At 38.0% G+C, this 125,762-nt stretch overlaps 11 protein-coding genes, 1 long non-coding RNA gene and 1 other non-coding gene across 22 annotated transcripts; 5 read left to right on the top strand and 8 right to left on the bottom strand.

Moving 5' to 3' along the window:
• Positions 1-2,952: 2,952 nt before the first annotated feature.
• Positions 2,953-7,040, bottom strand: LOC112184818 (probable serine/threonine-protein kinase DDB_G0277165). Its single transcript, XM_024323052.1, has 5 exons — positions 6,057-7,040; positions 5,903-5,959; positions 3,992-4,113; positions 3,527-3,723; positions 2,953-3,389 (listed from the first exon to the last, which is right to left on the bottom strand). The coding sequence occupies exons 1-5, from the start codon at positions 7,038-7,040 to the stop codon at positions 2,953-2,955; spliced, it is 1,797 nt and encodes a 598-aa protein (XP_024178820.1).
• An 11,506-nt stretch (positions 7,041-18,546) lies between these two features.
• Positions 18,547-22,742, bottom strand: LOC112190754 (probable mitochondrial adenine nucleotide transporter BTL1). Of its 2 annotated transcripts, none has more exons than XM_024330232.2 (6): positions 22,504-22,742; positions 22,186-22,366; positions 21,806-21,900; positions 20,152-20,485; positions 19,616-19,853; positions 18,547-19,138 (listed from the first exon to the last, which is right to left on the bottom strand). In XM_024330232.2, exons 2-6 carry the CDS (start codon positions 22,357-22,359, stop codon positions 18,885-18,887), a joined length of 1,095 nt encoding a protein of 364 aa, XP_024186000.2. In that variant the 5' UTR covers positions 22,360-22,366; positions 22,504-22,742; the 3' UTR covers positions 18,547-18,884. The 2 variants fall into 2 exon arrangements, with proteins under 2 accessions (XP_024186000.2, XP_024186002.1); XM_024330234.2 differs by having other exon boundaries at positions 22,186-22,341; positions 22,504-22,741.
• A 17,599-nt stretch (positions 22,743-40,341) lies between these two features.
• On the top strand, positions 40,342-44,592 carry LOC112190559 (B3 domain-containing protein Os01g0905400). 5 transcript variants are annotated; one of them, XM_040513938.1, is made up of 5 exons: positions 41,055-41,269; positions 42,426-42,592; positions 42,919-43,639; positions 43,882-43,979; positions 44,073-44,592. In XM_040513938.1, exons 3-5 carry the CDS (start codon positions 43,531-43,533, stop codon positions 44,451-44,453), a joined length of 588 nt encoding a protein of 195 aa, XP_040369872.1. In that variant the 5' UTR covers positions 41,055-41,269; positions 42,426-42,592; positions 42,919-43,530; the 3' UTR covers positions 44,454-44,592. The 5 variants fall into 5 exon arrangements, with proteins under 5 accessions (XP_040369870.1, XP_040369872.1, XP_024185765.1 ...); XM_040513936.1 differs by lacking the exons at positions 41,055-41,269; positions 43,882-43,979; positions 44,073-44,592 and adding an exon at positions 40,342-40,410 and having other exon boundaries at positions 42,919-43,858; XM_024329997.2 differs by lacking the exons at positions 43,882-43,979; positions 44,073-44,592 and having other exon boundaries at positions 41,062-41,269; positions 42,919-43,856.
• A 1,144-nt stretch (positions 44,593-45,736) lies between these two features.
• On the top strand, positions 45,737-60,544 carry LOC112187730 (uncharacterized ATP-dependent helicase C29A10.10c). Of its 4 annotated transcripts, XM_024326629.2 has the most exons (22): positions 45,772-46,055; positions 47,187-47,571; positions 48,822-48,938; positions 49,034-49,113; positions 49,557-49,703; positions 49,805-49,953; positions 50,047-50,177; positions 50,291-50,413; positions 50,550-50,623; positions 51,301-51,888; positions 52,031-52,142; positions 52,304-52,441; positions 52,829-53,137; positions 53,402-53,672; positions 53,809-55,094; positions 55,738-56,140; positions 56,228-57,135; positions 57,217-57,282; positions 57,372-57,497; positions 58,153-58,397; positions 58,600-59,805; positions 59,991-60,544. In XM_024326629.2, exons 1-21 carry the CDS (start codon positions 45,925-45,927, stop codon positions 59,777-59,779), a joined length of 6,969 nt encoding a protein of 2,322 aa, XP_024182397.1. In that variant the 5' UTR covers positions 45,772-45,924; the 3' UTR covers positions 59,780-59,805; positions 59,991-60,544. The 4 variants fall into 4 exon arrangements, with proteins under 4 accessions (XP_024182398.1, XP_024182397.1, XP_040370459.1 ...); XM_024326630.2 differs by lacking the exons at positions 58,600-59,805; positions 59,991-60,544 and having other exon boundaries at positions 45,737-46,055; positions 58,158-58,348; XM_040514525.1 differs by lacking the exons at positions 45,772-46,055; positions 47,187-47,571 and having other exon boundaries at positions 48,884-48,938; positions 49,020-49,113.
• A 4,142-nt stretch (positions 60,545-64,686) lies between these two features.
• LOC112184816 lies at positions 64,687-66,427 on the bottom strand. Its single transcript, XM_024323050.1, has 2 exons — positions 65,968-66,427; positions 64,687-65,084 (listed from the first exon to the last, which is right to left on the bottom strand). The coding sequence occupies exons 1-2, from the start codon at positions 66,425-66,427 to the stop codon at positions 64,687-64,689; spliced, it is 858 nt and encodes a 285-aa protein (XP_024178818.1).
• A 4,832-nt stretch (positions 66,428-71,259) lies between these two features.
• Positions 71,260-71,998, top strand: LOC112191003 (auxin-responsive protein SAUR41). Its single transcript, XM_024330530.2, has one exon. The coding sequence runs from the start codon at positions 71,301-71,303 to the stop codon at positions 71,853-71,855; it is 555 nt and encodes a 184-aa protein (XP_024186298.1). The 5' UTR covers positions 71,260-71,300; the 3' UTR covers positions 71,856-71,998.
• Positions 71,999-76,567: 4,569 nt separating this feature from the next.
• On the bottom strand, positions 76,568-77,471 carry LOC112184815. The gene is made up of 2 exons (XR_005805345.1): positions 77,358-77,471; positions 76,568-77,260 (listed from the first exon to the last, which is right to left on the bottom strand). It is a non-coding gene; the product is annotated as an uncharacterized LOC112184815 (transcript).
• Positions 77,472-87,200: 9,729 nt separating this feature from the next.
• LOC112184814 (auxin-responsive protein SAUR50) lies at positions 87,201-87,665 on the top strand. The gene has a single exon (XM_024323048.1). The coding sequence runs from the start codon at positions 87,201-87,203 to the stop codon at positions 87,663-87,665; it is 465 nt and encodes a 154-aa protein (XP_024178816.1).
• Positions 87,666-89,274: 1,609 nt separating this feature from the next.
• LOC112188011 lies at positions 89,275-95,183 on the top strand. Of its 2 annotated transcripts, none has more exons than XM_040513686.1 (15): positions 89,275-89,493; positions 89,594-89,646; positions 89,941-89,972; positions 90,370-90,460; positions 90,877-90,982; positions 91,069-91,139; positions 91,363-91,432; positions 91,847-91,909; positions 92,398-92,469; positions 92,610-92,711; positions 92,900-92,974; positions 93,380-93,454; positions 93,836-93,952; positions 94,077-94,133; positions 94,812-95,183. In XM_040513686.1, exons 1-15 carry the CDS (start codon positions 89,356-89,358, stop codon positions 94,866-94,868), a joined length of 1,179 nt encoding a protein of 392 aa, XP_040369620.1. In that variant the 5' UTR covers positions 89,275-89,355; the 3' UTR covers positions 94,869-95,183. The 2 variants fall into 2 exon arrangements, with proteins under 2 accessions (XP_040369620.1, XP_024182783.1); XM_024327015.2 differs by having other exon boundaries at positions 93,380-93,469.
• Positions 95,184-95,450: 267 nt separating this feature from the next.
• On the bottom strand, positions 95,451-96,353 carry LOC112189412. The gene has a single exon (XM_024328749.2). It carries the CDS (start codon positions 96,206-96,208, stop codon positions 95,774-95,776), a length of 435 nt encoding a protein of 144 aa, XP_024184517.1. The 5' UTR covers positions 96,209-96,353; the 3' UTR covers positions 95,451-95,773.
• Positions 96,354-101,662: 5,309 nt separating this feature from the next.
• LOC112187520 (receptor-like protein 3) lies at positions 101,663-104,380 on the bottom strand. Its single transcript, XM_024326361.2, has 2 exons — positions 104,261-104,380; positions 101,663-104,121 (listed from the first exon to the last, which is right to left on the bottom strand). Exon 2 carries the CDS (start codon positions 104,012-104,014, stop codon positions 101,765-101,767), a length of 2,250 nt encoding a protein of 749 aa, XP_024182129.1. The 5' UTR covers positions 104,015-104,121; positions 104,261-104,380; the 3' UTR covers positions 101,663-101,764.
• Positions 104,381-105,697: 1,317 nt separating this feature from the next.
• Positions 105,698-106,927, bottom strand: LOC112187521. Its single transcript, XR_005805867.1, has 3 exons — positions 106,817-106,927; positions 106,097-106,281; positions 105,698-105,972 (listed from the first exon to the last, which is right to left on the bottom strand). It is a non-coding gene; the product is annotated as an uncharacterized LOC112187521 (long non-coding RNA).
• Positions 106,928-120,704: 13,777 nt separating this feature from the next.
• Positions 120,705-123,163, bottom strand: LOC112189653 (receptor-like protein 3). Its single transcript, XM_024328998.2, has one exon. The coding sequence runs from the start codon at positions 123,002-123,004 to the stop codon at positions 120,857-120,859; it is 2,148 nt and encodes a 715-aa protein (XP_024184766.1). The 5' UTR covers positions 123,005-123,163; the 3' UTR covers positions 120,705-120,856.
• Positions 123,164-125,762: the final 2,599 nt, after the last annotated feature.

Raw genomic sequence — 125,762 nt, 5'->3', positions numbered from 1 at the left:
GATTCAAGTAGCTTCTCCTCTAAGATTTCTAATAATTTTCACCCATAAAAATATGTCATATATCTCTAATAAACAGAGATATTCAGTTAATACTCGTCGGTGGGCTTCTAAAAGGAATTCGGGCCTCAAATCATGGATTTCCGTCAAAGTGTCAGATTCCCGGACTGCCCGACCTTGCTGTACTAAATCGGCCATAACTTCTTGTAGAAAAATGATATTAACGAGCCGTAAAAATATTCGGAAACTAGACATCCAAGGCTTTCCATCAATATAAAGATCACCCTCTAGTTCCTTCTGAGCTGCTCTCAGTTTCATGTCGAAGTTGACTGATCTGCACAGGCAGATTTACTGATTTAGCTTCCTTTCTTCTACTTTGCTCCATAACACCTACAAAATATAAAAATAAAGTAAATGACTCAAATAGATAGAAAACTAGCTAAGAAAACATGAAGAAATCAACACAAAATCATGTACATTTATGAGCTTATCATGTAGCCATCCCAAAATGGATGGCGAACCATTACATATTGTGTGTCCCTCTCTCTTTGTCTCTCTCTTCCGAAATCACTCCTCAACACGTAGCACTAAGGTTAGAAAGTAAAGAGGATGAATACACATTTGACAGCTTTTCTACTAAAGAGATAATTGTGATTCCAAGATTTGACTATGTATAAAAATAATAATAATAAAATAAAAAATAAAAAACTACTATTATTACTATTATTTTTTATTTTTTACAAGGAAGCCTTTTTGGCATATGCAGTACTCCTTCTCAAAGCTAAGGGCATCTCCAACGGCTGGAGTCATAAGCCATTTTGGCTTGGCTTTTGTGGGGAGCGTCTCCAACCATTGTGCATGTGCAGCCATTTTGGCAATTGAGCCATAAGCTGAGTCAAAATGACTCAACTTTGAAGAACGAAAGCCAAAGCTGGGGGGGAAGAGAAACGGCGGGCCCCGGCTGCATGTACTGCATGCGCAGCTGAAGAAAATGACGCGCCAGAGGGAGAAGACAGAAGGCACTCGCGAATGACGACAAAATAACGGCTCAGCAGTGGCTGACGCGCTAGACACGCGCTGGAGATGCAGCCGACACATGGGGCCTAGCTGTGCAGAACGAGCGGAAGTCTTCCAACGGTAAGAAATCTAACGACCCAGATTCAACTTCATTAATTCTATTTAAAATGAAAGGCCCAGATTAAATCTTTCTAAACATAAAAAGTTAATATATATATATATACTGAATATCTAATCTGACGGTTCAAAAAATTGTATGGATTAAAATCAACGGTTAATAATAAAGTAAATGTGTTTTAAACCCAAAAAAATTGAAAAAATAAAAGAAAATTTTCTAAAAAATCATAAAAATGTTTTTTGCCCGTTGGAACAGTAACTTTAACAAATTCTATAAATACCAACCCTCTTCTTCATAATTTTTCACTCCAAAACATCTCCAATCTCCTCCAAACTTCATTCTTTTTCACCATTGTTCTTCATCTAGCTAGCTTTCAATTTTTTTAGAAGATGCCTAACCCAAGACAAGAGTGTTGGAAGGACGCCGAAGATATAGCCTTGTGCATAGCTGTAGTTACCGTTGGTGAAGACCGCTCTAAGGGTACTAGTCAAGAGAAAAAAAAAATTGTGGGAGCGTATACATGAAGTATACGAGACTTGCAAGCCTGCCGGAGGCGTGGTTAGATTGGGAGGAGGGTGTGACGGTCGTTGGAAAAAGATTAGACCGGCATGCGCTCGATGACGTCAAGCTCTTAACAAAGCGGCACTTCTTCGAGGAAGTGGTGATAATGCCACCGACGAGGTAATCATCCTTATTCTTGACGTTTAATTTTACCGTTATTTTAGCATATTATGTATATTGACTTTCGTATAAATATATATAGTACATGATTAATATCTTCTTATTTATAGGAATTACAAGCTAAGTCAATATATCGTACCTTAGCTAAAGGAGAGGAGTTTACGTTTCAACATTGTTGGCCAATATTAAAGGATACAAAAAAGTTTAGCAATCCTCCGGGCATGAATGTCGGTAGCTCAAGTTTTCCTACCTCTATCAACTTAGAGGACGACGGCAGCCCAAGTTCTTCAAATGTGCATGCACGCCCCCTAGGTCAAAAAGCTCAGAAGGCTGCTAAGAAAAAATCCAGGCAAGACAAAACAGGTGAACTCTTATTGCAAATGCAAAGGATTGCAGACCAAGGAGAGCGCGATCTCGAATACAGGCTGCGACTCAGGGAGGAGACTAGATTAGCTGAGCAGCACGCGGATGATGCTCGCACAATGACAGTGGATCCGTCAATTTTCACAAAAAAGAAGAAGGAGTTATTGGGAGAGGAAGCAAGCACAGATTATTGAGAGGGAGGAACAAAGCTCTACTGCTGGTGCATTTCGTCAACCCTCCTTTTCTCCTGAAGAAAATACACCACATAGTGAAGATGACTTTAACTTGGACCTCTATGTGTCAGTTCAAGAGACTCAATGGATGGGGAGAAATTAGAAATATTTTATTGGTTGTACTTTTTCACTTATGTTTTTCAATTATGAAATAAAATTGTTGCTTTATTTTATAGTTAACAAATAAAAACAAAAACTTGTTTTTATCTCACTTTTATTCATAACAATATAACACACTGCATTACAAAAGCATAAACACACTAACAATAAAATAAAACCACACAACATTACAAAGCATAAACACACAAACAATCAAACCACACAATGGCCACATTGCCAATTATTGAAAGCGTGAAAATACAATCTCTTCATCTGCGGTTCCGCTCTGCTTGCAGCTTCATGTTCCAGAGGTGATTAACCAAATCTCCTTGAAGGACTCTATGCACAATTGGGCATCTAACCCCCTGGTAACGAGTCATGAACTCCTCAAGTTCAGGACGGTTGCGCTCAACCTCATGATCATCCTCATACCTCTCATATATTTCATATTTGTGCTTTCCTTGGTCTGGTGGGGATATCATCGAGGTCAATAGACGAATCTTCATCTTCTTCACGCTCATCATCGACAATCATGTTGTGCAAAATAATGCAAGTCATCATGATGTATTGGAGATCCTCTCTATCCCATCCATGGGCAGGTCCTCTTACTATTGCAAAACCAGCTTGGAGAATGCCAAAAGCCCTCTCCACGTCTTTTCTATATGACTCCTGCATCTTTGTAAAATGAGCTTGCTCAGGCGTAATTGGATTTCTAATTGCTTTCACAAAAGATCCCCATTTAGGATAGATCCCATCGACTAGGTAGTAGCATTGGCCATATTCTCTAGCACCTACATGGTACGAAACTCGAGGAGCCTCACTTGTGCATATTTCATTGAATAATGGAGACATTCCAAGTACATTAATATCATTAAGGGAACCTGGAAGTCCAAAATAGGCGTGCCAATCCAAGCATCGTATGATGCGACCGCCTCCAGAATGATTGTGGGTTTTCCCTTATAACCAGTGAAGTGCCCTTGCCATGAGGTTGGGCAGTTTTTCCACTGCCAGTGCATACAATCGAGACTTCCCACCATTCCGGGGAACCCCCTTTTGTCGGCAACATCGAGCAACCGTTGCAAATCTGTCGGAGTTGGTCGACGAAGGTATTGATCGTGGTACACATTCGAGATTGCTCTAGTAAAGTGCGACAAGATCTCCAAAGCTGTAGATTCAGCTACGTCTAGAAACTCATCACACAGGTCTGCCGGAAGCCTGTAAGCAAGCATCCTCATAGCGCAAGTCAGCTTTTGTTCGGTAGACAAACCAACTCTGCCGGAGGCATCATCAGTTTGCACGAAGTACGGATCGTGGTTGGCGACATCATGCATCATTTGGTCAAACACATGAGGTCACATTCTGTACCTTCTGCGAAATGCATCGCCCTGGAACCTGCACGGCTAAGTGAAGTATAGAGCTTTCAGTCGTCGATCCATAGCTTCTCGATCTCTTGTGATGTATTGGCGCCCGGGCTGTGAACCACCCCACTGTGATTCTTCCTCTTGGATCCTCAAGATATGAGAGGAAGCTGCCTGCATCACCAGGGCTCTTTGACGATTTCTTGTAATGGCATCTTCTTCCTCTTGCATCATCAATTTCCGGAACCTATTCATTGCAACAAGGAACCAAAAATATAAAATGAAAAGGAAGTTCAGAATTTCTAAGCTTCTGAAATGAGAAGAGATGTATTTGTGAATTGGTGAGCTATGATGGAGTGAATGACTCCGTATTTATGGAGGGTTGGAAAAGGATATCTGAAGATAGGATACGAGACGTGGCAGATAAAAATCAAAAACGTAATCTAACCACCCTTTCAACGACTGACACGTGGCACTAAAATCGGTAATAAAGTTGAGATAGAAAATCTTATCTTATCACGTGGTAAATAAAATCTCAACCGAGATAGAGATAAGATATCGGATCCGAATAGCATTGACACGTGGCACGAATATATAGATTCCCAAAAATAAATAAATAATTTTTTTAATCAATTAATGACGATAAATTATATAACATAATTATGTATGATATATAAATTCATATTGTAGTTAATTAATTCTCTAAAATGATTAATTTAATAAATGACTTTGGCTTTTGACTAAACATGGTTAGAGATGGAAAAATTGAATGAATAGTGATGACACTAGGGGAGTCAAATTTTGCATATGGCTTTGGCTTATGACTAAATGGTCGGAGATGCTCTAAGAAGGAAAAGATTTGTTCTCCTGGTAACTTTGAACCTTTTTAGTATCTCATCATATGAGATTCTAATGCTGCATACCAAGCCTGTTTAGATGTAGAAATAGTTCACTACCATGATCTTGATTCATTATATGCAGTTTTTGTGCCTGTGGCTTATAACCTGAATTGTGTAATATAAGTATTTGTTGAAGTATATATAGTAGCTTCTTTTACTAATATATATAAACGGTGATAAGAATGACAAGAACCAGGAGAGGGTCGAGACTGACGAACCCAAGTTTCATTCAAGAACTGATATATTTCTTGTCATATTCATAGTAGAAGAATATTATTTCTTTCACTACTACATTTCGATCTTAGTGTGGGTTGCTGAGTTGCTGAGATGATTATGTTCGTCTGCCTTTCTTGCCCGCTCCTTCTCAGAGGCTTTTATTCCCAGGAGGTCGTGAGCAAAGTTAGCTTCATATGCATCTACATGCAGGCGCAACCACAATTCTGGCATATTTCGTGTGTCCAGTTTTCACTTTGTGGCTGGTTTTTTCTTTTTGTAGATTTGTTCATGAGGGGGAAGTTTCCCTCTCTTTTATTTCGTTGTTAATTTTGTTTTATCTCTTGGACGATGTATTCTTCTTCTTTATTTTAATAAATTGAGTTGGGGGACGGGCGGTGGGTTCCCAGAGTGGGGCAGACCCTTCACCTTCGGGTTTGAGGGTGGGACTTGTGCCCTACATTGTCTGTCTCCGAGGAACTAATATCGCCTAATCCCTTTCTCCTTAAAAAAAAAAAAAAAAAAAAAAAAAAAAAAAAAAAAAAAAAGATCTTAGTGTGGGTCGTACATTATTTTGATCGAATGTTCATTTTACAGCACTAATTGTTCAATAAATGGCGCTAGTGTTCTATAACATTTTCAGTAACTGATGGTTCAAAACTTTCGATGCAAATCAAATGTCAATCTTTGTTGGGCTGAAATTTTTTTATTGCAATTAGTACCGACTGGAAATGAAAAAATGAAGTTTAAGACAGAACTTCTCAAACTAATGGAACTCAAAAATGAAGATGTCGATTTTTCAAAGTCAAAATACAACAAAGTTCATAAAGAAAGCTTTGTTAAGATCTTTAACCGTTGAATAAGCTAATTGAGTTATTTGAGTATGAGTAGTGATAATTACACCAGTGAAAGAACAACACCAACCTTAAAACAACCAAGAGAAAGATAAAAGAGATCAAAACTGGCACTAGGTACAGCTCTCTATTCAAAAGGACATTCATTGAATCAATCAAAGAACTACTATACATTTAATTAGCCTTTACAATAACAGAACGCAATTAGAATAATGACGTTATACCGCACCCATTAGAGGAATTGCAGCTGGTCCTTGGCAAACTCGGCTTCTTGTAACCAATTCACGAGATGAGACTGTCCATATTCGCAAGCTTTTGCACATAAAAGGGTGCTTCAAAAGCATCTCAGCCGTGTATCTCTCCAAAGGGTCCAATATGAAGCACTTCCCCAAGAAATCCTTAGCCTCGTTGCTCAGCCTTTCAGGGATAATCGGAATCTCAATCGGAACCCCCCAGTCATCTCTTAAGTCAGTGTTCACATCCCAAAACTCCATCCCGGTTAACATCTGCAGAACAGTGCAGCCTAATGCCCAGATGTCGGCTGGCGGCTCCTGAATGTTGTGAAGCGATACTTCTGGAGACATATACAACTCAGTGCCATTTATATAATCAGAACGCTTCATCACATTGTACTTGTCAGCCCTCTTTGCCAGCCCTAAATCCCCAATTTTCGCCACGTAAGATCCAAACCCGGTATCATCAGGACCGTCACGCACTAGCAATACATTGGCAGGCTTAATGTCACAGTGCACAAAACCCTTTCCATGAATGTACTTGAGCCCCTTCAATAGTGACTGTGTATACCTCCTTACGTGCAGCTCATGCAACCCGAAATTCTTGAGTTTCTGAATCCAATCCTCTATGGTTCCTCTTTGAGCATACTCCAAGAAAACGTTGAACCACTCCTCACCTTCAACATCTTTAGTCACATCGCTGCCGTAAGTGTCAAGGATAAAAGGGCAGTTCTTGAATTTCTTGAGAAGTCGACTTTCTTTAACCAAGTCGGCAGATTCCGAGAGCATCGCCGACTTCACGGCCATAACCGGCGGCAGTTTGGAACCTGGTTTGGCCGGACTAGCCAAGAAAACCGTACCGAATTGTCCTGCGCCGAGGAACCTTTGTCGAACCCACCGTTTGGTCCGACCGACGTTGCCAGAATCCGGCTCTTCCTCCTGAATTCTTTTCCTCTTCTTCTCGAGCTTTTCCATGGCCTTAAAATAGTCTGATTCACTCATCACTAACCTGACAGCAATGAACTCAAAACACAGAAAGTTTTATTGTACTGGTAGGAAATTTTCAGTGTACGTGTTTTGGGGTTCTTATATGTAAGGATGCGAATTAGGGTAAATAATCATTTTCCTATTGTTTACGGATTATATATCTTGTTCTATTGTACTGGTAGGTAATTTTCAGTGTGTTTTCGGGTTCTTATATATCCTATGCGAATTAGAGTAAATGGTTAATCCTTTTCCTGTTGGTTGATGGATTACATAAATTTAGAAATTCTTCAGCATCAAGGTTTTGACCCTGAACCAATGTTACTACCTGCACCTATATTTTTCACAAAGGAATAGACTTTATTTAATCACAGAGGAATTAGACCTCTGAAGATAATACATAATTTAGTTATGAAGGGCTATTACATACCCAAACGTGGAAGTCAGGGGACATGAGTGCATATTTAACTACAGTCAATAGAGCTCCATCAGTAGCCCAACTTTCATCTGTAGAGTTAAGGAAGTCTACTACCTTGTTGGTGCCAATTTCGGCATCAACGAGTCAACGGAGGTTCCGTTGAAATCCAAGTGTAAAGTGGTGGGGTTGTTTTCTTCAAGTGGGCCTATATTTTCCTTCGATTAGTTTGGCTACGTGAGTAGCCCTGGTCGTCCACTTGTGACTGAAGGTATGCCCTGGTAGTCCTGTGCCTAGCCTTGGTCATTCACCTCTTGTGACTGAAGGTATGGCCTCGGGCTTCCTTCACCTGATCCTGGGCCTCCAAGCTACCTTGTTTGGTGAAACTGATAGTCTCGTCTCGGACTTCCTTCACCTGGTGTTGGGCTTCCTCCACCTAATGTTGGGCTTCCAAGCTCCTTTCTTGGGTGGAACTGATGGCTTCACATCGGGCTTCCTCCACCTCGTGTTGGGCTTCCAAGCTCCTTATTGGGTGAAGCTAATAGTCTCGTCTTGGACTTCCTTCACCTGATGTTGGGCTTCCTCCACCTAGTGTTGGGCTTCCAAGCTCCTTTCTTGAGTGGAACTGATGGCCTCACGTCGGGCTTCCTCCACCTCGTGTTGGGCTTCCAAGCTCCTCGTTGGGTGAAGCTGATAGTCTCGTCTCGGACTTCCTTCACCTCGTGTTGGGCTTCCAAGCTCCTTGTTGGGTAAAGCTAATAGTCTCGTCTCGGACTTCCTGCACCTCGTGTTAGGCTTCCAAGCTCCTTGTTGGGTGAAGCTGATAGTCTCGTCTCGGACTTCCTTCACCTCGTGTTGGGCTACCAAGCTCCTTGTTGGGTGTAGCTGATAGTCTCGTCTCGGACTTCCTGCACCTCGTGTTAGGCTTCCAAGCTCCTTGTTGGGTGAAGCTGATAGTCTCGTCTCGGACTTCCTTCACATAATGTTGGGCTTCCTCCATCTGGTGTTGGGCTTCCAAGCTCCTTATTTGGTGAAACTGATAGTCTCGTCTAGGACTTCCTTCACCTGGTGTTGGGCTTCCTCCACCTCGTGTTAGGCTTCCAAGCTCCTTGTTGGGTGAAGCTAATAGTCTCGTCTCGGACTTCCTTCACCTGATGTTGGGTTTCCTCCACCCGGTGTTGGGCTTCCAATCTCCTTTCTTGGGTGGAACTGATGGCCTCACGTCGGGCTTCCTCCACCTCGTGTTGGGCTTCCAAGCTCCTTGTTGGGTGAAGCTGATAGTCTCATCTCAGACTTCCTTTACATAATGTTGGGCTTCCTCCACCTCGTGTTGGGCTTCCAAGCTCCTTTCTTGGGTGGAACTGATGGCCTCACGTCGGGCTTCCTCCACCTCGTGTTGGGCTTCCAAGCTCCTTGTTGGGTGAAGCTGATAGTCTCATCTCGGACTTCCTTCACATAATGTTGGGCTTCCTCCACCTCGTGTTGGGATTCCAAGCTCCTTTCTTGGGTGGAACTGATGGCCTCACGTCGGGCTTCCTCCACCTCGTGTTGGGCCTGATAGTCTTGTCTCGGACTTCCTTCACCTCGTGTTAGGCTTCTAAGCTCCTTGTTGGGTGAAGCTGATAGTCTCATCTCGGACTTCCTTCATCTAATGTTGGGCTTCCTCCACCTCGTGTTGGGCTTCCAAGCTCCTTTCTTGGGTGGAACTGATGGCCTCACGTCGGGCTTCCTCCACCTCGTGTTGGGCTTCCAAGCTCCTTGTTGGGTGAAGCTGATAGTCTCGTCTCGGACTTCCTTCACCTCGTGTTGGGCTTCCAAGCTCCTTGTTGGGTGAAGCTGATAGTCTCATCTCGGACTTCCTTCACATAATGTTGGGCTTCCTCCACCTCGTGTTGGGCTTCCAAGCTCCTTTCCTGGGTGGAACTGATGGCCTCACGTCGGGCTTCCTCCACCTCGTGTTGGGCTTCCAAGCTCCTTGTTGGGTGAAGCTGATAGTCTCGTCTCGGACTTCTTTCACCTCGTGTTGGGCTTCCAAGCTCCTTTCTTGGGTGGAACTGATGGCCTCACGTCGGGCTTCCTCCACCTGACGTTGGGCTTCCACCACCTCGAGTTGGCGGAGCTCTATGGAAAGGACTATGCATTTTGGCATAGCTTTCGGAGAGAAGAGAAAGTTGAAGTCCCCCTTTCTGCTTGTGAAGGATTGATATTTATAGGAGAAGGAGTAGTTGAGATGTCGAGGGAAGGCATGGGTTCTTCCTGAAAATCAGGGTGTCAGCCCCATGATTTCTGCTTCCTGACACTCCATCTGACAGAGTTGGTGACAGATGTCACAACTATGTGGTCTCTTCCTCTCACGTCACTTTTGGACCATGCTCTCCGACCATACCTATCATCAGAGCATGACACCTGGCCTAATAGGTAAGAGTTGGCCCTTGATTTCCACTAACTATGTCTCCTTTGCAATCACTTTGTCTAAGAGTGATCCTGGTAGTCGAGGCCTTAGCCTTGGAGGTCGTGGCTTCTAAGCTTAGGGGCAGAACTCTTGGTCTTGGGGGTTAAGGCTTTGGATTATGCCTCTCTAGTAGTGAGGTCATGATATGTTTTTGCCTTGCCATCCAAGATGGTGAGTCAATTACATGGTGACCGTCCAAGACTTAAGAGATGGAGATCCAAGGTTGAAGACTTGGAGTATCAAAGTGAGGCATCTCACTAGTCATGATTATTTCCATCTTAGAGTTATCTTTTCTTTCTTGATGAACGGTTTAAGTGCGTTGAAAGGTCAGAGTCCTACGTGGACTCTTTGACATTTCAACGCGTACCACGTGGAATGGGTTGAAAAGTCAAAAGTATTTGTCGAACCAAATTATGACATCAACATACCTGTTTGGCATCCATCTCAAGCAATACATGAGTGTTCCCTCCATTCCTTGCTGAATGAAGACCCAAAGATGCAGCATAAAGCTTTGTTGCCCTTGGAGAGAAATTTCCAGTTAAACCTTTGACAGCAACCTATATTAGTGATGAGTAATGCCCAAGTTTCTTTGATATATCTAAGGAAATATATGGTTATTCTCATGTTAGGGGTTAAGCGCACTTTTAAAAATTTGCGGACACTCTCACTTATCTATACTATTATTAAGAGAAGATGTTTTGTTAGCCAAAATTAAAAAATTTGACAGATTTAACCCTAAAATATTAAAAAACTTTGGGAATAAATTAAATTATAAGGATAAATAGGACATTTATAAAATAGAATTTTATTAAGAAAATTTAAAAAAAAAATGATTCCACAACCCCCACTTTTCTCTCTGCAATAACTACCATTAAATCTATTTTTTCTACAATAACTACCCACTTTTCTATTTTTTTTTTTTTAAACAAAAATTTTATCATACACATGCAAAGCATGTGATTGCAGATTAATATATATTATAAAGTTTGATTATCAATGCCACCTATCTAATCGGTTATTTGTTACTCTTGCTATATAATTTCTACAAAATTTCAGATTAACCATAAACCATAATTCAGCCATTAAATTACCAACTTTTACTATTTCAATTTTATGTTGCTCTGTATTCGTCTAAATTTTTTTACCAGTTTAGATAATCAGTAGAACAAATATTTATCTTAAATGTTTCACAATTTTGAATAACAAATAGAACATGCATTTGTCCGGAATGAGGCCAGGCCGTTTGGGTAAACGTAGACCAATAGAACGCATATCTATACTATTATTAAAAGAAGAGGCTTTGTTAGCCAAAATTTTCAATTTTGACAAATTTAACCTTGAAAGATTAAAAAACTTTAAGAATAAATTAAATTAGAAGGATAAATAAGACAATTATAAAATAGATTGTTATTAAGAAAATTAAAAAGAAATGATTTCACAACCCCCACTTTTCTCTCCCACTATTTTCTTTCTGCAATAACTACCAGTAAATCTACTTCTTATGCAATAACTACCCACCTTTAAAAAAAAAAAACCAAAAACAAAAAATTTCGTACACATGCAGAGCATGTGAATGCAGACTAGTATTGTTGAAGAGGGCTCGCCATGAGTACAGAGCTAGAAAAAAATTAATCCATATGTCCTGTATCTTTGAAACATTGAAATATGAAACTATGACCTCACGATGTATAAAATAATAATAATAATAAAAAATTTGTTACACAATGCAAACATTAATTAGTTTAATCAGTGAAAATCCAATGCATAGAAGATGCATTAGCCATATGCAATGCATGATTAATTAGGTGCATCCATTTAACATGACATGCATGAGCATACATGACAAAAGTTGGTGGAAGAAACCGAGATAAGAAGAAAAAGAAAAAGCTAGGAAAAGAGAGAGATATGATACATTAGTGTTAGGGCCTCATAGGTTATAATCGGTATCCTGTGTATGGAGAAAAGGGGACTTATATATAGGACAAGTTGTGCGAATTACTTGGTTAATCCTTTTCCTATTGGTGTATGGATTAGAAACTCATTTTTCATTTTATCCATCTTTAATGTAATCCTTGATTTTAATATCAGACATCTGTAAAGGAAATATATCAATTTATCATATATGTTGAATTTTCGATTGATTTATGCGATCTACACAAAAACTTTAGTTGATTTGAAGAAAAAAAAAATTGTATAAGGAAGCCATTTGTATAATTGTGGTTCCAAGATTTAAGTACTATTTTTGTTTTTTGTTTTTTTGTTCTCAATATGCAGTACAGGGATGCCATTTTATTGGCTTATGCAATCCTTCACAAAGCTAAGAAGGGAAAGGTTTGTTCTCCGGGTAACTTTGAACCTTTCTAGTATGAGGTTAAAATGTTGCATATTGTTGGAATTAATGCTTTCTTGGTCTAGCTAGGAAACTCTAAGTAAGTTTGCTGAGAAGCATAGTTCGCTCAAGTCAGTTCACTGAAGAATCAGTTACTGAGCAATAGTTCCCTCAGGAAGATCTTTGCTACTGAAGAGTTGGATGCTTCTGATATTTTGCTGCCACTTGCATTACTGTTTGCTCCACTCAAATTAGCTAGATAAATTTTATCTAAAGTACTTTTAGTCTAGTTAATTCAGCTTCTATTCTAGATATTTTGTATGTTAATTTTGTACTCTATATAAGGGATAAGATAGTTGATGTAAAGTAGCGAACAAGTTCTGAAACTCAAGTACTTTTTTGTTGAGTATTGCTCATATGTCCATTATTCATTTGTCACTGCAAATTAATCAAATTATCCAAGTTGTTTTCGATTATATTTTGTTCAAATACAAAGTAGAAGCTCTCAAATTCTAACATGGTGTCACAGCCTTGTTGATTAACAGCAACTGGGTCTACCAACTATTAGATGAAAAAATCACTGTTAGATGAAAAAATCAAAAATCAAAACACAATTTACTCATATGAAAAAAAATGGCTAGTTCAAGTAAAGCAATAGAAATAAATCTCTCTCCATGTGCTTACCCCTAACCTCTACCCCTACCCCAATCCCCAACCCTAAATTCTATTAACTTTTCTAGCGAAACCAAGAAATTAAATTTTGAAAATCAAAGTCTGGATTTCCGTTGTTTTCTCCAATTTTAGCTTCCTAATCATATTAGGAAAAATCAGCCTTGGAAAAGATTCCTAGCCACGCTAGGAGAATTGATCATTAAATTATGTAGTGATGATGTCAACATGATATTGGACACATACAATGTACAATGGTGCGAGATTTGATTCCTTGTCAATTTTTTTTTTTACAGTGTTTTACATTTATATGAAAACCTGTTGACATTAATAGGTCTTCGTTAGATAGCGTGATGAGAAAAAGATATGGTAATCTCGCCTTATGGACTAAGGCTTCTCACAAAACGCTCTGGAATATCAACTACGAGAAGACATATTCTCTCGTAATAGATGACATTGCACTCCACTACCTTGTTAGTTTGGTAGTTTCTGAATAACTGAACATGTAGCTTACGAATGTGGTCACTACGTACGTTTATGAGGATCTACATACGGAATATAATGAAGGTTCTTGTGAACTTCATTTACCCAAGTCAAGTGGCTCTAGACCACGAAGCACGTTTGCAATGAGGTTGAAACGCTCACTAAAGTGCCTACTTGATTGGGAAGGGATATGATGAACTATGCCAGCGCGTTTCCATGACAAGTTCCGGATTTGCAATTGTCGCGGTTTTTGTTAGTAAACATAATCGGAACCCTTGAGAGATAAGGGAAACCGCTTAACACCTGAAATCTGAGTTTGAAATGAACGACCTTGGGAGAACACAGTTTTGTCTACATTTAGAACTTGTATATCGTTAATGCTTTGGCATTTTAATAAAGTCAAGATGTACTCCCATGACCATCCGTAGTCTTGACCCTAAGAGGGATACATTTCGTCCCAGGGATGATGACGAAGACTTGTTAATTGGCAGAAGTGCGCTGCCTAAGTGTAATAGGCTCATTATTGTACTTAACACAATACAAGATCGGACACTTCATTTGTTATGAACTTGTTGGCTAGATGTAGCCCTGTGCCAACGCGATGCCATTGAATTGGTGTAAAGAAAATCTTTCAATAAGGGTATGATAGATATGGGCTTGTTTTATCCCTATAGTGAGACGAGGAATGAAGGAATTATGGGATTGGACCCCATACAGCAAAGCGCCGCCATCTACATTGCTGTGGCCGACCATGTCGCTGTCGGCGCTACCGTTGCCACCAAGGGCGGCCGACCTCACCCACCTCCATTACATCAAAACGATGGTGATGTTTTAATAGGTTTTGCTTATGCTAGCTAGGTATCTCTCTGACCCTCACAAAGATCACTCACAAATGGGTTATGTATTTACCATGGGAAGCATCACGATATCTTGGAGGTCTACAAAACAGACCCTTGTTGCTATTTCCTCGAATCATACAGAGATCATTGCTCTACATGAAGCTGTGAGTGAATGCATTTATGTAATTATACAAATTCGAGGAACTTGTGGTTTGAAGTCTACCACAGATGAACCTACATGCATTTATGAGGATAATGCAGCTTGTATTGAACAAATGAAGTTAGGTTTCATCAAGGGCGACAACACTAAACATATATCGCCTAAGTTCTTTTACAATTAGCAACAACAATCACTTCTAAAGATTGAAGTGAATCAAATCCGATCAGAGGATAATGTAGCAGACTTATTCACTAACGTTACCTAAATCCACCTTCGAAAAACATGTGAAGAGCATCAGATTGAGAAAGTTATCCGAACTCCCATGATTGTAGTAATAAGGGGGAGATGTCGACATCAGAAGGAGGCATGATGTCTACATGTTCAATCTCGAAGAGTGAAGGACGCGTTATACTCTTTTTCTCTTCCTCGAGGTTGTATTTGTCAAACAAGGTTTTTATTACTCGAGCAAGATTCTTAACGAGGCAACAATCAAAGCGTCACGATCAAGTTTGAGCAGCACAAGGGGAAGTGTTGAAGAATGTTGACATTTAGTCTGCCTTTTCAAATTAGGATTAGTTCTATACAGGGCCAGTCCTGACATTTTAGAGGCCCAAGGCCAATAATTAAAATGTGGCCTCACATTAAAAAAATCATATAATCGAACAAATTATATATATATATATATATATAAATAAATTAAACCCCTACATTAATAGTAATTAAAAGAAAAGATGTTCAATTCCAAAATAATTTTTCTCTTAGAAGTTGAAAAAAGAAAAAAATATATTTAATTACATTGGAGAGACATAGATGAGAAAAAGAAAATCCATTGGAGAAGTTGAGAAAGACTTTGTTTAACCAAGCAAGAGGGAGGTATGGGTTTTAAAAATATCTATGCTTACAATATTGATATGCTTGCTAAACAAGGATGGAGGATTCTCTCCAATCCACACTCTTTGATTGCTAGGTTATATAAATCTATGTACTTTCCTCAGTGCTCCTTTTGGGAGGCTGCAGTTGGTAACTTTCCTTCCTTCTCTTGGAGAAGTATACTACAAGGTAGGGCTGTACTTAAAGCAGGCATACAATGGAAAATTATAGATGGTGAACAAGTTGATTTTTAGAGTGATCGATGGATTCCAGTGCAAGCCTCTTATCGGCCTATTAGACCTCAACACACCTCTTTTAACAAAGTCGCAGACCTAATTGATAGCACAACTAGGCAGTGGAAAGCAGATGCAGTTCACAGTTTATTTCCTAATGACATTGCCTCACGAATTCTTTGTACTCCTCCAAGTAGTAATCACTGCCCAGACCGGTTAATTTGGAGCCCGGAGAAGAGAGGACATTATTCTATCAAGCCAGCGTATTGGATTGCAAGAGTGGAAGTCATGTTGAACACTCTTATGTTAACATCAAGTGGAGATCCATACAAAGACCTCTGGAAGAATCTATGGAAAGCCAAAGTGCCTAGAAAGGTGAGTATTTGTGTGTGGCGAGCCTGTAATAATCTGCTTCCCACTCGAGAAAGGCTGCTTACTAAAGGGTATGAGGGAGACACCAAATGCCTTCTCTGTGATCACTGAGTAGAAGATGTGGTTCATTTGTTCTGCAAATGTTAGATAACGTCCAACATACTCTCGAATGCTCCATTTAATTTGCAGGCTACCATACTACCATAACTAAACTTCAAAGAGTGGATGCTGGAAAGGGTAGTAACATTGAATTCTGACAACTTTGCACGATTAATGATGGTAATCTGGGCTCTATGGAAGAACATGAATAATATGTTGTGGTCTGGTACACAACAAACAGCTCAAGATGTGTTATTGAGCAGCTTATCATGGCTTGAGGAGTTTCAGAAAGCTCGAGGAGGTGTGAAAAAACCTAAGGTGCAATCACGAGCTAAGTGGAGACCTGATGAGCATGGAGCTTTAAAACTGAACGTGGATGCTGCATTCTTATCATCGACAACTAAGGGAGGAGTAGGAGGAGTCTTACGTGATGCCTCAGGAAGATTTGTAGCAGCTTTTGCTAGTCCGGTTGGACATGCTGCATCTCCGAAGCAATGTGAGCTCATGGTCATTCGAGCTGGTCTTGATTTACTTTTCTCCCTTCAAATACAACAGGTGGTGGTTGAAAGTGATAGCACAATGGCTATTGCTGAGGCTCTCTGTTCCGATCATACTCTATTAGCTAATGGAGGATTGATTGATGACATACAAAGTGCCATGCAGAAAATCCCAAGCATCCGACTCTGTTATCAGCCACGGTCCACCAACATGGTGGCACACAGACTGGCTAGAAAAGGTTTTGAAGCAATCAACAGTTGTGTATGGATAGGTCTAGCACCTGTATGTATTCATGATGTTCTCAATCACGATTATCAGTACCTCCATTGAGGTCTTCTTTAATAATAGTTTCTTTACTGATTCAAAAAAAAAAATGAAAAACAAAGGGAAAATACATTAGTATTCAATTCCAAAATATTCTTTCCATAGAAGCTAGAAAAAGAAGGAACAAAAAACGTTTAATTACAAGGAAACTAATTGGAAAGAAAAAAAAAACAAAAAAATAGGTCACTGTGTTTCAAATGTTGGTGCTGTAAACAGCAACAAAACTATGTTACCCCTGCACTAGCACGGCCACATAGGAGAAAATGGGGTAAAGAACAATATATAATTATACAACGTATATATGTAAGATAAAAAAATAAAAATAAAAATTGGCGGAGAGCGGTGGCATAAGGCAACTGCCTCAGGCAATAGCCCTTAAGGCCGGCCTTGGTTCTATAGTTGTAATAGGAGAGATTTCCTACTTCGAGTTAGAATATGAATCATTGTACTCCAAGATTATGTACTTTGTAATCACTATATATAGGGCTCCTATTATCAATGAATACACATAACTTTTCTCTCTACAATTCTCTTTTCCTTAAACAAGACGTAAATTATTGAAGTACTTTAAATATAAACAGGGTACCCGTTAGGGTGAGAAGCGATGAAATGGGGGTCTTCAAATTTCCCAGCCCGAGTATGGTACACAGGGCATTCCCTACGTGGCCTCACCTCCGTGCCCCATACCTACCTATAAGTCTACAACTATCTATTCACAAGGAATTCCTAGCCAATTGGAAGTGAGCCAACCAGAAGAGCGTAAAGATGCTCATACATAGTTTATACAAGTGAGCATGAGAACATGAGACATATGCATTGCATGATTAGTTGTTTGGCATACATTTAACATGCATGAACAACCATGGCAAAAATGACAATATATGGATTGGCCAAGGAAAAAGGTAGAGGAGGTATGGATTAATTGTACATGTTCTTCTGGATTATTGTAATCTTATCTTACATATGAAATATTTGAAGAAGCTAAAGGAATTGATTTTACTCATGGATCTCCTTCACCAGTGTTTCCATTGCCTTTGAAAAATTTTCTGATTCAGTCATGACTGATTTGTTAGGGTAGAAGCCTAACTAAGTGAATACAAAGGAAAAAGTTGAAGCAGCAAGCAAAATGAAATTTGTATATTGATCAAGCATAGCTGCGGAGCTACAAATAGCTTATATATTCCCTTAGTGAGCAACTAGAAACCCTAATATGTAATAACCCTAATATAGATAACAGACGTGCCATCCATGTGCACGATTTAAGTCAATACTAAATACTACTCTCATAGTTGACAACAGTAAATTGTGATTAAGACAAGAATCATATCATGATGTGATAGATGAAGAGAAAAGATGGAAAGGTTGGTTGAAAACGAGGTTGGAAATGTGTAGGAGTTTTGAAGCAATAGAGTTTTCAAAGTGTGATTATAAGAACAAATTTTCAATTTTGTGATTTTTATTATTTTATAAAAGATTTACTTTTTAAATGAATTCTTGAAAGGAAATCATTTTCTTCCGGCTCTTGTTTTTAAAGACGGCTGAAAATTATAAGAGTTAAACAACAAACACCAAGGCCGTGGGCGTGGGCCAAGTTGGGGTTTGGGAAAAAGAGAACTAAACTTTGGCACCACTCAGAACATGTCATATGTATTGTAGGTCATTGTCTTCATCAGAAACACGGGATCAAAATTAACAAACAATACCTAAGAGATTCCATCAAAGAAATAACGCATAAGAACTAAAGATGCGTATGGTATTACAGAAGCAAAAAATTTATGAAACTTTTGGATGCTGATTTGAAATAATCTGTCATTCATCAGTACACAGTAATCTTATGCGTGCGTTACATGATTGGAGCTCAACTGAGGTCAAAACTAAGGCGCATAGTCTTGAAAAACAAAGGGAAACCAGCCCACAACAGAAATACTCTTTTCTTCTAAGCTCTCAGACTCAATGGGAGCAAGATTTCAATCTCAGGCCTGCATAAAATGGCCTTGACTTCCTCCCCGTCTGGATTACACTACAAAAGATGTGAGATAAGCTTAAATTTCAATGTATGACCTATGTGAATCTTGCTTGAGCTTGTTATAACTTATAAGGGATGATGTCTCTGAACGAGCAATATGTCTTTCCAAGCTTCATAAAACATCCAGGTGATGCCAGATGAAGGCATGACCTTTAAACAGCTTGCACCCCACCCTCTGTAGAGTCCCAATAAACCTTCCTCCCGTATCACTTCTGAAAGTGCAGCTGCCATATGGGGCGGGCACTTACCCTGCATAGCTCCAACCATCAGCCGTTTCCTGGCCACCTCCAATGGAAAGCTGATTGTGCTAGCTGTAAAACCTGGACAAATTGAGTGACAAGTGCAACTATTAGATGAATTGTCCAAAAAAAAAAAAACTTGGATGAGAAAGCAAACCGTCCCAGTTAATTATCTGCAGATTATATATTTAAGCGTGCAAAATCTTGCATTAGAAGCACGGGGCAATCATATGCTAATCAAAATTAATGACTGTGAACCAACCAAATAATAAAAGGATAATATTGAACAATAAACAACAATTTCAATAGCTGTATCAGATATCCTTTTAACAGAGAACTATAAAGTTTGTGATATTACCATCATTGTCCAACATAGTTAAACCTATACAACAAAAGAACTCTTCTAGTCTCCGATAATACTAACTAGACCGCTAAAGTTATGACCCATAACTTCCATGAAAACTAATAAAACCCCAAATAAAATTTGAACTAAAGAAGAGGAAATGGTTCATATTCTATGTGAAAAATAGTTTACATGACCAAGGCCAAGTTTCTTACCTGCCAGAGCTCCGACCAGTAACATCTCTGGACGGCTTAGAGACTCTTTTTTCTTTGTTAGGCAGTAGGATTTCTTGATTTTCTCGTACATGAAATAATAGCATGTACTGTAGGGAAGCATCCCAATCAGTGTAGGTGAAAGACCCGAATAGCATGAAGCAATACCACCTTCCTTATAAATCTTACAGATTGCTACACCTATACTAGGATATGCCTCAGGACAGACAGTCAACCGATCCTGTTGTAAGAAATTAGAAGAAAGAAAATACAAGAGGAATGAGTTTGCAATTCATCACTGAGATCATAGCAAAAATAAAATAAAGAAGAAATAAGCAAACACAGAAAATATCCCATGAGAACAAACAGAAAGCACATAATAGTGAAACAAAGAAGAAGACACCACAAAGGACATAATCATTAGACATGCATTTAGAGTGGCAGAAAGGTGAAAAGGCTATTTTATAAGATTGGGACGAAAACGAGAAGAAATTTTCTGAGTATTACAATTTCTATCCTCTTAAAGTGGTATCAAGTACCTTCAAAACTTCAAGGGGATGACACACAAGTGTGCTTGCAATTCCAGCAGCAGCACCAGCCACAGCAACAGGAGAAATCCAGGAGATAGAGAAGTCCAAGCTTACAGGGCCAATTTGCACCTTTGGGCCTTCAGTCTGCTTCCACTTCTCTTGTGCCGATGTCATTGCTCGTTTAACAAACTCAAACGTCCCAAACTCAACTGCCTGGGTGGGGACTATGCGGATCATATTGACTGCATTTCCTGCCCACAGCCCTTGCCAACCCTGCTTCTCAATGACCTCTAAGAAACTGCCAGAGATGTTTCTAGATCCAACACCAACTATCATTCTAGTCCTGCACATATCAAATATATAGATCAGGAGTCACACATAACAACAGTAATCTGGTAATCTGTAATGAAGTACATATTACAGAACTGTATGAATGTGTTCAACCTACTTGAATTTCAACCCTATAGAGCAAAATGATACTTTAGAAGCTCTTTACACTGATGATTTGCTCCTAGGTAGGGAGTCGTGAATTCTTTATTAAACAAGACGAGCATATTCTTTAAGTTTTTAAGTCACTATTTTTAAACTAATATTAAACAACTATAAAAATCACTAAGGATCACTGTCTCCCTCCTCAGAAGTTCCTAGAGGTTGAGTTATTGTAGGAATGAAACAGACAGCATCATTTAAGGAGCCCATTGGAGATTCTGTTACAAAACCAATCATAAGGAAATCTTGGAATATCCTTCAAGGTCTAACTTCTTATTCTAGAGGCCACAATGAAAGCATTAACTGAATCATCAGCTTAGTAAGTTGGGTGTTCAGACAATTCTTTCTGACATTGAATTTCCAAAAAAGAAGGTTACAATGCCATGTCTCTAAGAAAGATGCGACAAACTGACATCTGCTTTGGTTTATCATATGATGACAAAAATAACTCTGATCTTCAGATGATATGACATTTCGTTCATCCTCTCAGAAACATATGATATGAAATTAATTCGCAATTAGCAGATTACAATGACACTCCATACGACAGCAGATGTTTTTTTAGTGGAAATTTCTAAAAATGTATGTGATTGAGGAAAGATATTCTACTGAAATTCAAGTATTCAACTTTTTCCCCAAAATGGAACAAATAAATAAAAGAAAATACTCAAATTTGGAAGATTATCTATGATCAAGAAGTTGTTTGCAGTTGATACAGGGTACATCAGCAATCCTAACATTAACTTATGCACTATGATATTGTCATTCATGCATAGAGACAAAACATACACAATTGATACAATGCAATCAGTAGACTTAGAACACGTCAATCACATTCTCAAAACCTGCTGACAACAATGGAGATAGATTTGGAGTGACTGGTGTAACCAAGACAAGTAAACTAGACTGATCAACCAAACAATGGTACGAAGCCATGGCGCGGAATCAAATACCAACATCCTTTGGGTCTACGTTGTTAACTAGAACAAGCTCTATAAATCCAATTGTTACTGCAGTCCATAAACTGTTTCAACTGTTGAATGAGCTTTAAGAAGTTGCATTCACCATTGTTTATAGGTACTTATGCACCTCTTCACTTATTTAAGTTACCGCGGAAACCTAAAATATTTCATAAATAGTGTATCAAATACAGTAACTACTGCGTTAACCTTACCTGATGGTCTCAAGAGGAGCAAGAACAGCTTTGGTCATTGCCCCTGCTAAAGCCCCACTAAGGAACTCACCAACTTCTCTTGTCCTCAAGAATCCCTAAAGCACATAAAGGCACAAGCTTTATGATACCGGCAACAAAGATAGAATGAGAGGTTTATTTTCTCTTTTGTTCCTCCAATTTCCCAGAAATCCAAACAGCAATTGAATATAAAGAAGACAACTTTTATGTCATGCCCCATTTCAGGAACCCAGAGGGGAAATAGAAATCAAAAGCAGAACTAAAAAGCTCTATACAGTAATGGGGCCTCTAATACATTTCTCAGAAACCAACAGGCCAACAATAACTTCACCAAAAAGATTGGGGGCATTTGGAATACTTACCCTGATGGGTTGGGAGAGGTCAGGGAATTGGAAGTGGAGCTCAAAGGGTGATGGGTGGGCGGCCTCCTTGTCAAGCTCAAGGTCTTTGGGAATAATGGCCACACTGGTGTACATGTCCCCAAAAACCCCACTGTACTTCTTCTCCTTCTTCATAGACTGTGATTCAAATGCCATGCTTTTCCTGGTTAGTATCATAAAACCCCTCAAAAGAACAAATATTTAATCAAATTCAAAAGGAATATGCAGCACAATATTCTTATAAAAAGCTGGGTATCTTAGATACAAGTAGAGGGAGAGAAGGGTTTGGAATTGACATGCCTGAGAGAGGGAGAGAGAGTGGGGTTTTGGGGACATTGATTTTGAGAGAGATATTAAGGGGGGGGTTTTGGTGTTTTCCTGCCTTTGAGTCCTTCAGTTTTGACACTTCTTCTTCTTCTTCTTCACCAAACGTTTTTGTTGTGTGCGCTCCTCCCCTCCTCAACTTGTTCTCCCTCCTCTTCCTAGGGTTGAGTCTTTTGGGTCGGTTCGGTTACCGCCTCCCCACTTGGCTCGGTTTCAGTCTTTGATGAGAGACCCACCACAGGAATAGAGGGAAAAAGAGCAGTCAAGGAAACAAAACAAAAATTAGAAAAGAAAAAGGGAAATAGTTTTTTAACTGTTGGCTCAAAACGACGTAGTCCTTGATAAAAGTAAATTCTTTAATATTTTGATTACTCAACTATTATTTTGTCAATTATTTTAGTCATTTTGCTAAATCTCACATCAAAATCTTAGTTAAACAAACGATATGTTACAGAATTTTTTTAGAGAGTAATTTCGTCAAAATCTCACTTTAATCACTTCTCCCAATTAATCCAAATTCAGACTTCTCAATTTTTAACTACTGGTTTGATGAAAATATCATTGATATTGTGGTAAAAAAAATTAATAGAAAAATAATTGAGTGATTAGAGTGCATTTTAAAGTTAAAGTTGAGTGACTAAAGTTATATATTTAAAAATGTAAGTGATCAAAGTGTCGAACAGATAAAAGTTGGACGACTGTTTGTAATGTTCTCCCTAATTTTTGTTTTCAGTACTTCACTAGTTTTTCTAAAAAGTGAGGTGTCAATGACACTCTTCTTGTTTCGTTTTATTATGTTACTAGCTCTTTGACATATGTTAAGTAAGTGTTGATTAAACTATTTTATTTGAGGAAAGAAAAAATGATATCAATGATGATGTCACTTTGGGATATAGATTATCAATTATTCAACTTGAGTCCTTATGTATTTCAATTTTTCTCTTTCAACGAAGACTTTGAATGTAGAGAATAAGACCTTAAATTTGAATGAAATTAAAGCAATTGCTATCAGACTTTATATCTAATATCGTTCATTTATTTAATTTTAAACTTAAAATACTACATAAACATGTAACCTTTAGGAGAACCAAATTAAGAATATGAGTTTAAGGACTCCCTTCCCTTTCATCTCCCTCCTAAAGAAAGGGAATAGGAAAATTCTAAGAAAACAACTTGACCAAAATTCAACAAATATCTAGACTTTACACATCGAACAAAAAAACAAATATCTAGACTTTTTCATGTCACATTCGCTTGCCCAAAACCCACGCTTTATAGCACCTTTTCTCCCTTCTTCTTTTATAAGATACTTCCGTAAATGTTGGGACCATTCAAAAGACGCCTGGACAAAATTGAATTTCCCTACGACAAAAAAAAAAAGAAAGAAAGAAAGAGAAAGGGCACCTTCACATCTATGAACAATATATGAACTTGTTGATATCATCCAAAAGTTCACGTCCCACTTGTATAAATAATGTGACCATCTCTATCTCTATTTTTCTTTCTTTTGGATATTAGTAAGACCTCATTCAAACTTCAAAGTAAGAGCACTAGGAAAATCAACGATAGAGTCTGTAACCAAAAAAAAAAAAAACCAACGATAGAGTCAACAATGATGTTCATTGTTCCAGTCATCTAGCTACATGCTTCCTAATCAAATATGCAATGGTAAGTAAGTCATAACCTCAAAGGTTGATTGAGCTCTTTTCTTTAACAATATACATGCATATATCATAATATCCTACCAAAATCAATTGATATATACATTTGTGTTTTTATGCAAATTTATAGAAAGTAAACCATTAAAGTTATTATATTTTACCCAATTTTGATTCAACTTTACATTCAAACTCAAAACCATGAAAGTAACTCATATTTGATAATTTACCCATCATTAACTCATTTTCTTGTTTTACTAAGAAATGTGGTAAGGGAAGAAGAACATTATAATTAGGCTTGAAAAGCAAGGGATCGAAGGAAGGAGAAGAAACATAGAATTTGAAGCGAAGAATGCACAAATTTGAGTTTGACAACTTCTTCAACAAGCTACCACCCGTGGAGGAAATTTTCTACCACCGTTTCAAATTCCCCCTTCATTCTTTTATCAATTAGAAAAAAGCATGTGGCTTAGCCCATTTTGGGGACAATTGTGTAAAAGAATTCCTCCCCGATTTTTTTTTTAATCTCACTGTTGATAGGGCTCGAACACATGACCTCTCAAATAGAAAGTTATTGTCTTAACACGACTTGAAACCTGCACGATTAAAAAGCTGGTCGGCTGCACGAAAAGACAAAGTGAACTCGTATAACCCGATTATGCTATATTTCTTCTTGAAATTTTGGACGTTGGCACTTTGGGAGTATTTGATCCTAGAATTAGACAATTTAAAATATTTTTCTTCATCATTATTGAATTTAATTATTTATATTATACATATAAATAATTAATCAATTTATCTATATTCTTTGTTTTGTGGAATTTTTAGTAATTTAATCAATTTATGTATTTTTTAAATTAAATAGCTCGCAATGATAACCTTTTAAATGAGTCATTTTGTCCAAAGGGACACGACACATTCATTAAATGGATTAAGCGAGTTAAAAACGGGTAACCCGTTTAATAAATAGTTTGAGTTTAGCTTTAAATTTTTGACACGATTATTAAATGCGTTAGATCTCAGTGTGTCTCTTGTGACACGACTCCCGACTCAAATCTAACACGACACAAACCATTGATAGCCTTACTAATTGTAAAAAAAAAAAAAAAAGGTCAACTTTGTAATAGTAAAATGATAATTGGAATGGTCTACTCATTTCATTTCATAGTCCCTTTATATAGGAATAGAATTACAACGGAAATATCGATTACATTAATGATACTAAATGCTGATGGATCCGTAATTACGATGATTGATGGTAATCACTGATTCCTTGATTCCCTCTCCGTTAATCACTTTGACGAAGGCACATAATGTGTTTTTCCTTTAACACTCCCTTTTGTGCCAAGTCAAAGCCGAAAAGGTGCATGAATTGTTGTCTCCCTAAAAACCTTGCCAAGTAACAATAAAAACCCTGTGGGACAAAAATACACCTTGGTCGAAGGAAAAGAGCACAACGCACCTTTTACATTTGAGTATGACATGTGTGTGTTAGACTCCCCCTGACGTCTACACCCCCCCCTGATACTTACATTAATCAGGGGATCTTGGAAAGTCTTCGCATTCCTATGTTTTTCACATGTTTCTCAAATATGGCCTTAGGCAATGATTTGGTAAACAAATCTGCCACATTCTCCTCAGACCTTACTTGATTCACTTGAATCTTGAGGAGGGCATGTTGTTGCTGATTGTAGAAAAGCTTTGGCGATATGTGTTTTGTATTATCACCCTTGATATATCCTAGCTTCATCTGTTCGATGCAAGCTGCATCATCTTCATAAATGCAAGTAGGCTCTTCAGTGGTAGAACTCAAATCACTAGTCCCTCGAATATATGTGATGATAACTCTTAACCATACACACTCACGAACCACCTCATGTAGAGCGATGATCTCTGAGTGGTTCGACGAGGTAGCCACAAGGGTTTGCTTGGTTGATCTCCAAGATATCGCCGTGTTCCTAATGGTAAATACATAACCAGTTTGGGAACGACCTTTATGTGGGTCAGAGAGATACCCAGCATCAGCAAAACCAACCAAAACATCATTTGGCGTTTCGGTGTAGTAAGTGGCTCTTTCGCCATCAATATTTCCTTCAGGGATTGCAGTTCCATCTGCGGTCCCTCTTGTCTCTCTGTAGGGAAAGAACAGTCTCAAGTCAATGGTTCCTTTTAGGTAATCGAAAATGTTCTTAATACCATTCCAGTGACGTTGCGTTGGCGCTGAGCTAAATCGAGCTAACAAGTTCACTGAGAATGCAATGTCTGGTCGAGTACATTGGGCTAAGTACAATAATGCACCTATTGCACTTAGATAGGGAATTTCAGCTCCCAACACCTCTTCGTCATCTTCCTTTGGACGAAATGGATCTTTCCTTGCATCCAAACTTCGACCGATCATGGGAGTGCTAGCAGGATGCGCCTTGTCCATGTTAAATCGCCTGAGCATCTTTTGGACATACGCAGACTGGTGGATTAGTATTCCACAAACTCGATGTTCTAGTCCAAGGCCTAGACAAAATCGAGTTTTCCCAAGATCCTTCATCTCAAATTAGGATTTCAAGTAACTTGCGGTTTCTCTTTGATAGGAGCATTTTAATGCGACGTTTTAACTGCATTTCCCTACATTTCTTACGTTATTTCCTTATTAAAACCCTGTTTAGGAAAGTTTCCATTCTTTGATCGGGAAAGTTCCTATTTGTAGAAAGTTTATATTTTTGTAGTTTCTATTTATCATTTTTAGTAAGTTTCCATTTTCAGTTTAGGAAAGTTGCCATTTTTCATTTTAGGAAAGTTTCTATTTTTCTTATTAGTTTCTATTTTTAGGACCTCCAAGCAAGTGGAAAATCTTGAGGAGGAAAATCAAAGTTGCAAGGAAGTGGAAAATCTTGAGGAGGAAAATCAAAGTTGCAAGGAAGTGGAAAATCTTGAGGAGGAAAATCAAAGTTGCAAGCAAGTGGAAAATCTTGAGGAGGAAAATCAATTCAAGTTGAACAAGTGATAAACAAGTGGGAAGATATTTTTTACAAATTTGTCTAACATATCTAGCCCTTCATTTATGTTCATCTCCACCCTCCATTCATCATTTTTTGGGCTATAAATACACTTCTCCTCTCACTCTCAAAATACAAATTCCTTCATCCATCTCATCTTCTTTGTCTCTCCATTTCCTTTCCATTTTCCCACAAATTCCTTCATCCATTTCATCTCCTTGTCTCACCATTTCCTCTCCATTTTCCTTAGTCACCAATTCCTTCATCCATTCCATCTCCTTGTCTCTCCATTTCCTCTCCATATTTCTTTTCCATTCTCTAGTTTTCTTGTTCTTCATTTTCAAGCCAAGAGAAAGAGAAGCCATGCAATACATCAATTTCCCAACCGCCATCCACCCTTGTGTCGTCCCTAGAAGATTGCTTGCTTTCAAGGATCTTCAAGTTCTTCGTCTCAAGGCTTTATCATTCATCTTTCAAGGTGTATTATATCCTTTCTCTTGTTTTCTTTGTTTGATTTTGTAAAACTATGAATTCTAGTTAACAAATAATGTTAAGGGCAAAGTTTAAAGCCCGTTTATATGTTTTGAGATAAAGTTGTGATTTCTATATGTTGATTTTTATGTTGCTTATGTGGGTTTGTTTAATTAAATTTGCATGATAGAAAACTTTTGTATTTTAATCTTATGTGGTTGCAAACACTTAGGGTTTTGATATAATTGGTGCTAGGTTTAAGAACATGAAATCGACTTTTCGTTTTGTGTAAACTTGAATCAAAGTAGTAAAGGTTTTGTGCAAAGACCGAATTTAATTAAAGAGGATTGCAATTAGGTGGACTTTTCCATAACTAAGTTGTACACTTGAGTTGATAGCCTTTCTCTATGTCTAATGCGTTGAACATGTCATGATTGACTAGCTTTCTAGGGCTTGATTGCATGTTTGATAGGATTAATCTAGGTGCTTTCGCTTAGGTTAATTAGCATTGAAAAGTAAAATATGGGAAATCATTTGCTTTCGAATGTTTCACATGATCAACTCCTCTCTCATGACATTTAAAATCAACTATAGGAATTGTAATTGGATTTCTTGCATATGGATGTGGTTTTGATCTTTGTTCCTTGCAATCCACCCTTGTATATATGTTTTTACATTTTCTTTATTTTATTTATCTTAATTTTCAATTCTATAATTCTTAAACCCCCCTCCCTTTTTATTTTGTTACTTGTATATATTTCTATACTTTATTTTATTTTTGTAAATAATACTTTATTATTTTAATTCTTTATTTGTTTATACAATTGTATATATTTATATTCTTTATTTTATTTTTGTAAATAATACTTTTCTTTATTTGTTTCACAATTACAAGTGTACCCTCAATCCCCGGATAGAACGATCCCTATTTGCTTATACTACTAACGATATTTCAGGGTTAAATTATGCGCTTGTCAAAGGCGCATCACTCTTATTTCATCAAGAGTACCTATTATGTTCATATTATCGACATATACTGCTACAATTGCAAATCCGGAACTTGTTTTCTTTATGAATACGCAAGGGCATAATTCATCGTTCTTATATCCCTTCCCAATCAAGTAGTCACTTAGACGGGTATACCACATCCGCCCGGATTGTTTCAATCCGTATAGTGAGCGTTTCAACCTAATTGCAAACGCACTCCGTGGTTTAGAGTCACTTGACTTGGGTAATGTAAGGCCATCAGACACTTTATAGAGATATGCAGTCACCACATCCATGAGCTGCATTTCCAGTCCTTCGGAAACTACTAGGGTAACTAAGTAGCGGAACGTTATAACGTCCATTACAGGAGAGTATGTCTCCTCGTACTCAATTCCAGGGCGTTGGGAGAAACCTTGTGCCACAAGGCGAGCCTTGTACCTCAGGACTTTATTCTTCTCATTACTCTTTCTAACAAAGACCCATTTATATCCTACAGGCTTTACACTTGGTGGGGTTAGCACTACCGGACCAAATACCTGTGTCTTTGTCAGAGAATCTAATTCTGCCTGGATTGCTTCTTTCCATTTAGGCCAATCTACTCTTTGTTGACATTCTGCAACAGAGCGTGGTTCGATATCATCGTGCTCTATGATTTCTTGAGCAACAGTGTATGCAAATACATCATCAATATGTATAAAAGATCTTTCTATCAACTCATACGCACTCTCATAATCCATTGAGATTTCTTTTTTCTCTGGAATCATTTCAAACATCGGAGCGTCCTCCAATATTGATTCATGGACATAACTATAATTAGAGACAATCTTATGAGAGGGATTCTCTACATTGATGAGTAATGGATCAGTTTGTGCCTTACTCGCTCTCTTCTTCCTTGGGTGAGTGTTAATAGAACCAAGTGGCCCCCCCTCTTCCTTTGAGGAGCCACGGCCTCAACCATACCTCTACTAAGTGTGGTTGTAGTGCCTCTATATGCGGCATCGTGCCCCTTATTGGGGACTTCTAACCTTGCAGGCACATTTGCAGCTGGTATATGTGATCTCGTCACTTTTGCGATATCAGTAAACGCATCAGGAATCGAATCTGCTACGTTCTGAAGATCGATTATTCTTTTCACTTCACTTTCACATTGTGAAGTGCGGGGATCAAAATGAGACAGAGTGGGAACAAACCACGACAATTCTTGTCGTTCCCTTGGAAAATCTTTTTTCCTATCTCCCCCTAACGACTGGAAGACTGTCTCATCAAAGTGACAATCAGCAAATCTAGCGGTAAAGAGATCACCTGTCAAGGGTTCCTAATAGCGGATAATCGTTGGAGATTCGCATCTAACATAAATATTTAATCGTCTCTGAGGACCCATTTTAGTGCGCTGTGGGGGCGCAATAGGCACATATACTGTGCAACCAAATATACGTAAGTGTGAAATGTCAGGCTCATATCCAGTTACCAACTGGAAAGCAGAAAATGGTTGGTTAGCAGTGGGTCTGAAACGAATGAGTAAAGCTGCGTGCAATATTGCATAACCCCATGCAGATATAGACAGGTTGGTGCGCATAACCAATGCCCTAGCCACCATCTGTAGCCTTTTGATTGTGGCTTCTGCGAGACCATTTTGTGTATGCACATGGGGTACATGATGCTCTACATCTATCCCAATAAACATGCAATAATCATCAAATGCTTTTTATGTAAACTCTCCAGCATTATCAAGCCTTATAGACTTGATAGGGTGATCAGGGTGGTGAGCCCTTAAGCGTATAATCTGTGCTAGGAGTTTTGCAAATGTAGCATTTCTTGTGGATAATAAAACAACATGTGACTAGCGTGTCGAGGCATCCACCAGAACCATAAAGTACTTGAATGGTCCGTATTCTGGATGGATAGGTCTACAAATGTCTCCTTGTATCCTTTGTAAGAATGGAATGTTTTGTTTTGTATCTTTAGCATAGGAAGTTCTCGATTTTGTTTTTGCTAAAGAGCAGGCTTTGCAAAACGAGTGATGTGCCTTTGAAATAGTCAATGAGGCATAATGGGAGGGAGGTAGTGCTTCTGGTACTTCAGAATGTAATAGCTGTATTTGAGCAATACGAGGACCGATACCTTTCAGTGTGGCGGATTTTTCTTTCATTTTATTTTTCACTCGAAAGAAGGGATGTCCGTGTGAGTTCTTCAAAATACGGATCATCATGTCACGATCAGGGTGCCCTATGCGGTCATGCCAAAGCCTATATGAGTCAGTGTCCCACATTTCATTGTTGGTGACAACATATGATTCAATGATCCGAATCGTAGTGAAGTACAGTCCACTAGATTGACTCATAAGTTTCTCTAAAATGCGTTTCCTTCCATATTCATTAGAGGTAATATAAAGGTATTCAGTTCCATTCTCACAGTGTGTTTCTACATGATAACTGTTGGCACGAATATCTTTGAAACTTAACAAGGTTCGATTAGCTCTTGGTGCATATAGAGCATATGTGACTTTAAATATTGTGCTATTAGGAAGCAAAAATTTGGCAGTTCCTTGCCCTTTTATTACTTGTGATGATCCAATCATCGTAGTCACAGAGGAATTATCGGCTATTAATTCAATAAATAATTGCCTATTCCTTAATATGGTGTGGGTAGTCCCACTATCAACTAAGCACTCAAGTTCTTCTCGATTCATTCCTACAAATAAATGGGAGGTATTATTAATTTTGAAAATATAACTCATATTCTTTAGAGCATGTCTATTTTAGTAGAATGATAATTTTTTCATTCTAATAATTTTTCTCTAGATATATTGCTTTACATCTTTATAGTGCCTTTTCGAACCATGTGAATATGTGTAGTACATAAAAATTGAATAAATTCAATGCTTCAGAATAAAATCCAAAATTTATTAATAAGCCAACGATAATGAAATCAAGGTTTTGTTCAGAAATCTAATTCATCAAACAATTATTGAAATAAACTTTAAGACTACGTAATAGTCTAATTAAAAATGAGGCATTATGCCTTCACAACTGTTTTTGGAAAATAAAATAAATAAAGCAGATCAGTCAAAATCTGAAGCATCTATTGACTGAGCAAGTTCCTTGTTGCCATTGAAGTTTGCAATTGTGAGGTTGACGTCTGGGTCATTGCCTCCTTCTTCCATATAGTGAGCCTCTTGTTCTTTAGACTCCTTATACCTCTTGTAATTGGCTGCTACTCTGTTGCTTGCTTGACATTTCTTGTACCAATGCCCCATGACTCCACACCTATAGCATGGCTCATTGCCAACTCTATCCTGTTTGACTGAAGGGTTCTTAGGTGCCCTTTGCACCTTGTTTCCATGACTACTAGGTCCAGCACCACCATCTCTGCACCATACATTGGGAGGGCCTCCATGGCCCATACCACGACCCCCACGTCCCTTGCCACGTGGTGCATTGTTGCCACGTGGGTAGAGATCAGCACGTCCAACCCCCTTTTCATTGGGTTCTTTCCACCTTTGACTTTGCCATAATTAGCCTCATGAATTTTTTTGTCCCAACGAACTAACATTGTTGCTCAAAAGAACCTCATTATGCCTCTCAGCCACTTGCAGGTGCTAGGTGCTAGGTGCTGCAGGTGATCAGTCCGACTGTGCAGGCGATGTGTGAAGGAGGCGGGGGTTTGCACAGAGGTGTGGGCTGTTCGCGCAGAGGGAGGGTCGAGGGTGGAGGCTGCTTTCGAGCGGTGAAGGCTTTTAGGTGGACAGATCAATTGGTTGGGTGCGGAGAGCAAATTGCTCTTGGCTGGGTGAGGCCGTGCAGGGGAGGAGGCGGGGTGAGGCCGGTGTGGATTTTTTTTTTTAATGTGTAAAAGTAAAATGATAACTAGAATGGTCAACTCATTTCATTTCATAGTCCCTTTATATAGGGATAAAATTACAACGGAAATATCGATTACATTAATGATACTAAATGCTGATAGATCCGTAATTACGCTGATTGATGGTAATCACTGATTCCTTGATTCCCTATCTGTTAATCACTTTGAGGAAGACACATAATGTGTTTTTCCTTTAACAAACTTTTCTTTATTTAAAAAAGGGTTAATGCTCATATACCCTGATTCCACCAAAATACTTCCCAAAAACCCCAGCTAATTATTTCCTTTCCCTTTCACACAAGCATCTGTCTCTTTCTTTCTCACTTGCACAAACTCTCACTTTTTCTTCCATCTGTACCCTTGTGATGTTTATATACTAGTTTAATATTTCTGTTACGATTGTGAAACGTGGTGGGCCCATTCTCAAAATTATTTAAACAGAAGTCTGATAGAATTTTCATCTTCTATTCAAGGATAAACAGTACGATTTAATATTCATAATTTCGATCGTTGACAGACTTGAATTAATAGCTATCTGCAAAAATACTGAAAAAGAACTGCAAAAAGAAAAAGAAAAATTGAGAAAGTTGAAGGCCTATAGAGACAATCTTGATAGAGAATCCCCTAACTATTGGGATATCATTTATAGACTTCAAAATAGAATTTATAAAATAGAAGAAGAGATAGATAATCTCTTATATGTTCTGAAAGAGGAACAAAAACCTCTTGATTATTTGAGCATTGGTTAGATCCGCACATCACTGGTATCAGAGCTTGTAAAATAGCTCAAGGAGAACCCCTCCTTAATGGGGACAATATCAGAATTATTATTAGAGAAAATAAATTCTCTACTGAAATCTTCTGATGAGAAATATCAGAAGCTGTTACTAGAAATATCTAGATGTCAGTCGACTCTAGAAAAATTCCCTACTATAATCCACCAATTGGAAAGATTGGAAAACAAACTGGATTATATCAAAGATCTTCCAAAAACGGAAGAAGAAAAACTAACGAGTGTTAGTAGAAAAATCAAAGAACAGCAGAAAACGCTGGATTCTATACTGAAGGAAAAGAAATTGCCCTCAGTAAAAAAGAAGACTAATGGATTTAAACCATTAGAGAAACCAGACTCAAATCGTGTTCCTAACATGATTTTTCTGGAACCATCTACTAGTCAGACTAGTATCCGGTATGAAAACCCGGAAAAAAGAGAAATGAAGATGTTAAGCATCTTTGGAAAAAAGAAAGGAGTTCAACTCCTAAATTCTGAAGAATTTGAATACAATGAAATCGAGCAAGAGGTAAAAAAACGCCTCAATTCCAAAGCTAGATTTTAAACAGATCTACAGAAGGGGAACATTTGACCTGATGGATAGCCATCATTTCAAAGTACTTGAATTTACAACCCCCTCAACAACAGGAGAAACAGATCTCTTGATGATCACCCCTGCTGAAGTTGCCAGAGCACAAGCAAAGCAGTATCAATTTATGCACATTGGAGCAGTCCAAGTCGGCATAAAATTGTTGGCAAGAGAAGGTATCAACTGTTCAGTCCTATGTGTCCTGCAAGACAATAGATTGACAGACTTCCAAGCTAGTCTGTTGGGAACTCTAGAAGCATCACTATGCAACCAGGTAGCATATTTTAACTGCTTCCCCAACTTTTCAACCAGCTTGAAAGATGCAGCCCATTGTCTCAGACTGAGAGTCAAGACAGATGGAATATCCATGAAAGAAGAAATGCAAGAATTGGCTATAGTATACAGAGTATACTACAAACTGATGAGCACCACAGTAGAACCAAAGACACGGATTTCCAACATCCCTGGTCTCACTACTGGATTTCTCACAAGCCAGAAGAACCATTCACAACAAATTCACAAGGTTGCTTGGAATGAAGTAACTTTTCCTCTTGAATGGAAATTATCCGGTCCAAAAAAGCTACCGGAAAGAGTAAAAGCAAAGATCTACGAGAGTAGAAGAACTGGAGAAATCAGCCTCAACTTCGACGATCACAGGAAAAGTGATGTCTGTCCTGAGAACATCAGGATAAACAGCAGTCTTCTGAGAAGAAGCTACAGCACCAGAGAAGCAGGTGTCAGTGGTACAAAACCCACTATTGAAGAGCCAATATCAGAAGAAGATTTAGAAGCTGATCTACTCAGACCAGCCCATATGCTCAGAGCTAAGAAGCTCTATGATCTTTATGAAGAAGCTGAGAATTGTGAAAGTCCTGAACGATTAGAAAAACTAATCGAGGAAATGAAAGAATTCAAATACAGAAAGACAAGAAAAGTCTTTCCTTATCAAGATATTGAAATGGAAGATGGAGAGAGCTCCAGAACTTTCATAAAAAAAGAAACAAGGGAAATGAAACTCCCAGTTCAGAAAGCCCCCACGGGTAAAAAAGGAGAAAGAAATTCCCAGAGATTTGTCCCAGAGGACAATCTGCCATGAGTTCCTATCACGAACTACGACATCTGGTTGAATCTAGACAAGAGTCTAGACAAAAGAAAAACTATCGACCAATGGGTAGATAGCCTGATGATGGCTTCTGCACTTACCCTTGGCAAATTTGAAGCACCAGATTTGCAGGTGTACTATGAAACTACTCTTACTGGAGTGGCAAAAAAGTACTACCTATCTTTCAAAGAAACTGCCAGAGGAAGAGACTGGCTTGAAGAAATCAAAAATTCAAAGTCTCCGTATGATTTTGCAGTACCCCTGTACGATCAATTCTGTGGAGATCTCTCAAATCTGAGTGAAAAAGCCAAAGAAACGGCAAAATCGAATATCTCTGCTCTCAAAATCTGTGACATGAGATATTTCGAAGAATACCTGAATGAATTTCAGGAATATTACTGTACAATTGGTGAACTAGAGAATACTGATCTAGTTAATCTATTGCACAGAAAGCTCCCCGAACCATGGAGAACAGCTGTGAGAGAAAGCATAGCTGAAAAACCAATTGAAAGATTTTCAGTCGGAGGAATTACCGACAGAATCCGGCAACTACTGAAGGAGCAATGCAAAGCCAATCTTAGAGCTAAGATGGCCAAGAAACAACTCAAAGGAGTTGAAAATTTCTGCTATGGAATACTAGATATGCCCACAAACTGGGGATGTCATGAATCCAAATTCCATAGGAAAAAGAAAAAAGAAAAATATTACTCTAAAAAATTCAAAAAGAGTAATCATCAGAAGAATTGGAAGTTTAAGAGAAGTTCCAATTACAAGAAGCAACAAAAAGAAGGTCTATCCAGAAAAGAAATTCTTCAAGAAAAAGAAGAATACTTCTCAGCATAAACAACCTAGCAAGAAAGCGTGCAGATGTTGGTTGTGTAAAGCTGAAGGACACTATGCCAATGAATGCCCAGAAAAGGGTAAAAGATCTACTAATGCTCTCTTTGAAGAATATGAGCAAATAGTAGAAGTAGCAAATATGAAAGGCTACGAAATAGCCTATTCTGATGATGAAGAAGACAACAGGTCAGTTTATTCTGCCTGGTCTGAAGAGTCTGAAGAAGAAAGTTCATCAGAAGAGTCTGATTCTGAAGTAGAGTACCTCGAATCCAGACAAATGAATGTTTTAAAAATCAAAAACTGGGAAGAAAGCAAGACAGAATCCTTCATGTCTTCCTACCAGGTAAACCCTGGTTCATTCGTTTGTGACTACTGCTTTTGTCACGAAAAGAATGGTCTTCCTATGTTCTGTGAAAAGTCTAAGAAGACTTGTTAGCCAACTGGTTGAACAAGAATATGAAGAATATTTTGCCGAACAAAAGGCAAAAGAAGTAGAAACTCTGTTCCGGGAAACCATGGAACAACCTTCTTCCCCGAAAAAGGAAGAAATCATCGATGAAGAAAAAATCGATGAAGATATTGAACTGGTTGAAAAACCAGAAACTGCTGAACTGGTAAAACTACCAGAAACTGTTCATCTCTTAGAACGACGAGAGACTACTGGCACGTGGGATCTACTTGGCCAACCTTCGGGCAAGTTTGACTACAAAGTCAGATATGATCCTCCTGCCTGGTACAATAGGCCAGACGAGGTGATTCCTACAGACTGGGATGATACAAAATCAGCAAGTTTAGCTGAATCTCCCACTCAGGAAAATGTTCCAGAAGAATGTAAACCGTTCATTCCGAAGGAACATGCTCAGAAAACTGAGTCTCAGCAATCAAAGGTCGTCTCTACAAGCAGATACAGCAACTACATAGAGATTGGACTAAAATTCCCTGATCACAGAAAATATCATCTACATGCTTTTGTAGATAATGGATCGGGATTTACTGTTGCAAAAAGATTTGCAATTCCAGACGAACTCTGGAAAGAAGATAAAAAGAAGTCAGCTACTGGTGTTACATTTGATGGAAGCCATCTCACCATGAAGAAAGTAGCAAAAAATGTTCATATCACCATTGGTGGAGGAACATTTATCATCCAGAATGTTTGGCAATCTGAAGGCCAAGGATCCGATTTCTTGTTGGGAAATGATTTTATTCTCCAACAACGATTCATTCAGGATGAAGAAGCGATAGGCTTCAGAAAAGGAGAACGGGTGTTCTGGGCAGACCGACTCACACATGCATTCAGTGTGGTAGGTCCCGGTTTTACTACTCACTATCAGAGATCGCAACAGAATAGTGGTGATCTTACCCCCTACAAACCCAAATTTCAGCCCATACTCCAAATCAAACAACAAGAAGAACTGCTTGTTGAAGAATCTTCAGAAGAAGAAGAAGAAGCTAGTGAAGATGAAGAAGCTAGTTTCATCCATGAGCACAACCTCAAGCACTTTCAGAACAAGTTTGAGTCCCAGCAAATTCCCACTCTTGAGAAAATCAAGAAACTACTTGAGCAGAATGTGGATACAAACCCGCAGAAGTTTTGGGAAAAAGACCCAGTGGTCTGTGAATTGAGATTGCATGACATGAACGCTATCTGCCATGTCAAAGCTATTCCTCAGTATAAAGAGGAAGATCAAAAAGAATTCAGAAGTGATATTGAAGATCTCCTGAAGAAGAGATTAATTCAACCTTCCACTAGCCCTCATCATGCTCCAGCATTCTACGTGAGAAATCATGCAGAAACTCTACGAGGAAAAGCTAGAATGGTTATTGACTATAGAGATGTCAACAAGAAAACTGTCAAAGACGGATATCAAATCGCTCAAGTCAGAGTGCTGATCAACCAGCTCAGAGGAGCCAAAGTCTTTTCAAAATTCGATGCAAAGTCGGGTTTCTGGCAGGTCAAGATGCATCCTGAGAGTGTACCTCTCACTGCATTCGGAACACCACAAGGTCATTACGAGTGGCTGGTAATGCCTTTTGGTCTGAAGCAAGCTCCCTCAATCTTCCAAAGAAAGATGGACAACATCTTCAAACATGTAGCGGAGTTCTGCGTCGTCTATATAGATGACATCCTGGTCTTCTCCAAAAATAGAGAAGAACACATGAAACACCTCCATGAGGTAGTAAAGCTGATAGTTCAGCATGGAATTATCCTAGGTGAGAAGAAAATCTTCTTTATCCTTGATGAAGTTGATTTCCTAGGAATAAATATCAAGAATGGAGTTATAAAGCTTCAACCCCATATTCTTGAAAAGATCTGGAAGTTCCCAGACAGAATTCCTGATGCTAAGAGTCTAGAGAGATTCCTTGGTGTCATAAATTATGGGAGAGATTTCATCCCTAAAATCTCAGGATTAACAGCAATGTTATCTCCCAAGACTAGTTCCAAAAGAAAATGGAACTTTACAGAAGATGATGAAAAGATCGTGAAGCAGATAAAAAATCTCTGCAAAAACCTCCCTCCTCTTCAACAACCAGAAGAGAATGATGAAATTATCCTCCAGACAGATGCGAGTGATAATTACTGGTCCGGTGTTGTTCTGGCGAAAGCGCCTGGAACCAACATTGAAAAGATCTGCAAATTTTGTAGTGGCAAGTTCAGCCCTGCGGAACTAAATTATCCCACAGGGGAAAAAGAAATTTTAGCTGTCAAGAAAACGATTTTAAATTCTCCAGCTTTTCTCGGAAAACCCTTTACTGTCCGCACCGATTGTGCTAGAGTAAAGAATTTTAAAAATTTTAAACTTGACAAAGCTGCCGATAGAGGAAGATTAGCAAATTGGCAATTGTTTCTTAACCAATATGATTATACTGTTGAATTAATTGCAGGAAACAAGAACTATCTTCCAGACGCATTGACCAGAGAAATGGCAATGTTCAGCCAAAGAGAAGACGACGAAGGTCGTAATCCCAGAAGCAGAAGGACTGGGAAAGAACAGGAACCTGAAGAGGATCCTAAAGAAACCAAAGAAAAAATTCTTAAAAGGTTTCTGCTAAGTCCAAAAGGCTTGGCCACAACTGATCAATCCCAGGGTAAAGGATTGGCTAGCCCGTCTCAAACGGCAGACGGTAAAGGCTCATCAAGACCGTTGATGGCTGCTGCTTTGCCAAAAAGCAGACCAACTCCTACCGGAGTTCTAAATGTTTTTAATTATGAATTAAGAACTTTTGATACTCCTGTGTTCAGAACTGGCAGGAGACTAGCTTATCACCAGAAGGCAATCTTGGATAATCTTTTATTTGCCTTTCAAGAAAGAAGCAGTGGTCTACTGTTTCCGGCACTCTTTGCTCTAGCCGAAGAACTCTATGAGAATGCCAGACCACAAACTGAAGAAACCCATATACAGCAGAGTGCTGTAAGAAGAGAAAAAATTTCCTTCCTCGAAAGTCCAGAAAGTGCTAAAGTCCCTATCATGGCACTCAATGAATCAGATTGGCATGAATTCCACAATCTGATAGGAAGACACAATCCAGAAGACCTAGTTCCTCCAACACTCTTCATTGTCGCTGGACCATATGTTGGAAGATACCTGGTAAATGTTCAGAGTGAACATCCCCAAGAACACAAGCTTTGGCTTGTTGAGAATGGTTTTGTCCATAATCTGTGGACCTAAACTAATGATGATCTCAAAGGTTTGCCTCCCATTATTGTCAACACAGTCAAAAACATCAGGAGAAATGACTGTACACTTCGTCTGAAGTTCAGATCTACTCCCCCAGAATGGAGTCAGAAGGCAAACGGGGAAATTGAATATATTCCTCCATATCATTATGTCAGGATCATTCAAAGGAAATATCTTCAACCAGCCTGTGTAGCATACAATGGTCAACCAAATTCAAGCATTCCTTGGATGAAAGCTATGGCTCTGGAATATATGAAGAAGATCATCTCTGAAGACATCAGTAACACCTTCCTGGCAGCAGGAGAAAAAATAATCATCACTGCATACGATCATCCTGACGTAGTCAGCAGTGACCTATTCCTATCTCTCACCAGAAAAGAGATAGATTCAACTATGGCATGCATGAGATGGGTGGAAAAGCTTGAAACTGACAACCACTATAAGATGTATGTCGATACTGATGTTGAAGATAATGCTACTACTGTTAGAATGGCCCAGGCAGACAACAGCTCATTTGTCTTTGGCCACCATTCAGAAACAGACGAAAATATGTAGCATCAAGGGTGAAGATACAGGTGAACTATCCAAACAAAGAACTGTAGTACTTTTGACTTTTAAAAGTTAAAGGTTGCTTTTTCTTTCAAAAAGAAGAAGAGATGGAGATATGTCACCTACCATAAGAAATGCTTCACCTACCTACTTTTGTTTTTCTCTATCCAACCTCCACCAGCAGGAGCACTCAGAAAAGCAAAAGTTCACGGAGCTATCCTGTATATTTTATGTTTTGAATTCCAGTTTGAGTTCCGCTCTCTATATAAAGAGCTTTAGGTTACATTTGTAAGGCATCAGAAAATTGAGTAGAAGAGTCTTCTCTCAAGAAGTAAGAAAGCCATAGTAAGCAGTGTGCTTTTACTACCTAGTGTGCTTTCATTACAAGTAAGTACCTGTTTTTCATTCTTATGGATAACTAAACAGCCTTGTGCTGTTTATCCAAGAATGAAGCTCTGAATTTCTAAGCATGTATTTCTGTTGAATAAATAAAGGAATACCCACCCATGTTTATCAAAAGTAGCAGAACTAATTTCTATCACTATCTAAGTTTGTATTATATCTGTCTTTATCTCTTAATATTATCGTTCTTCCATCACCATCCACTTCCTATATGTATCTAGATTTTGAAAAGTCTTTTTCACCAGAAAAAACTCAGTTTTAAAACCAAGATTGAGACAAGCAGCAGTGATTCCACCTGTTAAAGTATCCGCTAGGCAGAGAGCCGTTAGGAGAAAAACTTGGGTATGTTGAAGGCTAGTCTTGTTTTTAAACTTTGCTTTAAAATAAAAGTTTCTAAGGTGAACAAAACTCTAAAACTCAGGATAACACATAGGAACAACCTTTTTTGGTCTTTTCCTAAGCAAATAGTAAAATACGAAAAAGTTGGTGCATTTGGAAACAATACATAGGGTTTTTGGGCAAAAGGGAATTACCCCTTTAAAAAAAGAGATTCAAAATCCCAATTCCCAATCTCAACAGGTCCTAAAATACCCCGAGGAAGTGATACGTGTCATGTGAGAATTCGCGTCAAAGCCCAAGAAAATATAGAGACTTTCTGTAGAAGCTAAAAAGCCTAAAAGGACAAAACAAAAGATCTCTCGCCTTCATTAACCTCTCCTTCCTTCATTTTCAGAAAAAAAAATTGAATCTTTAGTTTCCGTTTGAGAGTGAAAGGCCGACTGACAAGCTGAACCCTTATTGGCCCCTAGCAATCCAAGAAAGACGAGGTTGAAGTTGTCTGGTGGTAAGCCACATATATAGTTTAACCTTAACCTGTGTTTATTGCCATTCCATTTCCAAACAAGGTTGTTCTTTTAGTGATTGAAATACTCCAGGGCTGTTCCAAAAAGTGTGTTCCTTTTTAGTAGATTTAGTGTTCTGTAAACTAGGCTTGTTTGGTTTGTTAAAATGTAGTTTTCTTTAGTGAAAGGAAGCTGACTTCACTACCCTTTGAATTCTCTATTTGCTGTTATTTTTGTTGCATGACTTATTTTCTGGCATTGTTTATTATGGGAAATCTTTACTGGGTCTGTTAATCTAAGATTAACATTCTGAAGCTGAGAATACCAGTTGATGTATTATATGTATGTATATGTTCAGTTATGACTTATGCGTGCTCTTGCTGGTTTCATGACGCACAGTTGGATTAGGAAAGGAACTCAGATCAATGTAAATGACCAAAAATCATGGGATTGGATTCTATTTTATACTCCTCACACAATTTAATCATGTTTTTGAAGCATTTCCTTTAGCAAGAAGAATCATAGGAGTAGAGTCCACCATCTCCTCCTCCGTTCTTTAGTTGTCGATGTTTGTATGGCAATTGATTGTGCTTCCATAATCTGCTTACATATTCCTAGTTAGTTAGATACTGCTTTGTCTATTACCAAAGAACAGAAGATCATATCTTGCAAGTTTGAACTGAAACTAATGAGGACAAATGATTGCAGTTAAACTACCTAATTGATACTCTATACTTCGGTTGGTGCCCTACCACAGCAGTTCATTTTTACGCTACCTGTGACTACAATCTAAAAGTTTAACGGATAGTCATGCTTTAATCATATTAGTAGGGTCAGTTGGTCCTTTCGTATGACGAACACACTATATCAGTGTGCTTTATACTCTCCTGGGTGTCTTAGATTCTTAACTTCTGTTACACCCGTAGGTGGCCTTTCTTCATCTCTTTTCTTGGATTGATATTTCCGACTTCTCGCTTATACAGCTGACACTCTTGCTAAGTCGGGAGCCATGAACTTAGAAGTTTGAGATACTTTAGTAACGTTAATTTACTTTCCATTCTTTTGAGCTCTTTGACATAAGGTGTGGTTTTTCCTTTTCTCTTCTTTAAAAGACATTACTAAAATATCTTTGATCATTTATTTATATGTATCTTGCAGGTGTAACAATATTCATCCAAACAGGAACAGAGATGGGTCACGAATTCAAAGCTTGTGTGGAATGCACTGAGAAGTGTTTGCTGGTTCATGGGAACAAGAGTGATGCTTCACCTGTCATAACTTCCTTTGTCACAGTCATGTCTGGAAACGAGTTTTCTAAATTTATGGTATGATAAATCCCCAGTCCCCGAAAGTTCTAATCTGTTTCCTTTTTATCTTCTAAAACCTCTCTCTCTCTCTCTCTCTCTGTATGCTCTATATTTGAAAAGTTCCTTTTATAACGAGGATGATATATAAGTATGGAATCACTATCTATTTGTGGAAGTCATGTGGCAAGTGTAGATGTTTGAGAGGCTCACGAACATGCTTTAACTACTTTTTTCACCTTTCTTGTGAAGATGATACGTATATTTACTACTTCAACTGCCTCCTCCCCCTTGTTTTTCTAATGATGAAAGAGATTGTCACTTCTAACCATGCCATCTCAATGCAGGAATTGCCTCCAAATGTTGCTCGTGCTGTGTCTTTGGCTGATCAATCGACTGTCATTGAAGATTCACAGGGGCTGCGATGGAACATTGCAATCTCAAGTATGGATGGCTCCTTTGCTTTTCATCATGGATGGAATGCTTTTTCATTAGATCATGACCTACAACTAGGAAATATTCTGGTCTTCACTTACATTAGGGGTTCACATTTTGCTGTTAAAATCTATGATAACTCTGGGTGTGAACCATGTTCTTTTGAGACCGATCAGAAGAAAAGAAAAAGGGATGACAGAGATTCTATTTTCAAAGGTGGTTGGTGCTATGCAACTGATAAAAGTTCAATGAGCAAAGACGGTTCAGGCACCTGTGGTTGCTCAGATGCAGAGATAAGTAAACGGTTGGATGAAGTGAATGGCAAGGGGAAAGCTCCAATCACCACACAGTTAATTTGCTTCAAATTGTGATGATAGAAAGGAAGCTGGCTCCGTTAACAGCCCAGTGGCTAAAGATGTAGGGAGTACAGTAATTCCTTCAGATGGATCTGAGTTGGAAAGGACTCTGAAAAATAGTGATCATGAAGTCAAGGTAAAAAAGGAAGAACCTTCTGAAATACATTCATGCACCGAGACCTCTGGAAAACTCTTATCAACACTTCCTGTAATTTCGGAAGAAAAACTGCTGTGTCAACCAGAGCTACAAAAAAATGCCGCACTGGCGATGGATCAGGCAAGTCGTATGCAACTATGTGTTTTTCATTCTGTTGTTGTTTATTGAGAGTATAATGTTGGTATGTACATTATATCCCTCAGGTTCTGTATCTTTATTTTGTTTGTTATGTCTTCTAGAGTTATTATCAGACAACAATCGGGCTGCAGTATCTCTTTGATCCCAACAATTAAAGTGCATTTAGATGGTTTTTGAGATTTAATTTGCTTTTCCATTTGGTGCTTATCATGGAAATTGGACAGGAGGTGAGGAAGCGATTTCAAGAGATCAGAGGCTCAAACCCGATCATCCCACTTTTGTTGTCATGATGCAAGAACCCTCCTACCTTACAACTGCTTTGGTAAGCTTCTTTTATTTGTTTATTCTTTTTCAACAAACCCACTCCTTAGAGAAGATAGAGATTTGGCTTTGATACTGTTTCTGATGTTTGCAGAAACTTGATATAAACTTTGCCCAAAAATATAATTTATCGAGCCGCAATGTTAACCTACAGATTCCAAATGGGAGCACTTGGCCTGTTATTTGCTCTGTCACCAACATAGAAGAAGACGGAATCCGCTACACCAGAGAAGGAGTTGCAAGATACCGCTATCCCAGTTGGTGTATCAGAGAAGAAGTTGCAAGAATCCGCTATCGTGGTTGGATAAAATTTGCAACAGACAATGGGCTGCAAGTAGGGGATACTTGTGTGTTTGAGATGATAAAGCAGCAGCCTGAAATAACGTTCTTAGTTCACATAATCCAAGCTACTTACGCTACTAAGCTCCATTTCAACAATATTTCCCAGAACATGAAGTTACGAAGAATTCCGTAGTTTCTGCATTTCTATTTTGGAAGAACTAGTATTTGCATTATTGGTGTTTTTGGAACCTGAAACACGTTGCATGAAAGAGGATTTGTTTAGTTACCTACCGAAATGTATTTCCAGGTTAAATTTGCTTGAAACAGAAATACTCCCATGAGTTGCACCCTGATTTACGGTTGATAATTTTCAGTAGTTATTACTGAAGATGCATCAGCAGTATCGGTTCTTCAAACACGCCGCCACCCTCTGTGCTTGACAACATGCGAGGAAACCTTGGAGTTTTAAGAAACAATGCACAAGTTTTGTGAATGCTAGGTCTCTCTCGTTCACTCCCTTCAAATTTTCTTTAATTGCTTCGTACAATTTCTTGATCTTCCTCAGCGACTCCAACAGAACTTTATAAACGGTATGGCCTATTATATTTTAATCACTGTATATACAAAACTTGGATTTCCAATTTTATGCTCCTGTCTCTCTCTTTATACCTCATTTTGTTTACTTTTGTACACCAAGCACCAACTATTATGCAGACGGCGGTTGGTCACTTCAAGTTATCACCTGTCTCCCTTCCTCCAGTGATCGACTGAGCCATCTCTAGCAATGTGATTTTCCGATTGCCAAGAGTTAAAAAAAAAAAAAAATTAAAAAAATACCGACGATTGCAAATAAAAAACTTATTCACTAGACTATATGGTCGTGGCTCGCGGGCAACTTGCTAGTTTTCTTTTATCGAAATACAATTTCATTAAACTCAATCAAGGAGTACAAACTGAGAGTTGAACTCTATAGTTGCAAATAAAAAACTTATTCACTACACTATATGGTCGTGGCTCGTGAGCAACTTGTTAGTTTTCTTTGATCGAAATACAATTTCATTATGAGTTATCAAGGAGCACAAGCTTATAGGGTGATTTATTAGGGTCACTAAATCCGAGCCTATAAGATTGACCCATAGAATCAATTAACTTTCAACAACCTATGATTATGAAGCCACGGAGGACCAACCTCTTTACAATACATAGATTGCACCATCTTCCCCATCTTCAATGCTGCTCTAGCTAGTCCATGAGCAGTTTAGTTAAGAGGACATGCTTCCAAGATACCAATGCAACCATTTATTTTGAATTATTTGGTTAATGTATAACTCGTACGTATAAAATTTTCAAATACCCGCACAAAACTTCCTATGTACTAACCAAATTTGTAATTTCTCGTCTTCTGAGGCACTCGGTCGCAATAAAACACAAAAAGCTCATCTTGCGAAATTCGCCGTTCCCGTCTTACAACGCAAAGGTAAAATGACCCATAAGTCCTCACCGAAGCTCCTATCCTTTGTCCCCCATTTGTTTCCCCCACTTTCCCTCTATAAAACCTCGTCTTATACACTATAGCGCGCGCTCTCAATGATCCTCGTCTCCGCCAAAAACCCTAAAAACCTGTAACAAAAAATCAGAGACGGAGGCTTAGGGGAATAGCATCAATGGCCAAGAAGCTGTGCACGAGAAGAGAGCTACTGGACCGATGGAGAGGCATTGAGGAAGAAGCAGACGAAGACGACGATCGCATTGAGCCTTCTAAACGTCACCGTCTTCACAAGAATAAAGAACAATGGTACTATCTTTCACTTCTGCATTTCAATTCGGCGTATCAGAGCCACTTTTCTTGATCTTTATTTTTTCAATTTATTTTTCAATGGCATGATCTTGGCCTTTGAAATCGGAAAGAGTACTTATGAAATGCTAGTGAGCTGTGCTTTTTTGCTTGTTCAATTAAGTTGTTACTTGTTAGTAGTAATCAACTTGTTTGGTTTGAATCGGAGTAAGTATAGCAGAAGTGGATTTAATGGCAGCAATGCCGAATTTGATTGGGAGTTTAGGGAATGGAAGAATGGAAAATGTGATTATGTGTTTGGTATAAATATCAGAGAAGTGAGTATAGGTGGACTAAATTTATTGGCGGTGATACCGAATTTGATTGGGAGTTCATGTGATTATTTGTAAGGAGATAAAAAAAAAAGAAAAAAGAGAGAAGTTCTGTGAATTATGTTACACTAGGCCTTTGTATACACTGGGATTTGTTGTTTTCAATATTTTATATGTATGCATTTCTGTTTTTTATACACCTATAGAAGAAGACAAAAATTTCCGGTTTGATAACTCGGTGTGATTGTAGTGGAGTATAAGAAATAGAAGGCATTAGCATGAGTGCATCTGTTGATGATTTACATATTAGCAGTATGATTATCGTTAGTTTTGTTTTTATCGTTTCATGGGTGAGCTTCTTAATCTGACCTAGAAAGTCTTATGCAAAAAGCCTCTTTCACAATTCAAGTTTCTTTTCAATCACTCTATTTAGTCGTCAAAAGAATTAGAAACCTTGCATTTATTATGAGTTTATGACACAAGTCAAGTAATCATCTAGCTTTTTTGCTGCACAGTAATAAATCACACCGAGGCCCCAAAACACTAACTGAGGCCCCAAAACAGTACTTTACTAAATTCCATGAGAACCTTAAGTGCATCCCATGTAATAAATCACTAACTGAGGCCCCAAAACAGTACTTTACTAAATTCCATTCTAATCTTTTTGTTAGCATGTGTGCATGCATTCCTTTTAATTTTTTTTTGTTTTCTTCTGTCTTTCTATTGCGTTCTCTTGCTGATCCTTTATTTCATTAGTTGTCTTTAGTCTCTGTGTATCTGTGTATTGTAACATTTAGTAATCATCGTTTTATTGCGACAGGTTTGCAGATACATTTAATTTCTTGATCTGTTTGCCAAAAGAAAATCATATTTGGTGTGGGTCATGGGATTTAATGGGGCCCCTTCTGGAGACATTTTACAATTATTTTAATGATGAGCATAGTGATTCTCCTCTTAGACAACTATGGAGGAGAATCTCTGAGGAAATGCGGCAATGTATCCAGTGCATTTCCCAGCATTATCAGACCCAAGAAATGTATAGCACGGAATATGAGTCGAGTTCTATTGGACCCCTTCTGGATGTTTTGCGAAGGCTTGATGAGGAAAGGGTGACACAACACTTGATAGAGATGAATACTACATTAGCTCGAAAGGAATATGATCCTGCCCGTGATAATGCTGAAGTTGTTAGTGTCATGTATGAGGTAGATTCTCTCTTTAATTTTTTCTTATATACTTGTTTTTCTGAATTACAATTAGCCTTGTATTGATAATTGAATGTTCATACCGCTTTAAACTTATTTTAACTACATAGTTCAATGCTTATTAGGAAGTGTTATGAAATAATTGAAAAGTCACTCCAGCAGTGTAATTGCACGTCACAAGAGTCATGCTAGGGAGAATCTTTTTCTGGTTATGAAGAAAATGGTATTGGGTATCAATTTATGCTTAATTGCTCCGCATATAGTCCCTCTAACCATATTTTCTAAACGAACCAGGGCCAATCCGAATTGGTCTTGTAAAAGATCCGCGACAGACCGAATACGTTATTTTTCAAATTATTCCTATCGTCAAGTAATCCTTTCGTTATTGCTGAATAAATGGGATATACTCATCACCCTAGTTGATTGTGGTTCTGTGCTGTTTCCTCCCCCTCTCCCCTGCTCCCTGAGTTATCTATTATCTCTATTTGTAAAGAATTTGTGTGTTTGGAAGTTCCTGACGTTTAATAATTAAATAAACCAAGATTTTACAATGGCTGCAATTTTGAGAGATGCGAAAGCAAAAGTCTATGGGGTTGCTTTTGGATAACCTGCACCGAAGAGCGTCTTTTCATTGGATATTTGGTGTTCTGATGTTCCCTACTTTTTTGACCACAACTTCTGTGTATATTATTTTGCTTATGAAAACTTAACTCCACATCCCCATTGTCTTCCTTGGATGCCTGCAAGGTGTTTGCGCTGCATGAGAGAAATCTCTGGAAATTTCAGAAGTTTTGGTCCCTTATCTAAGTTATTACGCTGCCTCTTTGTATAAAGTTGGAATGGATAATTTACTTGGTTTATAGGATGTTAAAGTTTGGGTAAGCTTAATATGTCCATTTTTAGTTTTAATTTTATTTATTTATGTTTTATTTTTGCTTGTGTGGGCACACACACACACACACACACACACACATATATATATATATATTATTTGTTTTAATTTTCCTTGTGGAAACCAGCTTGATTGATAAACCTTAGGTAGCCGGACACACTAGTACTTAATACGATACTTTTGAAGTATACATGTCTAATTGATTGATTTTGTATTAAGTTTCTTTAAAAAATAAAAACTCTGTTGATATACATATCTATCGTCCCATTTCACGGAGTCATTGAATGAATATTGATATTAATGGTCCCTCAATCTCAATCAACTTTGATTTGATCCATCCTTGTCTATTGTTTCACAGGTTTTAATGTTCCCTGTACTGTTGGATGATGGGTCCCTATTCATTGAATTTGAAAAATTTATCGAAGCAGTTGATAATATGCATGAACTGGCCTTGGCTGGACAGCAGCAGTTTCCGGTATGTAGTTTTATTTCCATGTGTTCCTAATCATTCATTTATCTTAAGTAAGACTATTCCTTTTTACCTTATAAAGTGAAGCTTTTTTCTGTCAGGGTGTTTATGCATTATTTTTCTTCAAAAGAAGAGTGCGCTCTGTTGGTCATCGTTTAGCTGGTTCAATGGGAAAACTGAGGTACTGCTCATTGGAGTCTTTCTTTTTTTTAATTACTGTCATTTTTTTATCAGGCCTGTGGTGGGAAATGGGGGAGCAGAGGTTCAGGTATTCAGATTGTAGTGTTTGAGCAGATTAATGATAGCTGCCTTCCCAACCCCCTACTTTTTTTTTGGGTTGATACTTGATACTGTTTCTGCTATTTAATACTATTATCACTATCACATTCAAAATTGCTTTAACAAGATTAGGGCTTTGTCTCTGAGATGTTGCATTTTTGCTGTATCAGTATATGCGTTTTGGAGATAGTTTCTACTTTATCTCTAACCAATGATTCCTTTTATTTTTATTTATTTATCATTCTGTTCTGCTTTCTCTTTTCCATAACCTACCGCGTTCTTTGTATCTCTGATTGTAGTTCTGTTGGTGCCTTTTATTTATTTATTTTTACTTTTTGTGCACAGGAGAGCAGTAGACTTGGAACCCTTGCAGCCTTTGCTTAAAAAATTCATTGGCATGTTGGAAACAGAAGTGTTACCATCAACTTTGAATACTTCAAGGGCCAGAGTGCAGCTGGACCGCACATCCATATGGATAGGAGTCAAAACTCTGTACGAACTTCGGGCCGAATTCATTTGTCATCAAATATTCTCTTTATAGTTTTCTTGCTAATGACTTCTTTATTTATTTATTTTTTATTTCTCTTGTGAAGGCTTGGGTTCTTAGAACCTCCAGCTTTGGAAGAAGGGATATTAGAACGCTATCCCATTTTCCTTGATATTGTCCTCAATCATATTAGTGGTGATTCATCAGAGTTCTCTCATGCAGTTGCTTGCTTGAGAAAAATCTTTGAAATGCTCGGTTAGTATCTCTTTTAAAATTTCCAATCATATGTTGACATTCTGTTCAATCCTGCTCAGACCTTTTGTCTTTATCCTTGTTGCTTGGCTTAAGGGTGTAAGCTCTGGTTGAGGTCTACATTGGCTCCTGGCGTGATGCGTGATACTCTACTGGGTCAGTGTTTCCATACTCGAAACGAGAAAAGCCATAAGGACATATTTGATCTTTTCCAGCCTTTTCTGCAGGCATGTCTGTAATTTATTCTGCAATTCTAATCTATATAATCCATTTTTGTTTTTTGCATGCCACTAGTAGTTTTTTTGGACTTTATTGATACGCAGGAGTCTAATTTATGCAGTCTCTTGAAGCTTTGCAAGATGGGGAACATGAAAAGCAGCGCAGGCATTTTCTGTATTTTCTCCTCCATCAGGTGACTGTGAGCAGTAACTTCAGTGCCTTAACAAGACAAAGGGCTTGCCAGGTTCTTGTTTCTTCCCCTAGATTGTCACAAATATGGTATCTTGTGCATATCTATACCACATATCTTCTCTAATTGCAAGAATTCCATTCTATTTTCTGGATTACCTTGCTTTAATGATTTCATACTGTATTCTCAGATATCGCTGCTTATTGTACATCGAGGTTACACAATGAACCCACCCTGTCCTCCTTATGAATGTGCACATATGTGGTACGTGATTTATCTATGATTTATCTTTTTTGGTCTGAGATTTACTGTAATTGATTTGTTATTATTTTGGAGGCCATTAATTGAGATTAAATAGATGACATAAAGTTGATTATGTCTTTGCAGTTTGAAATTTCTGTCCCTTTACTTTTTCCAAAATATTGTTTGCAATTATAGCACCGGAGTATTGTTGCAAAATATTAGTTGGGCATTATGGGCTTAAGTTTCTTCCTACTGTAGGAATAACTCCTATTTGTTATTTTGAAATTGATAAACAGCTATAAGTTAGTTTCCTTGTAATTATTGACAAGAAAAATTAAATTATGATAGAATGCATAGGGGAATTTTTGACATGAAAGCAATTTTCTTTTGGGGTTGAGTGTTCCAGGGAAATATAGTTAATGAGCATATTGGCTATAAATTGTTGACAAAAATTTTCTCTAGTAATGCACTTATTTTTCTTTTGGAAACAGAGAAGGGAGTTCATATTCCCTTCAAAATGCTCTTCGTCAATTGTTTTTGTGTGCTTTACTGGCATGAATTTTCCTTTTCAAGGGGTGAAGAGAATTTATAAGCATGTTTAGCATAATATGCACATGGGTTGGTGCAAGGCTTGATTTAATTGGTCAAGGTTCTGCATGATGTTACTGTTGCATGATTAATCTGTTTGTATTTGACAGGGGCCCTTCGCTTGTGTCATCTCTGAAAGATTCTTTGCTTCACAGCTCACTAAGGCAACCTGCCTTAGATCTCATACAAACTATCATAGTGTCTGATGCTGCTGCATTAATAAGTTCAGTGCTGAATACGCACCCACCCCTTAGTTCTGGAAAAAACTTGTCTTTTCAGTTGAATGATGAAGATGAAGACGGGGCTCCATTATCACTGGATACTGAAGAGAAGGATGCTAGTTCTTGGAGTGAATTTAGCTTACAGGGCAAAATTACATCTCGGGAATCTAGAGAGTGGATGTGCATTCCCATGCTATGGATTGATGTTCTTGTCGACACCAATCTCTCAGTCCTTCCAATATCATTTTCCAAGGCTGTTTTCTGGGCGCGATCTCGTTTTTCTATGGTAGAACCAGAGAGTAGTGCAGAAATGGCTCTTCCAGTCAGAACCTGGCTTTCATCCTCTGCTACAGAAATAGCTCCAACCTTCGGGTGGAAGGTTCCTACTGGTTCTGACGATGGGGGAGAGGGGAAGGAGTCAAAAAACTCGATCAAAGTTTCAACAATGCCTCTTCCTTTAGTTCGAATGTTTAATAGGTTTGTCTTTCCACTGAATCTTTACACCTTTTTGATATATACATGCTGTTGCGTTTTTAAGTTGACTTTGTGCTAGGCCTTCTTTTGTACACATAACTGTGGCTTTGGTGAGCCTTTCTGTAACACGGATGGTGTGTCACAGGTTAACAGCACATTTTGTGGTTCAAGTGGGGCAGGGGGAACTTTGTAAGCAGTGGACATGGGAACCAAGGATGGGTGAAAGCTTGTTCCTTTCGCTTATAGATCCTGATGATGTAATTATTTGATTCCTAACATTATGTTCTACCTTCAGGATACTTGCTTGCAATTTTGTTCTATCTAATATCATTATCATTCAATTGTACTCGTATAAGTGGTTTGCATCCTTATTGTCTTTTTCTTTTTTCCTAATAACATTAATCTATACCGGATGCAGAATGTGAGGCAATTTGGCAAGTGTATCTTGGAACAGGTTTCCAATACAAGAGGTCTTTCTTGTGGTTTGAATTTCCTTTGTTCTCATCGATCTTCAGTGTCCGCTGTCTTTTTTGGCTTGAGACATGCCGTGAAACTGGTAATACTTTTGTTTCCTCGAATTTCTCGAGTTGAAGCTACTGACATATGGTCAACAACATTTAGTTCACCTATCTTCTCGTCTGCCTAGTATTAAACTTTGCACATCTGTACATGTTAAATTTTATAATGACTAGGTAGCCTGAGTTATTACAAAACCTTATATTTTATTGGATTAGTAAAAATTGAGCTTTCAATAAGCAGTCAAAATGTCTCTTCATTTAATTATTATTCGTTTGGTCCTACTGTAAACTGGAGAACATAAATTCTGGTAAGCTGTTAGTCATGTCTTAGCAGAATAAATTTCATAAACCCTACAGAATGGTTATCCTAGCTGTGATGCCTCCATTCTTTTGCTAATACTTTTTTTTTTCCCTCATTTTGCCAGGTCCAACTCGATACTGTTGTATTAAATTTTCAGACTCTGCATCATTTTTTCTTTGTTCTTCGCAAATTGCTTAATGAGGGGGATATTCCAGAATCTGACCACTTAAAAATGGCAAGGTTATCTTCCCAAGGTGGATTTCTTAGGCAGCCAGTCTTTGATCCACCGGCTGTGAATGTCAGTGGGCATCCGTCAAATGTAGACTCAAAATTACTGGGAAGGTTTTGTTACTTGCTATCAGAAACTGCATGGCCTTCCATCTGTGGGTGCTTATTAGAAGGAAAAGCTTTTATTAATAACAGTGTTTGTCAGGTACTATGTTTTCGGTTATTAACTTATTTGTTTGGGCAGGTGATTGGGTGGGTTAGCTTATCCCTGAGGTTAATTTTCCTCAGGTTTTGTGATCTCTCTGTGCCTGAGAATTTTTCGTGCATGCAGTTTTAGATTTCAGTTCTATAGGGGTTGAATTATTCATCAAAGAAAAGAAAAAGAAAGTTGGACCTCAGGTTTTGTGATTCATTATAGCTTGGTTCTTGTAAGCTGTAATTCACTCTTTTTAGTTATATTTTGTTGCAGATGACTTGTGTCCGCATACTCGAGATCATCCCTTGTGTGTTTGAACGACTATACTTTTTTAGTTATAAACCGTCCAGGATTTCTGGAACATTGGCAAATACTTGTGACTTCTCATGGCTTCATGATATTATGGATTGGGGAAAGTCATCACTTAAAGTTGTAGTCATATACTGGCAACGAACAATCACCTCCTTGCTCAAATTGCTGAAAGGGACACGTAACAGTGCTATGGCATCGACGATCAACATTATCGAAAAAATCATTTCATGTGGTGAGCTTTTTATATTGAAATACTCTGATGCAGAAAAAGTTATGTCACCATCTTGCAGTGACGTCTTTTTAGTGTTGAAACAATGATAATTTTGCAATGTTAAATGTAACATATTTTCATGTTTTATGCCTTGTAGACTGTGTTTCCATGGATGAATTGATGGAACAAGTGTCGCTCCTCTCTGTCTCTTTGTCGAAGGAAGCTTCCTCTAGTATTGGAAAGACCAACATCCAGTCAAAGGGTTTATTCCCTGAAGGCCTCTCTCTTGAGAAGAAGTATTCTGTTCCAGATGTGAAAAACTTGTCCATTGAGGATCCAGATGTTCAAGTCCCGCACTCTTCCATGGAGGATAACAGAAAGCATAGTAATAATATGATTGTCCTTTCTGATGATGAAACTGAAGTAGTTTTACCGAGTGAGGCAGTTTTATCTGATACTAAGATGAGTCTGTGTATGATGGATGACAAGACAGTGGCTTCTACTGTTGATAAAAGCACTTCATATAATGATTCTGTAAAGAAGAAGCTTTCTGGTGTTGACACTTCCAAGGCTTTGACTGCTTACCAGAAAATAGATGCTACAGATGCTACTGGCCTTGCTTCTCAGAAACAGGATTCTGATAGATCAATAGAAAAACAGCAACCTGTCTCTTTGATCAAATCAAAAGATGTAGATAATAGTAGGAAAGAAATAATCCCTGATTGCAATATAAATGATTCTTTTAAATTCGAGGGTACAGTTAAGTCATCTGACAATGCTGTCAGTTCCAAAATGTTGAGTCAAGCTTGCAACAATATGTCCCTGAAAGAAGGTGGCGCTTTGTTGAAGCAGATGGTATGTGATGACGAAGAAGATCCATTAGACTCTGCTCTCAACTCAGTCAGACGCCAGCAGTCATTTGTGCCAAAGCCAAGCATTTCTGCTCCCAAGAGACAACTCATTCAGCTTCAATCTCCTTCTCAAAATAGAGCTGGCCATTTACATAGGTTGGAAGGTAGAAAAAGGTTCCAGCCTCCAAGGCTTGATGAATGGTATAGACCTATATTAGAATTGGATTACTTTGCACTGGTGGGAGTAGCGTCAGCAAGTGAAAATGATAAACATAAAGTTGCAAAATTAAAGGAGGTTCCTGTGAATTTCCAATCACCTGAACAGTATACTGGAATTTTTTGTCCATTAGTGTTGGAGGAATTTAAAGCACAGTTACATAGTTCGTTTCTAGAGATGTCTTCATGGGAAGAGGTGTATTTTGGTAGCTTGTCAGTGCTTTCAGTTGAAAGAATTGATGATTTTCACCTTGTTCGCTTTGCTCATGATGTCAATGATTCTATAGCATCAAGCAGCTTTTCAGAAAATGACCTTGTATTGCTAACAAAAGAGCCCCCACAAAAATCTTCCCATGATGTTCATATGCTCGGAAAGGTATTCTTCATTTTTTGTTATGCACCTCAAATTATTATTGCAGTTTTTGTTATGCACTTGGCTTTATCTTATGAATTATACCTGTTCATCATCAATTTCACATCACACCGATTTGTAAGTTTTAATAGCAATCTGGATGGTGCTTATTGGTCATTGTCAAATTTACTTGATCTTTTATTGTCCACTAACATTTTAAAATTCATTCTCCATGAGCTACTCTTCTTGACCAGGAAAGAGGGCTATTGATGTTTTTTACTTGTGAAGATTGAAATATTCCTCAAATTGCAAGAACATATAGAATTGTGAAACCTTAATTTATTTATTATATCACTTAATTTCGCTGATGTGTTAATATTATTCTACCATTTCAATTGCACATGCTTACAAAAGTCGTATCATATTTAGCAGAGCTAGATTTATGGCTATATTTTATTTTATGTTATTTTCTGTCACATTTATGGCTATATTTTATTATATATTATCTTCTTGAATGACTTTTTGGCTGGATATCTATGAATTATAATATATATATATATTTCTGTATTACGAATTATTCCTTTGTTTTGTTTTCTGTATTTCTTTTTTTATAAGAGCATTCATAAATCATCATGCTATTTCCCAAAGTAACTCCTATGCTTATCAGGTGGAGAGGCGTGAGAGAGACAATAAAAGGAGATTAAATATATTACTCATCAGGTTCTATCTTCTGAGTGGTACTTCACGCTTACATCAAGCCAGAAGGAACCTCCTTGAACGTAGTAAATGGCATGCAAGTCGTGTTATGAACATAACATCTCAACTTCGAGAGTTTCAGGCATTATCATTGATAAAGGATATCCCCTTGCTTCCGATTATTTTGAAGCCTGTCAATGATTCTCTTGACTCTAGTGTAAGCAAGGAAGTAGATCTGAGTAAATTGTCCCTACCCCTGGAGCGAATACTGAAGTCTTCGTTTAATGACAGTCAACTTCAGGCAATTAGTATTGCTACTGCAACACCTAGATGGAAGAAAGATTTCAATTTATCTCTTATTCAGGGTCCTCCAGGTTTGTGATTTACCTGGTCTTACATTTATCAGATCTAAAATGTTATGCAGCGTTTTAATTGGGTTTAATTTCATATATCATATGCAGGTACCGGTAAGACAAGAACTATTCTGGCCATCGTCAGTGCATTGCTTGCTTCTCCTCCACAGAAGATAGATTCTGAAAAGAAATTTCTTGATAGCAGTTCGAAACGAATTTCAGTTCCTAAGATTAACCAGGCTGCTGCTATCGCAAGGGCGTGGCAGGATGCAGCCTTGGCTAGACAACTGAATGAGGATGTACAGAGGAATACAAAGTCTATAGAAAGTTCCATGAGAGGTAGGGTCCTCATATGTGCTCAATCTAATGCTGCTGTTGATGAGTTAGTGTCAAGGATTTCTAGCCATGGCCTGTATGGTAGTGATGGAAAGACATATAAGCCATATCTTGTAAGGGTTGGAAATGTGAAAACAGTTCATCCAAATTCGCTCCCATTCTTTCTGGATACAATTGTTGATCAACGTTTGGCAGATGAGAGGATGAAATTGAATGATACAAAGAATGATTTGAGTTTGGAGTCTTCAATTACACTGCGTGCTAATCTAGAGAAGTTAGTCGACCGTATTAGATTCTATGAAGCCAAACGTGCTAACTTAAGTGATCGTAATACTGACCTTAAGTCCTCGGATGATACATGTAAGGAGGATGATGGGAAGGAAATGTCTGATGCAGAAATAGCATTCAAGTTGAGAAAACTGTATGAGGAAAAGAGGCAAATATATAAGGATCTCAGTTCTGTTCAGCAGCAGGAGAAGAAAATTAATGAAGAAATCAAAGGACTTAGATATAAACTGCGGAAGTCTATACTAAGAGAAGCTGAAATAGTGGTAACTACGCTAAGTGGCTGTGGGGGAGACCTTTATGGTGTGTGTTCTGAATCTATGTCAAGTCATAAGTTTAGCAGTCCATCTGAACATACCCTTTTTGATGCTGTTGTTATTGATGAAGCTGCTCAAGTAAGCTTTCTTCATATAGTATTTAATCTTATTAGCAATGCTCTAGATTATTCCTTTAAGCATTGCTTCTTGTTACAATAGGCCCTGGAACCTGCAACTCTGATTCCTCTTCAGCTTTTAAAGTCAACTGGAACCAAATGTATCATGGTAAGGACTAACGAGTGTTAAAATTATTGGATATGAGCTTTCTTTTGTTGTATTAGGTAGTGCTGAACTTTGAAATTTTAATGTTGAAGGTTGGTGATCCAAAGCAGCTTCCTGCAACAGTTCTCTCAAATGTTGCTAGTAAATTTCTATTTGAGTGCAGCATGTTTGAACGTTTACAAAGGGCTGGCCACCCTGTTATTATGCTGACCAAACAGGTAGTGTAATTTTGCCTTGGCCTTGTTGGTTTTAGCTTCATTGTTGTAACCTTATCAGACTGCTTCATGTTTTTTGACAGTCAAAATTTTATCATTTTAAGAGGGTGTTAGTGATTTAGTGATCCAATCAGAACCCTTTATCTCCTTTTCAATGGAACATAATAAATCATAATTCTTATATAGTTTCGCTGCTGTACCTCTGGACATTGGATCGTGTCACTGGCACTTGTGTGTTGACCTTTGAGAACTGAGTCTTTCTTGATGGTTATATTCATTAGAAATGTCATTGGTTTTCAAATGGCTTATAGACTTGAGCAGTTTATTTATAAGTCCTTTATGGAGCCTGTTTTGTAGCTCAGTGCCTTTACGAGCTAATTGTGCACTTTCTTTTTGTCAATAAAATTTGTTTCTAATAAGGAAAAAAAAACAAATATTCGTTAGAAATGTCATTGGTTTTTATACATCTTTGCAAATATGTTTGGCCTGATTAAACAATTGAATGGAACCTTCTGTATGCTTTCTACTACAGTTACTCTTACTTTCTACTGTTATTGCTGCTACTTTTTCTATGCGAGGTGGGCTATGCCTGTTTACTTTCTGTTGTTTGGAAGGTGGAGATATTTTCTTACACATTTTACTGTTGATAACTTGGCAGTATAGGATGCACCCAGACATATGTCTGTTTCCTTCTATGCATTTTTATGAGAAGAAGTTGCTGAATGGCGACGATATGTCTAGCAAATCAGCACCATTTCATGAGACTGGAGGTCTTGGACCTTATATTTTTTATGATGTTATTGATGGGCGGGAGCTTCGTGGTAAGAATTCTAGTGCCATGTCCCTATATAATGAGCATGAAGCTGATGCTGCAGTTGAATTACTCAAGTTTTTAAAAAAGAGGTACCGACTCTTTTTTCTTCAAATTGAACTGACTTCATTGATTCTTTAATTAGTGTATGTTCATATCCCCTATATTAAAATGAAGTTAGATTATCTATCACAAGAATATCGTGAAATTAAATTAGCCACTGACCTTTTTGCTCGAGAGTACTTGTTGATCTTGATTGATTGCTTAACACTATGCTGGATGTGTGTTGCTTAGGTACCCTTCTGAATTTCATGGTGGAAGAATTGGCATCATAACTCCATATAAGTCTCAACTGGCACTTCTGCGTTCTCGTTTCTCTAGTGCATTTGGATCTTCTATCATAGATGATATGGAACTTAATACTGTTGATGGTTTCCAAGGTCGGGAGGTTGATATACTAATACTTTCCACTGTTAGAGCAGCAGAACCAAGCTCTGCTGCACCTGGAAACAATTCCAGCAGTATTGGATTTGTTGCTGATGTTAGAAGGATGAATGTTGCTCTGACGAGAGCCAAACTCTCACTTTGGATTTTGGGAAATGCAAGGACTTTGCAGACGAACCAAAACTGGGCTGCTCTTGTAAAAGATGCTAGAAAGAGGAATTTGGTTATAACAACTAAAATGCCTTACAATTACACATTTGAAACAGCTCTCCAGAAAAATTCTGGCAATCATTTATTAGAGTCGCAGCGTAGTCAGAAGATCCATGATGCTACTCAGCATGCGAAAAGAACTGATCGAAGTGCAGATGAAGCACTTGACAGAAGAACAAAGCGCATGGGTCCTGTTCCTCAGAGTAACAGAAGACTTCATGGAGGTGAAAAAGATGTTTCTGGAACTAAAGAGGATGTCAGATCTGAAAATGTAACGGCTGGTGAAATCCATCCACTTGGCCACAGTAAAGTTTCCAAGGATGTTGGGTCTGCAATGCCACAAAAACATGTAATGGATGGTGAAAGTACAGATAAAGAGAGCAGAAAAAGGAAAAATAGTTTGGAGAATACTCAAATGGGTAAAAGAAAAGTTAAATTTGAAAATTCAAAGAGAGATGCAGATAACTCTGAACAAAGAGGAGGTGATGGGCTTCGTCCTATTAAAATGCAAGAGTCGAAAAGAGCTAAGAAAATTTCCGAGGGTGATAGAAGCCAGACAAATCAGGTTTCAGCTCCCACAAATCAAATGAAGGATGCAAGTGATGGAGGTAGAGCTTCAAATCAATCTGGAACTTCTCAAGATTTAATTGCAAAAAGGAAACAACAGCGTGAAGCTGTTGATGCTATTCTTTACTCGGCTCTGATTCCTTCAAAGAGTTCCAAATCTGAAACATCAATGAGACCTGTGCCTGCCAAAAGACCTCTATCTTCCTCAACTGCAGGTGGTGGCATAAAACCAGCAAAGACAAGGAAAGATTAACTTGAATGTTCTCATCCTTTAGCTAGGTATGTCATCTCTTTTAGGGCAGCAGTCTATGAATACATACACTTTAATGGCGTTTGGGCACTTATTTGTCCCATCATATGATTAAATGCCTCTTAGAAAATGAGCATCATATATAAATGACTGGGGTTTAAGTTCTTCCATTTTATTTATTTATTTGTAAGCAAATTTATTTGCTTGTTTGCAGTGTTTATTTGGCCAGCATTTCAACTCTCCGTTTCCTCTTGAAGAACCGAGACAATGTACCCAGGAGACAACCTACTAGGTTTTGGGCTGGAGCCTACTCTGCCTGTTCATCTGTTTGGGGAACCAGATTGAGAATCTCGTAAGCTCTGTGGCAGACTGTGATGAAGATGTCCAGCTGACTGCTTGCTTAATATGAGGTACTTGGTTGATTCCCTCTGCATTATTCCTTCAGAACATCCGAAAGGATTGAAACTATGATACAGGGCTTTTGAAGTGAATGAGTTCCTCCAAAATTTGGAACTCCATTCGTGCACCATTGTAAATTAGTCTTTTGATTGGTGCGAGTGTAACTACACAGTAGAATTCAGTTGAAATCCAGTAATCCACTACGGTCATCTATAGGTCTGTGTAAATATCAGTTGATGTAAATACTTATCGCCTCGTACAACGAAAGCAAGTTTTGATCACAGGTAGTTTTATTTGACACCAGGGTGTTGTGCTAGCTACCTAGCATAATCTGATCATTCATCAATTTTATTTGTATGTTGTGTGTTTCCCACTATTGAGGCACATGAAAAACAGAAAAAGTCTAACGACCGGTCGGATTAGCACTCCTTCCCTTTCAAAAATAGGAAGTTAAACTGTGAATGTTTCATTTGTATTGAAAATTCCAGTATACTATACTATATTTTTATTTTTATTTTTTGGCTGAACAATCATTACTTACATTTTATAATCTAAATATATATATATTTTTTTGTTCTAATGTGCAAGACACAATAAAATTTAATGGATGGATGCACGAAGCACTGAAGGGTATTGGCATTATTTGTCAAAAACCAAAAATACAGAAGAAAGGGTTGGAACTATTAAAGAAACACCAACCTATAATCCGAGGCAATCTTTGAGTGTCACTTTCGTTTGGTGCAGATTTCACATGCATTCTGCAGAGGACCGAAGTGTTGATGCTCTTACGTCTCTAGTAGGCTAGGTGGCAGCATTCCTTGCCCTTCATTCTTCTTCTATTCCTCCAACCAACTCATCCTGTGTTTTGCCAACCCGAACTTATAAGATCATCACTATCCTCATCATCGCCTTAGCTACCAGCTTTTCACTATGACAACTATTCTATGAAGCAGCAACCTGTGGCTCATCATTGGAACAAACTCATCGTAAGCACCATCGTCACCTCCCGAAATTGACCTATGTTCTCATAATCATTATGTTTCCATGCTTGTTTTAGCACATATTGGTCATGTTACAGCCTGGAAGTCCTCAAACAATACTCTTTTTGCCAAGAATGCCAACATGGAGATAACACACCCACCAAGTATTAGAATCCACCTGCAATCTCGAAAAGGAGAAAGAAAAAAAAAAGTTGGATGCGGTGGCCGTGCTGGGCAGCAATACCAGCTCAATTAAAACAGAAACGATTATCATCTTTTAACTACTCAATACTTACATAAAAAAAACTAAGGTCCAATAACTTGATAATTTCCTGAAATTTTTGTGTTTGAAAGCATCGATATTAAAACATCATCTTTTCTCTATTTTTGTATTAAAAAAGTTGAGTTGATTTGATTTTACACAATTTTCATTTACTTTTCATGACTATAAACATCTTGTGGATATATTTGTTGACATTTTTACATTTTTTTTTTTTTGAATAAATGGGGACCAAACGGCCCTGCAACAAAGAAAAGAAAATTACACTCTGTTAATTCTCAATATTTATGTTATCGTTGATATTTTAGTCATTGCTACAATCTACACATTTTTCTCCCCCAACTAATAATTAATCAATAATTTGATATATAGTATTGATCGAAATACAGGCGCATAAATGGTTTCTGGTTTTATATTTCTAATATATAATAACTAGATTTGGTTGGGGAATGAATCAGATCCTACAATCATTGGCTTGGCATGCCATATCTCTCATGCAACTAAGATAATGATAGTTGTTGGGTAGCATATATTAGAACTCTTCCCGAAGGAAGGGTGGCACTTACCCAAAGAATCGAAGCATCAAATTTGTAAACCCTAAGCTATGAGGAAAGGGTAAAGTAGTTACTGCACCTTAAGGAGAGCAAACTATTGCATGAAGCTAGCAAAATGCTTATACAACCAGATACATGCATCTATATATAGATCTTAAAGTCTTTCTCAAGAGTATAAAACACTAACACCATATAATGATTCGAGTTCGTTGTTGCCTTGCATAGCATCACAAACAATTTTAGATTGTGCAACTTGTATGTTGTCGAAAGTTTTGGTCATTCACTTGTTTTTCTCTTGTTTTCTTTTCTTTTCTTCGTCCATCATTGTTCATTGTCAACCTGCTTTGGAAGTCTGTAGTGGCTTCAGCAATCGATGCATTTGCTATAAGTTTCTTGGTGTGGAAGCAATATTACAATAGAAATCATGTGATATCCACATGCTTTCAAGCAATTGGGCGATCGGAATCGATCGTCAACTATTCTTCGACATGTGATGTAGCTTCCCAATAACTTTGAGATGTAGAAATCCAATTCTATGTTAACTAACTAACTAAGCAATATATTGTCCATCGAGAAATGGTTTTCACGTGGTGAATTATTGTTAACACTCTCTCAAAGCTTTGATTAGACATGGACTATGGTACGTGTATGTGCTTCTTGCTCCAGATGTTAATTTTACATGGCATGCACTAAAGAGTCATAAACGTGCTGCGAGCTTTTATTTTTGTTATTACGAAATTGAAGGTGGAGATATAAAACTTGAAACTTACATGTGAAGGTACACAATTAATTGTAGGCAGCGAACTTAGGAAAATTTTATTTTATTTTTGTTTTTGCCCTAGATTTTATGATTCAACTTGATAAATGCTCTATCCTCTCATATTTGAACTTATGCTCTATGTTTTTGGAAAAAAAAAAAAAAAAAAGGTAGAGGCATGTCATTTCAAATTACTAGAGTTAAAAGTATAAATTCCAGGATAAATGTTATAAGAGAAAGTGTACATTCATTAATGTGTCATACATTAACTCTAATAGATAAACGGATTTTATAGTAAAGCAGAATAATTTCATGTAATTGTAAACTAACTTTCTGCTCATATAAAAGTAGTTATAGTCTAGTACTACCAAAACTCATGCATGTAAGTAGGGACCCTTACATGCGTTGCGGACAGCATGCATTATCATTTCTTCCAAATAATTACTTTGTCAGAGGCCATACCAATTATGATGGGACTTCTACTGCAGAATTATTCCTCATTAATTTGTTTCCCTGTATTGTGAAAAAAAAGGATGATATGAATCCAGATAATGCTAAATTAATGGTTGGAAAATATATATACCTCTAGGGCTACCGGCCATATATGATTGGAAGGGTCCCATAGAGATCTGCTACATAAAGGTTTATAATTGAGTCAGTCAGCGTATGATGATCAATTCAGAGGTTAATTTTGTTATTTAGTTCATATCTTGAGAGTGACCCCGTTCAGCTCACTTTGTTTCTTTATTCCTTGCAAGCCTGCAACTTACATCTCTTCAGCCTCAATTTCTAGCTCCTTATTCATCGTTCAATTCTCAGTACTAGGAGAGATGCACCTCTTTTTGCCCATAATTGCATGCATGCGATCTCACATGCATATTGCAGTTCTCAGAATGAACAGTACTTATGTAATTATTTAGGGGGCAGAAATATATCTTTTATCGAAATGAGATAAGGGATGAGAGATTTAATAGGGACTCGGACATATAATCTACATGCACTCTCATATTAACAATGCAAGAAGCTTATTAGTGATTATCTTTCTCTCATGGATCTCTATTTCCATATAGCAAAGTTAACACATACATGAGTAATCACATGTAATAATAATACAGAAAAGGTCGATATCTTTTATATAGTAGTTGCTTGTGATTGACCAACAATTTAATGTAATTGTTATATGTAAACTATAAGATGAATTCATCACACCCTTCTAATTCTTCCATGTTAACTTAGTTATGGTAAAATTTTGTTTAGGTTGGACTTTAATACACACACATATATACATATATACTCGACTATCACGGAAATGCTAATCTTGCACAGAAATAAAAAAAATTAAAAAAATAAAAAATAAAAAATAAAAAGAGAGGAAAAGAATGACACAAACTATAGAATGTGTGTGTGTAGGCGTTGCATGGATCTCGCATCCCTCGATGATCGACTATCACGGAAATGCTAATTTTGTTTGATTTTAACTACATATAGGCATAGAAATAAAAACAAAAACAAAAAGAGAAAAAGAATGACACAAATTAATGTTGAAATTTTCCGGTCAAAACATCTAATTGAGTGGCTAAATAGAAGTGAATATCAACATTTGTACGTGTAACTTTGAATTTTTTCCCCATCAAACCCTAAGTTGAGCGGCTAGGTTGTTAGTTTTTTTTTAGAGAAAGGAGGTCAGTCTTTATTGAGGAAAAGGAAAATTACAAATTACAAGCTTCAGCTGCTAAATCAGCTTGTAAGAAGGAAGGTGCAGAAAAATAAAAAACCTCATGTGGAATTGAGGAGCAAGAAGCTGCCATAAGATGAGTCATCTTATTTGCACTCCTTTTGGTATGCACAACTTGCAAATTTGGGTTAGCAGCCAGAATAACCCCCGAGTCTTCATAAAGACGTCCCAACACTGATGTTTTGACCCCAACATGACTTACCAACTATTGCTGCACTAAAAGTGAATCAGTTTCAATCATGGCAGGCATAAAAGCCTGTTCAACCGCAAACTTCACAGCCTGCTTACAAGGTTCTACTTCTGCATGCTCTGGAGAGATCAAACCAACCAATGGCTTCCCACCACCGGCAAGCATAGTACCCTGCCAATTCCATATAACAAAACCTCCACTTCCTGTCTTCGTAGCATGGTGAAAAGAGCCATCAACATTAATCTTAAACCAACCTATTGGAGGAGCTACCCAACGGGTCACCCTTACTCCTCTAGTGCCAGTTCTACTCGATTTCATTGCATGACACCTGAAATCTTGTAGCCTAGAAACTGTCCTGATCAACACATCATTAACTGAGCTAGCCTTGTCATCCCAAACACGACAATTGCGTTCTTTCCAAACATCCCACAGTAAATATACTAACTCACCCAAACGTCCCGAAGAAAGTTCACTAGCACAAGCGCATAACCAATTCGATCGGATTCGAAAATATGGTGAAATTGGCTAAATTTTTTACCACACTCATAATTTATTATAGTAATCTGATCCAACGGTGGGTTTTCCCATTTTATTTAAATTGATAGAGGTTTCTCTTTGGAGTGTATGATATATAAATATAAGTTTATAAAAAATATTATCTTTAAGGATTTATTTGTAAATAAAGCCCGCAAGGCCCGCCCCGAAAAAGAAGCCCTCAAGGCTTAGCCCGGCTAGGCCCTAAAAAGCCCGCGAGGCCCGCATTAAATGGATGGGCTTGGATCCTTCAATTGACAATAAAGCCCGGCACGGCTCGGCCCGCTACTATTTAAAAATGGAGTAAGGCCTGACCCAATGATGAGGCCTACCGCGAGGTTTACCATGAAGCAAGAAAGAATATCTAACAGAGCAAACACGTTGCATTACCATTTCAATCCATGCAGAATCAAAACCAAATCGCTCCAAGAAAAGTCCATTCCATTCTATCATAAGCTTTGGTTAGATCCAATTTCAAAGCCATCCAACCTTCATTCCCGTCCCTTTTGTTATGTACAAAATGAGCTAATTCATTTGCAACCAGAATATTGTCTGTGATCAATCTGCCAGGAACAAAGGCACTTTGAAAAGGTGAAATCAAATCCAGCAAAATAACTTTCAACCTGTTAGCAATAACTTTCGAACAAATCTTATATATAACGTTACACTATGCTATTGGTCTCAAATCAGACATATGTTCAGGATTGGATACCTTTGGAATTAGACAAATGTGAGTGAAGTTTATTTGCCTAAGTAGCTAACCTGACTGTAAAAAGCTCAGAACTGCTTCAGCGACATCTTCCCCAATGGCATCCCAGTAATGTTCATCCAAAGAGTATTCCGCACACAGCCGTTCATTCATGTCCTGAGTCACACACGTTTGGATAGCTTCCAGTATTGTATGCATCACCTCCAAATCAATATCGGAAGCAGTGAACATAGAAGAAAAATAGGAGGTTATAACCCGCTCCATGCCTTCGTCATCCTCACAGCATTCTCCGGTTTCATCAAACAACCCATTCAGAGTATTCTTCTTCCTCCTGTTAGCTGCCTTCCTATGAAAGTAACCGATGTTTTGGTCACCTTCTTTTAGCCAGGTGACTTTGGACAGTTGTTTCCAAAATGTTTCCTCTTGAGAGAGTAAAGATTGTAGTTTCTCCATCAACAACTTCTTCTCAGCCAGAATAGGTTCAGTAATGGTAACATCAATTAGCTCATCCATTCTTTCCCTAATTCCCAACATTTGTTGTTGCCTCCTTTTAAATGTTTTTTTTCTGCCATTTATCCAACAACAATCTTGTATGCATAATCTTATTTACAACTTGAAACATGGGTGGACCCGACACAACAGTTCTCCATGCTCCAGATACAACTTCATCACACTCACTATGCTGTAACCAGTAGGACTCAAATTTGAATATGTGATGTCTCGGCCTTATATATGGGCAAAGGGATCGTACTAGCATGCAGCAATATAAGGACATGATCGGAGTCACTAGGAGGAAAATGTTTCAATCTTGCAAATCCAAAAATGTCACACCAGAATTCTGTACACACTGCTCTATCAAGATGTCGTTGGGTTTCCGAGTTGCACCATGTCGACTGCGGCCCTTGAAATCCCAAATCAAGCAGTTCACAATAACCCAAGGCTTCGCGAAAACTTCTCATTTGTCGCTCGACCCTAGCCGGACCATCCTTCTTCTCTCCATTGTTAAGGATCTCATTGAAATCTCCTATGACAGCCCACGACAAAGAGTCGAGGTCCCTCAGATCACACAAAAGCTGCCATGACCGGTCCCTTTTGGTTGTTCTGGAGAAACTGTAGAAACCCGTAAGGCGCTATCTAGGGTTCCCCGATCGTTCGCCAATCATGATATCGATGTGGTAAGGCGAAAAAGTACCAACCTGGACCTGCACATCCTCTGTCCAGAACATCCCCAGCCCGCCAGACTGACCATCACTCAAAACCTCCTTTGAGTGCACAAACCCTAGCGCCGACCGGAGTGCAATAAAATCAGTCAAGCGTCTGATCTTGGTTTCACATAAAAGGATGATCTGAGGCTGGTTTTGAGAGGTGAGATCTTTCAAAGGCCGAGTTGTCTTGTCGTTGCAGATCCCTCTGCAATTAATTCCAGCTAAGTATTTCCATATCCATGGTAGAGTGAAACTTGCTTTCTAGAGATCTAGAAAGTAAACCCTAGCAGAGGCTAGGTCAAATAAGAGTTATTACCCGCTAAACTAGGCTGTTAATTAGTTAACTCGGTAACATGTTTACACGTGAAGTTCAAATAATTTTCGTTCTTACAAGCATTACATGTCTTTAACAGTCTAACTACATGGATCATAAGAGCATCTCTAGTTAACTGTAGTAAATGAGCTTTTAAATTATACAACTAATATAATGTAGAAACTCTGCTAGCTCTTGTTTAACCATTTCTCTCTTCTAACCTAGACAGCATTGTCGATGCTCACTAAGTCACTATATTACATAGTCTCATCTAACCCTCAACTCGTGTTCAACTTTTTTTTTTTTTTTTTTTTTTTTTTAATCCCCACCCCTCCCCACAACTCGTGTTCAACTTACTATCACTAATTCCCAAAAATTATGGAATAGTTAAAGCACCCAGCATGCGCTATAGCATTTATTGAACATGTCAACATGATTAGCCATTCAGTAGTCACCTAAAAACCAAGATTAGTACTAACCTGAGGTACTTATTTTCACACATGCACAAAGAGGATCTTGTATTTAGTTATTTATTAATTATATGATTTCTTTGTTTAACTTATATATGTCCATTGGCAAAGCTGCAAGGGGGCTCATGTGACCATCTATAGAAACAAGAAAAAGTTAAAAGATTACACCAAACATTTCAGAGAACCCAGAATTATTAACCTAATTAAAGTACGTACTTTCTGCTCTTAAGAGAGCTCCATCATGTGCTTTGTAATCATCTAATGGTTAGTTAATGGAAAAAAAAAAAACCTATAGACTTATGGAGATAGTAACCAATTAAAGAAACCCTTACATCTAATTGTACGATTTGTCCCATCTCTTTTGACCTTTGACCAAATAATTAGAGTGTATATTGCTTTCTATTGCATTATATGTATATTGATGCCAAGTAACCCACAGTTTCGACCCCCTCTTATTTATAAAGAAAAATAATAATAATTAGAGAAGTAAGGACGTCCATTTTTTTTTTGACAAGAAGGACGTCCATTTGTATATTGATGCATGTTTCTGTATATGATTATTGAGAACAATATTCATTTTGATTTATACTTGTTTTAAAAAATGTTTAGTACGTTTAGATAATTGATACATATACATATAGTATACTTGTTTTAAAAAATGTTTAGTACGTTTAGATAATTGATACATATACATATAGCTCGAAAATATAAATTTTCTTTTAGTGAACTTCAACGGTAGCTAGAAAGGAATTTTATTCCAGAAGATTAAAGATCTGATAGATCCAAGATATATTTATGCAAAAATAACAAGTTAGGGCGAAACACAAATTGAAGCATACTTAACTTGAAGCCGAGACTCTAGAGTTGTATATATACACTTACTGCTCAGCATCGTGTTTAAATTGAATATAATTACCTGGTCGTTGGAAGATTTTTGGTCCACATCACACTGGTGACTGAATAATTTAGGGACTTTCTTTCACTTATTTGCAGCACAAGGCGGGGTGGAGAAATTTTGCAACACAACAATCATGTCCTCATGGTGCAAATGCAAAAACCCGCCGCGGCCCCGCGGGGGGTGGGTGGGTGGTGGGTGGTGTGTGTTGGGGTTGGTGGTGATGCCAAAAACCCTCCACAATCAGGAACTCCTACGAATCTTGCATTAAGCCCGAAAGTTAACAATATAAGAACACTTAAATCATGCATATATGCATACGATAACTATAATCCTAATTTCTAAACCCTAAACTTTATAGACTACAATGTACTTTATAATGAGCTACTATCTTGCAACTGATGATTTCCCATCTTAAAGAAATAGTTAGTTTCTTGTATCTCCATCAACACACCACAACTAGTCATTTAATTAATTCAGGGTTAGTCAAACGATTAGAAAAACGATAATGAATTAATGATCGATCAATGAAAAGGACTTCCATGTTCTCTCTCTCTATATACTGTACGTACTTAGGTATCGACTTGTGGACTAATTGTTATTTTTATGGTTAGATTATTTATCTCTAACTTCTCTACTATAATAAGGGAGTTTCACATGGAATTTCTTGGTGCCATCTTCCACGATCTTCTAAGCATCTTAAAACCTTATAAACAAAGTACGTAGCAACTGGATTAATAACAATAACTAGGTATCATGTACGGATATCAAGACAGAGGGCTGGGAGAGTTGTATAATAGTTCTGATGAACGAGCACTGTGGATGCCTTGTGGATTTCAACTGTTAAGGCATGCAGTTGCCTTATTAACCCAATTGCAATTTAAAAACACATCTTGCCAAATTATTCTGACATCTAAACATGAGCATAGTCAAATGGAAAACTAACTTATTAATATGCAGATGGCAGGGGTTGGTTAAACCACATTCTGTGTAAATGGATAGCTAGTCATTCACCCCCTAGTCATCAATCTAACGATATTTTTATCTACAAGGCTGATTTTGTGTTCCACTCTTTTTTTTTTTCACAATATTTAAGCTAAATAGGCATCGTCCAAGTAAATGGACGACTGTACCTGGATAACAACTTATATAATGGACACATAATATAATCTAGGAGTCTGAGGGTTCCATTTGGATATTAGTAATTATGATCGAGCTTTTAGCTTACATCATTTGGTGTGTTAGCAAAAGAAAAGAAAAAAAGTAGATTATGTGGAGCACTATGGAATTCTATTTAATCAATGCCATGAACGTATAGTTCAACCATTGAAATATGAGTACATTAGACCATTAGTCTACTCAGATGATTAAGTGAAGCATGTTATTCCATTTCATATATTTGCAATTAGCTAAATATTAGCTGAATTAGTGATGTGATTTAGTTTTACTTATTAATTTTTTTATTAAATTAAATTTGTTAACAATGTTTTACTTACGCAGGAAAAGGAAAAAAAGCGAAGAAAGATGGGGAACAAGAAAAGGCAAAGAGTAAGAAGACCAACTTGATGCTGAGGTTGTTGGCTGCTGATAAGCCTGAGGCAAGTACTAGCTCTAACCTTAAGGCCATGGGGAAAGAGAAGGTGCTTGCTTAAGGTATTAAAATTCAAGACATTATGAACTTCAAGCCTTCTCAAGTGAGAGTGATTTTTATATGCTTTTCTAAGGTGTTCCTAGCTGATATGTGTACCACAATTGAGTGCTGACAGATTTGATTAGATGATTGATTTTGCCTTAGAAAGCGAGATTATTCTTACTTAGTTGTTTGGCTTGCTGTTTCAGCGAGCGACTATTTAGACTACAATGAGTTTAGATGTAACTTTAATAGGTTATCCGGTCTATTTCTGAATTTTCTTATGTAAATTATGTTAGACTCTGTTATGTTTTTATGACTTTAATTTCTAATAATATCAAACCTTACTAAAAGAAAGAAAGAAAGGAAAAAAAAAAAAAAAAAGTAGGCCGGGAGAAAGTGTTATAATCGAATTTGGTGAAATTTTTTTCTTAGAACTAGAATTGTCGGTACTCGGTAGTGGAAGGAAACAACTCACTTTTGGCGCAATTGGCGCAATTTGGGAGAGGGAGAGAGAGAGAGAGAGAGAGAGAGAGAGAGAGAGAGCAGTAAATGGGAATGCAAAAACCAAGAAAGTCAGGCTTCATAAATCTGGGAGACTAGCTAGGTGTACATTGGGATTAAACAACAAAAGACCTTGATCATGATGATCCTTTCTGAGGCAGTTGCACCAGCTGCAACCGACGTACCCGAAATCAATGATGAATAGAAATTAAAATATAAACCAAAGAAAACTTTAAAATAATGCAAGCAATTAATTCAGGCCTCTAAGCCTCTCCCAACTTCTTTAAATACCTGCCACCTGCTTGAGAGTTTTACACAAACACAGAAAAGAACAAACAAAACTCGCCCTGAAGCATATTTTCTACTTCAATGGATTCCAAGAAGTCTAACAAGATCAGAGAGATTGTTAGGCTCCAACAAATCCTCAAGAAGTGGAAAAAGCTAGCAAATGCCCCTAAGAACAACACTACCGCCATTACCAATTCATCATCAACCATCACAGCCAGCACTACTACTCCAAGCAGCAATGGCAGCAGAGGCATCAAGTTCCTCAAGAGAACACTGTCCTTCACAGATGTCTCAGCGGCTAATCAGAGCGACGTCGTCCCAAAAGGGTTTCTCGCCATTTGTGTCGGGAAGGAACTCAAGAGGTTTATCATCCCAACAGAGTATTTGGGCCACCAAGCATTTCGGATTCTGCTCCGGGAAGCCGAGGAGGAGTTCGGATTCCAGCAAGCGGGTGTGCTCAAGATTCCATGTGAGGTGTCAGTGTTTGAGAAGATCTTGAAGGTCGTTGAAGAGAAAAGGGAAGTCTTCTTCTTGCATGAGTTTGGATTCAATGCAGAGAATGACATGATTGGTTCTTGCTTATCTCCATCAGATTGTGAGCTTACACCTTCTCATCATCCCCAAATGTGTAGGTGATGGATCATGTATACATACACTTGATTTTGATATGTTGGATCTTCACCATCTTTTTCTTCTTTCTTTAGCTTTATTTTGTGAAGGATAATGTAATGGAAAGAGACCAGAGTGTGATTAGAGGAGGACCTAGAGTTGAATTAATAAGCTAGACTACTTCATGTTCTGCAAGGTATTAGTTACTTCCTGGATATCATTTATTATGATCCAAGTGATGTAATTGTCTCTACCACCATTTTACTGCAAAGGACCTGAAGTTTTCATCATTGAGCAAGTTGTATCATTTTTATTTTGCTTGCACATGAGAAGAAATTAACAAAAGAAACATTTCTAAAACTTGACTCTAAGCCAAAAGAGGGCAGAGAATAACACCAAGTGGTACCAGAAAAATGAGGAATCAAATAAATGAATAATACTATTTTGTTTATAAAAGAAAATAAAATCAGTCATAAATGGTATACTCACTGCTTTTGTGCCTCGTTTGGTTCGTGGAATGGAAATCTTAAGAATGGAAACTTGATCATTTCCTGTGTTTGGCACGTCCCAAGGAAAGGAACAACTTTCCTGCATAAAGGGAAAATAGGGGGGAAAGTGGATCCTCCCACACCTCATGGGATTCACTTTCCCTTCTACTTTCCATTTATTAATTGCACATTAATTACCTATTTTAAATATTATTTTAAAGATTATTATTACCAATTTATCCAAGAAAATTTTGAATCTTGAAGTGTTTATGTTTTTATATTAAGGATACTATTGGAAATTTGATGTTGCTTACTTTCCTATTCATGCACAAACCAAACATTAGAAATGAAAGTAAAATACATTTTCAGATTACTTTCCTGACATTCCCAAACATTGAAAGGGAAACTAGTGGGAAATTTAGTTTCTCATGCTCATGGGAAAGGCTAAGAAACCAATTTCCTTTCCGCAAACCAAACGAGGCATTGGTGTTAACTGCTTTGAATTTGCAGTGTTAATAAGAGTAGTTGAGTTATATTTAATTATTTATCTATATATATGTATATATGTGTGTGAATAATATTACTGGCTGAGGGTTAACTGCTTTTCTTTGTTGGTAAGAGAGGGTTAACTGCTTTGATGACTTACTATTTTATTAGTTATGGGTCTTAACAAACCTTCAAAAGTTCAAATCTTGCACTTGATCTTAAATTTTTTCCCATCATCTTAATTATTCAAATATACAAAAGTACTGTATTGGGAATTTAAGCAAGTAGCCTTTTTTATAAAATATATTAGTGTTATAATGATGCATTCAAGTTATGGACAAGTTATCCTTCTCCTGCCAGAACTGGTCATGACACTGAAATTTCAAGGTTTATCTATTAAAGCTCACATGCAACTCCAGTTCTCCTATTAAAAAAGAAAATTGCTCTTCTAATCTCCAAAATATTAAAAAGAGAAAGGAAAACCTCAACCGTGAAGCCTCTGCTCATTGATCCATTTCTTGGAAGCCTCAGAATTGTTTTTTTTTCGGTAAAGTATTATTAGTTGACTATTACGAGATCACCCATCCTAATACTATTCACACCCAATCAAACATTTTTAGGGAATTTGTCTGCTCCTTATAGTAAACCAAGCATGTATTCACTCATATCTATTCGTTTATATATGTGATACTTTTTTTTTTTGGATAAAGAAACTCATTAAAAAAAGATCAAAGAAATTAAAGGAAACAAAGAAACAGTACAAATAAAGCTCTAATCAGAGACTAATTATAGAAACTAGATACCAAACACACCCTATGGGTGTAGATAATTATATGGGAAGTTATTTCACAAAATGTGGAGAAAATTGCTACACATATTTTGTTTTTTTTGTTTTTTTTTTAAATTTCTTTTGTTTTTCTTTTATTTGTGAATTGACCGTTTTGTCTTTCTCAAATATTTCAGTTCAAATGTTTTTTAATATTTGAGGGATATTTTGGTAAAAAATTTATGTTTTGGCTGACAAACTCTCTTCTCTTAATAATAGTATAGATAGGAAGGCCTCCAAGGATTTTGGAGCGACCTTGAAAGGACGAAATCTAGAGTTTCATGTTCGTGGCGGCAAGGAACCTTCGTTCCTTGGACTAGGCAATGGCGCGCTCCAGAGAGAGGGAGGTGTGAGGCGATGAGCATGATGGTAGCGCGGATTAGTGAGACTGCATGTGGCTGCGGTGGGATCTGTACGGCGATGGTGGTTTGGTTCTAGGCGGTCACTTCAATCTGGAAGCTTCTCATTTGGGTGTAGCGGATCTGGTACTAAGGCGTCGATCGTGGTGGTTTGACAATAACGTTTCTCAAGGGGGGTAACGGTCTACTTTGAGGAGGCGGCTCTAAAGATGCTTTTCTAACCATTTTTGTTCTCCAGATCAGGGTCCAAGGAGCTTCCTCCCTAGACTGCTGCAATTGTGGAAGATCGAGGCCGGCCGCTGGATTAGTGACGTAATGTCGCTCTCTCGAAGGCTCTTTCAGTCTGATTTGGGAGGACAAGGTGTGGGTGGTGGGTTTTGGGCCATTAGGCCTCAGCCCGCCTGGGCTGTAGCAATGTAACCTGGCTGGGCTAGCCCACTTTGTTTTTCCTTTTTTTTCTTTTGGATCTGACTTGGTGTGGGCTTTTGGGGCGTGGCATACCCTTATGTGGTCTCAGGTTGAAGTTTTTTCTTATGTTGGATGGCGTGATGTACACCATGAAGGTCGTTAGGTGTCACAGATTCAAGACAGTTGCTTTGATCTAAGGTTGTGTAGGCATAGGTTGTTTTCTTTCCCGCATTTGTTTTTTAACTTTAGTTTTAGTTTCTTTCTTTCTTTCTTTCTTTCTTTCTGTCTTTGAATAAATAAGCCTCGATTTTCAATATGAGGATTTTTTGAAACCCTCAAGCTTCACCAGTAAGGTCGTTTGGTATTATTAATGGAACCTGATTCCGTTTCCCTTAAAAAAAAAATGATACAAATAAGGAAAGAAGATCCTTGAACTAACGCAGCCACCGTATTAGCAAAGAGGAAGGAATAGATTCATAGCCCAGTGCTGAAGGCAAATCCTCTTATAAGCTAGAGAGGCAACTAAGTCAGCCGCCTTATTAGCTAATCGATCTTCTGGATCAAGTCCAACTCAAATTTGGAATTGAAACAGCCAAACAGCAAACAGAATTAAAGATTTCAACAAGCATTAATCTAATCCAGAAGTATCGATTAATATAGGGTCGAAATGGTGTTCCCATATTGGAAATTTTCACAGTATGTTAACAAATGACATATATACAATTATTACTTAAAGATTTAATTACTCAAATGAGAACCTTGTTTACTCTAATGAGAACTTTATTTATCTTCGGGAAGATTTATTTCCAGTTACCACATGAGTCGTCCGAAGTGGTGACATGATTGTAAATACTACATGAAATTGAACATGTATGAGAATTGTTAACATACCGGCCATAGTCTTACCCATAATATGATCTAAATTGAAACATTAATATTCTAGAAAAAATGCTATGTTAGTTAGATTATGAATTATAGGTCTCATGATTCGAATTGTCTATTTTTTAGTTCATTTTAAACATTGTTCTTTTTTTTTTTTGAAATATTTAAACATCGTTCTTACGAAGTATCAGTCATAGCGAAGCTAATTCCTCTACGGACAATTCTTAGGGGTGAACGAGCATATTCACCCAATTGTTGATTAACATACTTTTATTTAATAAATTTATAATCCAACGATCCATATCTTAAATTAGTCTTTAAAGATCATCTCTGTAAAAAATCAACCGAATTACAAATCATTTAGTTATCCAATTGAATCAAACAAATGGATGGTTCTAACAACACTTACTACTATTATAATAAACCGTCCATGTATTTCATAGAAATGAATATAACTAAAAAGTCTTTAATTTGATTGATTTTTTACAGAGCTAATCTTTGTATATGAATGGTTGGATTAGAAAATTATAAAGTTATTATGCGTTAATCGAAATAGAGGATGAATATGCTCACTCACCCAAGGAGTGAACCTAAGAATTGTTCTTCATCTACTCAGAACACTACTAATTTTGGTTAATTATATAAAAAACATCACAAAGCTAAAGTTCCCTGTAAAATCTAATTACATGCATGTGCTCTTGGCCAAGATAAAAGTAAAATTACATGCATGTGCAGTCATTCCAATAATGGTTAACTAATTAAATTGTAGGCAACTGGAGAAGAAAAGGATTACATCATGGATCAATAGAAACCATCCTAATCATATATAAACTAGCCTCTTAACACACGGTCACGTGTGTGTCAATTGACATTTTATACTTTTTTTATACTTTATTTGTGTCTATAATATTTTATTTATAAAAAAGAGTTTGTTTCAGTAATTTCTCAAAAAAAAATGTTTATTTTTTATAAAATTATGAATAACTTTTTCTTTCTTCAAAAAAAAAAGTTAACTTTTTGTTTAATAAGTAATTTTTTTTATTTAAACTGCCAACTCCAAAAAAAAAAAGCTGCTGTTGCAGTTAACAAAACAACAAAACGTCTAAGATATTTTTTTTGTAATTTCTTCAATTCAATTTGCTATTATATTTACTATTTTATCCTTCATGTGTTAGATTATAAATTTTTAAACTATTATCAAAGAAGAGTAAATTGTGGGTTTTTTTTTAAATTTAACCATAAGCCTTATTGGCTTAATTAATATTGATGATGACATGAAAAAAAGAAGTATACCAAGTAAATGGGAGATAATTTCCTTGAACGAATTGCTATGTACACATTCTACTTCTGCCTAAAATATATAGGAGAAGAATTGATTGACAAAAAAAAAAAAAAAAAGGGGGAAATAATGTGAAATTAAACTAATTAATCAAAACCTGTTTTCTGATTTTCTTATCATTCTTCTTTTGGTTTGACAGACACCTGACCAAAATATGCTCAAAATCTTCTTCATCACAAGGAATTCTAAGTGCACCTTCTTGCTCAAATCCGTACTCGTCTTCCACCCTATCCATCAAAACCCTAAAATCTGGCGACGACAAGCAACTCATGGGAATCACAAACCTGCGAAGCTCGGGGCCCACGTATACTGCAATGAACCCTTTCGGAACTTGCACCGAGGCCCGGTGGCCATCAGACAACTCTCCGGCCAGCAACGATTCTGCAGAGTTCTCACCGGGGTCTAAGAGTCCCCCGGAAACAACTGGATGTTTGTGGTTTGGAGGAAACCAAAGCGATAGCCGGTGAATGCTGTTCTTTGGCCACGCGCCAATGTGCCTTATCAGCTGCTGCTTCATGTTGTAGTTTCGATGGCGATGAATGTGATGAAGCTGATGTTGATGACGGATTAATGGCTCTGAATGGCTAAGTTCATGCATGCAAAGGGTTTCATGCTGATTAATCATATAAACTATAGTATTTCACCTAGAGAATTAAAGGAAAAAAAAAAAATCAATTTACAGAACAAACAGAAAACATGGATTTTGTGGGTCTGATCTATATCGCAGAGAAAAAGCTCAACCTTTGTACAAATATGGAGGAGAAAACTCTTTCTCTGCGAACGAAGATGGTGTTTGCAGTAGAAAGGACCCGATCATGTTTTCATTGTTGGTTTGTTGTTTGATTATGAAGCTGGGATCAAATCCATATTTATATATACAAAGCCCATAGGTGTTGAGTGCTCCGCCTTACAACTCGACCGGCTTTCTGTATTTTTAGCAATTTGTCCAAGTGCTGTTGTAAATTTTGGCGGCCATTGATAATATGGACTACTTAATTATGGTCAAATGGTTTAAGGATTAGAGGTTTAATTTGTTATATATGGTATAATTTAAGTGACAGCCACACATAAACGTACGTAGTTAAACTTGTTGTACCACATTTGTACAGATGACGTACATTCCGAACCACAATTGGTATAGAAGTAATTGAACCTTTTTAGGGATCACATTACTAACCACATATTTTTTATATCCACTTATTTAAACGAGTCGAGCTACATATTTTCGAGATATATAAATGTGTAAAAATTATATAAAAAATTTACTATTTTTTATTACTCCAGTAAGTCAAAGTATAATTGTTCATGATTTTTTAGTTCAGTGGTGTAATCATTTTTGAGTGAGATGTCTCGAGTTCAACTTATGGACAACAACCAATTGTATGATAATAAAAGAAAAGATCAAAAATAGTTTTTGAGACTCGTACCTGATTTTATATATCCAAACTCTAAATTATCAAATACAGAAGTCAAAATTTAGAGCTTTATCTGAATTTGAAGTTTCTAAAACCTAAACCCTAAATCTAAAACCGCGTTGCATTCTTTTATATGTTTCAAACTTCCAAGAGTCAAGTAATTTCACTTCTAATTCTTTTGGAGTAGGAGGTAAGACACGAATTGGAATTCTAGATTGAGGAGAGATCAGAAGAGATCCACATTCGTACTTGTCATCCAGTAATAATCTATCATGAACCAATATAGCAATATTTAATTTCGATAATCAGATTCTCTACGAACCCAATATTCTAATTAAAATACGAAGTTGGTGTTGTATCTGCATTTCAGACAGGTTCGAGTGGATATGGCACGGGAGAGATCCAACGATCATAACAAAGTGGAATAACTTTTGTACTCTCTTAACTTTTATTGTTAATTTCCACGTACTCCTCCTAGCTCTTTTAACTTATACCGTTTCGATCCACTCCAGTTAATTCTTCCCTAGCTGATTCTTGTTAATTACATAGGCCTTGGATACATCGATACAACAATTAGACCTCTGTTCATTCATATGGCTCGAGATGGATTATTTTACTATATTTTGCCAAGCACTTATCTGAACTTTGTTTCTACAGTTCCTGCCTCCTTCGTTCAAGAAACAAAGCAAAAAACACAACAAAATTACAGTTGAGTTGAGAGCGCCGTAGCTTAGTTATATTCAGTTGGATCGAGACGCCACTGTCTCCACATACAATGCCATCGAAAAAAGAGAGTAGAGAAAAACAAAATGGGAAAAAACGTGCATGGTTGGATATATAGGAATATAGGATGTTAATATTATATATATATATATATAATTAATTGTTCTTTGTTGTTTCTACTGTTGACGTCTTGGTATCATCTTTGTCGTGATCGATTTTCTTGAACTCTCTCCGATGGTTATTCACTTATTCTTAATTAATTGTCATGAACTCTCTCCGAACGCTCTGATCAATGTAGTTATCGGCTTTCAGCTCTCAACAAGATACAAGATAGTATTAGGCGAGCACACCTAGATTAATCAACCCAAAATTAGTAAGGGCAATGATATAGGGCCTCAATGAGGCCTAAGATTTATGGCTTCAAATCCTCGGTGTCATGCCATGTAAGCAAATACTAATTTTATTTTCAATTTCACATAATATATCTTGCCACATCATACTATTGCAACACCAACTTTACCCTTTTATATTTCATTTTAGATGTTAGGGGTGAATCAATTACATTAATGAATTTAATTAGGTGACGAAAAAAAAATCAGCTATTATTTATGTATTAATTTAAGAGATATGTCTACAAATTCTTTAACCAATATTTTTCTTCATTTATTTAAATTCTTTCCTATAATTTTTCTTTCCAAATAGCATAAATATATTGAATTAGGTGTCAAGAAATAGGCAATAAATTTATTGATTAATTTCATCCAAAAAAATAGCATTAATAAATTGAATTTGGAAAATACATGTCTAAATTAAGAGGTAAGAAAAAAAATTTCATGTTAGTAGCATTCATTAATTATCATCTACAATCTAAATATAAGGAAAATAAACAAACAAAAAATAATAAACTAAAATATAACGTTTAAACCCTAGCTACATAAAGAGAAAAGAATGAACATAAGAACATATATAATGATATAACTATGTATTTTTCACAATATATTTTCAAAATTTACAGAAACGCAATAAAGGTTGAACTCATATACGTGTGTTATGCAAATCTTTTTTTTTTTTTTGATAAACGAACTTTCATTGAAATTAGCGATGAATATCGCTTAAGATGGCATCCTGTATAAACTCGGGAGCATACAAGAACCAAGTATGAGACAGCTCAGAGTGAAGAGCCGTCTGAGCAAGAATATGAGCTACATTATTCGCTCGACGATTAACATGAGCTAGAGAAAAGAAAGGATAATTATGAAACAGCCCACGAACCTCCTCCACAATATGGCCAGCAACGGAAGCATCTTCCTCCTCAGCATGAATAACTTGCACGAGTTGGAGGCAATCTGTCTCAAAGTGAACCTTCTCATGGTGCAAAGATATCGCAAACTGAACTGCAGCTTGCAGAGCAAAGAGCTCAACCTGGAAAGCAGAACTAGCAGTGCGCACCACCCTCGTCAAACCTGCTTTAAAGTCCCCTATGTGGTCTCTAACTACACAACCAATGCCACCTTTCATCTGATGGGAATGATAACTACCATCAACATTACACTTGAACACATGTTCTGTAGGTGAGGACCACCTTTGAACCACCTTCACTTCTGGACTGGAAGAAGCATGTACCAATTTATATTCATTAAACCAACTCATGGTAGCAATAGCTATATCTGCTGGCAGTCGTGGCTTATCCTCCCATAGGGCAGCGTTCCTGTTATTCCAAAGCGCCCACAAGAACACCATGAATTTCTCAAACTGCTGTAAAGAGACCCGATTGACACATTCCAACATCCATTCCTTAAAAATAAAGATAGGTGTGACCGGACAAGTGATCTGCAAGGAGACCGCCCCCAACAGTTCCCTAGCAACTTGACAATCTGCCAAGACATGCTCAACTGACTCCAGAGGACAAGCACAAAGTAAACAGGAGGTTTCACCTTCATAGCCTTTTGCTAACAAGCGTTCCCGGGTAGGGAGGATATTTTGACATGCTCGCCATACACCCACAGCCACCTTCTTTGGAACTTTAGCCTTCCATATTGTCTTCCACAAAACTTGGAATCCATCAGCAGGAGGAGGAAAGCTGATTCGATTAGACGCAATATCGCGAGCCACATAATAAGCTGAATTGGTGGTAAACAACCCTCTTTTATGTGGATGCCAAGCAAGTTTATCACAAGGTAGGTGCCTACTCAATGGGATGGATTTAATAAGCAGCGCCTCTGGGGGTGAAAACAACTCATCAATCAAAGGTTCATTCCAGGTAGCTGAAGGGTGATCAATCAACTCCGAGACAAAAACAGGGCCATGTAGAGGGGGCTGTGACCAAGGTGTAAGCGCATACCGCTCTGCCGGTAGCCAACGATGCTCCCAAATATGAATATTCGCTCCATTACCAACCATCCACCTCGTACCAACTGTCAACACGGACCTGGCCTCAAGAATACTACGCCAGGGAAAGGAAGGCTGTTGACCCAATTCCGCCTCCCAGAAAGAGCATTCTGGAAAGTATAGTGCCTTGTATATTTGAGCAATAAGAGATGTCGGGTTCTTTAACAGTCTTCATCCTTGCTTGGCAAGCATTGCCAGGTTAAACAAATGCAAGTCTTTAAACCCCATGCCACCTTCATTTTTGGGAGTACATAATTTCTCCCAAGACTGCCAGTGTATCCCCACCAAAATTGGGCACATAATTGATGGAGATCATGACACATGCTCTGGGGGAGCAAATAACAGTTCATGACATACAGGGGTACTGCTTGTGCCACTGCCTTAATCAGGATTTCTTTTCCTGCTCCACTCAACAACTTCGTCCGCCAACTCATGACTTTCTTTGACAACTTTTCTTTCAGATACTCAAATGCTTCTGTTTTCGATCTTCCCACATGTGTTGGAAGCCCCAGATACCGTTCATGTTTATCCACTCTCATCACCCCCAATATACTAGCTAATTGTTCCTGCTCCTGCATCCTGACATTCTTTGAAAAAGCAACACTGCTTTTACAGAGATTCACCTGTTGGCCTGAAGCGACTTCATAAGTATGCAAAATATTACGAACTTGTTGACATTCTTCCATAGTAGCCATTCCGAAAAGAAATGAGTCATCAGCAAATAATAAATGATGCAATTTAGGCGCTGTAGGTGCTAACATGACTCCTTGCAACCAATCTTGCTGCCCAAAATATGAGATCAAGGAGGAAAGCCCTTCTGCACACAAAATAAATAAGTATGGAGACAAGGGGTCTCCCTGTCTAATACCCCGAGATGGCACCACATATCCTCTAGGTTCTCCATTAAAATTAAAGGAATACCTGACTGTAGTGAGACAAGACATGATCAACTCCACCCAACTATTGTCAAATCCCAATTTAAGTAACATCAACCTGAGAAAATCCCACTCTAATCGGTCATATGCTTTACTAATATCCAACTTCAACGCAAAAGTACCATCACCTGCTCGCCGATTAATATGCATTTGGTGCGCCACTTCATTTGCCACCAACGTATTATCAGAGATCAGTCTGCCAGGCACAAAGGCACTCTGCAAGGGTGAAATAATATCTCCCAAGATCTTTTTCAACCTGTTTGCCAAAACTTTTGAGTAAATACGATAAAGAACATTGCATAAAGCAATTGGCCTCACCTGTGTCATATCCATCGGATTCTCAACCTTGGGAATAAGAGTAACATGCGTATAATTAATCTCACGAAGCACTGAGCCAGACTTCAAAGCCTCCTTAACTGCTAGGCAAACATCCGGGCCAACTGTTTTCCAAAACTTCTGATAAAAGAAAGGGGACATCCCTTCCGGGCCAGGTGCCTTTGATGGATGCATCTGGAATACTGCTGTTCGAACCTCTTCATCCGTATAAGGCGCCAACAGCTTCCGGTTCATCGATGCATTCACCTTTGGGGAAACCGTATCCAGGATAATAGTTAATGCTGCTGCATCCACCCCTTGAGAAGAGAAGAGATTATTATAGTAATGTGTAATAACGTCCTCAACTTCATGTGAGCTAGTAACCCACTGCCCCTCTGCATTATATAAACCACTAATGGTGTTACGATGTTTCCTATTTGATGCTCGGCGATGAAAGTAGGCGGTATTCCTATCTCCATCCCTTAGCCAATCAACCTTACTGCGTTGTCTCCAATAATCATCCTCCATAGTCTGCAGTTCCTGAAACCTGACATTAAGAATTTTCTTTTCTTCCACTTGTGTCTCTGAAAATGGCGCACTGAGCAAAATTTGCAACCTGTGCTGGATACTTTGTAACTCCTCCCGTCGGTGTCGAAACACACCATGTTGCCATGTTTGCAAGAATTTACTAGTAGAACTAATCTTCAGACACACCTGTTTCATGGGATCATCAGTAACCGGAGTTGCCCAACCTTTTGTAACAATAGCATCACAATCCCCATGTCTGGCCCAAAATTCTTCAAACCTGAAACCTCGTTTCACCTGTTGCCTTTGCAAGAACGGTGTTCTGCCTAACTCCACCAAAAGTGGAATATGATCTGAGTCCCCTGGTGGAAGATGAATGGTACGAGAATAGGGAAACAAAGCTTGCAATGAGGCTGACCAGAGGCTCCTATCTAAGCGCTCCTTAGTCTGGTGATCCCACCAGGTAAACGGACTACCCCGGAACCCCATATCTCTGAGAGAGCAATCGTCAACAGCTGCACGAAATTCATTCATCTGTGAAACCCTACGGGATGCCCCCCCAGTCTTCTCCCTTGAGCATAGAAGTTCATTAAAATCACCCACAATTATCCATGGAAGGTCAGATTCCGAATGCAACTGTCTCATGAGATTCCACGTGATATTTCGGCGAGCTGTAGATGCGTATCCATAGATACCAGTGAACCGCCATCGGTCCGGATCTCCTGGTGCTCCAATCCATGCATCAATATGTCGTGCAGAATAATGATGAATATGGGCTGAGACTTCATTCATCCATAACAACGCAAGCCCTTGACTAAACTGTCCTTTCTCTTTAACAAGGGCATGATCAAACCCTATCTTAATCTTCAAAGTGTCAATTTGCTTCTTATCACACAACGTCTCTGCCAAGAAAATAAGTCGTGGCCGCTCCTTACGAACCACATCCAACAGATTCCGACGTGTAACTGAATTAGCAATCCCATTGCAGTTCCATACAAGGATCCGGTAAGCCATGCTGGTCTTAAAAACCGATGAATTGCGTAGGCGCGAAGCTAGGGCAAAAACAAAGGCTAGGGCGACAGCGGCGCTCTGCTAGTAAGTCGATATCTTTCTTTGTAATTGATTTCTTTGTTATGCAAATCTATTGATCAAATGTATGTGCAAATCTATTGATTGAATTACATTAAATTTTTTCTATTCTTGACATTGTTATTTAAATCTAAGTATGAGTGTAATGAAAAGAAAAAAAAAAGACAAAATAATTTTTTCTTTTAGAAAAAAAAAACTCAAAATAACTTAGTCATTAGATTTTGGAAGGCTAAAATGGTATTTTTCTCAAGAATTACATGACATGATTTGACAAATAGGTGATGTGTGTAGGTGACATGACATGACACCTAATACTCAGGCCATAAATCTTAGGCCTCATTGAGGCCACAAATCATTTTCCAAATTGGTAACTATCTAGCTTCAATTCTATATTAGAAATATTAGTGGTTATTAGTTCAAGTTGTGAAGGTAGGCTAGGACTAACTACTGTTCCAATCCTCTTTCAATAACATGAATTTAACAAAATAAATAACATAAAGAAACTCCAATTTCGTAATAGGGGTGAACTCGCTTATGGCGATTATTTGTTTCGGGCGGAATTGGCTATCTTGGTTTCACAATTTTGCTCATATCCGCCATATTATGCGGCAAATCATTATACAGATGCTTTGGACTCTCTCGTAATTCGTCATATATGTGTATATATATATATATACATACATATATATACATACATATATATATATATATAGACATATATATATACATATATATATAGACATATATATACATATATATATATATATATATATATATATATATATACACACACACACAGTTTTTCTATACTAATTAATGAATGAACTGAATCTGTTCAGCCTGAACCGTTCGTGTTCATAACTGTAAATTACAGTTTTGGATGCCTTAACGGTCATCAATTTGGCTGAAAATTTGTAGAACTAATCTATACAGTAGGATCTAAAAATTGAATGGTTAAGATATGAATATGTGATCGAAAAGTAGTCAAAATATGTAAATCCGTTCCTTAGCTAAGGAACGGACCTCCTTATCATAGAAGGCCTGTATGTATGTATGTTTGTGTGTGTGTGTGTGTCTATATATATATATATATATATATATATATATTTTTATCCAGAGCGGAACTCCGCTTTGAAATTAATGTGTGAAGTTCGAGTTTTGGGTCACTTTTCGGTCGCATATCTACATCTTGACTGTTCAGTTTTTAGGTACTAGTGTATAGATCATCTCTGCAAATTTTCAGCCAAATTGATGATGGTTAAGGTATCTAACTCGCTTAAACCAATGGATGGACTGAATCTGTCAACCTGAACTGTACTATCTTTAAGGCAGTTATCAATGCCTTAACGATCATCATTTTGGCTGAAAATTTGCAGAGATGATATATATATACACACACACACACACACACACACACACACTGAGTCGATCGAGAGAGGACGTCCGCACTGCAGCTTTGCTCAGGCGCGACGCCTCTTGCAGGACTGAGGTCAGGGGTCGGACGGACCAGTTTGCAGTGGGGTGGAGTCGCTGAAGACAAGGTTGCTGTTGCAGGTCAGATTGCTGCCCAGAACATGCAACCTCGATCATTGCCCAGAACGGTCTGGAATGCCTCCGGCCTCTGTCCGGCAAGCCCCCAGCCGCCGTTGCCGCCTGAAACGTCGTAGAAGCATCAACGTCTACACTTTACTGAAGTGCGGACGTCTGCTGTAGATCAAGCCTCTCTCTCTCTCTCTCTCTACACACACACACACACACTAGACTCCAAACACACCCTATGAGTGTGGATAATTACGTGAGAAGTTATTCTGTTTGTTTTTCTTTTATTTGTGAATTGACCATTTTGTTTTTCTCAAATATTTCATTTCAAATGTTTTTTAATATATGAGGGATATTTTGATAAAATTTTTCTATTTTGGCCGACAAACTCTTTTCTCTTAATAATAGTATAGATATATATCTCATAGATCGATAAATATGTTGTCTACCGCCAACTCTTCCAAGACCATTTGCATTGAATTGGTCAACGAAGTTTCACAATCGATGACCAAAAACCGCCATAACTCGCCGCGAGATGCACCATTGGTTTCCATTTGGTTTAGCAGTTGGCTTGGCATATATATAGTTCATCTTTTATTCAAGCCACTAAATTAAATGATTGCTATTGGCAATAATATAAATTATTTTTTAACTACGTACTAATTAAACTCTCTTACATATATCTCTCATGAATGGTTAAACGAAAGTAGGGCTATTGAGTAATTAAAAGTATACGAATAGTGATTGATCTCCAAAAATATATAACATAAACGATCACGATATTGTTGCACTGAGAGACACGCATATAGCATGCATATATAGTCGTAAGATCATGGGTTTTAGTATATCAAACATTGTTAGAAGAGAGGTTTATCTATACTATTATTAAGAGAAGAGACTTTGTTAGCCAAAACAGAAAAAATGTATCAAAATGATCCTGAAATATTAAAAAACTTTGAGAGTTAATTAAATTACGAAGACAATTATGACATTTACAAAATATATTTTTATTAAAAAAATACACCAAAAAAAGCCACAGTCCACTTTTCTCTCCCATGATCTTATGTCTGCAATAACCGTTTTCTTTATTATTTTCTGCAAAAAATAAAAAAAGTTTCACATGCAGAGCATGTGTGGAGAAATGCTAGTTGGTATTGAAGCTTCATTTTCTGAATATATATACAGATGAATAGTACTATCTAACCTCTAAAGCCATAAACTCTGGTAAGTTCAAATTTCTAATCCTCTTCTTTGTGTACTCATTTTCGGAGATACACCATGAAATATAAATTGGGTATGGTTATTGTATAAAAAAAAAAAAAGTTTGGGTATGGTTAGGCCAGTCAAATTTCAACATTTAATAGGGTGACAGTTATTTTGGCATTAGTGTCTTAACCTCCTGAATGCTAAGCTTGCATTACTCTAAAGTCTATTCAAACTTAAATGTACGTATTTAATATGTGCATGGATATTTCCAGCAATGCAATGAAGTCATTTTGGAAACATTATAAATTTTCACTTTCCTGAGTTTTAACAACATAAATATTCAGATTCTCTTTCCGTCATCGTCTAGGCAATCCTTTATAAACATTGAAGCATTTTTGTAAAGGACTTGGATTGCAAATCACCTTCTTGTATCTTCATATTAATTCCCCATGGTAACCCCCACAAGCAAAAGTTCCAAAACAATCCGGCAAGCCATCCAACTCAAACAAGTGATGAAGCTCTGGAAGGCCATAAGCGTCAATGGCAAATCCAACCCCACTCCCTCTGGCTTTCTTCCTGTTTATGTTGGATGGTACCGAATCCGGTTCTTGATTCCTACCCGATTCCTCAAATATCCGATATTTGTGGCTCTTCTTGACAAATCCGGAGAGGAATTTGGGTTCAAGATCAGTGGAGGGATAGTGTTGCCATGTGATGTTGAGTTCTTCAAAGAAATACTCAATTTGCTTCAGAAGAATGAGAAGAGGTACGGTGGCTTAGAGCTTGATCAGTTCCTGAAGAAAATTTCTGAGGTGAGTACTCATTTTGATTCCTCTACCTGCAAGAAGGAAGATGGCAATGCTTATGGTCAATTTGTTGATGGACATAGAGAACCTTTGATGGAGAAAGCATAATGGGGCTTGATTAGTTAATTATGGACGTTGTGGGTGGAAATGTTTAGATTCATCGCATCTTCATTAAATTGTTTCTTTTAATTAGTTGAATAAGTCGGGCTAATTGTGGCTCTAAGAACTAATTATTTTTATTTCATTTCTCTTCTTTTATTTCATCTGGGCTAGCTGTTGCTGCTTGTAATAGTTACTTATAAAGTTTAATTTCATGGATTGTTAAAATTGATGTTAATTATTTCGATGTTTTCTTTGTGGACGTTGGTACATAGAAGGAATTCTAGTCCTCGTACAATCTATACAGATGTGCAATCACACATACACAGACTATTAGCTAGATTTCCTTGTAATTTCCATAATTTAAAGTATTGCATTAAGAGTTTTTTTTTTTTTCCCTCCTTCGTTTCTTTTATTCTTATGCCCTTATAGACAGACATATGATGGTAAGTTAATAATATTGTTCCTTATGGTGATAGGAGTTCCTAATCATGAATTAGATTTACTCACTGCGTGCTATCATATGGGGGATAATTGTTAAGCACAAGATTAGCATTACTCACTGCATGCTAAGTACTTTTGGTCGGGCTACAAATTTGGCCGATTTGTGTTAGAAAAATGTCTTGTTTTATTAGTACATGAACTTTCATGGAATATTAAATTCTTTTATTTATTTATTTTTGGATGTGGTTGGTCAAGAAAGCTAGACCTTACAACATCATGAGAACTGATCAAGTTTTAAAATTTCAGAAACCAAACGTTTATATAGCCAAAGGGAACATGCCACGCCTAAAATCATCCCAAGCTAGCGCAGCTATATGGCTAGGAGCTATTTCTGTGTCAGTTAGCATTGCAACCAGGCGCCATGAAAGTTAAGCATCGATCGACATTGTAATAGCGACAGATTATTATAGTACTCTTAGAGAAGATCAGGATTAGATTTCATGAAGATAATTAAGACAAATGCTAGTAATCTTGCAATCAAATATAGAGGGGGAGGTGATGTTGAGAAACAAGTAGACAGGGAGCCGTTGATTGGAGAGGTATTATCTGGTGATCCCGGCTGTAGGACGTACATAGTAGGTAGCAAGGTGGGTACAAGTTTGGCCTTTTAAGGCAAATAAAGCAAAGACCGGGCAGGTAAAATTAGGAAGCTAAAAGACATGTTTGGTGAATGGAAGGTAAAATTAGACATGCGGGTTAATGATTGTTTTTACTTAGGAAATGACGAATGACTATATTCATGACAATTCACAGCTAATTAGATAATTCATATTTAAAATTTCATATGTTTCTGAGTTGGTGTGACAAATCGACATTCCATCAATATGCTAGAATATATTAATGTCTGTGCTAAATTTTTTTTTTTTTTTTTTTGAGTAGATAGGAAACTTATACAAGCTCAATCGACTCAATGCTAGCGTTCACGTGAATCAGAAGAAGATGAAAATTATGAGTTAACTCTTAAAGATGTTTTTTTTTTTTTTTTTGAGTTAACTCTTAAGATCCATATAAACACAGAAAATTAGTGCTTTTTTGACGTGTCACAGATCTTATCTAGTGGGCCCCACTCTCGAAGGCTATAGCTCAGACATTTTCGACTCGACAAGTTGCTTGCCACCAAAACTAAAACACAGCAAAACTAAACTCAACAAGTTTCTGAGGAACTTTTCCGGTAAAAAGCCGCGAAAACTCCACCATGTTCATCGCCGCAGCAACGACGACGTGTCGTTTCCATACGCCTCGAATTCAATGCGCTGATTCGAAGCCCGGACCTGGGTTCGGAACCAAATCCAACAACAAGAACAAGAACAAGAAAAAGAACAACCTCAACCAGGTACCATGTCTCTAATTTAATAACCAAGACTGAGACTTTTCTTTCAAAGTTTCATTAAACTTTGTTGCCTCTGAGCCTAAGTTTGTTCCAACACACTCAGACAAACAAGGCCGCTACCTCAGTTGAGCAGAAGGGAACTGGTTTTCAACAAAGGTACATTCTTTGAATGCATTTTATGCTTTCTAGTTTGGTTTCTTTTCTTGTATAATGTATGAACTTAATTGGGTCTTGTTGTTTTTGGGGTTTCAATTAGTCGAAGATTATATAAATGCATATATGGCTAATGCAAATGTGTACTCAACTTTTGGTATTTGTGTGCAGCTGTTTTGTGCTATCTATTTATAGCTATAATAAACTGTTTTCGCCAATAGCTTGATCTTTGGTGACATTGAATTTTCTATGTCAACAACTTCAATGATATCTAATCCTGTTTATTTCCTTGTGCAGGAAATCAACCACGAACCGGTCTGTTACAAATCGTAAGTGGATTAGTGTTCATAGTATTCGCACGCTAATTATTACTATAAGACATTTTAACTCTAGGCTTGATCGGTTCTTTGCCAAGAGCTGATGTTTGAACGAATACAAAGATCATGGTCTTCTCATCCTGCTTTTCCTGCATGCCTTGTTATGTTGGTATCCAAAACTTGTACTTAATCTTTGGCTAGTAGTAACTTGCCTTTTGTTTAGTTATTTTCAAAATTCATAACCAACTTGGAGGCTTGGACATGTTTGTAATTTGTGTGGAAAATCATGTTATCATGTCTCATTTGGTCGTTTTGTAGTCCCAGTCTCTTGTTGATTAGTAAGACGTGCTCCTTCTATTCTTCAATTGGTTATATTTTCGTTCAACTCAAGGCGACATTTTCTTTGTAGAGGCGCCTGGATTAAGTTCTCGATTTGATGGGAAAGTTAAGAGAAATATTGGGGACCTTGAGTTTGAGGAACGTCTGGAAGCAGTTAGAAGGTATGATGCATTTTCTCTAAGAGGTTAAATTAGAGTGTTGATTACTTTTTGGATATTTGGCGTTCATAAATTGTTAGAAAGTACTGCAAACTAAGGAATCATACCAACTGCCCAAGTAATGTATACTTCACTCGCACGTCAACTAACCCCTTATTGTACTTGGTGAAGTTGAGTGCAGTAATTCCTTTTCAATTTTCACAATCCGCATTACCTGACTCATATATATGGCTATATGCATATCAAAAAGTCAGTGATCATGTCATTTTTATACCTCGTTGCCATGCTATTGCAGCAATATGTACGACTGTTTGTATTGCATCATTAGTATATCATAGTAGCTGATTGGATGGTTTCATTTGCATAATGTTTTCAAGAATAATTACCAATAAGTATCATGCTTTATGTGGAACATTCAGTTCAGCACTTGAGCAGAAGAAAACAATTGACAAAGAGGAATTTGGAGCAATTGACTATGATGCACCTGTCAAATCGGAAAAGAAAAAAATTGGACTTGGAACACAGGTAAACTTGTTCTGCTATGCACTTTCTAACCCATACAATCAATGTTCGAGGCACACATAACTGATTCAGAGTTTCTCATGGAATAGATTGGAGTCGGTGTAGCAGTATTGGTATTTGGTTTGGTTTTTGCTTTGGGGGACTTTCTTCCTTCTAGCAGGTATGACATAGTAGATTGAAGTTTAACAGATTTGAATATTTTTGTTCTGCTAGCTTTCTTCTGTTTAAATGACCACTTGATTTAATAATTGCATCTAGAGGTTGAAACTATTGTTATTTTGTTATTGCTTTCTATGCCTTTTTAATAGTATATTATTCTAGCAGTTGATTGTTGAATAATTCCAGTGGAATGATTTCATTTCGATATGGTTTCAAGTTTTCAGTGTTAGTCCTACTGAGGATGCTGCAGTAACCAGTAATAAACTGTCCGAAGAAGAGAAAGCTTCACTTCAGGTAATGTTCAAAGGAAAAAAAAAAAATCTTTTATCTTTTCCGTTTAGTATATATGTTCTATTTAGAAAATTGGTTTGTGTCTGAATCAATTGAGTATATATCACTTCTGATATATGTGTAAAATACTGAAAGCATTGAGCTGATGCTGGATATGGAGAAGTGCTTTATATATAACAGAGGGAAAGAAAGTAGAAGATAATGAGAAAAGAATTAAAAAAAAAAGATTTGGGCTGCTTTGACAGGACAGATGGTGGCTGATTTATACATAGTATTAATATCCCAGAATACTATCATTAGTAGCAGTAATAAAAGTATAATAAATGCAGTGAAGTATTAATGATAATGATAGTGGTGATAGGAATAACATTATACATCACTAATAGTACTAACACTTGTACTTTTGATTTGTGGCAGACTAGGCTCAAAGAATATGAAGCAACACTTAGTAACAGCCCAAAAGATCCAACTGCTCTTGAGGTGAGTCATATCGTATTAGACAACAAATTTATATTTCTTCCAACTTCCTTGGTTGCTGAATCCTGCTACTGCTTAAATTAGAAGTTTACATATGCAGGTTTTACACTGTTTCCATTAGTTAATGTCCACTTGAAACTCCCATTTTGCTTTTGAAGTAATGTAAAAGGATGTTGTTCCTGAGTGTAGGATAATGGGATAACCAATATGACACTGTAACTGTTTAGCCAGTGCAGGTTGCACGATGTAACAATAAGTTCATGCATGAATGTAATTCAAATGCTGTGTTTGTTTACATAGAAGATTAGAAGTTTTATTGATGTTAGAAGACTTTATAAAAATATTATTATTTTATTTTATTATAATATCAGGATTTACAATATTTTCTTTAAATTTATGTCAAATTTTTTGTTTACTTGATTGCTCATGGTTCCAGTTTGCCATCAAATCTTCTGTGGCAGCCATTTTCAATGTTTTCTTGGGCTTTGCAGGGAGCTGCAGTAACTTTAGCAGAATTAGGAGAATATACTCGGGCTTCCACTCTGCTTGAGGACTTGACTAAGGTTGTTCTCACTATTAGCTCTTGGATTTGTAAAACCACATTGTACGTAGAAAGGGGTGCTTAAAATTGCATATAGAAATTCTCCTGCTGATAACTCCATATTAACCCTTCTTTTGGTGGGGGTGGGTGGGCGTTACACAGGAAAAACCAAGTGATCCTGAAGTTTTTCGTCTGCTTGGAGAAGTAAAATATGAACTCAAAGATTATGAAGGGAGTGTTGCTGCATATAAGGTTTCTTCCACGGTCAGTCTTCCAACAACTTTTCTGATTAAACACAGCTAACCTAAACATCAGTTGAAAAAGCTTGGTTGGATTTCAAATAATTCTTTTCATGAAGATGATATGATTTGATAGCTGCTGATATTCATCAACCATTACTGGCATAAGTTCAATAAAATCCCTTACATGAATGTTCCGTTCTTTTGTGCCAGGTGTCCAAAGATATCAAATTTGAAGTTATGCGTGGCCTTACAAATGCATTGCTTGCTGCTAAAAGACCAGATGAGGTATTCCATTGTTCATTCACTTATGCTAACTCTCATTTCAGAATACTTCTCTCATTGCATTCTTGTTGAGGTCCTTCGTCAGTGTCCAAATGGTTTAGAATGCTGACATAAAGAAAAATTCTTTTAACGGAATTAAGCATTTTAGGTAGGATGATTATACATGCTCTAGATTATGCTAATTGATATTTTTGAACTTGCACAATTTTGTATACTGTAGCTTCTGGAACTGAGTAATCAAAGAAACATGGTAGTCGTACTGGACCAATAGTGATTGCTATGATTGCTTTTTTGATTATATCTTGTGAGGTTTCGACTCCCAGTTGTCTCTTAGATTACCACGTTTCTTACAACTAGTTAAATCAAACTTATCTTCTTCTGCCTCTCCTTCTGCCTTTCTGTTTGCAGGCTGTCCAATTTCTTCTTGCCTCTAGATCACGGTTGGATGCAGACAACCCAAAGAGCAGTACGACTGAACTGCAGGTGGATCCCATTCAAGTTAGTCATGAATCCTCACTAACATTTACATATTTTGGCACCACTGAAATGGCTACTTTGCACTTTTCCTTTTAGTGTGACAAGCTAGATGAAACCTAACAAAGTTAGCAACTTTAAATAAAACTTTGAGCTTGTATGGTATTGGGAAGAGAATTTTGACCATTTACTTTTAATATCTATGTAATATACTAATATCCCAACTTAATCATGCACATTTCTCTTTTTTTAAGGTTTGAAATGTTCCTTTCAGTTAATTTAGCCATCAGATTTCGTGATTTGGGTTCAATTGCTTCTGTGCAAAGTCTGATTCTGTTTTCCTTTTTTATTTATTTGTTTATTTTATTTGGTTATGTCATGAAAAATCAGGTCGAATTACTTCTTGGAAAAGCCTATTCAGATTGGGGCCATATCAGTGATGCTGTTTCTGTCTATGATCGGCTCATCTCTAGTCATCCAAATGACTTCCGTGGTTACTTGGCTAAGGTTTTTTTTTTTCTCCTTTTCTTTTGTGGTGCTTCATTTTTTGTTCGGTAAGTTGTGCAGACCCTAGGCATTTCTTATCAAGAAAACTGGCTAATAAAGGTTTATTATTTTAATGCTTCTGCAGGGAATTATATTAAGAGAAAATGGTAAAGGTGGAGAAGCAGAGCGGATGTTCATACAGGTAAATATGAATGGCTATTGTCACCTGAACTATACTTTTGTAGAAATACATGCACACATATGCACACAGGCATTTACATGTAAAGAGAGATGATTATGCATGCAAATCTATGAATTAGTAGTGTGAGATGAACTCTAAATATGTAGAGATAATGCTTACACACCGAGATGCACATTACATATGTAAAGATTATTGAATTACCATACAATTCCATCTATAAAAGTGCCTGCAAGAACTGGCTTTGAGTAGCTTAAATTTCATGTGGACATTATTCTACCTGATTGGTTTAACAAAAGATCCAACAGTTCTTATATGCTACAACACGTAGTTATCAGTTATCTGGATTCTTTTCATTGTTATCTCAAATTCAATTGTTAGGATTATGAAGAATGCCCTATGGTACTCCCAATTTTATGAAGGATGACGTACATATAAATTTTCTTTTGTAATTTTTAAACCAACTTGATTCACTGCATTCTGGCCACACTCCTTAATTTGTACTATTAGCAAGACTTCCATCAAAACCTATCTAACAACTTATTACCATTTTCCAAGGTGAATAAGAAATGAAGATGAGTTCTTGGCATTTATGTTTGTGTGAAGTAGATGTTGATACTCAGTGCATATGTGTGTGCTAGTGTAACAGTATGTTGCAATAATCACGGTTTTCATGTGCAGGCACGGTTTTTTGCACCAGAGAAGGCCAAGGCACTTGTAGATCGGTATTCAAGATGATGACCACAATGTTGAAGTAGAATGTGCCCCCCAAATTGGAAGACACATAAGGCAAGGGGAAGATAGTTAGGACTAGGATAGGTCAAGAGGTTCAATCCTTTCCATTGTAACAAAAATTGTAATTGCAAAGGCTTCTCGTGCTACCCCCTGAGCATTGAGTTCACTTGTATAGAACTAGAGACTTTTGGTCCAAGAACACATTAGACGAGCTGAGCTGTGAATAAACAGATGATAGGTTTGGATCATTTTAGATTTACTTCTGATTTTGTCAGTCTTTCACATACTTCAATTCCATATAAAATTTAACCTTCAATAGTATTTAGCACAGAAGGTTGACCATAGTGGCTGGCTGGCTGGCTGCATATAACTTGTGCTAGGCGTTGGGTGGAATGGTTAAAAGCGGTGAGGAAAACGTTTCTATTTATTTTGAAGTGCAAATGATTCAAGACTTTAGTCAAGTCCAGTATGCTTGACTTCAATTTCTGCGGCTATAGTCAAGCTCTACCGTAGTTAGTTCGAGAAAGAGGAACACTTCGAGTCGAAATTTGAACCACACTGACTTTCAGAAAAGAGAAGTAAAACTAGTTAACAACATTCCAGACTCAATTACCAAATTTTATGAATCCACTTGCAAATCCTTGTTCCCTCAAATCCCAGTTGTAGGGGAATTAAGATTCATAAGCAAAAGATCATCACCACATACAAATGTATTATGCTGAGGCAAAGAGTAACATCAACTTTCCAATGGAAATTACACTCATTTCACATCAATAAAATGCATCTCCCCACACATTTTCCCTACAGGTTCAAGTATCCAAAAAACCAAAAAAAACCCCAAATAAAGGGGAAAGAGAACATCCTACATTGAAAAGAAGTAAGAACAGAAACCCAACAAGAAAACCGATTCAAGGATTTTCCTTTTCGACATTCCTGACAGAATTCCAAATGTCTCCAAAACCCTTGAATACATGAGGCAGAACACTCTGAACGCCTTGGAAGGTGAGCCCAGAAGCAAGCCCAATAGCAAAAGACTCGCCATAGCCAGGCTTGGAGTCGAGCTTCATGTTAAGAATGGCAAGGCTGTTGTTGGTGTTGTCAACTTTTCTTGAAGTCTCAGCCAAAAGCTTGTCCTTTCTGCCTCTTCCAGAGGATATGACCCTGAAGAGGGCAGTCTGGAGGTCCCCTATGACCCTGAGAGAGGCTTCTTGGGTGTCAAGCCCTTGGGATTCATAGTGGGAGATGAGCTCTTGTGGGGTAGGCAGCTTTTTCTTCAGGGCATTCGGGTCTGTGAATTTGGTGGGTTTTTGGGGGTTGGAGTTTGGGGTCAGTGGTTGTTCCATTGGAGGGTTTAAGATTGGTGAAGAAGGGGGTTTTGCCCGGAGAAGTCGACTGGGGATTTTTGAGTTGAGGGTTTATGGGAGGAGATAAGGTGGACTATTGGGGGCAAAATAGTCTGATTGCTTGTTTGAGTATTGTCCAGTTTGGGAATGTTTTTGAGACTCTGCTTTCAATCCCAAAAACGCTTTTAACATTGTTTGGGCTGTTTGGTATACATCTTTGGAAGCACTTCTCTAAACCACCGAAATAAATTTAGCATTTCCGAAAATCAAGTTAGGACGCGGAGAAATAAATTTTTTGAGGAACTATCTATACCGTCCTTATATCTTGTGAGGTTTTGATTCTCAGTTATCTCTTAAAAAATGTTTTAAAATCGCTGGGTAGATCTTCTTGATTTGTCTGAAAAGAAGGTAACAGGAGGGTATGTAAATGATCACTTGGGCTTGTAATGAATGAAATCGAAACCTATTTTGGGATTGATGATATATATAAATTGCTTCGGCCCATTTTGCCAGCCCAATTAAATATATCTATATATATATAAGTACAATTAAAATAAATAAGAACTAAATACTTGTTACTCTTCAAACTTTTCCCTAAAAAATAGTTTAGTCCCTCCCTTTTTAAATTAAACTGGATAATCCTTATTCTCTATCTGACTATCTCATACAACAGTTCCAAAATAACTATTATACACCCCTCATTTTCATTTTTTATTTTTTCTTTATTTTTTATTTTTTTCCTGCTTCTCTCTTTCTCTCAGCTCTCTCTCTATTCGAGATTCTCCGCCATGGCCTCCACGACAAGACCCACAATTGCTCCGGTGACTCATGCATCTCCCTGCTCCAGTTCCCCAACCCCAATTCCAGCTCCAACCAGCTCAGCTCCGATCCCATTTCCAACCAACCCAACTCTCGGTCTGCAACAACCAAGAAATCAGAGAAAGAAAACCCAAAAAGAAAGAAATTGAAAAACCCATTTGGCGACTCCAAGATCTCCCTCCCTCTCCACCACCACCACCCCCTTATCCGCCACTGCATTTCCGACCCCTACTCCCCTCCAGCGCCGCCGCAAACCAACCCATTTCTCCCGATTGCAACCCACCCAAGATTTCCTCACTGTCCCCGATCCACTTCAACTCCTCCATGCTGCCGCAGCAGCCGACCCTCCTTCTCCAATCTCAACCCCTCTCCAGCCTAGACTTTCTCGATCTCGCTCCGTCTACGATTCATCCACGGATGCAAAACCTATTAAATTTCAATCAAAACCTATTAATTTAAAAGACGATGGACTAAACTGTTTTTCAGAGAAAAATTTGAGGAGTAACAAGTATTTAGTCCATAAAAAAACTATACTTAATAATATAATTGGGGTCCGGATCATGGAACTCTATATTTTAAACAATTTTTTACACATTTTGTGAGCCATAGATTTAAAAACATTCAATAGTTTGGATTTGTTGTTTGAATAATGTCAACACAACACCAAGTGATGTGGAAAATAACATGGCATTATATATTTTCAATCAAAAATATTATAACTAATTAGATTAAAATTTTCTTTATAAAAAAAAATTTGAGGGATTCTATTTCTTATCAAAATTGTACTAGATTAAAAGAAAAATAAGTCCTAGCAGAATAACAAGCACCCAAAAAGCCAAACCCCAGGTTTTCTCCGGCCAACTCCAAACTCTCATGCAACATTACCACAAACTCTTAGATTGTTTATTAGGTTAAACTTCTCCATTAATTTTTCTAGGGGTCGTCAACGGGCCGGGCCGGGCTTTATTAAAAATCAAAAGATCCAAGCCCGTCCATATAAAGCGGGCCTTGCGGGCTTTTTCGGGCCGGGCCGGGCTTGGCCTTGCGGGCTTTTTTGGGCCGGGCCTTGCGAGCTTTATTTATAAATAAATATTTAAAGACACAAGTTTTTTTTTTTAATCAAGCTTTGGAAATTCAATGGATAATGATCAAATACAACCAAAGATAATAGATCTATATAACTATATTGTACCAAAAAAAATCTATATTTATATATAGATACTAATTTATTGATAAATAAATTTTTAAAGACACTAATTTTTTATAAACCTATATTTATATATCATACACTCCAAAGAGCAACCCCTATCAATTCAAAGAAAATGGAAAAACCGACCGTTTGATGGGTTTATTACAATAAATTATGAGTATGGTAAAAAATTTAGCCAATTTCACCATATTTTAGAATCCGATCGGATTGGTCAACCGTAGTCACTTATATGTTTTATTGTTTGACCGATGGCGTGGCAACCGCGAAACGTGCTTATTTTTTCACATCACGTTTGTATATATTCCATTGATGGATGTGCGTGGACATAAGATAAAAAAAATTAATTTTAATTACAAACACATTGGTGTATACCAATTTTATTCCTTTAGTTGTATGACTTATACATTGCATTTAAATTGTTTAGGTTCATTCTAAAGCAACCATGAAGTAGAAAATGAATTCGGAGAAACCAACCGCTCGATGGAGAGATTGTAATGTTTTATGGTGATTGTAGAAAATCTAGCCAATTTCGTTATTGTTTCGAATTCGATCAACTAGGTCAAACGTAGTTACTCTTATAAACCTATATTTATATATCATACACTCCAAAGAGCAACCCCTATCAATTCAAAGAAAATGAAAAAACCGACCGTTGGATGAGTTTATTACAATAAATTATGAGTGTGGTAAAAAATTTAACCAATTTCACCATATTTTCGAATCCGATCGGATTGGTCAACCGTAGTCACTTATATGTTTTATTGGTTGACCGATGGCGTGGCAACCGCGAAACGTGCTTATTTTTTCACATCACGTTTGTATATATTCCATCGATGGATGTGCGTGGACATAAGATAAAAAAAATTAATTTTAATTACAAACACATTGGTGTATACCAATTTTATTCATTTAGTTGTATGACTTATACATTGCATTTAAATTGTTTAGGTTCATTCTAAAGCAACCATGAAGTAGAAAATGAATTCGGAGAAACCAACCGCTCGATGGAGAGATTGTAATGTTTTATGGTGATTGTAGAAAATCTAGCCAATTTCGTTATTGTTTCGAATTCGATCAACTAAGTCAAACTTAGTAACTCTTATAAACCTATATTTATATATCATACACTCCAAAGAGCAACCCCTATCAATTCAAAGAAAATGGAAAAACCGACCGTTGGATGAGTTTATTACAATAAATTATGCGTGTGGTTAAAAATTTAGTCAATTTCACCATAGTTTTGAACCCGATCTAATTGGTCAACCGATTACCGATATGTAGAATATATATATATATATGCACATATTCTATATAGAATAATAGAAGTATAAGAACTTCCACACACACACACACACATATATATATATATATCTCTATATATATTATTATATTATATATATAAACACACACATATATAAATATATATACATATATATAAACACACACACACACACATATATATATATATATATCTCTATATATATATTATATATATAAACAAACACACACACACACACACATATATATATATATATATATATATCTCTATATATATATCCTCTATATAAACACACACACAGTCACACACACACACATATATATATATATATATATCTCTATATATATATATTATATATATAAACACACACACATATATAAATATATATATACATATATATAAACACACACACATATATAAATATATATATACATATATATAAACACACACACACACACATATATATATATCTCTATATATATATTATATATATAAACACACACACATATATAAATATATATATACATATATATAAACACACACACATATATAAATATATATACATATATATAAACACACACACACACACACACACATATATATATATATATATAAACACACACAAATATATATATCTATGTGTGTGTGTGTATATATTTATAAACACACACACACATAACTACAAATATATATATATATATATATAATATTTTACGGGCTTTTACGGGCCGGGCCTAGCGGGCCGTTGGCGGGCCGGGCCGGGTTTTTTGCGGGCTTTAGGCGGGCCGGCCCTCGGCCCACCAAGGCGGGCTTTTGCGGGTTTTTTGACGGGCCGGGCCGGGCTAAAAGCCCTCCGGGCCGGCGGGCCTCCATCGGCCCACTTGATCCGCGGGCTTTTTGATGAGGCCTAAATTTTTCTACGACTCGTAGGCTAACAAATCACATCATCACTAATTGACGCAATAAGTGCTGACCACAAACTGCAGGCTCATGTTAATGTAAATTAACATTTCTATGTAAATAACTTATGTCTGTAAATAACAGGAAAAATTGTATGTATTATATTTATATCTCTTCCTTTTTAAATCTGGAAATTATTCTATGCACCGATGGTGTAAGTGACCCAACCCTTATAAAATAATCTCAACCCTTGATATTTATTATCAACTTTATTTTTAATAAACAAAAAGTGTATTTAATGCAATTTAACCATTTATTTGTGTTGGTGCAAGTGTACGGCGGTGCTCTGAATAATCCCTCGTGATTGTAAATTGACATTTATATGTGAATCACTGGAAAATTTGTATGCATCATATCTCTTCTTTTTCAAATCATTAATCACCTTTGAGTTGTTGTGCACTACAGGTACAACCTTTTACACTGAAATCCATGTAGAAAAGCATTACTCCACACATAATTAAATCTGTGGTTAATGGGTGTTTTGCTAGTAGCCAATTAGTAGCTGTTGGACTTGGTAATTAGTCATAAGTTTGATCAAATGACATAATAGCTTAGAATATAAGGAACATAAGATAATACAGGACTTAGTTGAACTTCTCGGTTATTGACTATACAATTTGTAGGGAAATAGATTAGAATTATTATTATTTTTTGTTTTTAGAGAAGACTAATTAGTTGAATCATATTATTGAATCTTTGGCGTAAATAATGGAAGAAAGCTTCAATTTATAATACATAGGCCACATGGCTGGAAAGTAATAGTAAGATAATGCCACTATACAATTCATTTACTGAAACGCATTTCAAAGTTTAGACAAACAAAAAGATACACAATGATTTACACTGATCAAAATAGATAAAGTGTGGGTAAAACCAAAATGTGATCCTGTATATACTCATACGACTAACGTTGATGGTGTTACTCAACATCTCACATTGTTTTCCCAACTAATTTTAAAGTGCTCAACTGCTCATTGCAGTTCAATTGATAAAATTACATGAAAATTCATCAAACGCGCGTGAGCATTTATATATAGTTTGTGAGAATGAAAATTATTCTATGCACCGGTCTCTTTTCATAACATGCATTAACAAATATCAGCCCGTCATGTTGTTTATGTTATTGAAAAGAGGTCAATTTTGTTCACCAACGATGTAACATGCCCATTTTAGGTAGTTTCAAAATTACATTCATGATAAAGAAAAATATCACTTGCATGCTTGATGAATTACCATGCATGGATCAAAACATTTACATGAAAACCTACTAATACATATGAACACGTAACTAAATTAATTTGTTCATACACCAACCATGAAATGGTATTTTTGCATCATCAATAGTAAAACCAATACCAAAACCAATGCCAAAAAAGATCCCAAAGACAAGTGCAATAAGAATCTTCTTTGTCTCATATGTGTGAGTATTAGTTGTCCGAAATACTGCTCCAGGGCTCCGAGGCATTTCGAGGCAAGAACGACTCAACATTGGAGGGCCACATAATCCTGGATTCCCTTCAAAGCTGGAGTTGGTAAAAGTATTAAACTGACCTCCAGATGGTACTAGTCCCTGAAGATCATTGTATGCCACACTGAAGGAAGACAAGAAATGCAGACTTTTGATAGAAGCAGGGATTTCACCAGATAGATGGTTATAGGAGAGATCCAATTTCTCTAAGTTGGTGAGAAAACGTATTTGATCAGGGATGCTACCAGAGAAGCTGTTGCGACTAAGGTCCAACACGAGAATGAACTGCAATTGCCCTATCTCGGTGGGGATATTGCCGCCAAGGCAGTTATTACCTAGATATATAGCTGGAGGGAGGCTGGACAGCTGATTGTACTGCTGATTAGTTGCAGCTTGGGTATTCACAAAGACCGGCAACTCTATATAACTTCTGTCCGCTAGATCGATGGCCTCTTTCGATGTCAAACCTGGCATCCCACAGAGCTCCTTAGGAAATCCTCCAGTAAGGTTATTATTGGACAAATCCATGTAGAAAAGGCTAGGCAGAGTAGCAAACCAACTGGGAATTGGACCGGTTAAGAGGTTAACTGACAAGTCCAAGACTCCAAGTTTCTTAAGCTTGCCAAACCAGGGAGGAACTTGACCTGTGAAATTGCAGCCACCCAGGGCAAAAACCTGTATATTCTGAAATCCACCAGAGTCTACTAGGCTTTCATCATCCGGCAAGGGTTCATTCATAAAACTCTTGGATAGCACCAGAGTGGTCAGATTCTTACAACTCCTTAAATTTTTAAAAGCCCCAGCGGCATTGCTTAAGAAGTTGTTAGAGATGGATAGGAAAGCCAGGGACTCTAGTCCACCTATTTCAGGTGATATCTGGCCTATGAGCCGGTTATTAGCGAATCTAACTGCCGTTAGTGACTTGCAAGAATAGAGGCTTTGTGGTAACTCACCAGCGAAGTTGTTGTTGCCAAGGTCGAGTGTGGTGAGGCGTTGGAGTGTAGAGAAGTTGAAGGCAGAGAGTTCTCCATCCATATAATTGACCCGCAAATTCAAGGTGGATAGATTTGTGCAGTTGTTGAGAGATTCAGGCAAGGCACCTGTGAGGATGTTGATGTGGAGAGCTAGCTCTTCCAACCTGCAAAGGTTACCAATTTGGCTTGGTATTGGCCCCGCCAATTGGTTCGAGTAGAGCTCCAGCAGCTTCAGATTGGTTAAACGCACAATGCCATCACCAATGTGTCCTGACAAGCGATTGACAGGCAGAGAAAGCTGTTGGAGATCAGCAAGGTCGAAAATGTCATCAGGGAGAGGGCCAGACAGATTATTGAAGCCTGCCCGGAAGACTTGGAGCTTCGAACAAGTGCCGAGTCCGGTGAAAATTGGTTCACTGAATTTGTTGAAGGAGAAGTCCAAGATGGTAAGGTTGCTGTGATTGCTACCATTTTTGCAGAAAACAGAGATGGGAATGGAGCCAGCAAAGCTGTTATTGCTGACATTGAAAGTGGCGAGAGAGCCTGCAGCGACGGATGGGATGAGGATCGAAGATGGGATTGTTCCATTGAAGTAATTGCTGGACAAGTCTACAATCTGAAGCTTGCTAGCTTCATTAGATGAAATTGGTAAGTGGCCGTTGAGACGATTGAAGCTCAAGTCTAGAACTTGGAGGCGAAAGAGGGAGGAAAACAATCTATCTGGGAGCAGACCCAACAGCCTATTGTTGGAAAGATTGAGGTGGGTGAGAAATGTGAGGTTGGTGATAGCTGGAGAGATTGAACCTCTTAAGCCTCTCCCAGGCAGCCAGAGATGAACGACTCGATCATCAAGGCCACAGACTATTCCTTCCCAATAGCAGCAGTCGGAGGCAGCCGACCAGTTCAATGGTAATGAGACCTTGAAAGCCAAGGACAAGAGAGCGTTGCGATCCACTTGATCACAAGCAGCCGAGGTACAGCAAGGAAGAAACAGCAGAACAAAAACCCACTGACCTAAGAAGATGAGCTGTGTTGTTGGAATGTCCTTCTTCTCATCTTTGGAGGAGATTACTTTGTTGGGCTTCATCTTGATCATCTCCAAATCAGTAGTACCAATCTATACATGTCTTTATATCTATTTGACATCTGCCTTTGGTCTGAGATTCTAAGTGAGTGGAAGTACTTTGGCACACCGTTGGGCCTCTACCAAGACAGAGTCCAAGTCATATTCCATGAACATGTTGACTATAATAAAAGGTGCTTACCAAGGTATTAGAAAAATAGACAATCGATTACGTAAACTTGAATGAAACATTAGAGAACATATCATAAAAGCGCTTACTTGGGTACAGGGTTAGCTAACTTTGCTACCATGAAGGTTGGACATTCCATGTCCTGGAAGTCTGTAAACCTTGTTTAATAATGTGAATCACAACTTCATGGGTTGTTTATTGTTCTATTGACCCATTCTAATAACTTACAGTAGAAAGCAGAAATTGATGGGTTGTAGAGAAAACAAACACGGAGCAAATTAAAGAGAAAAAGAACAAACAGGTTCAGCATGCATACAAAGTGAAGATGATACCTTGAAAGCCAAGGACAAAGAGCATCATGATCCAATTGGTTAATTAGAGGCAGCACAGGCAAAGCAAGGCAGCAGGCCAAGGACAACCTGTTGTCCCAAAAAGAGAAGAGGCTGTGGGTTCGTCTTTGTTCATTGTGGAGCATTAGTACCAACCATGCATACAGTTGTATCTGTGCATCGCAGTAAACAACATTGACCTACAGAGAGGGAGAGAGTGCAAGTGATGTTGCATGAACATATTTTTCATGATAAAAAATAAAAAAAGTGTTTCCAAAAACGTAAGTAAAAAAATTTCTATTACAATTCACATCAAAAATTACTTCCTACCACATAACTAAACTGGCAAGCACATAAATCTAATCACATAGCAAGAGCAAAGAAAGTTTTTAAAATCTAATTACAAACTAAAGAATATATCACATAGGCATTTACTTCACCTTGAAGACTGGACCTTCCATGTGCTGCAACGGTCAAAGGAAAGTGTTTCCCGGGCATACTTGTTGCAATGCAACAGTTGACCAAATAATATTCGATCTTCACACATTGTGGAGTTGCAGAGAGGCAAACAGTATAAGGAGACTTTCAGTCGTGAGTGAAAGACAAAACTTATGAGTTTGTGGGAAAAACAGTAGTGAGACAGATTAAAAAGAGAAGGTAAATGGCTCAGCATCCATACATGTAAGGACATGATTCAGTGCCTAAATGGTATTCATAATTTATGGAGTTGCAGAGAAACTATGATCATCAAGGAAGTATCTATCAGTTTCCATCATGACTTAATTTTTATGAACCATTTCTTCTTTCCGTATATGTATGAACATATTGATGGTCTTGTCCGAAAAAAGAAAAAAAGAAATATGTGTTGTAAATCATTGTGGCTATATCATGTAAATAGGTATAGGGTAATCATGATGTTGTTATAGGCTTACATTTTCCATGTTTTAAGGCTAAAAGTCTTCCTTGTTTTAAGGAGGACTTTAGGCTACATGTTCCCTATCTTCCACTATATGTAGTCCATTTCTCATCCATGTTATGAGATGAAGAAAACAGAAAATACTACTCTCCCTCTCTGCATCAAAACTCTCTCTCTCTCTCAAGTTCTTAGAAGCAAAGCTCTCTCCATTTTCTGAAAGACTTTCACTTTCATTTTACAACACGTTATCAGCACGATTATGTAAATAAATGCTTCTGGCAATTAATTACACATATGAAATATGGTGAATTTATTTACAATAGCCATAATGACATGGACGTTGTCTGAGTTCAAATCTCAGTAGAATCAAATCATTTTTCCTTTTATTTGGTTCTACTGGACCAAAGAAAGAGTGGGCTTGATAATAAAGCCTACGTACGGGGCTTAGCTGCAAGCTCGTGACCCAGGCTTTCATGCATTAGTCAAATAGTGTGTGAGGCCTGTTGGGCTGCTCGGTCTTGCGGAAGGAAAATGGGCCTGCTGGGCTCAAGCTGGTCTGCCAAGGAATGAAAAGTTATTACTTAGTCCTTTCGGTAATTCCAATTGAATACGACCAGGTAAGAAGATGAGGTTTAGGTGGAGCGAGGCTCGCTTAAGTACACAGCCTCATTGAATCTTACCTAGACATCGCATCTAGTTGGATGAGCCTACTTGGAAAGGTTCATAATCTTTCAGTGTTGTCGAAACTACAGGTTCGATACATGTGAACTTCTGGTTCAACATTTATGTATGAACTTTTGGTTCAATGTTTATGTGTGAACTTCCGGTTCAATGTTTATGTGTGAACTTCCGGTTCGTTAAGTACCTGCATTCCGCACATATATATTCTAATGCAAAGAATTTAAGTGGGTAAAATATTTAAATTTAATATGAGCAGGTAACACCACAAAACATTATTACAATAAATAATGAAGGAAAGATGTATCATTATCACAAAGTCCAAACAAGTATATATAGATATTTGTCACAATATAAAAGAATTGATAGCTAAAATAAAAGCTATTGATTTACCCTTTTACTCATTCAATTATGCCAATTATAGTGCAAGAGAAATAAGTGTCTCTCATAGAGGATTAAGTTAAACTAGATGCTTCAACAAAAGTCATAAATCGTGACTGCAGTTCCTACTGAACAACAGTCGAAAGAAGAACTGAAACACTAAGCAAAACTACCCAGAAAAATACGAAAATTTACAGAGATGTACTAAACATATAAGGGCTCCAGCATACAAAATTTGGTGAATTTTGGAGTTGAATTACTATTTTAAATAAATACTGGAACACAGAGATCAGAAGGTAAAATGAAACAGCAAAATAGGTTTTTTGTTTGGAAAAACCTACTTGGTTGTAGAGCTTGTAGAGTGATGTTGATTGAATGATGAACTGCCTCTTCTCTGCAACCCAAGAGTTATTCACCTCTTCTCTTGTCAATCTGCAATCCGAATCCTAGAGTCTTCTCTTGTGATAATTAATATGTTATTTTACTAGCATGCAATTAATATCTCAATTGATTTGTGATTTCCATTTATTCAAATTTGTGAGATATTATTTCAATTTGCTCTATTTAATATTATTGTGTTACTTGTCTAAATTTTCGCACTAGAATATATGTGTAGAAAATGTAGGTACCTAATGAACTAGAAGTTATAAATGAACCAGTAGTTCATACACATATCTAACTTGTAGTTTCGATAATGTCATTTAAGAAACTTGAAGTTTCCTTAATAAATTCACCACACATGATAAAACCAGTAGATTTTACATGTTTAATCCGATTTTCCATACCATGTATAGAACCTAAAATTCCTATTAGTTGCTTATGGACGATATTACCCAAAGCACTAAGATTATTTGTTCATTTCCTGTAAGACATGTCAAATCTCAACAAACTTGACTTTGTTGCTTTGGAGGTTTCCGGAAGAAACTATCTAAAGTGGACTCAAGATGTGATAATTCATCTAACTGCAAAGAAGATGAGATCAATAATCATTGTTGACAATGTCGCCAGAGAGGCTTTTAAGGCGAGTGCCATAATTTTCATAAAGAAACATATAGAGAAAGCACTCCAAACTGAGTATCCGATCAAGATGATGCACAAACTCTTTGGGTCGCTCTGGAAGAGAGATTTAACCATCAAATGACCACTTTCTTGCCTGAAGCAAGATATGATTGGCAGAAGGGAAAATAACCCACATGACCGTCAGTCAGGTGGCCAAGGCCCAAGAGGCCAAGGAGCACGTAATCCAGCTCCACATGGCCAAGGCCCATGTAGTGAGAATTGTGATGCCCTAACTCAGCAAGCCTGAGTTGAAAGGAACACTGGTCTGGCTCGTCGCCACCAAAATTAGCATGATCTTTGTCATCGATGTGGAGGAATTGACTACTGGTCCCGCACCTGCTGTGCGATAGCCGAAACAGTAGATGAGTATTACGCCAGTCGCGGAACTCGAAATACCAACTTTGATTAAGGGTCATTTTCTATATAAACCACAACAGAGATCGTGGATTTTCAGGCAAGTACTATACATACCGAGGATTAGAAACTCGAAGACATGGGTATGATTGGCCCCATGTGCCATATCTAATGAATGATGTTTCAATTTTCGGATTTTGGTGATTTATGTTTTTCGATACTTTGGATTAAATGTGGTTTTGTTCAAATATATTTAATTCAATAAATTTATTTATACATGTGATCCATTGAATTAAATAAATGAATAGGCATATTCAGTGGGGAAGTTTGTTGTCTGGCTAACAGTGCTATTACGCACACCATACTCCGAGATCGGATATGTTTCAAACTTATTGCCTATGCATACCTCTGTGACAACCGTATCAGGCCGATCCAACCTGATAGAGGGCTATGGCAAAGCCCACTTTATGTTGTCCAATGGTACTGAATTTACCATTAATGAGACCTTATATTCTCCATGTTCCAGAAGAACGTTATTGAGTATTAAGGATATTCGAACCAACGGTTATCACGTTGAAACCCCTGAGAAAAATGAGTGTAATATCTTTGCAAAACCTCTGAATGTGCGGCCAGAAGCGTATATTGGAGAAATTGAAATTTGTTAGCCAGAAGCTAATCAATTCGAGCAACTACTTGCTATGGCATGACCATTTGGGACACCCAGGTCAAAGTATGATGCACCGCATCCTCAACTTATCACACGGGCATCCCCTTCTGAATAAGGGTCTTGTGTTTAGTAACACTTGCTCGTTAGGAATGTTAAACTCTAGACCATCGTGTGCAAAGACTAGTATATATGCACACCATTTTTCTGCACAGAATGCAAGGAAAATTTGTGGACCTATCCAACCACCATGTAGACCATTTAAATATTTCATGGTTTTGGTTGATGTATCGACAAAGTGATCACATGTTACACTATTGTCCACAAGAAAATGCTGCTTTTGCTAAACTCTCGCCCAGATCATGAAATTGTGGCTCAACACTCGGATTATCCCATAAAGTCCATAAGACTTGATAATACAGGAGAGTTTACATCGAAGTATTTCGATGATTATTGCATATCCTTTGGGATTGATGCTGAACATTTAGTTCCCTATGTTCACACCCAAGATGGTCTCGCAGATAGAATCTTGGTAATGCGCACCAAGCTTCTAAATTCTGCATGGAGCTATGCAATCTTGCATACAGCTACGTTGGTCCCGTTGAGGCCCACTGCTACCAACCTTACTCCGCATTACAGTTGGTGACTAGGTACGAACCTGATGTTTCGCACTTACGCGCATTTGGGTATGCAGTCCGCGTGCCAATTGTGCCGTCACAACGTACAAAATTGGGTCCTCAACAAAGGATGGGTGTGTATGTCGATTATGAATCCCATCCATTATATGCTCTTTAGAGCCCTTGACAGGCGATCTCTTTACCGCTAGATTTGCGAATTGTCACTTTGATGAGACAGTCTTCCCGCCGTTAGGGGGAGATAAGAACGTTACCGTTCCTGATGAACGACGTGAATTGACGTGGAATGTCCCCACTATGTCTCATCTTGATCCCCGAACCGCACAATATGATAATGAAGTGCGGAGAATTATAGATCTACAGAGTATAGCCCAAAATATGCCAGACGCTTTCTCTGATCTAGCTAAAGTGACGAGATCATATATACCTGCTGCAAATGTGCCTGCAAGGATAGACGTCCCTGAAGGATGTGTCGTCCCAGATGGACGAGGTACGACCATGGCGGCTAACCAGTCATATGTCCCTGCCCAGAAGTGAGGTAGACCATTAGGTTCGAAGGATTCTTATCCCTAGAAGAGGGTAAACTTGGCACAAATGAATCCTCTTGACATCGCAATCTCAAACCTATTCATCTCATGAGGTAAATCCGGATTATGGGTCTGTCCTAGAAGAAATGATGTTGGGGGACGCTCAAACATTTGAACCCACTCCCAAGAATAGAGAAATCTTGGTAAATTTTGTGAGATTTGGAATTGGAATGAGATTATCATTGATGATATATTAGTATTTGCGGTGGCCACCGAAACTATAATATGCGATGATCTCGAACCTTGCTTTGTTGATCAATATCAACGAAAAGACGACTGGCCAAAAAGGAAATAAGCAATTCAGGTCAAATTAGATTCCTTGACAAAGAGAAAGGTGTTTTGGGCCTGTTGTTCCTACACCTTCCCATGTTAAACCTGTAGAATTTAAATGGGTATTTATAAGGAAGCGTAATGAGAAAAACGAGATTGTGATACACAAAGCTCGTCTAGTAGCGCAAGAATTTTCTCAATGCCCTGTGATTGATTAAGAGGAGGCGTATTCTCCCATAATGGACGTCATAACGTTCCACTACCTTATCAGTTTGGTAGTTTCCGAAAAACTGAATATGCAGCTTATGAATGTGGTCATAACTTATCTCTAGGGGGGTCATAATACAGAGATATACCTGAAAGTTCCTGAAGGACTTAAGGTACCCAATGCAAATAGTTCTAGACCACGGAACGTGTTCTCCATTAGTTTTGAGGTGTTCACTTTATGGATTGAACCAATGTAGACGGAGGTGGTATAACCGTCTAAGTGAATATTTGATCGGGATGGGATATGTGAATAATAAACTATGTCCATGCGTGTTTATTAAGGAAACAAGTTCCGGGTTTGCAATTATAGCGGTCTATGTCAATGACATGAATTTGATTGATACTCCTGAAGAGATCAAGGAAACCGCAAAGCACCTGAAGTTGGAATTTGAGGTGAAAGGCCTTGGGAGAACAAATTATTGTCTCGACCTGGAGCCCGAGCACAGTGCAGATGAAATTTTGGTCCATCATCCAAATTACATCCAGAAGATGTTAAGATGCTTTAATGAGGATAAAAGCAAGCACACCCATGGTCGTCTGAAGTCTAGAGAGAACCGTATCGTCCTGCATATGATAATGAAGAGATATTGGTGCCAGAAGTCCCATATCTAAGTGCAATAGGCGCATTATTGTACTTGGCTTAATGCTCTAGACAGGACATCTCATTCGATGTGAACTTGTTAGCTAGATATAGCTCTGCGCCAACACGCCGCCACTGGAATGGCATAAAAGACATTTTTCGCTACCGTAGAGGTACGGCCGACATGGGGTTATAGTATCCCTATGCATCAAGGAATCGATCAAACCCATTTGATCCTTAGAATGAGCCTTGTTGGATATGCTGATACAGACTATCTATCAGACCCGCACAAGGCGCGTTCCCAAACTGGTTATGTCTTTGCCATTGGGAATACTGCAATTTCTTGGAGGTCTATGAAACAGACCCTTGTTGCTAACTCTTCGAATCATGCTGAGATTCTAGCCCTTCACAACGCAATACGTGAATGTATATGGTTGAGAGCCATCACAAAGCATGTTCAAAGCACATGTGGACTGCATTCCACCACTGATGAACCAACCACTATCCACGAGGATAATGTTGCTTGCATCGAGTAAATAAAGACAGGTTACATCAAAGGAGACAACACCAAACATATTGCACCAAAGTTTTTCTTCAATAAGCAACAACAGGAGCATCAGAAGATTGAGGTCAAGCAGATTCAATCTGAAGACAATCGTGCAGACCTCTTCACTAAGTCACTACCAAAGTCTACATTCCAAAAGCATGTACAAGGTATCTAAATTACCTAACATGTAATTTTCAGGGGGAGTTGAATCAGGGGAGTATCCAGAAGCATACCGACTTGACCATCGTGTACTCTTTTGTCCTTCGTCCAGGGTTATTTTGTCCCACTGGGTTTTATTACCTGGCAAGGTTTTAACGAGGCACATCTTTAGCATGGTCGCCCCACTTATACTACATCCTGAAGATGTTTTGATTCAACATATATGCATTTGCTCATCTTTTCCCTTCGACCACGGGTTTTTCCCACTGGGTTTACCGGGCAAGGTTTTGGTGTAGCAACTCTAAATGCATCCCTCTCGTAGACATACTACCTACTTATGATGTTAATAAGAAGATTCCACTTATCTCCGAAGCTGTGATATTACTACTCCACACTCATGCGCGTTGTGCTCTTTTTCTCCTTCGACCAATGTTGTTTTTTTTCCCACAGGGTTTTTATTACTTGGCAAGGTTTTTGACGAGGCAACTTAAAAGCGCACAGCCTATGCAACACTATTGACATGAAATATCCAAGGGGGAGTGTTGTAAATCATTGTGGCTATATCATGTAAATAGGTATAGGGTAATCATGATGTTGTTATAGGCTTACATTTTCCATGTTTTAAGGCTAAAAGTCTTCCTTGTTTTAAGGAGGACTTTAGGCTACATGTTCCCTATCTTCCACTATATGTAGTCCATTTCTCATCCATGTTATGAGATGAAGAAAACAGAAAATACTACTCTCCCTCTCTGCATCAAAACTCTCTCTCTCTCTCAAGTTCTTAGAAGCAAAGCTCTCTCCATTTTCTGAAAGACTTTCACTTTCATTTTACAACAATATGAACATATTGATCGTGAATCATTACGAAAAAGTGTTTCCTCATATGTGGAGCAAAAAATATGTCACATAAAAAATGAAAATCCTAATTCCTATCACTTTAACAATTTATCATATAGCACGTACAAATGAAGTTTCTTGAAAAATCTATCACGTTAAAACAGCAACTGATCGACAAGAAAAGATGCATCAAAAAAGTGTTTGGTTTACTTGAGGGCAGGTGCAGCAGCTAGCTATTGGACTTTGAATTAAGGTTGGTCCTTCAATTAGCTGCAATCCATTATCAAAAGAATTTGTTTCCGTTGGCTATTTGTCTGCACAGAAACCATTCACCTGAAAATGTATTGCTACATTATGGAATTTCAAGAGGTGAAGAGTTGTATGGAGATCTGAGTTACAGTCTTGAGTCAAAAGACAGAGTTAAATGGTTTGTTCATTTTCTGGTGAACTGTTTTAATAAAACAAACAACAGAACTTCATCATCCTGAAGAAAAACAGATGAGGGCAAATCTATAAAAAAATCCTAAACAAAAATGAAAAGGCACAGCATCCATAAATTAAAAGAAAGACTGGATATCAACCAAATCATAATATGCTATGTCTATAAATGAATATGGACCAGAATCATGAGGGAGGAAAAGTTTCTATAGCTATCTCTGAAGAGCATCAGAACTCGAACTTTGGTACCTATTATACTTAGAAGCAGCTAAGAAGATTGGTGCTTTATAAGAAGTCTGCATTAATAGGACATACAACATTTGACAGGGATAGAATAGATAATTATCCATCTTTTGGCATGATAAGAAGCTGAGTAACAGCCAAAGTTAAGCATAATTATCTTACACCATCACCAAAGCTTATTTCATAATTACAGCTTTATTGCAAGGTAGTCTAAATATAAAAAAATAATAATAAAAAATCGTCTTTTTTCATATGTGAAATTTAAGCTATACCAGAAATAGAAATACCTGTTTGTTTGAGGACAAGTATGAAATGATAAACAGAGAGAGAGAGTAATGTTTCTGTGAGAATAGAGATTCAAGTGTATTTATTCATCTCACACAAAGAGGTATTTATAGGAAAATATTACAAGTGTGAAAGCTCAAAGAGTAACTCAATTTGATAACCTCTACATTCACAGCTGCAGCCTTCTATGGTGGCTGTGATGATGATAAAATGCCATGCTTGTTTCCCTTTGGCATAAAGCTTGTCACACAAGTCACAATACCTACATTATACACTCAAGTACCTATTTGTATACATGATATAGACATTTATACTATGACTCATGTTTATACATGTGAATCATATATACTACAACACTCCCCCTTGGATATTTCATGTCAAATAGTATTGTCTAGGTCGTGCGCTTCGAAATTGCCTCGTTAAAAACCTTGCCAAGTAATAAAACCCTGTGGGAAAAAACAACCTTGGTCGAAGGAGAAAAATAGCACAACGCGCGTTTGAGTGTGGAGTATGTAACTGGATACTCCCCCTGATTTAGACTCCCCCTGGAGATCGTGGGAGTTCGGATAACCTTCTCAATCCGATACTCTTCACATGTTTCTCGAAAGGGGATTTTGGTAACGACTTAGTAAATAAGTCCGCTACATTTTCCTCTGATCGGATTTGATTTACTTCAATTTTTAGAAGTGTTTGTTGTTGCTGATTGTAGAAGAATTTTGGCGATATATGCTTGGTATTGTCCCCCTTGATGAAACCTAATTTCATTTGCTCAATACAAGCTGCATTATCTTCGTAAATGCATGTAGGTTCTTCTGTGGTAGACTTCAAACCACAGGTTCCTCGAATGTGTCTATTTACAGACCTTAGCCATATGCATTCACGCACAGCTTCATGTAGAGCAATAATCTCTGCATGATTCGAGGAAGTAGCAACAAGGGTCTGTTTTGTGGATCTCCAAGATATCGCGGTGCTTCCCATGGTAAAGACATAACCTGTTTGGGAGCGACCTTTGTGAGGGTCAGAGAGATACCCTGCATCAGCAAAACCCATCAAAACATCATTATCATTTTGATGGAGGGGAGTAGGAGAACGTCGGCCACCATGGAAGGTGTCGCCGGCGTTCATATTGCGGAAGGTGGCTTTTTGCCATGTGGGATCTAATCCCATACTTCCGTCCTTTCTTTTCTCCCTGTAGGGATAAAACAAGCCCATATCAATCGTACCTTTTAAGTATCGAAAGATTGTCTTTATACCAATCCAATGGCGGCGTGTTGGCGAGGAACTATGTCGAGCCAACAAGTTCACTGCGAATGAGATATCCGGTCTTGTGCATTGAGCTAAGTACAATAATGCACCTATTGCACTTAGATATGGCACTTCAGCCTCTAATAAGCCTTCGTCCTCATCCTTTGGACGAAATGGATCTTTTCTGGGCTCAAGACTACGGCTGATCATGGGAGTACTCACAGGCTTTGCTTTATCTTCATTAAAGCGCCTTAGTAATTTTGAGTATATGCTGACTGATGGATCATAATCCCATCACTACGGTGCTCGAGTTCTATTCCGAGACAAAACCGTGTTTTCCCAAGATCTTTCATCTCAAACTCGGATTTCAAATATTTAGCAGTTTCTTTTAACTCATTTAGAGTTCCAATTAGATTCATGTCATCGACATATACTGCTATAATTGCAAATCCGGAACTTGTTCTTTTAATGAACACGCATGGGCATATTTCATTGTTAATATATCCCTTCCTAATCAAGTAGTCACTTAGACGGTTATACCACATCCGTCCGGATTGTTTCAATCCATATAGTGAGCGTCTCAATCTTATTGAAAACGCGCTCCGTGGTTTAGAGCCATTTGATTTGGGTAATTGAAGTCCATCTGGAACCTTCATATATATCTCTGAATCTAGATCCCCATAGAGATATGCTGTAACCACATCCATAAGCTGCATGTCAAGTTTTTCGGAAACTACCAAACTGACAAGGTAGCGGAACGTTATAACGTCCATTACGGGAGAATATGTCTCCTCGTAGTCGATTCCAGGGCGTTGTGAGAAACCTTGTGCCACAAGGCGGGCTTTGTATCTAACAACCTCATTTTTCTCATTACGCTTTCTAACAAAGACCCATTTATGGCCAACAGGTTTTATATTTGGTGGTGTCAGCGTTATAGACCCAAATACCTGTCTCTTTGTTAGTGAATCCAATTCAGTCTGGATCGCATCTTTCCATTTAGACCAATCTGCTCTTCGTTGACATTCTTCAACGGAGCGAGGTTCGATATCATCGTATTCTATAATCCCTTTTGCAATATGATATGCAAAAGCATCATCAATAGGCATAGAATTTCTATCCATCACCCCATGAATACTAGTGTAATTCATGGAGATCTCTCTATTCTCTGGAATTGGTTCTGTTATTGGAGCGTCCTCCAATGATGTCTCTTTGACATAACCATAATCCGGAATATTTTCATGAGATGGATTAATTGTATCGATGATTAATGGATTATTTTGTGCCAAACTCGCTTTCTTTCTTGGGCGAGAATCCATCGAACCAATGGGCCTCCCGCGCTTCCTGGCGGGAGCCATGGGTCTAGCCACTACGTCACCCATATAGGGGACGTTGGCGCCATTCTCATGTACTCTTGAGATGGCATCATGTCCTCTAGTGTTAGGGACATCAATCCTTGCAGGCACATTTGCAGCAGGTATATGTGATCTTGTCACTTTAGCGATATCAGAAAACGCATCAGGCATTGATTCTGCTACGTTCTGAAGATCGAGAATCCTCCGCACTTCTATTTCAGATTGTGCTGTTCGAGGATCAAGATGAGACAGAGTGGGGACAAACCACGACAATTCCTGTCTTTTCTGTTGAACATTACTGTTCATGTCTCCCCCTAATGATGGGAAGACTGTCTCATCAAAGTGACAATCCGCAAATCTAGCGGTAAATAGATCGCCTGTCAAGGGTTCTATATAGCGGATAATGGTGGGAGAGTCATATCCAGTATAAAGACCTAATCGTCTTTGAGGACCCATTTTGGTGCGCTGTGGCGGCGCAATTGGCACATAGACTGCACACCCGAATATTCGTAAGTGTGAGACATCGGGCTCATACCCAGTGACCATCTGGGAAGCAGAAAATGGTTGGGTGGCAGTGGGCCTCAGACGAATAAGCACAGCTGCGTGCAATATTGCATATCCCCAAGCAGAAATAGGGAGATTGGTGCGCATAACCAATGCTCGAGCAACCATTTGAAGTCTTTTAATGGCAGCTTCTGCGAGACCATTTTGGGTGTGTACATGAGGTACAGGGTGTTCAACCTCGATCCCAATGGACATGCAATAATCATCAAAAGTTTTTGATGTAAACTCTCCAGCATTGTCAAGACGAATTGACTTAATAGGATTATCAGGGTGGTGAGCCCTTAATTTAATGATCTGTGCTAGGAGTTTAGCAAATGCAGCATTTCTCGTGGATAATAGCATGACATGTGACCAGCGTGTCGATGCATCAACCAACACCATAAAATATCTAAATGGTCCGCAAGTTGGTTGAATAGGTCCACAAATATCACCTTGTATTCTTTGCAAGAATGGTATATTTTCTTTAGAGTCCTTTGCATAGGATGGTCTTGATCCTACCTTTGCTAAAGAGCAAGCCTTACAAAACGAATGATATGAAGTAGTTCTTTCGACCAATCTTTGGTTCGTACTTCTTTTCGTTTTGAAGAATGGATGTCCGTGTGAAGTTTTTAATATACGGAGCATCATATCACGACCTGGGTGACCCAAGCGGTCGTGCCAAAGTCTATATGTGTCAGAATCCCATAAATTTTCATTCATGACATGGTTGGATTCAATTACTCTGATAGTGGTTGCATATAATCCACTAGAGCGACACATAAGTTTCTCTAATACTCGTGTATTTCCGTAGTTATTAGAGGTAATGCAAAGGAACTCTTGTCCATTCTCACAATGTGTTTCCACATGAAGATCATTGGCTCTTATATCTTTAAAACTCAATAGGGTTCTTCCAGCCCTAGGAGCATATAGAGCTTCGATGATATTAATATTCGTGCCATTTGGCAACAAAAATTGAGCTGGTCCTCGACCATGAATCAATTCTTTACAAGGAATTGTCGTGCTTTTCAGATACCGACAAAATATTAATAAGCTCATTAAACCTTGTAATTCGTCCAGCATTGACTTCTGTGCGAAATTGCTTTGATATCACAATTGCTGAGACGGGAATGGTGGAGAGAGTCTTCTCAAGTAGCTCATCTTCTGTGAGAGGCTTTCCACAGAACTTCAACATGGCTTTGAGTCGAAGAGCTTCCGAATTATATTCTGCAACAGACTTAAAGTCGGAGAAGCGTATATTATTCCACTGAACCTTCAAGTCAGGGAGGAGGGTATCTTGGATATTACCAAAACGCTCTTCTAGCGCTACCCATAAGTCTCGAGCATCTCTCATTGACATATACTCTAGTCTGAGAGCTTTATCCATATGGCGCCGCATCAAGATAATAGCTTGTGCATGCTTTGTAGGTGTTCTTTGGAGCACAAGGCCTGGATTAGGAGCTTGAATTATGGGCAATATCCCTCTTGAAGTGAGGTGGTTCTCAACGTCGGTTACCCAACTATAGTATTCCGAACCCGTTGAGTCAAGCATTTGAAAGTCGAGTCTAGGTGCATTCGACATCCTGAAGATAAGAGAAGATATATTAGTTTCGGAGTTCAAAACTTCCACGAAATCTAAAATCAATAATCTTTAGACCAAAACAATGATGTTTTGCGGACACTCTTAGTCCGAATATTATGAACACTCTTAGTTCATAATTACGAACGCTCTTAGTTCGTTTAGCGTGAATTTCTTGGAATTCCGCTTTTGATTGTAAGTTCCCGAGAAAAATAAAGAGAAGAAGAATAGAGTAAAAACTCAAAAACGAGAACTTTTAGTAAATATTACCTTGGAATAATATTGCCGGAAAAGTCGCCGGAAAGTTGTCCAAAAATCACCGGAAAAGTTGTCGGAAAAGTCGTCCGAAAGTCGCTGGAAAAGTTGTCGGAAAAGTCGTCGGAAAGTTGCCGGAAAGTTGTCCGAAAGTCGCCGGAAAAGTTGTCGGAAAGTTGCCTGAAAAGTCGCCGGAAAGTTGTCCGAAAGTCGCCGGAAAGTTGTCCGAAAGTCGCCGGAAAAGTTGTCGACAGATGTGTCGACAGCTGCTCGGCAGGAGCTCGGCAGCTGCTGCGCAGATGGCCTGCAGGTAGCTCGGCAGCTGCTGCGCAGGGCTTCGGCAGGTGCTCGGCAGCTGCTGCGCAGGGCTTCGGCAGGTGCTCGGCAGCTGCTGCGCAGGACTCGGCAGGGGCTTTCGGCAGGTATCGGCAGCACTCGGCAGCACTCGGCAGGAGCTTTCGGCAGGTCTCGGCAGCACTCGGCAGCACTTCGACAGCGGTTCAGCAGCGGTTTGATTTTTCCGGTGGCCGGTTCAGGCTGTTTCCGGCCGGTTCTGGGGGTTCTGAAACCGGTTCTGAGCTTCTTGAATCAAGGGCTTTGATATGAGCTAGGGTTTGGAGGTTTTTTACAAGTTTGAAAAAATGACTTCGATCGGATTATGAACTACCTCTCCTCTTTTCAATTTCGATTCTAATTCTAGAGCAATTTCGTGCTGATAACGTGTTTGAGGACAAGTATGAAATGATAAACAGAGAGAGAGAGTAATGTTTCTGTGAGAATAGAGATTCAAGTGTATTTATTCATCTCACACAAAGAGGTATTTATAGGAAAATATTACAAGTGTGAAAGCTCAAAGAGTAACTCAATTTGATAACCTCTACATTCACAGCTGCAGCCTTCTATGGTGGCTGTGATGATGATAAAATGCCATGCTTGTTTCCCTTTGGCATAAAGCTTGTCACACAAGTCACAATACCTACATTATACACTCAAGTACCTATTTGTATACATGATATAGACATTTATACTATGACTCATGTTTATACATGTGAATCATATATACTACAACACTGTTATTTTATAAGAAAACTAAAACCAAAGGAATGTTATCTATTCTGTATGAAAAAAGGGAAGAAAGTAAAATGCCATGGAGAGCCGATCATAATATAATATTTCTTCCATAAATGTTTTCTTTGAAGACAGGGGACGCCTGCTGCAGTTGGCTGTTCGACTCTGTAATTAGTCAAAATATGATAAACTAGCATAGTTCTTTTCTTAGTCAAAATAAGTTATCAACACAGGAGCTGCATTGGACTAGACCTACCTTGAAGATTATTATGAATAATGAATTGCAATATTTGATTATTATTCTTGGCTTAAACCATGAATGTATACTTGAATTTGTAATAAATAGCTTGACTATCAGTCAAGTAATGTTAAATATACAACTCATTTCCTATAAATACCTATACCTCAAACAATGCTAATCATACGTCCAAATCATAAGTTTTCTGTACATAAGCCCTTGAGGAACTGGTAACAATAATCCTGGAATGACTTCAAAGCTAGAGGTGGTTAAAGTACCAAAGTAAACTCCAGATGGTTACAAGGACGGTACAAGTCCTTGAAGAAGGACGGAAAAGTTAGACCTTTTCAGAGAAGCGGGAATCTGGCCAGATGAATTCTTATAAGAGATTCAAACTCTAGGGAGTAATGAGTTGGAAATCCAGGATGCTTCCAAAGAAGTTTCAAGCTCAAAGTTAAATGTCTACTTTGAGGACAGCGACAGCAGTGTGCTACTGCTAGTTTGGTCTTAGCTGGTGGACTTTGTAATTAGTCATAATATTATAAAATAACACAATAGCGTGTGAGGACTCTTTTTTTTTTAAGGATTATCTATAGTCTATTGGTTAATTCCTGTCTTAGGTAAGACCGTAAGACATATGAACACAGTGGATCTGTGCAGGTCTAGTGAAATTCTGTTTGGGTATACGTCTCTTTGGGTGAACTTTTATATCAATCTCCCTGATAAGGGGGTTTGATTTACTTTCTAGATCATGGAAACCTGCCAGTTGGATTAAATTGAACATATTTATATTTCAAATATAAGGTCAGGAAGCCATAAACGAACTGTATTTTTTTTTTTGGTCTGACATAGACCAACTGTATGCTAAAGATCTGGTACACCAAACTGTACGCTGATTTCGCGCTGTGACTGCGAATGCTGTTTCTCAGGATTTCAAAACTAATATGAAATAACATGCAATGAACATGCAGTATGGTAAGAGAATCGCAAATCAAAACCTATAACATGCAATGAAGATGCAGTATGGTAAGAGAATCGCAAATCAAAACCTATAACAGGTTTTATTACATACATGCACTAAACTAATTTCTTCTTCTTTTTCCAATGAAGAACTTTTTTTCTTACACCAATTTAGTGATGGAAATTTGTTGTCATCAATGCTAAAACCAATAACAAAACTTAAACCAAGAAAATGCTGAAAGTGATCCCAAAGATGAGTGCACTTGGAATCTTGTTGGAAGATCTCTGAGTACCTGCAAACACAGGAGGGCTTGGAGGACTTAGAGAGCAAGATTGCTGTGCAGTTTGATAGCCACATAATCGTGGATTTCCTTCAAAACTGGAGATGGTAAAAGTACTGAACTGGCCTCCAGATGGTACAAAACCCTGAAGATCATTGTATGCAATACTGAAGAAAGAAAGGAAATTCAGAGCTGTAAGGGAAGCAGGGATTGCGCCAGATAGATGGTTATAGGAGAGATCCAATTTCTCTAGGTTAGATAGATTCGAAATCTGAACTGGGATGCTGCCAGAGAAGTTATTATGGCTAAGATCCAACTCATGAAGAAACTTCAATTGGCCAATCTCAATAGGGATATTTCCACTGAGGCTATTCCAACCAAGATATAGTGTTGGGGGGAGTTGAGAGAAGTGATTGTATTGCTGATTAGTACCATTTCTGGACATCAAAGAAAGTGGTAACTCTAGATAACTTCTTTCCACTTTATCATCGGCCTCTTTTGATGTCAAAGATGGCATCCTGCAGAGCTCCTCAGGGAATCCTCCCGTAAGAAGATTATTGGACAAGTCCATGTACAATAGCTTGGGTAGACTACCCAACCAACCTGGAATAGAGCCGGTTATAAGGTTAAATGCCAGGTCCAAGACTTGAAGGCTTTTAAGCTTGGCTATCCAGGTGGGCACTTGACCTGTAAACTTGCAACCACCCATAGCAAGAACTTGGAGTTTGTGAAATCCATCTAGGTCTGCTAGGCTTTCATCATTTGGCAAAGGTTCCAACAGAAAACTCTTGGTGAGGACCAGAGTGGTGAGATTCTTGCAACCCATTAGAACCATAAAGGCCCCGGTGGCATTGGTTAAGTTGTTGTTAGAGATGGAGAGGAAAGCAAGGGATTCTAGTGCAACTATTTCGGGTAATATCTGCCCTTGGAGATTATTGCTGGCCAATCTAATTGCTGTCAGTGACTTGCACGAGTAGAGGCTTTGCGGTAACTTACCAGTGAAGTTATTGTTGCCAAGGTCAAGTGTGGTGAGGAGTTGGAACGTAGAGAAATTGAAGGCGGAGAGCTCTCCTGTTAAGTTGTTGACCCGCAAATTCAAGGTGGACAGATTTGTGCAGTTGTTAAGAGATGGAGGTATGGCACCTGTGAGGTTGTTGCTGTGGAGGACCAGCTTCTCCAACCTGACAAGGTTACCAATTTGGCTGGGTATATTCCCCACGAATTGGTTTGAGTTGAGCTCCAGGATCTTCAGATTGGTTAAACCTACAATGCCATTGCCAATGGGTCCTGATAAGCGATTGACCGGCAGAGAAAGCTGTTGGAGATCAGCAAGGCCAAAAATATCATCAGGGAGATGACCAGAGAGAGCATTGAAGCCTGCGCGGAAGACCTGGAGCTTGGAACAAGAGGCGAGTCCAGTAGGAATTGGATCAGTAAATCTGTTGAAGGATAAGTCCACAAAGGTGAGGTTGTTGTGATTGCTGCCATTTTTGCAGAAAACAGAGATGGGAATGGAGCCAGCAAAGCTGTTTTTGCTGACATTGAAAATGGTTAGAGAGCCTGAAGTCACAGATGGGATTGTTCCATTGAAGTAATTGCTGGACAAGTCTACAATCTGAAGCTTGCTGGCTTCATTAGATGAAATTGGTAAGTGGCCGTTGAGACGATTGAAACTCAAGTCTAGAACTTGGAGGTGAAAGAGGGAGGAAAACAATCCATCTGGAAGTACACCCAACAGGGTATTCTGGGAAAGATTGAGGTGGGTGAGATATGTGAGGTTGGTGATAGCTGGGGAGACTGAACCGCTTAAGCCTCTCCCAGGCAACCATAGATGGAGGACTCGATCATCCGGACCACAGAGTATTCCTTCCCAAAGGCAACAGTCCGAGGAAGCAGACCAATTCAATGGTGATGAGGCCTTGAAATCTAAGGATAAGAGAGCGTCACGATCCACTCGATCACAAGAAGCAGAGGCACAGGAAGGGAGCAACAACATAATGAAAACCCACTGACACAGAAAGATTAGCAATGTTGTTGGGACATCATTCTTCATGTCCTTGGAAAAGGTTACTTTGTTGGGTTTCATCTTGTTTATCTCCAAAGTACTACCACCAATCTATACATGTCATTGTATATAGTTAACCTGCACCCTTGCTACGAATGTGGAAATATTTTGGGATGGAACGAAAAAGCCTTTACCTAGAGAGACCGAGACAGAGTCAAAGTCATGATGCAGGAACAGAATGGTTTAATCAAAATGTGCTTACCAGATCATAAGGAAAAAAGAAAGATTAATTCTGTAAAATCTGACTAAAACATAAATGAACATATCCCATAAGCGTTTACTTGACCAAAGGGTTAGCTAACTTGGCTACAAGGAAAGAGATCATTTGACTTTGAGTTGGACTTTCCACGCCCCGCAAATCCTGTTTAATAATTTGAAAGACAGAACTTGATGGATTCCTTGCTTTACTGGCGTCCCGTTGTAATAACTTAAATCAGAAATTGATGGGTACAGAGAAAGGAAAAACAGATTCAGCATCCACACAAAGGAAAGATGATACCGTGAAAGCCAAGGACAAAGAGCATCAGGATCCTATCGGTCAAGGCCGGTTAGCAGAGGCAAAGCAACGCTGGAACACAAGGGCAATCCATTGACCAAAATAGAAGAGGCTGTGTTTTTCGTCTTTTTGATCATTGTGGAGCACTAATATTACTAATCTCCACAATAAACAAAGACAATCTATGCAGAACATTGTCCATGTGACCATGTGCATTGCGGTAAACACCATTGACCAACACAGAGGGAGACAGAGTGCTAGTAACGTTGCACGAAAAGATTGATCATAATATTTTATTTTGAAAGACAACAAGCAAAAATCTCGTATCATATAATCAAAATAATGGCAAGCACATAAAAAATAAAATTCAATTATATAGCAAGTAAAAAAAAAAAGGTGGTTAAAATCTATTCAGAAACAAATGAATACATCACACAAGCGTGTAGTTCACCTTCATTGGACCTTCCATGTGCTGCAAACCGTTAAGTGCTTCCTGGGGTTAGTTGTTGCAATGCAACATTTAACCAAATAATATTCTTCAGACATTGAGTTGCAGAGAGGCAAAAGAATATAAAAAATAATAAATCAAGAACTATGCAGACGGATTGGCAAATTTCATCCAATTCTATTTGAGGTATGATCATATATTGTTGTGAAAGCAAGCAATCAGACAGAGAGAAGCTGATAATAGAATGTATAGATAAAAAATTTAAAATGAAGTTTACCTTGGCTTGGTTCTGGGTAGTTCACTCTTGCAACGGAAACTGGATTTCAAATAGCTACTCTGTTTTACCCATCGATTTAAGCAGAGCTGTTATTTACTGAAATACTATAAGGAGACGGTGAACTGCCAAGGGTGAAATTTTCTCTTCCTCATTCGGCGGAGCCCAAGTGACTCACTTCGTATAATTCAACCCGGCAATTTTTTTTATCATTTCGACTGGCTTCACAGAAATCATGTGGAAATTTTTTTTTTGTAATCGAATGAGGTCAGTCAAATTTATAATTCAACAAGTAGAATCAGAAACGACACACCCCAGAGGGGCCGACAGAAAGAGCCGTCCTTTAGGACATACAAAAGACCTATTCTAAGATAAATAGAACCTCGCACTCCTGGGTACACCCACCTTTTAAGGACAATTAAGCACATTTATTCTAACAAAACATAGAAACTTAGAAGCAGAGTAAATAAATGTGACAACCGAGCAACTAGATCTTGTGACCCAAATGAAATTTAAACAATAAACAAAGAAGCCCTAAGGGCCTTTTGCACCCAAAAAAACCCAGTCCAATCCAAGCCCAATAACCAAGATGGAGCCCACCAATCCAATATTGCAGAAACCCTAGCACTCGACTGCTCCACCACCACTGACGACTCTACTAGCCATGCCGGCGACCACCGTAGAAAGTCGAGACCAACCCACAACATCATTCCTAGAAGGCCAAATCGGAGCTTCACTTCCACCACCTATGCTCAAGAGCAGGACACAATCATGAATTTGAATTCGAAAAGCGGAACCAATCCCAACTGATTGCGATCCCAATCCCAACCCCAACATACCAACCTTCAAGGACAGAAACCACTCTCGAGCCCGAGGCCGAAAGCCGGAGCAGATCCTGATTCGGTGCACAAGAGACGATCCCAATCCCAAGCCCTACGCCAAGGATACAGACTTTGTAGCTGAAGTCTTTTGACCCGAACCCTTACAAAATCACACCAATCTATCATCACACCAGCCTCCAAATAAGAGCCCGCCTGGATCTGCATCGGAGGCAAAACACCCCAGCCAAAGATCAGAGCAATACTGAAACCAAGTAACAAACAGAACCCAACATTTAGGACAACACGATGAAGGAAACCTCCGTCGCCGCGGTCCTCGGGCCAACCAGAAAAAATAAAGGAGAAGATCCCCGCTCTCCTAGCCGTAATTGCATCACCAAGAGCCATGATGAAGAAATTTTTCAAGGACGGAAGTCGTCGAGTAAACCCTAGTAGAGCTAGGTCAGATTCTCATGGAGAAGGAAGATGGCACAAGGTTCCTTTCCAAGCAGGTAATTAGTTGATACATATGTCTATTGCGGAAATTAATTAACGTATGGTTAACTTTCTCTAAAAAAAAAATAATAATAATAAATAAAAACTTATTGAAGAACATGAAATCTATCCAAAACTGTGGCCAATCAGTTATAACACACAATTTAGGTTATTATCACAAATAGTATCTAAATTTAGAGGGTTTTTCCACTTGAGATCATTTTTTTGTTGTCTTTTATAGGGATAGG

This window comes from Rosa chinensis, chromosome 2 (genome assembly GCF_002994745.2).
Source record: "Rosa chinensis cultivar Old Blush chromosome 2, RchiOBHm-V2, whole genome shotgun sequence".
Taxonomy (NCBI): Eukaryota; Viridiplantae; Streptophyta; class Magnoliopsida; order Rosales; family Rosaceae; genus Rosa; species Rosa chinensis.
The sequence above is the reverse complement of the archived record's forward strand: the minus strand, read 5'-3'. Positions and strand labels throughout refer to the sequence as shown.

Bases quoted from the DNA above. Each gene is read 5' to 3' on its own strand.
- LOC112184818 (XM_024323052.1), bottom strand. From the start codon at position 7,040: ATGGAAAAGCTCGAGAAGAAGAGGAAAAGAATTCAGGAGGAAGAGCCG. The intron at 4,114-5,902 runs GTTGGTGTTGTT...TGCAATGAATAG, and splicing joins TTTCTCTTGGTTGTTTTAAG to GTTCCGGAAATTGATGATGC. The intron at 3,724-3,991 runs GTGGTTCACAGC...GCTTGCTTACAG, and splicing joins AGAGGAAGAATCACAGTGGG to GCTTCCGGCAGACCTGTGTG.
- LOC112190754 (XM_024330234.2), bottom strand. From the start codon at position 22,539: ATGTCCCCAAAACCCCACTCTCTCTCCCTCTCTCAG. The intron at 21,901-22,185 runs GTAAGTATTCCA...TATGTGCTTTAG, and splicing joins ACCTCTCCCAACCCATCAGG to GGATTCTTGAGGACAAGAGA. The intron at 19,139-19,615 runs GTAAGAAACTTG...CAATTTGTCCAG, and splicing joins ACTGGTCGGAGCTCTGGCAG to GTTTTACAGCTAGCACAATC.
- LOC112190559 (XM_040513936.1), top strand. From the start codon at position 42,458: ATGGGTCACGAATTCAAAGCTTGTGTGGAATGCACTGAGAAGTGTTTG. The intron at 42,593-42,918 runs GTATGATAAATC...ATCTCAATGCAG, and splicing joins ACGAGTTTTCTAAATTTATG to GAATTGCCTCCAAATGTTGC.
- LOC112187730 (XM_024326629.2), top strand. From the start codon at position 45,925: ATGGCCAAGAAGCTGTGCACGAGAAGAGAGCTACTGGACCGATGGAGA. The intron at 48,939-49,033 runs GTATGTAGTTTT...TTTTTCTGTCAG, and splicing joins CTGGACAGCAGCAGTTTCCG to GGTGTTTATGCATTATTTTT. The intron at 50,178-50,290 runs GCATGTCTGTAA...TAATTTATGCAG, and splicing joins TTTTCCAGCCTTTTCTGCAG to TCTCTTGAAGCTTTGCAAGA.
- LOC112184816 (XM_024323050.1), bottom strand. From the start codon at position 66,427: ATGGATGAGCTAATTGATGTTACCATTACTGAACCTATTCTGGCTGAG. The intron at 65,085-65,967 runs GTTAGCTACTTA...ATGTTTGGAAAG, and splicing joins TCTGAGCTTTTTACAGTCAG to AACGCAATTGTCGTGTTTGG.
- LOC112191003 (XM_024330530.2), top strand. From the start codon at position 71,301: ATGGATTCCAAGAAGTCTAACAAGATCAGAGAGATTGTTAGGCTCCAA.
- LOC112184814 (XM_024323048.1), top strand. From the start codon at position 87,201: ATGGTAACCCCCACAAGCAAAAGTTCCAAAACAATCCGGCAAGCCATC.
- LOC112188011 (XM_024327015.2), top strand. From the start codon at position 89,356: ATGTTCATCGCCGCAGCAACGACGACGTGTCGTTTCCATACGCCTCGA. The intron at 89,973-90,369 runs GTAAGTGGATTA...TTTTCTTTGTAG, and splicing joins GAACCGGTCTGTTACAAATC to AGGCGCCTGGATTAAGTTCT. The intron at 92,975-93,379 runs GTATTCCATTGT...TTCTGTTTGCAG, and splicing joins CTGCTAAAAGACCAGATGAG to GCTGTCCAATTTCTTCTTGC.
- LOC112189412 (XM_024328749.2), bottom strand. From the start codon at position 96,208: ATGGAACAACCACTGACCCCAAACTCCAACCCCCAAAAACCCACCAAA.
- LOC112187520 (XM_024326361.2), bottom strand. From the start codon at position 104,014: ATGATCAAGATGAAGCCCAACAAAGTAATCTCCTCCAAAGATGAGAAG.
- LOC112189653 (XM_024328998.2), bottom strand. From the start codon at position 123,004: ATGAAACCCAACAAAGTAACCTTTTCCAAGGACATGAAGAATGATGTC.